Here is a 120,728-nt window from a genome sequence, read left to right on the forward strand (position 1 = left end):
GCATATTAATTAAAATGATGCATATTTCATGATAATTTAAGAAATTAGACAGTTGTGTAGACATCGGAATGGAACTACGGTACGGTAACCTTTAAAAAAAAAAGATTTTTTTTCAAAAGTATGATATCGATTAAACCAAGTATGATTATTCTACCTTCATTTTGTTTCTGCAGTGTAATACACAGGCTTACCCTTGCATCATATAATGGCATGCAGAGTGTAATTGGATATAACCCTGGGTGTTAATTTAACTGAGCTAACACAATCAAATGGATTAATTTTGCCCCAAAGGCTTCTAATTGCTGGCAAATTGGCAACACTTAGGACGTGGAAATACCGGGAGGATGTTGACACGTCTCAACTATGCACATTGACGTGGCTCTTAATCCAATATCTTCCCCGTAAAATCCAATTGCGTTGGTTGTTCCTTCTTCCCCCATTGGATATACATGACTCTGGGGCTATTTATATCACTTACTTGTGCGTCAATCGACCACTCACACAATCAGTTATGTCTTGCGTTTGTTTATGGGTCTAGAAGCGGTACCAGTTTTTTTTTGGTCTTCACCATCGCGTTGCGAACGACTGCTTTAAGATATTACATCACTCGGTCTTGTGAGGCTTAATTAGAAGTGGGAAATTTTTTAGTTGTATGGAGGATTTTTTTCTTCTTCTTCAATCGATGATGATTTTTTGAACTTGTAATGGAAAGAATTCTTGAATATAATAAAGTTATAGATTTTACCTCAATTTCTTCAATTTTTATCAGGATTTTTAAACATAAATTTTTTGTCCCAACTGCACACCCCTGCCTCAAAGAAAGAAAAAGAATATTGAGAAAATTAATTTTGTTTTCTTTCAGGAAATAGTATGAAGAAAATTTGTTGAGGAAATTTTTGAAGTGTGTAGTAACCATTGAAGTGTAAATTCTTGTCATTTATAAAACTTTATGGCTTCCTTAGTTCCAATATACATACTACTATATCAGGAAATATCAGGAAATAGTATGAAGAAAATTTGTTGAGGGAATTTTTGAAGTGTGTAGTAACCATTGAAGTGTAAATTCTTGTCATTTATAAAACTTTATGGCTTCCTCAGTTCCTTCTGTTTGTGTAACTACTATACAGCGCAATCAATTCATCAATTAATTAATTCGTTTTCCATTTTAAAACGATATGAAGACAAGGGGAAAATTCGCTATAAAATCACGATATGAAAAATGGGGGATCCTTTACAGGTGGGCAAGGTCCAAGTTTGAGATTTATGCTCTAATTATCAGGAACAATTTTGATCAATTGCCTTTCAGTCGCTTGTCATTGAGAAGAAAGGTCACTCAGTTGCCTGTTGTAAATGAACTATCTCCCGTCCACATTTTGACACTTATGAAAAGTATATCACTGGTAGATCAGAATAGCAAGGAATAGAAAATATTATATTCCATCAAGCAGTTGTCAAGTAGAGCAAGTTTGAAAGCATTTGTCAGTTTTGCTTTATATTTAATAATTCTTATAGATATAAAGGTGTGACTGGTTCATAGCTCGTCAGATGTTATCGATTGTGAGGATCGTAATTAGCATATTTCCGTTTTGACCAAATTTAGATTTTTAAACTAAAAATCGTATCGTTTCTATGAGAACCACTTAGTATTTAAGGCCTTTCATCAGTTTTAAATCATAAACTGTATTCATTAATCAAAATATTAAGTGCCTTAATCAAGGGAACTAAGAACAACACTGAAGACTGTGTTTTTTACTTGGAAGTAAGTAAAAAATTACGTAGGTAATTAAAAAAAAATTGATTTGTCATATGAATTTGCTGTAAAGGGCTTATACTTCTGGCCTACAACCTAGCAAATGCATGTAATGGAATTTGTGTATGCTAACATCATACATAGAATGGCTGAGTGTAAGGGGCTTATCGCTCTGTCCCAGAACCTATCTCTTCCAATTCTCATCAACTTGCATCCGTGCTTCACCCGGGCAACGTTTGTCACCCGTGCAAACAGCATTTTGCGTCTGTTTGGACTCGAAGCGACCCGCGTCTGCCTGATTCGCTGTTCTGGTGAGAGCGCAGGGAGTTTGGGACCCGTTGTCCAGCCGCTGGGAAAAAGTTGGCATGTTTACTCAAGAAATATAAATTGGAACATAAGCAGCCTTTTTTTTTCTGCACAGAAAATAGCAAGTAGTAACTTTTATTCTCATGCTTGATTGTGAAGTTTTCCTCTGGTCAAGTAACTCATTTGAATTAGATATACTGCTGGAATAGTAGGTTGTAGAGAAGTTAATGCTGTTGGTTCAAGGTCATAGCACGGAATGAAATTTGTTGTAGAAATGGATATGATTGATCACTATTGAGTATTGACGATGATGATACTGCTGGAATGAATTGTATTCAATTAAATTAAATTCATTTCAGTTTATTTCCTCTTACCGGTAATTGAATCACAAAAGATTATATGTTATTTCATGCACTATTCAGCATGCTGAATAGAGCTTGCAGAATGGTGATTTTCAAGAAAATTTGCATGATATTACTGGGGACAAAGAATTTCATGGTTGTGATTATAAGCTGCTGAAATGCATTGTATTGGATCACACTAAACTAAAATGAAGGCAACTTTACGAATATTGTACAGTAAACTATTTATCATCTTTTTAATATGATTTAATCGTTCATAGAGATCAAAATCTGGAACTTATATCCAGAAAATGACCTGAAGAGCAATAACAATTACCCTGATTTTGAATATATTTTAATCATATACCGTATACTGTTCCTTATTTCCCACCTTCCCACCAGATTTGATTCATAGTTTCATAGGCTTTAAGCCAGAAGCCAAAAGTCAAACTGAAACAAATAAATAAATAAACATAGCTTAGTAAAAAACAACAAGATGACAGCTGCATCTGACTCCTGTCCAGATTGTTTAATTATTTGATCAAATGTCAAGCAGAAAGAGCAGCTATACACTGGCAGCGCATACAGGAACAGAAGCTAGCCATGCAATTGGAGGGGAAAATAGAAATAAATGGGATGGTATTGTGGAAGAGAAAGGTCTAAGGGGAAAGGCTTTGGTCCCTGATAACATTGTTACCACTGCCAATTACAAGCAATGAACATGGCACGCTGAATAGAAATGTCAAGAAGGGTAACACTTGACAGGAGAGGGTCGTTGAAGTGGGTCCTCCATGACCTGAATGGCGGGATGGAGGGGAGGGGGAGGGAGAGGGGAAGAAAAAAGGGGATGCTATGTTAAGAATTCTTGAAAGCCAAAGAATCAGGAAGAAATTAAGATGGAATTAGCAGAAAAAACATGTATTTCACTACCGTTTCTCAACTTTCTCTTCATTGTCATCTTGTTTTTTTAAACTAATTTTGTTTTTATTTAATTGTTTTATTTTGCAAAATGTGATTGGGCTTTCAATCTTTATCTCTGTCTTCGGATATATATAAAACACATTAGTTGAAAGGGTGAAGCAGACATGTGCATTTCATGAAGACTTCCGTCGCTTAATGTGAATTAATATCAACAACTTGAGAGTGAAAATGGAGAAAAACAAATAGGCCCTTCCTGTGAGTTACTTGGAAATCTGAAATTTGATTATTATCTGTCGGTGTTGGTTATTGATTAGGCCCTCTTCAAAATGACATTTTGGATGATCACGTTGTTGTGGGGAGTGCATCATCCAATATTGATTGAACTCCACTATCCTCAAATTGATTGTGGTAGAGTGTGAAGAGAGTGGGGAGAGAGGGAAAGAGAGGGAGGAAGATATAGTGAGATATATATATAGAGAGAGAGAGAGAGAGAGAGAGAGAGAGAGAGAGAGAGAGAGAGAGAAAATGAGAAATAGAAAGGCGGAATGAGAGAAAGAAAGGAAGAGAAGGGATAGAAAGAAAAAAGAGAGGGATTGAGACAGCAAAAGAGAGAGAGAAAGAGAGAGGAAAATGAGAAATAGTAAGGGGGAATGAGAGAAAGAAAGGAAGAGAAGGGATAGAAAGAAAAAAGAGAGGGATTGAGACAGCAAATGAGAGAGAGAAAGAGAGAGAGAGAGAGGAAAATGAGAATTAGAAAGGGGGAATGAGAGGGAAAAAAGGATAAGAAGGGGTAGAAAGAGTAAAAAGGAGAGAGATTGAGACAGAGCAAAAGAGAGAGAAAGAGAGAGACATGTGGAGCAAAAGATGTGTTATGTTGTCTACTCGTGATTGAATTTTTTTATTTTTATAATGGCTTTTGAAATCATGCATCCCAGATCATCCTAACAACTACCTGGGTTTGCCCTTCGATTGCTTTTAATAATTAAAAAAAAAAAATACCCTTTTCCAATATCCTTTTGAAACTGATCTGAGATAGGTTTAAGGTTGGCCAACTCTTTACAAGCATTGCAGCTCTGTAGTGAAATATACATGCTGTAGTTTACTGCAGTTATATCATACTACTTTTTATTGTAATAATACCAAATTTGAACCGACCTATATCATTTTTAAAGTGGTCTTTGGTAACATCAAAACATGATCAGATATATATCTCTTTTCTCAAAAATGATCATTAGACACTCATTCTTCATAGTGCTCTGTGGACTACTTCAGACACTTTTCATTCAGGTGTGAAAGGGATCTAAGAGCTATCGCAAGACAAATTAATCCATGCTTCATCTGAAAATAAATGTATGCTTCACCCGAACATACATGTGCTTATAGGCAGACAGGCTATAATTCGGTATAATTTGATTACATTGGTGGAAATGGTATTCAGCTAAAAGCTGTTCCTTTTCACTCACAAAAGTCACAAGGCAATGTTACATTTGTAAACATTCAGTTATGAACTAACCAAACCTTTGAAGTAGTATCAGTGCTATATGTATGGACAAACAATCTCATATTAATTTATGGACTATATAGTCATTTTGATCATGCTAAAAAAACTTCAAATCATAGACATATCTTAAGTTTTAAAAGTGTATATCAGTATTGTTGCTCGTTGAATAGAATACCGTTTATAGATTGGGAACTGTTTGTTTGTTTGTTTTACCTGATTGCTAAGAAAGCATAGGTATGCTTTCTTAGCAGTCAGGTAAAAAAAAAAAACCAGGGGACCCGACAGCTTTAAGTCCTCTCCAAGGGGACTTGGTAATGAGGATGACGGAATGCCTTACCAAAGGGCTCTAGCACATGGACTTGGTTTCTAACCCGGGACCTCCCGGTTGTGAGGCCACTGTTTTATACCACTGAGCCATCGCGCGTTCTGTTAAGATTTTTACATCTCCTGAAAACCAGTAGGGAATTTATTTCAATAAAAATTTACGTAGATTGAACGCCCTTCTGGCTCTCAGCTAAACGTTATTAGTTAAACAATGCATCTATGTCCTTTTGGCACCGAACAGACAGTTGTGGTGAAAGATGAGATGGAACGATACAACACTGGACACCGTTATGATTTCATTCAGTGGTCATTTTAACTCTCTCTTTTTTAAAGAAATGAAACCCACCGTTTTTAGTTTGTGCAATCCAGGATGTATTCAATTTCCTGTTTATGATAATTACACAGGATACAGGATTTCCTTTATTCATGTTATGAAAAAAAGTACCATTAAATAAACAAAATGGTTCATGTATACTTACCAAATGAATCGCGCTATGAAACTTTCCAATAATTATTAAGCAATTATGGTGTTGTGGTTAAGTGGATGCGTCGCCGGACTGTCGATCACAAGGTCCGCGGTTCGAGTCCCGCCGCACTAATGTCCTTTGACAAGACATTGATCTACATTTGTCACACTCCACCCAGGTGAAGTAAATGGGTACCTGGTAGGAATTTATTCCTTGAAAGCCAGGGTAAACAGGAGTGCCAGGAGAGTCAAATCTGACTGACATGAGCGCTATACAAGAGTCCACTATTATTTTTATTATGAATTCCCAAATATTTACCAAAAAGATACTTACTATCATGCTGAAGTACAGTGTATCTGAAATGTTGATAATAAATGAGTACCGGAATGAGAAATAGATGGTTATTCAATACAATATCTTTTAATGATCATTTTAAGGTCAAGATCATATTCATATTCAAGTCTATTTTAATTCTTTACTTGCAATATTATGCTTAAAACATTGATATTACTATCCCAGTATACATAGCACATACTGCTAAAGACCATTGTTTCAGGTGCCTTCAAGAGAAAATACTCACCTTTCTACGATTTAATATTTTGTTATCGTTTGATGATGATTTCAAGCTCAATTTATATTATAACCCTACTAAAATGAATAACGCTTTTCATTTGTAAAGCATTACCGGTATTTGTATTATTATTGCAGCAACACACCCACAAAACTCTATGCAAATTAAAGAGAAATCATTCTGGTCCCTACCATGTGTTATTTTGTTGTAATTTGATACAAAATATCAAGTTCAGGTTCTAGTGGACTTTAAATAATTTCCCACAAAATGTTAAACAGTACCTTCTTAATGGGTAAACCATGGTTATCACCGTCCCCGTAACGCATATCCAGCCGATTTCATTCTCCATGCATGCTCGTTCAAGGGAATTTCATCTCATCCCAATATCAAACGTGAGTGTACTGCTTAGATATCGTAGACCCAAATTTATGAGCGAAAATCCCGTCTAGAAATGGAGGTGGTTATTGAATCATGACTGAAGGTACTTCCCTCGTAGAATATCCTCTCAAAAATGGATTCTGATTTTTTTTTTTGAGGGGTCTCTCTCTCTCTGTCGATTGGGATGAGGGCAACCTTTGACATTTTGGAATCATGTGTGTGTGTGATGAACAAGATATCAGGGGAGGAATGGAGGAAGAGTGTAGGGTGGTGATTGAGGTATATGAGGATGAATATATGAGATTAAATGAGGAGGGAGAGGATGGAAAGGAAAGAGATTGAAAATGAGGGAAAGAAGAGGAAAGGGGGGGGGGAGATATCAAGGGGAGGAATGGAGGAAGAGTGTAGGGTGGTGATTGAGGTATATGAGGATGAATATATGAGATTGAATGAGGAGGGAGAGGGTGGAAAGGAAAGAGATTGAAAATGAGGGAAAGAAGAGGAAAGGGAGGAGATATCAAGGGGAGGAATGGAGGAAGAGTATAGGGCGGTGATGAGGTATATGAGGATGCATATACATGTATGAGATTGAATGAGGAGGAAGAGGGTGGAAAGGAAAGAGATTGAAAATGAGGGAAGGAAGAGGAAAGGGAGGAGAGTGATAGCTTGGTGAAAGAGGGAACTACTATGTGATTAGGATGAGAAATTGTAGGGAGAGAACAATGACAAGGAATGGAAGAGGAGAAGTGAGAAGGAGGGAAAATATAAAATGAGAAGGAAGAGGAGAAGAGAGAGGAGGAGGAGGGAGAAGAGACTGAAGGTTTAGCAAAAGAGGGAGCTACTGGGATAAGCATGAGATGGAGAGAGGATGATCATGAGGTATGGATAAGGGGTGAAGATAATGATTGTGGTACTAAAGGATGGGAAGAAAGGAGGAGGAGGAGGAGGAGGGTGAGCATATATGGCAAAAGAAGAAGAAACCATGGATAAGGATAAGATGGTGGGCGGAAGGGAAAAGGGATTGAGAATTGGTCGAAGGGTTTATGAAGTTAAAAAGAGGATGGGCAAACATTGGAGGAGGATGAGAGGAGGAAATTAATGAGAGAAAAAAGTCTTAGAACAGAGGGATAAGGATGAGATGAAAGGAGGACTGAGAAGAGATTTTTCAACTGAGGAGTAAAGGGGTGAAAGAGGTACAAAAGAATAGGAAAAGATTGAGGTGTAAGAAGAAAAGGAAAAGAAGGGGAAAATGAGAGTATGATAATTTAGGGTGAAGTGGGAGAGACAGACAGAGAGAGTGGGTAGAAAACAAAGTTAAAAGAAAACCAAGTTGCAGTACTGGTAAGGAGACTGACAAAAGAGAGCATGAAAGAGTTGGATTAGCTAGGACATACATAAAAAAGATGGTTACATGAAGATAGACGGGTACAGAGACAGGGAGAGAGGAAGAAAGAATGCGGAAAAGGAGGAGAGATGGTAGAAAAGAGCAAGTGTGAGTTAGATTGGTTGAAGAGGGTCGCATCACAAAGCTTATTACCATCCTCACTCACATTTGATGAGAGAAATTGATGGGGAGACCATCGTGTGCGGTGCAAGCAGGTACTCCACCATCATATAGAGCACTAATATAGGGCATCCCACCTGTGTGTGCAGTATATTGATGCAGGCAGAAAAAGTACTGGTAGTCTCCAATAACTGTACTTGTGAACATGATATCATATACTCCCAAGTTTGTAATCATATACGGGGAGTTTCTAGATGAAGTACTGATGTTTTTGGTTGGATTGGACTATCTTCATACATAGTAATGTATATGTTAGATAGCATCTTATTGGTCGAGAATGCTAAACTGTGTATGGCGCACAATATGGTATGATGGTATCATACTGCTATTGGTTGCGTTATCCTAGCCGCGCGTATTTGACATAAAGGGCTGGATGGATCAAGAAAACAGAACAAAACAAGGCTTGAGATCACAGATACTATTAATTCTATTTTAATAGCAACTAATAATTGCAGATCATTCTATAAATATATATATGTCCTGTAGCCTCAGTGAAATATAACATAACTCAAGAGATTTGTCAGTTCATATACATGTGTTAAATTGAATTCTGGAGCAGTTACTATTTGCATAGCTTTTGATTTTTCAGTTCACCATTTAAGAGGTGTTTTAAATGCAGGCTTCCATTATGCTGTAAATCACATATATATTGATCTACAATAAATTATTTTAAAATAATTTCACTCCTCCTTGGCAATACTTGATAGACAACTAGGCAATACATAGTTAAATACTATTACATATTATTTTATGCTGTCAGATGGTTGGTATAGTTTGAAAATGTATTGACTTATTTATGTGTCAACAGAGTCTTTTATTCTGTTTTTTTTTAAAGCTAATATCAGATAATCTCCCCTGTCGCAGAACTTCATATCTTCTCTTATTGAGCTATTATACCAGTCATAGTAAAAACTGTCAAAATGGTATAGTTTGAAAATATATTAAGCTATTTCTTCTCACATATTGGCCCATGCAGTTGCCTCAAGATACCTCAATCATTGGACTGATTCTGAAGATGAAACTTATGGGAGAACATGTCATTATTCTTACTTTTGAAATCTGTGATGCAATCATTTAAATCCCCCAAATATAACCAAATAATATAAACGATTATTATACATACGATTCTCTCTTCCCAGAGAATAAAATCATGTATTTGATCCCTTTCTTTGATTGAGTTCAATATTTTTGGAATATTGCTTTTCCTCCTTACAATACGTCACTCCACCGATGGAGAATCAGCGTGCAAAATGGTTACGCTGAGCATGATTTCCTCAGCTACTCACAATTATAATAGTGCGCATTTAATGTGATGCGTTTATTGCGCATAATTGTTTTATTTTCCATGTAACGTCACAATGTTTATCAGTTAGTTTTTGCCTTTAAGTCTACTGCTGAAAGTTAAGTGCTCCTCAGATATGATCTGAATACGAGGACATATAACTTATCCGAGTCAAATTCTAATTAAAATAATAACTTTATCCGCATACTAAATTGAATACGACCCAAGTATATCATTTAAAATGCATTGCAAGTATTGCAATTAAACACCAATTTATATTCAAAAATTGAATCACCTTTCGTTTTGAATTGCCAAATTTTGCTTTGAGACTAGCCGAGACACTGTTGGATTGGAAAATTGTCATGGATTGATGAATTGATCTTTTCAATCCTTTAAATCTCACTTTAGCTCAATTTTTTAATATGTAATAATAATATTGGCTTTCTTTTGTGGTATATCGTATATGTATCTGATATACCACAAAAGAAAGCCAATACTACATAAATATTATAGTTGATTTTTCGATTGGATGTAACTTTGTGTGAATATAGATCACTGATTATCCACTGTCTTCACCTTTTTATTTGACCTTTAATAAAGCCCCCCCCCCCTCCTAATTTCTTTTAACATCACTGGAATCCTCCAAACATTAGTGAATTAAGGATGACATGAATCAGTTAAAATGTAGTAAAGGCAACCTTCATGCTCAGTGGAGGAGTGAACAGTTTTCTTTCTCATAACATGATAAGTGTCAAGTAGTCCAATTTACCTGCGATCATCAGCAGGGCATAAAAACGCATATCTAAAGAACCATCTGTCACCAAAATTATCCATCTCTCTCTTGCTTTCTGAAAAATTGCATCTTTTTCTTGCCCCCCCCCCCCCCCCCCCTCTCCTTTTAAACACCTTTTGTAGATAATTCCTGTTAGGCCTATTATTTTCAAGTAATTTTATTTCTTTACTTTGATTCATTTGACTGCTTAAAAGTCATTCTATCATTTTCATGCTGCTATTTATAACGCATACGGGAAGTGCACCTCTTCCCACCTCCATCTCTCTCTCTCTCTCTCTCTCTCTCTCTCTTTCTCCCTCCCCCTCTCTCTTTTTTCCCCCTCTCTCTCTCTCCCTCTCCCCCTCTCTCTCCCTCCCCTTCTCTCTCCCCTCTCTCCCCCTCTCTCTCTCTCTCTGTCTCTCTCTCTCTCTCCGTATCTCCCTCTTATTCTCTCCCCTCTCTCTCCTCTCTCTCTCTCACTGTCTTTCACCGTCTCTCACCGTCTCTCTCTCCCCATCCCTCTCTCTTTCTCTGTTACTCGTTGTTTCATATTCATTACCTCCCTTGATCCCTCGTGCCTAAGACTAAGAGCAACTCATGCACATATACCAAATATCATTTTAATGATCCCCACTCGGCTTCCAAGTACCTCCGCTTAATCACGCACCTCCCCCAAGATCTTCCAAATCCGTACACTTGTCTAGGTATTAATTCAATCCTTTCCAATTTCATGCCCCAATTTGTGGAACGAGCCAAATTAGTCCCCCCCCCCCCCCCCCCTGGCTAACTGGTCATCACCTAGAACATGGGCATCACCAGTGTATGAGCTAATATTTCATGTCAGATGAGTATCCCAATTCATCTTCAAGTGGTAATTCATTAAGGGATGTTCCCATAGACCGGACCTATGTTTTGTATAGCCATACATGTAGCTACCAGTTGTGCACATTCCCTTTTATCTCTGTGTATTTTGAGTAGTATGGGTAGATAACCCCCTACCACTTTCCGAAAAACTGTTTTGGATCATTAAATATTTTGAGCAGACACAGAATCTATTTTTGTCTGTGCTGCTAGTAGATTTAGTACACAATTTTATGCAAGGATCAGATAAAATAGTGAATGTTTAACAATGAATCCATCTATTTACTATTTGCAATTTTAATCTCTACAATTTTTTGAAAATATGGAAATATGGTCCTTCGCCTCGTAGAACTATGTATTTCTTAATCTGTAGAGGCGATGCAAATATATGCTAACTGGTATTGTGAGGTCTACACCCACAACTACAACTCTTAAGCAAGGTAATACTACTAAATCAGTGGGAAGCTAGGAGCTTGAGGGTATGAAATGAACACTTTCCCATCTGATTCAGCTCATAGAGCCTGACTTCATTATCAATTCAATCCCATTTTCAGTTCCTGCTTTAACTAATGGCAATTTAATGATGCTGCGATGAAACGTTTTTGTATAGAAAGCCTACAATGTTTTAACATCTATGTTAGATATATCCAAATGGTATCAGTAAAAACAGATTAATATATAAAAATATGGTAATGTAATTTTGAGTTTAAAGGCTACTGCCATTATGTACAGTGCACATGTACAAAGCCAATTTGGGTACCGGTAAGTGAATTTTTATACATGGAGTATTTTTGTAACCTACTTGTCCCTTGAATGTGTATTGAATGCAAATGAAAGTGATGATTGAGATCTAATGAAAATGGTACTTGTTATTCATTGATGTGAAATTGTTTGCCAGCTAGGTTGCCAATAATACACACTGGTTTCCATATGTTGCATTGGATTTGTTGTTGTTTTGTGGAAACAAATTGTTGTTTTTTATCTGAAAAATGTATCTGTTAGATTTGGCCTATAATAAGTTGTACTCTTCCTGTTATGTATGTGCTAGCCTACTCAGGTTGTACTTTTGTGTTGGTGCTTTTATGTGATTTTATCTTATGCACTATAATGAGCATTGATATCAAGTGGACTTTGCACATTTCAAATCTCATTTATTACTAATACTTCAATGTGTTTGATAGATTTATTTGCTCATTCAATTGAGTCTATCCATTACATCATTCATTCAAATCTTTTTATTCTGAATATTCAGAAGTGGCAATTTTCCATCGTTAAAAAAACCAAGCTTCTTTGTACATTACCAGTGGGGAGAATAATATCCCTTTAAAACGCATCTTGCCAAAAAGTGTAGCGTACCCCTAGTGCGTAATGCACACCTTCAAGGCTGTACAGTGATAGTAACACCGAAATAGACCAAGTAGGCTTAAATCTTGTTATTAATTCCACGCCCAGACGGCAGGCACACATCCCCTGCCTGCCCTAATAGGGGAACACAACCAGGCAAATGTCAGTAGGGGTGAAGCTCGATGCGTGGACGCTACTATAAATATCTGGTACATTTTCCACGGACTCTTAGCATGTTTGAATTGAATTGAGAGAGGAACTATTTATAGCCGCCAAGGCAAATTTTAGAAAGCGCAGAGCGGCCAACGAAATCCCTCTATTTCTAATGGCCCTATTTCGGGACTATTGATCGACTCCTTTTTCCCTGAATAGACTGGGAAGAGTCAGACGGTGGGAGTGGAATTCACTTGGAAAGCGTGTGTTTGCTTTGAAAGAAGACACGATAACGTAATAATGAGTGCTCATTCCTATAATTTGGATTTACAGTCGGATGAAAATTATGATATTGTATTTCAGAGTCTAAAATGGGATATTCCTTCAATTTTGGAAATTGAAATTATTTTCTCTTGCATTTTCTATGTACAGGTATGTACTATAGAAATAAGAAAATGTTACTTCTTTTCTATATTTCCAAAACTTTAAACTTGAGTCAAGAGATATTTATATTCAAAGATGTATAAGTGGACTTTAAACAAAAATGAATGGGTCTTAATTGTCAATTTGATATAACAGAAGTTAACTGCAGCCATCGTGAGCACTTTTAGAAAACAGACATGATTTTCTTGTCGTTGATATTTATGACATCTGTGTCACTATCATAGCATCTCCTAGTTTTCTGTTTGTTTGTTTGTTTGTTTGTTTGCTTTTATTTCTGCGTTCAAAATAATACAATACATAATATAAAATGTGTTTACAAAGATAATATACAAAACAATTCATAAGATAAACAATATAGTCATGATACATAATGAATACAAAATAAGGAAGTGAGCTTAAACTTTTTTTTATAGATATATATCCATATATTCGCACTTATACATACATATACATATATATATATATATATACATATACATATATAGCACATGCATACATACATACACATACACATATACACCTATACATACTCTCACATATAATATAATATAATATATAATCAAATCAATGAACGCAGGAGACCGCCATATGGATGTTCAAACATGGCTTATTTCGTTCAGAAAACATTAGTCCAATCAAAACTGTAATACGTCTTTTATTGAAAAACATTGTTTTTTTTAAACTAAGTGTTGTACTTGAAAGGCAGGCAACATGTTTATAGTAAAGTTATGTAACCAAATGTAGGAATGGCTTCTTTCTTTTCAAACACAAAATTAGGTATCCGTTACCTGTAGCAGAAATTCAGGTGATTTCCAGTTGAAAACGGATCCCAAATCTGTACCGATGCATTTATTTTTTAGATTTATATTTTTACCCAGACATTAATGACATGAGAAAAATTAGTTTCATCATCCAGTTTCAAACACAACGGGACTTTAAAATAAAGGGGTCATCATCGGTATACAGGTGTGAATTCTATTAGCATCATAGCCACACATATTGCAACTGAATTTTCTGCACAAATGAGTTTGATTTGTAGTCCTCTACCCTTGTCCATCATGAAGCAAAGGTACTTCATATTGAACAAGACCCCGGCCACCGCTCCTGCTGAAAATCCACCAAGATCGACAAATTCTACTTGCTAGGATTTATAAGAAAGGGTATGAGGGAGATTTTTGTTGAGCAACTGTCGTGCCAACGGTGGCCGCATCTATATTTAGCCCTCGTCCCACTGTGGTGTGTTTGCACATGGACTGTTGCAATGCCCGTTGCGGGGGCAGAGAAAATTGCATTGGTATACCTTAGTGGACGTGGGGATTTAGATTTGGAAATGATAAAAAAAGTGGAAATATATGTGCTTTTTGTTGTTTGGGGTACTTTGGTCTTATCTTTTTCATCATTTGGTAATGTTCTCACAGATTGTTATTTTCCATAACATTTCTTGATATTGGTAGATTTTTTTCATAATGTTATTATGTGGGCCCTTAATATAAAATTATAAGCATGTACTTTACGATATTCCCCTCTCTCTCTCTCTCTCTTTATGTTTCTTTCTGTCTGTCTGTCTCTCTCTCTGTCTCTCTCTGTCTCTCTGTCTCTCTCTCCCTCTCTCTCGCTCCCCCTATCCCCCTCCCCTCTCTCTCTCTCTCTCTCTCTCTCTCTCTCTCTCTTTATGTTTCTTTCTCCTCTTCCAACTTTTTTGTCAGTATAAGGTCTGCAAACATAATTTACATTCAGAGAAATAAGGTGAATTTTTACAGAAGCTACAACTTTTGCTCTTGATGATTTTCTCAGAAGCGTATAATCTCGGGATGTACGTGTACACATGGGTCTTGCATTTGTGTCATCCTGAAAGTTTCATTATTAGTACAGCCCGGGGGTATAGCACCGATTACCAGTATAGGCCTATACTGAGTGCATCTCCACTACTCCACAGCAGTTTGTGTGTCTGGGAGCTGGCCTGCTCTGCAAATCAAAAATTGATTTTCAGATGCAAAATAAAATAACTGTTTGTTGCTTATATTTTTAGAAATATTGCTTGTCGTCATCATATCAGTACTTGGATATTTGCAATTTTATTTTCTCCTTGTTGCCCTTTTAAAACCTATTTCTTGTGCTTCATATTGGTTTGATCAAATGATATTTTCTTGTCAGGGATACCATATAACTGGTTTGCTGTAACATGCTAGAAAATAAATTCATTTTTTTTTTGCATTGTATTACTCTTTTGGTGACTCTGATATCTCACAAGTGTACACAATATATTTTACGGACATTGTCAAAAAATCTCTTTCATCATAAGATTTAATGTCACTTTAAATTTAACTGGATTGCTGTGTTGTCAGTTCTGGGCAATTTCAAAGACAGTCTGTTTTTAATAGATACCGAGGCCAGTGGTCTGGAAACTATTGTAATGTTTAGGCCCAGTCCAATATGCACATAGGTCCTTTTCCTTAATATTTTCTTCCTAAGACAGTGCTCCACACGATTACCATGGATCTGGGCCCCGTCTTATAAAGAGTTGCGAGTGATCCAAATCATTTGCAAGTCATCCAATCAATCGCAAGTTTGCAGTCTCCTATCTTTTATGTACATGGTTTCAAATAAGTTGCGATTAATATCTTTATAAGATGGGGTGCTGATGTTGGTCTTGTATCTGTCTTGTGTAAGTCTCAATGGTAGGATGTGGTTATAATGAAATCTTCAGGAAAATGACTCAATAAAAATCAGAATGGCCCATCAAATTTTTAGGATAATTTCATCAAAAGAATTCAGCAGGATCTTTCATTTTTGTTAACAAAATTGCAATTTTGCAAAGCCCTACACCCTTATGAATGAAAGTAGAGCCCAGCCGGAGACATCCAACTTTAACAAGATGTGGGAGGAAGTATCGATACTGCATTACTATTTACTACATTGACATCTACTGTAGATAACTCTATAGCCAGTATTGACTGACCACTAAGTTTGACCGCCGGCGGGCCAGCCATAGATGGACACCGCTCTGTACTGGCGTCTCCAGCTGGGCTCCTCTTGGTGGGTGCAGGAAGTCCTTGCCGACCTCTTCTGGCGTGAGGTCACATGACCCAGCGAGTCAACAGAAAGCCAGCTGCTTATTTGTTCAGCAGAATTAATACCCTGCACGCATGGGGCACGAGGCACTGGGGCTAGCTTGTATTGTGTTCTGTGACAACAAACATGGGAGTATTGGAGCTGGCCGGGTATAGCTAGGCTCCAGACCTAGACTTTGCCTTCCTACTGGAAGGAGATTATAGACAGATGAAAGACTTGATGCAGTCTTATGTACCTCCCCCCTCCCCCCAAAGACCCGCCCCCCCCCCCCCCCAAAAAAAAAAAAAAAAAAAAAAAAAAATCAACATTACGTTCCATGCATGATTGAGCAAATATGAATAGTAGTTGGGTGTCAGAAGTAGAAGTGCCCAAAACTGATAAAGGAAAATTATTAAAAAGTTTAAAGTATTATGTAGAAAATTACTTTTTAAAGCTTTTCTTTTCTTGCATATATTCACTAATAGGTCAGTACAGATTTTATCCTTAATGAAAGAAAAACAAATCTTCAAAATTTCCTATGACAAAGAAAAGGAGGAGTTTAGAAGTATATTCTATGAAGACACTTACATCGTATGTAGTAAAAATGAAAATTTATTCAGCTTGTCAGAAACAGTGTTGGTACAATCGGTCTGAAGTAGACAACACACACCTTGAATATCATGGGAGGATGAAATTAATTAATTAATTCAAGGTCTGATTCCAAAGGCTATGCATAGTGCATACCTGGCCATGTGATACAGTTTCTCCATGGCTGTATGTTGGCCAGCTGATGGAAAGTTGTGACGATTGTATAAAAGTTACAAAAAAGCACTGCCATGACGGGGCTAGTTAGAGCAGAGGTAGATATACTGAATGTGACTTTGATCAGATGAAGAAACGCTAGTCAAGGTCATAAATAAGGTATGCTTACAACTGGTACTCATCTTGTGACAGTTATCACTGCCACTAAATTACTGCTTCTATATATGCACTTCTACTCCTTGCACTGTTATCACTACCACTACCACCACCACTACCATCACCACTATTGCTCCATCTGAATTTTATCACCAATTTTGAAAGCACTGTGAAAGTTTCTCCCATAATGCAGAACTTTGCCCCCAACTTTTGTTTTTCTTCTTCTTCAAATTTGAGAAATCGATACAGAAATATTAATCCAGGAGCTTTATTTTATGAAGAAAGTAAATATGTTGAAAGTATAATGTGTCTAGCCTCTGTTTTGCAGATTAATGAATCCATAAATGTATTTTATGTGAGTTTGCTTAGTGATTCATCTTTGGAGAAGGTACCAAAATACTTGATGTGTGAAGGTTTATCCATGATGTATAATTGCAAATTTCACATGAATGTTACCTTCAAATTTACTATTTTATTTTTGCAATATATTGCCATATTTATCCAGGCATGTCATTATATTTACTGTCAGACTGGGGGTACACAGCATACAGCTTGACTGGACGAGAATGATTGGTTTTTTATTTTCCGCAAATTCATCTCTTTCTCATTTGAAGAGTGGGTCGTTGTACTGGTATGATATTTCATGCTCTATTGCTTCAGTATGTGATGAGAGTATATTGGGGCCTATATATGAAGCCAAACACCAGGTATGAACATATATATGTAGACTGGTACTTTCATAGGAAAAAGTTTAGAAAGAGGAAAATGAAATGAACGGTGTATCACATATGAGTTTACAGAGATGATAGAAAAGATGGGACATCCTTTTACTTTGTTGAGTGTGAAATTGATAGACTAATTTTGTTATGTAATCAAATTTAATGTGTAAGTATTTGTGCCGTGCCTCGTTACATATCATTTCTCACCTGTTAATTGTATTTCAGTAGTCATAATGCAAATTGCATACATGTATGTGTTTTTAGGTAGGTAGGGCAAGTAAAAGTATTTGCCCAACCTAGCAACAACTAGTGTATGCAAAATGGTCTATTGGTCCAAAGGTATCAGTAATCAAGTATCCATGGATAGTAGTAGTAGTAGGAGTAGGAGTAAGTCCTCAACAGGATTATAGCCCATTTATCTGACTACATGCTAATAAAATGAATTGATTGAAAAACATTATTGTAATAAGTTTCCATATGCCATGTTCCTTTTACACCCGTATTGGTGTAAGGTTTGCTTTAAAAATAACTTCTAAAAGAACTCTCAAATTCTGTTAAAGTGAAAGATACTGTATGTTTGATAATGTTCAATGACTTCATAATATTGTATAAATCACTAAAGGCAAATAATTTGCGCTTTTACCATGTTTCACAAATAAGACTTTTTGCTGTTCTACTTTGACAGTTTTAGAGACTATAAATCAAGCATTTGAAGATAAAAATGTATCATAATCTTGCACTCATTCCTATGCTTGAATGGATGTGGAGTTCTAGTTATGTTGCCTGCTGTTTTATCACTAGACTATGAAATTGTAATAACACGCTTCATGCCTAGGGCAACACACTTGAAAATATGGCATATTTATAGGTTCCTTATGGAGCATTTTGATCTTGTTTCTCTGATTAATGTTTAATTGAGGGATAGAGTGAGAGAGGGGGTAGGGGGAGGGAGAAGAAGAAGAAGAAGAAGAAGAAGAAGAAGAAGAAGAAGAAGAAGAAGAAGAAGAAGAAGAAGAAGAAGAAGAAGAAGAAGAAGAAGAAGAAGAAGAAGAAGAAGAAGAAGAAGAAGAAGAAGAAGAAGAAGAAGAAGAAGAAGAAGAAGAAGAAGAAGAAGAAGAAGAAGAAGAAGAAGAAGAAGAAGAAGAGGAGGAGGAGGAGAAGAGAGAGAGAGAGAGAGAGAGAGAGAGCAAGAGCCAAGCAAGAGAGTGAGGGAAGAGATAGAGGAAGGGAAGAAGAAGAAGAGAAAGAGAGAGCAAGAGCAAGCAAGAGAGAGAGAGGGGGGGGTGAGGAGCGGGGGGGGGGGTAGAAACAGTGGAGAAAGGGAAGATATTTTATTGACATATTTCACAACACTTAGCCAAGAATTGAAAAAAATGGGAGTGCATTTTATAGAATTCTGCATTTCACATGAACAAGTACATGTGTGTGAATGTGTACTTCTTTTTTTCATGCGAATTCTGATAACTTGCGTCAGAATGCCCCAGGTATTTTGTCATCTCATAAAAGACTAAAATGAAAAACACAAAGCATCAGATATCTACACGTATCAGACCTTGGCATATCACGTACAGTTTGTACATGCATCTTTATATAAAAATGGATATTTATGCACGACCACACTTCAATTAATCATCCTTTTAATTGCCATCGCAGTTCTGGTACAGATTAGAAAAAATGAAATACGATTAGGCAGTGGCTATTTTAGACATGTTGATGATGCCATCTTGTAATATAGCATCCCCAAACAGGCACATGGGATATAGTAATAATAACAACCAATGTCCCGAGCTATATACTCCTACTCTCATCTCTTCTACAATGTACGCTTCCGCGTTCACGGGTTGTGGATTTCATAAACGAGCAATCGCTTCCAATTTAGGAGGTGAACTGTCCGTTTCAGATTGACGTCATCCCGAAGAGAGAACCTGGTGCAATCAACTTTGTACACCGGTCTCGTCAACCTGCTTCCATCCTCTTCTTGTTGGATTCGGGTCAAAATTGGAAGAATGTGATACTTTGTGACGTCAGTGTGCACCTTGTGTTTTGGGAATTTGTGGATGGGGCTTAGGGGAGCTTAAAGGTTGTGTCAATCATTCGAAAGCCATGATCTAAAATGAGTCCAAGATGGATTAAATTGCACACAGTGCGCTCTCAAATCAAAAGCATGCAATAATGCAACATTCAAAAAGGGTGTAAGATTGAGTTTCTTGTAGCTTTTCTGTAATTTTAATGGAGCCAACCTTGTGAAGGTTGAATCTAGCATTCTGAAAGAACTGTCACCCATGGCCCGTTTAATTGGTGATAGAAAAACTTCAGTATTTAGAGTGTATTATGAAGAGGAATAAAAAGTGCCATTGAATATTGCATGATTAATCAAAGAGAGAATTACAACCACAAAAACTTGTTTTTTCTTGCCCAAGTGAAGCATTTTAAGTTATCCGAGGCCCCTGTCTTATTAATAGTTGCGATTAATCACAACTTATTTGAGATTGATATCAATCGCAACTATGTACATAGGAGATAGGAGACTGAAAACTTGCGATTGATTCGGATCAATCGCAACCCTTTATAAGACAGGGCACAGAAATGCCTGCATCCCCCAAACTGATTTCTGTATCACTGCTAGTGTGTAACCTATTCTAGCATTGCCTTAAAGTACCTTTGATATATTTTCTCAACATCCATACTTATTTACACTTCCAACCTTCTCTTCTTATACTGGAGGTAGTTTGGTAAGGAAGAGCAGGGTTATTTCACCATTGAAGTCTTCTAACATGGCAATCAATTTCTTCCTATCAGTCCTTGATTGGCTAATCTCCAAGATGCATTGAGGAAAAGAAGTTTCTCACTTGAGGTTATCAATTTCTAGCTACCTGTGCAGGATTTTTTGTTTTGTTGACGTTCGGAAGTAAATGAATGGAAGTCACTCCTCGCCCAGAAAAGGATTCATTCATTTGACTTCATTTACCAACAAATTGCTTACTGGAACTTGAGGCTCTATATCTAGCTTATTTTGATAGTCTTTAGATGAAGGCTGTAAGAACTGTAAAAAGATTCAAGATGAACCTGAGGTCATCTAATTCAACTTTGATATTGTTTGCGTTGTCTAGGAAAACAGCTGAAGTGCAGGGCATTGTGCATTTGACATAATTTGTTAACAAATTGTTCACTCGAACTTCATGCCTATAGCTCTCTGCATGCACAGGCTTCATTTTAAAACAAAATTCAAGTCACGATTTGAACTGGTCTAAATCCATTGGTCATCTTTTGTGTTGTGTCAGAAACAGGAGAAGAACAGGGCATTTGTGCACATGACATAAAATACCCCCAAATTTCTTCTTCAAAATGGATTCCTAGCTCTGTGACTCTCATAGTCTGTACATGATAGATCTATTTTGAAACTTAAAGAAAATTGAAGGCCACATTAGCCACTCCAGTCCCCTGTACAGGGAGATGGTGTGTAGTTAGTTTCCATGTGCAGTAGGTCATAATTTGCTGACACCAGACTTGGTTGAAATGCCATTTATGGGTGTACAACTCTCGCACACAGCGAACCCGTAGTCCCATCAAGAAATACCCCCTAGTCTCTTGGAGAGTCTTCAGGTGAGGGAAATGTAAGATAATGATTGGTGGAAACTTCCGAGTGTTACATAAGGCTTGTTGGTCATAAAACTGAACATCCTGGTGATTGAAAACACCTGTTATTGAGTAAACACCTGAATGGTGTCAAATTCCCTATGAGAGCCCATTCCTATGCATCTTTAGCTGTTGACATTACTTGCATTGAGTCCGGGAATACTTCAAGCACATGGCACTTGTGTGTGTAGTCACTGTAGTGTATAGACTGTAAAAGCCAGATAGCTCATAAGGATTGTATACCGTTCCTTATATTGCCTAAGTTTCTTCCTTACATGCAGTAGCAATTAACAGAATTCTTCTTTTTTTTTTGGTGCTACTTTATTCATTTTCATACCATTGCAAAGAGAAAATAAACAAGCCACAAAATCAACCAAATTACCAAGTTTCTCTACTATTTTTTTTCAAAATTTTAAGGTAAAAAAAATATGTTGAATTCTGTCCTCCTTGTTAGAATTAATGAGCTTTAAAAATAATGCAAAGGCCTGCATACTATTTTCAAATCGACTTGTAGGATTTCTTAGCTTCCTTGGAACATTAAGAATATCATCATAGTCAAATGATTACAAATGACATTGAAAAAAGGTCCCTATACCCCATTCATTGAGCTGGGATGTCAACATGATACTAGTCTTTACATTAAGACCCTTTAATATAAAGGAAAACAATTGGGAGGGGGATAATTGAAGTGTAAGAAATAATATTCATACAAGAACAAGAAGGACTTTGAGATTTTTCTGTAGAAAATTCCACAATTAGATAGACCTTGTTTTAAATTCGTCTTAAATTGTATTTTAGCGAACTAAGACAGGGTTCGTTCGTTTGACTTGAAACGTAAAGTAGCTGATAAACGTTGTACATACCTGCATCTATATTGCACAGTAGCAAGATTGGGCCTGTACTGGCATGCTAGCTGGCACACATGGGGCTTACATGTGTCAGGATTTGATTAATACAGCTTTCACCAGCCTTCGGGGTGGTGCATGGTGCAACCTACCTAATTAAATCCTCTCGACTAGCTACGATGCATCCTCGTTTCCACCTCCCATTCCTTCTTTCTCCTCTTCTTCATTATCATCCTTTCCAGTGTATTAGTGTTTTGTTTATTTTTCTGTTTGTGTCATACTATTTTTGTATTATCTATTGCATATCCTCTTTCTGCTCTTCATGATTGCATTCTTGTATGTAAATGGTTGTTTGTTAATTTCTAAGTGTGTCATTTTATATTCATATTAATCCATATAACTCAAGTATCCATCTTTCAGGGAGAAATAAAGATATGTGTTTGACTATTTCACAGGCCATTTCACATGTACTTTGATTTTCTCACTAGCTGAGATATATGTCTCTTTCTTTTCTCGAAACCGGGCTGACCAGATTAAACTTTAAAAAAAGCAGAAACACGAAGTTGCAAACCATCCAGAGACTCCTAATAAATTGCATTACTGATTAATTAATTATATCATTACAAATCTTTATCCTCAGTTTTCTTATGTATAATTGATTTTCTTATAAAATTAAAGATATGGTGTATATATTCAATAATGAACGAATGCCATTAAACTATTACCTACAACAACAACTTTCTTTTCTCTCTCTCTCTCCCCCTCTCTCTCTCCCCCTCTCTCTCTCTCTCCCTCTCACTCTGTCTCTCCATCAGTCTATCTCCTCCCTCTATCACTGTCGATCTCTCTCCATCTTTTATTTTTCACTATATATCTGTCTCACTATAATCTTTTTATTTCTCTCTCTAATATATATTTCTCTTTGTCTCTCACTTTGCCTCTCTTAATCTTTCTCAATCTCCATCTTTCAGTTTCACTCTCTATATTTCTGCAAGCTAGGCATACTCACATTTCACCATTGATACTGTTTTTCATTGTTCAACAATCAACATGCAACATGGAAAGTGAAAGCTTGTATTGTGTGACTAAAGTTTATTTCATTTGTTCTGTAATTGTTGTACTAACACATGGACAACTAAGCCTTAGATAACGAGGAATGAGGACCTAGAAATGGAAAATGTTGGTTACACAATCAAATCATATCGTACAGGTTAACAAACTCCCTTCTTTCGTATCTCATCGCGGTTCCTAACTTCCTAAGTATATATTACAGTGTAAGAGACTGCATTACATTCCTCCATCCACCGTGCAGTAATGACTGGATGGCATTTGCAGCTATGTTATGACGGGCATTTTGTGTTTACAAATCATATGGCTGACATAATGGCTTATAAACAGACCTATTTAGGTTGATTGAAATGTGGGCTGTCCTAACCTATTATTGCAGTGATGGAGAAGTTCAATTGGATGAGAAATATACAGTAAGTCTGCATCATCAAGCCAAAATAAAGAACTTGTAATCTTTAATTTTTTTGGGAAGTCTCCAATTCTCTCCTAGAGTGTACAGTGTTCATTTTGATGTTAGACAAGAAAGATATTACAATTTTTTTTTAAATAGAGCTCACATACTGTATTCTTTTAGCCCAGCAAGCATGTGTAGTATTTTGTTTTGGTTGTATTCATGAAGAGGGGTAAATAATTTCACATTAGAGGTGAACTTTGAAAAATGTAGACACTACTATAAATCCATCACTTTTTAGGTGAAAATATCTTTATTTGTGGCCTTGTAATTTCAGAGTTTTTAAAAAGGTCAGGAAAAAACAGATTCAAAGCTTTTTTATATCATATCTTGAAAAAGGAAAGTATTTTTATAAAATCTTTTCTGCTGATGGTGAATTTGGATCCTATGTTCACATCTAACAAAGATATCATGAAGAATTTTTTTTTTTTTCTTTTTTTTTTCTGAAGAGAATCTTTTCTCTTTTTAAAAAGGCTTGGCTATATGTAATTTGATTTGACTGCTTCTCCTATACACAACATATTCTGTAATACAAGATATAGTTAAGAATGAATATGTGTTTGATGATTAAGTAAATGTGAATGTTTTGATAAAATCTTGAAACAAGCACAACCCCTTGGCTCAGGAGAGGCATAATAAACTGCCTCAGAGTGTCGCCACCCTGCCCTTTCTGTTTTATTACATAGGCTCACAATGCCTAATTCAAATGTATTATAAGGTGTGAAGACCTGGAATGAGGTTCAACAAAATAAACTGTCCGTCAGGGTTGACGGATAGAATATCTCCCTTTCTCTCTCTTTCTCTCTCTCTTCGTTTTTGTTGTTGTTCATTATTCAGGGAGAAAAAAGGTACTGGTTATTTGTGTCTTGCTTTTGCGCTTTAGCTTTGGCACATTCTAGTGTTTGGTTTTAATTTGCCTACTGCATACCTGTCCTATTGTTTGTTTGAACTGTAAGTAAGTCAGTCTGTTGTTCTGGCAGTCATTGAAAAGAGAGGATGAGATAGTGTGTTCAGTAGTAATGGAGAGCGGTGGTTTGAGGACTGGTAGTTCTAGGATTTAACATCAGGGCCCCATTTCACAAAACTTTTCACCAGTGACAAATGACAGTTTGTGTTATAAGCTACTGAAATCCTTGCTTCTAATATGTTATCAGCAGATTTGTCAATAATTTTTGACATTTGTCATTGAAAAAAGGCTTTGTGAAACGGGTCCCAGGACACCTTAATGCCAGGGTGTGGCTCAACACTGAAATGCTGTGAGGACTGTATCATGTATTTGTTAGAGTTTGCAGCAGCTCCAGCCACATATGTTAGTTGTTTGTAAAGTCCTGAAAAGATAGGTTTAGACAGGAAATTGAGTGGTAAGAGCAGTAAGTTGTATAATGTGTAGCTGCATGGTTCAAATCCCATTCAAGAGCACTGCTATTCTAGCTAAGGCTTTGCCCCAATAGCGCTTGGAAGGCTGATCATTTCTCATAATTAAAGATGACCCAAAATATATTTGATATGACCCCTTTTAATATATATAGAAATAGTTGTAGATGAAACATAAATCTGGGAATAGATTCTTCTTTGAACCTAAGTTTAAAGCTTCCCTTCTTTTTGCCTAATTGTGCTTTCTGAGTGTCTCTCCAAATCCCAAAAGATGATAAGATCATTTTTTCATCTTCAGATGTTATAGTAATTAATCCCATTTGTGTAAAACTTTACTTCAGACAAATTTCTTTTACAAGAGTAACAAGACATATTTTTTCTTTTTCTTTCCATCTCTCGCCAATGAATGTCATACATGAGTACATCTCCTATGCCATTATCTCCAAGGTGTAAGCTACTAATGCAGACAATTTACACTGATAGTGCCTGGCCAATTGTAACCGAGCCCCTCGTCAGGGGAAAACAGAATCAACTCGCAAGACTCTCCATACGCTGAGGGGATTTTGTGTTTGACCACTCAGACTCCATTTTTGTGTCGCCGTGACCTTATCAGGCAAATAAGCGTTGTATTGGTGTAATTAAGTTCACGGCGAGACCATTCTTGATTTCCGAGATGTCAATAATCCACCTTGGATCCGTCCAAGGAGAGGACTCCCTGGATATTGATTAGAATTAGGGCGCTACGTCCTCTCGGGTCACTTGGTGGAGCTCTTCATTCACTCATGCATGCACACACACCCACACACACCCACACGTGCACACACCCTCAAATCAGTCCATTATTTTGATAGGTACGGACAGATAAACATACAAACAGATATAGTAATCCTTGAAGGAGATCCAATTCATGCATAGATGAAGCTACCCATATTCATTTACTCATTCATTCAATGGAGTCTTGTCACACATACACACACACAAACACACACACATGTCCTTCTTATCCACACAGCCTTCCCATTATCCTCAAAGGCACACAAACAGACACACATAAAGAATAAAATTTACATAAATAATTTCATCCTTTGAAATAGAGTTATATCACTCAACACCCACCCAACACCCTTAAAACCAGTCCACTGTTAACATACATAGTGACATACACAAATACTGACAGACATCAATGTCCATTCATGCACAGTTCATGCACATTTTCTGAGGTAATTCAATTAAGTTCTGTTGCTCCCATATTCCTTACCTACCGAATCTGCCCTTCATGAGAACAGGTTTTCCTTTAACAAAATTCAGACAGACAAAACACAAACGTAAGTGCACTAATAGGTGACTTTAAAACATTGACAAAAAGTTTCAAAGTAACACAAACCAAAATAATAGACAAAGGTGCACATATCATTTATATTTGTTCTTAATACAGGTTAGATGGAAACAGTTGAGAAGCTCCCAAGTTTGTTAAAGTTTCTAAATAAAACAGACAAAAAGGCAGATCCAATTTTACAAATGATTTTTCATTTTATGTGGTCACAGACTTGTCAAACTGGAGAATGGAGATTGCTTTAAACATTAGGGAAGTTGAAAAATATCCAAGAAGTATTCTAAACAAAAAGATCCCCAAAAGGTCTTTATTTAATGTGAATAATTTTGAGCTGATTTATTGCTTCCACAGTGCAAGACGACACTCTCTTGGGAAAAATATCCTTTAAATATATGAGTGTAAAGAATATTTTTGTCACATTTTGCTTTATATTTTACTCCTGATTGCCAAGGATCCATTAAAATTGTATAATTTTCCCACAGAAGCTTTATTACTAGCACTAATGGCCAGTTTGCAAACAAGAATTGTATTTTTATGCCTCTGCCCACTGTAGGTGGTGCCAGAGGCATTATGTTTTTGGGGTTGTCCGTCCGCCTGTCTGCCCAGCTTTCTTGTTAATGCAATATCTCAAGGACCACTAGATGTATGAGCTTCAAAACTTGGTGATAGTGTGTATATCACCATAGGAACCATTACTATAATTACTAATAAGTAGTAGTATAGTAGCAGTAGTAGTAGTAGTAGTAGTAGTAGTAGTATATTTATTCTTATTAACTTAACCAGTAGTATGCACTCTCTTGCTTTACACCTACTCATTCACACACCCACTCACTACAAACCCACCCACACCCTCACCCCAAACCCACCCACACCCTCACTCCTAACCCTCCCTCTCCCACTCACTACAAACCCACCCACACCCTCACTCCTAACCCTCCCTCTCCCACTCACTACAAACCCACCCACACCCTCACTCCTAACCCTCCCTCTCCCTCTCACTACAAACCCACCCACACCCTCACCCCAAACCCATCCACACCCTCACTCCTAACCCTCCCCCTCCCACTCACTACAAACCCACCCACACCCTCACTCCTAACCCTCCCTCTCCCACTCACTACAAACCCACCCACACCCTCACCCCAAACCCACCCACACCCTCACTCCTAACCCTCCCTCTCCCACTCACTACAAACCCACCCACACCCTCACTCCTAACCCTCCCTCTCCCACTCACTACAAACCCACCCTCACTCCTAACCCTCCCTCTCCCTCTCACTTCAAACCCACCCACACCCTCACTCCTAACCCTCCCTCTCCCTCTCACTTCAAACCCACCCACACCCTCACTCCTAACCCAACCACACCCTCACTCCTAACCCTCCCTCTCACCCCAAACCCACCCACACCCTCACCCCAAACCCACCCACACCCTCACCCCAAACCCACCCACACCCTCACCCCAAACCCACTCACACCCTCACTCCTAACCCTCCCTCTCCCTCTTACTACAAACCCACCCACACCCTTACTCCCTCTCCCTCTCCCTCTCACTCTCATGCATAGAGCGGTGGATCATGGTGTATTGCTCATTAATTGGAGACTCAATAGTGGGGGAAATTAAATGGAAGTCATCCTTTTGATAAGGACACACCGCGCTATCTCCTGGTTGGTTGTTGTGCACGCTGGCACTGGCAGCGGATGCCTGCATCCAATCCGGCGGTTACCCTGTGATCTGGCGCTGACGATAAAACGGTTCAGAGCATGTTTATTTTCACTGCTCTCGACATTCATCGGTCCTTAGAGGAGTAACACTGTCGCACAGCATCGGAGCGGGTAGGTAGTCTCTTAGCCTACTCTCATTATGGCGATGGATTGCACGATGTGAACGGAGTAGGGATGAGGGGAGGAAAATTGATTTAGCAATAGATGAGTGGATTTGTGTCTGAGCACTCAATTAATTGATTGATTGTGGTAAAGGTGGTTTGATTGAGGAGATATTTAATAACAGAATGTATGTGACTGACTGCAAAATATTACAATGTTCATGATGTGATTACATTGTAATGAGCATTAATTGTGCCGTTGCTATTTGGAATGTGTAATGAGAGAACGATGGTCCTGCATGTGTGATGGCAAGTAATTCCAGTGAAATTAATTTGCTTTACTATTTGATTTATACATGTACAGTAAGTTGTGAGTGTCTAGATAATGGGAGATATTGCAAATTTGTGAGAGGGCTCCATGTATGAAGTATCATGATAAAGGATCTATTACTTGTAATTGTTTTTCCTCAATAGTGGGTTTAGACATGCAGTCAGCTCCTATTGTCGTCTGTATATTGTTCAACATACTATGTCAAAGATAACTGAACTTTGTAGGTTATTATTCCGATTGTAGTTCATATTTTAATGCGAGAGAGTTCACACTTTGTAATTTGTCTCTTGTCAAGTGTTTGTAACTAGTCACATGTCAAGTTCTCTGAAACCTTTTGAAAAACTGTTTTTCAAATTTGAAGTTAATTTAAAAATTTGTTTGTCCTGCTGCAGGCGATGTAATGTTCAGGTTGTCATGAATTAGAAATTAAAGCCAGTCTTAAACGCATTGTTCTCCTAATCTATTGATGTATAAAATCATTTATTCAAATTTGATTAAAATACAGTAGATCGACTGTCATTCATTGTCAGGACTGCTAAAATAGTAAACAAAATTATATTCAACCTCTACTATGGCACATGTGACAGAGGGCAAAGCAATGAAATGTGTTTCTAACTCATGAAAATGAACATGATGATATTGGAGGGAATGGAATGATGCAATGTTATAATGTGACCGTCTGCATGAAGCTGGGAGCATGCACAATCTAATTTGGTCCTAGACACAGTTTGAAGCGCAGCTGTGCCGCATCCAATTTGCAGCCTCCGAAAGTAAAGTGAATTGCGTTATTTGGAGCATACTTCACTGATGAATACTGTGTTAATTGTCTCTGGCTGGTCACGGCCATATTCATCTGTTTTCTGGGGGTGGAAAATGTTTTTGGATCGATGAAAGGATTATTAGTTGAACACAGTAAAAGGATTTAATTTAATGGCGGTGGCAGACAAGGTGGATGTTTGATTGCAGGTCAATTAATACAATCCTACTAATATGTAATGACGGTAATTTGCACTACTTGCGAAATACTAAATTAAATAGATCCAAAAATCGTTTGTTGAGGGCCAGACGAGCGTTACTATGTGTAAAAGTATATGCGTTAGTCCTCTTCTAGCTGTTAGTAGAAGATATGCAACTTTACTATAGATTCTGAATGATATTACTATTCTGAACAATATTACTACTTTGAACAATATACTTTTCTGAATGATATTACTATTCTGAACAATATACTATTCTGAACAATATACTATTCTGAACAATATACTATTCTGAACAATATTACTATTCTGAACAATATTACTATTCTGAACAATATACTATTCTGAACAATATTACTATTCTGAACAATATTACTATTCTGAACAATATACTATTCTGTACAATATACTATTCTGAACAATATACTATTCTGAACAATATACTATTCTGAATAATATTACTATTCTGAACAATATACTATTCTGAACAATATACTATTCTGAACAATATACTATTCTGAACAATATACTATTCTGTACAATATACTATTCTGAACAATATACTATTCTGTACAATATACTATTCTGAACAATATACTATTCTGAACAATATACTATTCTGAACAATATACTATTCTGTACAATATACTATTCTGAACAATACACTATTCTGAACAATATACTATTCTGAATAATATTACTATTCTGAACAATATACTATTCTGAACAATATACTATTCTGTACAATATACTATTCTGAACAATATACTATTCTGAACATTATACTATTCTGAACAGTATACTATTCTGAATAATGGGTACATGCTTGCATACAATCTCTATACTCTACACGCGTGATCATGTTTTTCGCAATATTGCAGTACTGTAGACTGCATGCGCCGAGGGCAATTTGAGATGAGAACGAAAAATAACATTTATGCAATTTCATTTGTCATACAGCACCAGTCCGTAGAGCGGTGTTGTAGATCCTGTTAAGGTTATGTGGCGTAGATTGGTATCTGCTGTAGTTTTGACTTTTGAATTCAATCTTGGGTGAAATGAGAAGTGAGAATTGCAGCACATTTTTTGTGTATACTGTATCACATTTTCTGGAAAAAACAATGAACGACAGCCATAGTCCCACTTGAATTTATGTCAGTTTAAGTTGCAAAATGTGATGTTTCAAAGCATTAAAAGCGATTTTTAAAAAATTAATCATGGTTTCTTCCCTCACCTCAATATTTCCACCATCAGAACTGTGTTTATTTTACTTGAACATATCCTAGCTTTATACTGCAAGTGTCAAAATCTATTTCTAGACATCAAAGAAAATACAAGAAACATGAAACAGCTAGGCCAGCTTTGGTCAAACATCAGCCCTCATACAAGGCTTGTACATGCCCCTAATCCGTTGCACAAATATGCCTAACTCATCATCATGTTTATCCAGGCATTCTTGGGCCCTATTAAAAGATTATGTGATTATCCCTTGCATCTGCAGAGATTAAGGCATTACATATAAATATTTCTTTTATAGAAATAGCATGACAAAGTACAGTAACATGTGTTGTATTTGTCCATCTGATTACAATTCACTTTGACGTGTGAGGGGATTTTAACCATAACTTTTACAAACTGAAATAGTTACTGAACTTCCAGTAAGCAGTACTTGCGCGGGAAAATTTGGGATAACGTTGTGATGCCATGTTCATTTGAGTGTGTCAATTGGGAGTGATTGGCTATTTTGTTTAACTATTATTGTTTCAAGTTGGGTTCCATGTGGTTATTAAACATCTAGGGATGCATATATATATATATTTATTTTTTCTTGATTTTATAAGCAGTACTTGAACAGAAGAACGTGGAACTTTCAAACGAAAACTCATTTATGAACCATGCAAGTGTGCTTTTCTGTGGAAAGGATTTCGCTTTGGGACAACTAAACTGTCCAATAAATATGTCTTTCCTGTTTGATACAAAAATTTGAGATGGTCCATTGTTTGTTTATGCATGGAAAGTGTTTGTTTTTGTTTTCATTAGTCACAAACTGAACATGCTGAATAAGTACACAAATTCATTAATTTCATTTATTCATTTGAAAACATACATCAAGATAAAATAACATAGTCATATACAAAAAAAAGAGAGAACACTTTATAGAAAACATTTTCTGTGCTAGCTTGGTTTGGTATGGAATCAGCTAATTTAATCACTATAACCCGCAGGTCTTCCTCTTGGATCAATCTGGCAACCACGATAGAAAATAGTAATAAGTATTATAGATACATGAATAAATATAACAAACAACTTAAAAACATTAAATATATGTAATATGCAAGATCTTTTTCCTTTTTGCTGAACAAAAAAATGAGGGGAAACTGAAAGAAATGATGAATGAAATTTATGATTCCAAAACAGTTAAATCTCACACTTCCGTCATAAGTTCTCCTTGAGCCAGCCCAGTTCCCTAGTTTTCTATCAACGCCTCTTCAACTGTGACCATCTGTTCCTTTTTAATCGTCTAAAAGCTTTTACTCGTCACGGAGAATCCTACACATACAGCGTACAGAACGTAATTTCAGAGGTTTTTAGGGCCGATGGCATTTTGACAAGTGATTCGTATTCTTGGTGTTGCTCAATCAGTGGAACGTGTTCATCTCAATTTCTATTTTTGTTCACTTCATCTGCATAACAAACACTAGCTTGAGAGGGGGTACAGGGCAGATGCTAGCTCCAAGTCAAATGTCAAAAAAAAAAAAAAAAAACAGAGGGAGAAGGGAACATGAAAAGAAGATGACCTGCTTCCACTGCCACACCATCTCTCTAATCAATGTCTTGTTAAAGATAAGTTGAGTTATGGTCATGCGATTGCATTGTGAAAGAAACGTTGTGGAATCGATCAGAAAAGGTTGATCATCTAGCATATAAGTATTGGTGTGTACTGCAAGGTTCTGGAATCATCAAAATGATCAGAAATTTGGCCCAGTCTTGGAATAGTTACAAGCACTGTACACAGAAAGATGTATATGGGACTATGCACACATGTGTTATATCTATCAGGTCCAAATAGATATAATAATTTACCAAATGTATCAATTAGTAGGCGGTTTCTCGGCAAAATTTGTATGATCACATATTAGTCAAAGCATATTCTTTCACATGATTGGTAATGGAGCTTCCATTTCATTTTTTGAGAGGAGGGCGTTTCCAAAACTGGTCTTTACCTTTAAATTGTACTTCATCTATGCCGAGGAAGACCAGTGACCCCTCCTCCTCCCCTCCTCCTCCCCCTCCTCCTCCCTCTCCCCCTGTACCCATGATGACAATGCCCCCTCAATGTTTGGACCCACTCCTCACATTAGAGCAGGCTGCAAAAGGTGAGCAGTATTAAAGTAATAAACTGTACGTCTGGAGCAGTAACATTACTTAAATGATCGTCGATACCTGCAACCACATAGAATCCCAATATATAGGTCACATTCAAATTGAAAACTAGAGCTAGCTGTCCAATTGTTTTTGCCAAACTCTATGAAAACCAGAGATCTATGGGCCAATGTGTGCTGGAAGCGAACATAGTTTTGTTCTGTTCCAAGTAATCAAGCAAACTCTCCATGCAAACGATCCCACCCCCGTCTGAAATATAGATACGGCTTCACTCAACATGGTCTAATATCGCCCACATCCAAACATTGATCATGCATATTTATGATTATAAGCATTTATATCGTTGCTGGGACACAGTTTGTTATTCTTGACCATCATATTGGTCACTGGATAGCATTACAGTGTCACTCAAGGTTGTACGATATGATTATGCTTTCACAGCCTAGCACCTACCACTAGTCTTACCCCAAGGCTTTTTAAAGTTAATTAGCATCTGCACATTATTATTGTGGGGCTGGGCAGTCTTCATAATACACAAAGCCTACTCTGCAGACACAGGGTTTAAATTCAATTCAATTTCAATTCAATTTTGTTTTCTTCATCACTTACTACAATTCCTAAAGCCTTGAGCAAAGCCTAGCTCTGTCATTCTTTGGCTGTATTCGGCGCAGCTGAAGTACAGAGCCTATGCAGTATGCTGTCACCCTAGTCTCACAGTGCAGACATGGTTAAAGGTAAAGACCAGTTATGGTCAAGTGATTGCATTGTGAAAGAAACGTGGAATCAATCAGAAAAGGTTGATCATCTAGCATCTAGCATCTGCAAGGTTCTGGAATCATCAAAATGATAAGAAATTTGGCCCATTCTTTGTAAAGTTACAAGCACTATACACAGAAAGATGTATATGGGACTACCCTATATCTCTCACAGACCATGAGAGTAACAAATTTACCAAATATATGAATTAGTAGGCAGTTTCCCGGCAAAATTTTTATCATCATGTATTAGTCAAAACATATTCTTTCACATGATTGGTAATGAGAGCTTCCATTTCATTTTTTGAAATTGGGGCGTTTCCAATACTGGTCTTTACCTTTAAGCACAGAGCATATAACACTGAGTTCCTATAGGAAATATACATTATTCATTCAGATGGTCATATCTCAGCCAATACTTAACATAATCAATTGGTTTTCGACATTTGGACATTATTTTTGATGCTCTTTCTGAAAATGAAGAAAAAAATTGAGAAATTCTAAAAGTAGACTTTTATGACGTCACAGCTTCGGTACTTTATGGTGTATAAGCATATTTCTGTTCTTCCCAATCAGTGCTGTTTAATTGCACAGACATGAATAACGAATATTTGAAATTATGAATGTTTGGCATCAAAATCAAACGTGTGTGATATATTTAACTGATAATTGATTTGCTAACAACCTTGAATATAATGCTTTTTTCATTTTCTTCTTTTTTTGTAGAGCAATATTGCTGCTTCCTAATTAAGTACTACTCTTATTAGTCAGATAAGAACCTATGTCTATATTGAATCTAAAAGTAGAATACCTGTATGTATGAAAATTTCGACAAAAGAATGCTGCATGTTTTCTCTGCATGGAGTCTCTTTGTGCTTCAATTGTGTAGTTTGTGGCATTAGAGATGCACCCATAATATTGTTCAGAACCTATTTCCATCTTATACTGCACATCAAACTTATACTTTTTCTTGTAGAGGATATGTGACATTTTCAGGACAGAAAATTTCCTGCTGTTGACAAGTTCTTATTTCATAACCAGATTCCCACTTCCAGCCTGTCAGAACATTTCCTACATGAATGTGTCAAAAGAATTTGTTATATTCCTTTTAAAAGTAACTGTTTCATGCATTGCGAGTGCCTGTGATATAAGTTGTACTTCTCGATAATAAAAAACTAGGGCAGTTGGAAAGTTCACTTCTTGGGCAAAAGTGATATTTTGAAAGATGTTGTTCATGGGAATGAAGCTATAAAAATGAAGAGAGAGAAAGAGAAGATAGTGACAGAGAGAAAAGTAGTGAGAAAGAGAGAGGGGAGAGGTAGAGGGATACATAAGAGAGAGAGAGAGAGAGAGAGAGAGAGAGAGAGAGAGAGAGAGAAGAACAAATAGAAGAAAAAGTTGAAGCAGCAATAAAAATTCAGACATGAAAATAGGTCAACATGGGAATGTAATGTCTCTTTTCCTGATGCATTCGTTGCCTGGAGAACTTGATATCATTAGAGTGCAATATATCTTGTCTGCTGGATTGAGAAGCAAAAGGGCGTTAACACGTATCACTCCACAGTGAGCTAATGCCCTTCTTTCTCTCATACCAGATGACATCATCATATTCCACTGGATGATGATATGGCTCATGTTTATTAACAGATGTTGTAGTAATGATTGCTCATTTCATGTTCAGCACGGCATGTCAATGCGACAAGCTTGAGTGGTGAATTAGGGCTTGACATATATCTTGCCAGTTTTAGGAATATCAGGTTGGGATATGAAATTGTAACAGTGTAATTGTTTTTAAAGAGCTTAAGGCAGTTTTAGTGCAGATTAAGGGATGGTCAGAACTCCCCTGTGCCTTTCAACCTAAGAATATGGGCCCTTGCTGATGTTGTTTTGTTGCCGGATACTTCTAAAAACAGCCATCATGATAGTTGTGAAATTTAAGTTCTTTTGGTGATGGAAAATCAGAGTTCTACAACCTCATCAACTTACATTTGAGTATTCCTCTTTTGCTGTAAATTTTGCTAGGTATTCTCCAATTACTGGTATGGTTTTTCTCTTCTTTTACAAATTCATCACCACTATGAAAACTATTATATAATACAGGGTCTGTATAGTTATATTATATCAATCAATTCCTGAGTCTCAAACATATTTTAACCCTGAAATCTCACTGGCAAGCATGTAACCTTTCAATATACTTTATTCCCACAAATCTTTTAGAAAAAAAGAAGAAAAACAATGGTTCTTTAAATTGATCTTACTGCAATATAAATGTGCCCTTTTTTCGCATTTTTTCACTTGAACTTGAAGAAATTTCTGTACCATCGTAAAGAAGACTACTCGAAGGATGACAAATTTGTCTACACTTTGGCGATAGACAGGCATGGACACAATTAGGGTTGTATAAATAGGGTAACATGCATATTTGATAATGTGCTTTGGACTGTGAGATTGGAGACACCTGTGTAGTCCCATCAATAGCTCAGAAAGGTGATAGCCCTACTAATCATGAGGATGATGATTAGGCTAAATGGGTCCGTCATTAGGGCGTCGTTAAGCTGTCTGGTGGTAGGGTATCTTTGGTGGGTTGTGGAGCGGATGATAGTGGGAGATTGAGAGGCGGAGGGGAGGAGGAGTGGAGGAGGAGGGGAAGAAGAAGTGAGAAGAGGAATGAGGGAAGAAAGAGGGGATGAGCGAGGATGAAGGGATAATTTTATGATGAGAAGAAGGAGAAGAAGGAGGAGAAGAAGAAAAGAAAGAGAAAGAGGGGTAGGAGGAGTAAAAAGAGGAGAAAAGGCGAAGGTAGAAGAGAAAGAGGAGGATTATTCCGCATGAACAGGTTTTTATGGCGATGCCCTCCAAAGGAACCTCGGAATAAAATTTTACTATTAAACTTTAAAACTTATTTTTATGCCTCCGCCACCGAAGGTGGTGCCGGAGGCATCATGTTTTCGGGTTGTCCGTCCGTACGTCCGTCCCGTTTGACCGTTATCACAATATCTCAAGAACCATTTAAGATTTAAACTTACGACTCGTTTTTATCTGTCTTTATCCATTTTGCAGGGATAGTACTGCCAGTAGAAGTAGAAGGACGGTAGAGAGTGATGGCCACAACTACAGCTAATGTTCCCTTGGCCACCAAGGTCGAGATCAGGCTCTCCTGTAAGCACCTCAAAAACAAGGATGTAGGCTCCAAGTCCGATCCTCTAGCTGTCGTCTTCCAGCAAGATTCCAGGAAACAGTGGATAGAGGTAAGAAATGATGATGATGATGAAGATGATGGTGGTGGTGGGGTTGGTGGTAGTGGTGATGATGATGATGATGATGATAAAAATGATGGTGGTGGTAAGGGTGGTGGTAGTCATGATGGTGGCAGTGGGGGTGGTGGTAGTGGTGATGGGGGTGGTGGTAGTGGTGGTGATGGTGATGGTGATGATGATGATGGTGATGATGGTGATGGTGATGATGGTGATGATGATGGTGATGATGATGATGATGATGGTGATGATGATGATGATGATGTTGATGATGATGATGATGATGATGATGATAATGGTGATGATGATAGTGATGATGATATTGATGATGATGATGATGATGATGATGATGATGATGATGATGATAACAACCTACTTGACAGTAATTAAAAGGAACTGTGATGATGTTTATTCAAAGGTGATGACGACGATAATGGTGATGAGAAGATACATGTACTTTCCAAGAAAATGTTGACCTTATATACATTCTTATTCTTATCTCCTGTGCCTCAGGTCGGTCGCACAGAACGAATCAAGAACAACCTGAATCCAGTCTTCACACAAGGCATCACCTTCGACTACTGCTTTGAAGAGGTCCAAAAACTCAGGTTTTCTGTCTACGACATCGACAATTCCACCGCTGGTCTTAATGATGATGACTTCCTTGGAGAAACAGAGCTTACACTTGGTCAGGTAATGGATCGGCTCTGTTTTCATCTCTATAACATGTACAATTTATTATTGAGCCCAAAACTGCTGTATTATCAGTGATAACTGAACTTGAGGATTCAGGTCATTGACCTTCCTTAATCAAGAACGAGGGAAAATACATGGTTAGAATAAAATAGAGTAGATCATTCATTCCTGTGTTTTTAATATTGCAGAGGAGTTCTTAGGGAAGAGGAGTTTATGATTAGATAGGGAGAATTTGAGGAACCATGAATACAAAATAGTTGTTCAATATGACTTCAGCAGCTAATATTCAAAGCACATCTGTACTGGTTAGACCAGGAGGGATTAGACCAACTGCAAGGTCACCAACAGGTGGTTATCTCATCAACTCGGCTCTCAATTAACATAAGAAAAAGAGGATCATGGCTTAGGCATTGTTTTCTATATAGAGGGAGCAAGTAACTACAAGTAGTACAGGGGGGCTTTAAGACATTTGATTTCAAAATGCACCTGGTATACTTATCGTGGGTCTCAGGAGCAAAAAGATCTACCTAGGAAACCCTTTTCTAGTCAGTTTTAGGGTTTGTTAGGAGATTCCCATTCAAATCCAATCAAATTTCTAATTCATGTCATGTTGATTCTAGCCTATTGTTAGTTTCAGGTTCTCACTGGTCTATTTGTAGGCCATACCCGGACTGCTTTCAGTTCTATTTTCTCTTCTAGTCCCTCTCTAGTGCATTTCTGGTGCCTTGCCATTGAGAACCAAGATGCTGAGAATGCCACCAACATTACTAGATTATAGCAAGGCATGTTCCAAGGGAACCAAACAGTCCAAGACAGTTCTGTGTACCCCCACCAGACTGTGAAGCCTAGTTAGTAATTGGATAATGAATTGATGTATTAGGTCTCATTACTCAGCACCAAGTAACCAATTATCTCATCAATCATAGAAGAGAGAGAGAGAGAGAGAGAGAGAGGAGGAAATTTCAAATTCTAATGCACTTTCAGGGCTAAGCGCACACACAGTGAAAGCAAAGTGACTGTATGGCACCTCAAGAGGGCCGTAGCCTTTTTAACCGCTTGAATGCGGGCTTTCATGATATGCTAGCTTGCATTTGTAAGAACTTTTAAAATTCCAGTAACAAGCCATTTTCAGGTATTGGATCAAAAAAATTGAATGATCCGTTGTACAAAATTCTATCAAGAGTAAAAGCAAAAAAGGGGGTTGTTTTATAGGCATGTGTTTCAGAATAATGAATGTATTATGTGAAGCAAAGGTACACTGTAAACTCAACAGCTTTACAAATATCATTACCCTGGTCTTCACATTCTCATTTGCTTTGGAGTATTCCTATCTTATCGCAACAATGGAGGCTTAATATGGCAAATACAACCAGGGTGGCTTCCAGCATCAACATTCCTCTCCTGCATATGGAGGAGCACAATAAAAAATATAAGAACAAACATTTCTACAAAAATAACCAGTTGTGAAATGCAAGAGCCTCGTGCATCATCTTTGAAAAGAAGGAAAGTTCAGATGACCTCACATGACAAATGCTTCTTATTTGATAATAATACTAATAATAATAATAATAGTGGGTTTTTGTACGGCGGCGCTCATGTCTGTTAGACTTGACACTCCTGGCGCTCCACAATTATTACCCTGGCTTTAGCATAGTTGCCATTACGGTGCTCTAGCATTTCAAGGAATTAATTCCTGCCAGGTACCCATTTACATATATATATATATTTTCTATATAAGAACTAGCTATTATTATTATTATTATTATTACATCACCTAGGTCCAGTGTGGCAAATGTAGATTAATGTCCTGTCAAAGGACATTAGTGCTGCGATGAGACTTAAAAACCACGGACCTTGTGATCCACTCGACCATAATGTCAATACTTCATGTAATTGCCCTGCATTCTATTTTTAGTATTTTTGACCATGTCATTGGTGTTACACTTGGGATGCAGACCCAGACTAATTTTCTTCCAGGTATTGTAATTGTCCTCCATTTGATCTGCCGGTATTTGAAATTGTTTGGGACCATAGGAATTTAGTTCCGGACTAATTCTATTTCAGGTACTTTGAATATTTCATAGCGTAAATGCATTTCATATCTAGTTCTAATTGTTAAGTGTTTGCAACAATACACTCAGCATTCACGCTCAGACCAATTTTGTCCTAGTATTTAAAGTGATCTAACTATAATACTTTGAAAGTGTTTCAACCATGATAATTGCCATTGGGAGTCGGCACCAGACTAATTTTGCTCCACTGTCTGGTTGCTTTTCCACTTTAGCATCTTGTCTTCTCATCCATTATTTTTAATTCTAATTATCTGTTTTTCTCTACTCCCCTTTCTTTATTTGCCTCTCTTTTGTGTTAAAGGAAGAACACTCAAAACCGCACTCTTGATGCAATCTCTAAATTCCATCTCAATTTTCTGCCTTGTACTTTAAAAGCATGAGCGGGGGTATGCTTTTGAGACCCTGCACCCTAGAAATAAGTTTGCAGGCATAAACCGTTGTCAGTCGTAATGCAAAGCAGAGAGACTGAACTTTGAGACTATGTAGACTTCATGATCTACTGCACTTCATTGGCCCTGTACTACCGCTGATCCCGACACAGCCAGAGAGAGACTGAATGATAATACCAATACCGGTTCATATATAAAGCGCTTTTCCTTCAATTAACTGACCAAAACGCTTGAAGTAACATTATTACCCCGGTCACTGGATTGAATTACTATTCTGCACAATACAATGCACATTCTCCACTCCCTGGGCACCCATTCAACACCTGCATAGGTGGAGAGGAGCAGTGCAAAGAGAATGTCTTGTGCCAGTGCGGTGCCAGGGCTTGAACCCATACCATTTAAGTTTCAAGTCAAGTAACCACTGGACTACTAAACCTCTAGGAGGTTAGGTGAGGTTAGGCTTGGCCTAAGATTGTATGGAATTTTGTTTTAAGTGTTAAATTAGAGTCTGTGTCTGCAGTCTAACTAGAAGTACACAGACACAACAAACAGATTGTATCTGGGTAAATTGGTATAACTTGCAGCCCTCATCCTCCCATGAGCTTTCCAGCATGATTTCATTATTGCTGCCAGACATGTGTTTTGATGAGCTCCGAATTTGGCCCCCTTCCAAAATGGAGGTCTGCTCTACATCCGCATTTGTCCCCTTTCTCCATCTCCTTCTATATCTTCCCTCATTTCTCATACCCGGTACTCTTTTTTTCTTCTTTTGGTCACCCTTCTTCTTGTGTAATGTCTTTTCTGTCTTTATTTGAGTAGGACTCATATCCCTACATTTTTTGTTCTCTACAGTTTTTAATGGCCATCTTTCTCTATATTTTGAATTAGTGCCAATACACTTGTTTATATCAGCCATTATAGCCATAGTCTGTTTATTATTTTTATTTATCTGTTTATCATCCACATTATTCTTTTCTTCTTTATTATCTTTTTTTTTCTTTTTCCTCCTATTTTCAAACTAACTTTGGTTCACTCTTGATAAATTTTAAAACTGGTTTTAGCTTGCTGCTATTCTTTTTTTTTAACCCTGAATCTCATTATCTTATCTTCTTTTCCATTACCACTTTTATACTACTACCGATAACTGTCACAAGAAATACTCCTTCAGTTTTAAAACACAATTTTGATTCATGTATTCAGTTGTTGTCCCAGATCCTTGCACAGAACAGATTATGGTTTATTCATTGACAAATTTTGTCACTGCACTTTCAATCATTCTTGCAAACATTCATAGTTTGACCAGCGGAATTAAAATTCGCAATCGGGTACATATACGCCAATAATATCATATTTCACCCTATTCTGCTTACCTGACCATCAAGTTAATTAAATTCCAGAACGATTTCTTGTAATCTTGAATACTACTCCTTCAGGCAATCGTCATGACCCAATTCTGTCATTGGATATTCCTCAGTTTCATTCCAAAAACGAATGAGAACAAGATTTTTCTGACCGGGCATATATTGTACCTGGTATAACATAGATACCGATACGCCCGATAGTCTTGCCAGGCGGTTTCCTTAATATCGCATGTGGAGTGGACATCAAGCTTCGCAGAAATGCTATTTTTGATTGTTGCCTACCTACGTTACTCTTTATACCTTGCATTCCTGTTCGACCGGGATCTTGGAAAGCGAGCATAAACCTGAAAAACAGGTGGTCTTGTAATTTCAAGGAAAGTGCATGTCTCAGAAAGGGAGCTATAGGGCTAGCTAAAGGTTAGATTGTCCTAGCGGATGTGCCTAAGAAGATGCATGCACTAGATCAATGATTCTTATAATGTCACTTTTCCAGCATTAAGGATATTTTAAACATGGTGAAGTGAAATGAAAGGATTTGGAATTGGATTTGGAATTGGATTTGAGTATAAATCAATTAAAATGCTGGAAACTCGATCAAATTAAAATGATGATCGTTTGATGAATAAACATATACAAAATCTCTTTAGTTTCTTTATTTTATATGTATATATATGTTTTATATAAAACACTGACAAAGTTCTCTTTTGTGACATATCTTTTATTTAGAAGTTTCCATAGATAGCTTACCATTCCTAACCATTTAGATTGATTTATCAGCGAAGCACAGATTAAGTTGAAAAGTACATGAAAATTACAAAATGTTATATTTTTCAAAATATGATTCTCATACTTATTCATTAAAAATATACCAACATTCCAGTTGGATACATGTGTATGGACATGTGGGACACCTATTCCTTTAACATTCCAGTATTAAAAGTGCACATTAAAATTAAGCGCTTTAAACAGCATGGTGTTATTGCATACCAATTTTCTAATTGGAGCATACTAACCAAGAACTCACACCCTGAATGGAAACCGACCATGAGTCCAACCATGAAAGTTTATTGATCCAAAACATTTGTTAGAGCTGATAAATAGATTTCCTATACCCCAGGGTTCCGAACAACTGTATGGTATGATATTCCAAAGCTTCGTTAATCTTAAGGGTCGTTAGTGAGTTCATGTGCCCGAAGGTTCATTGCTCTAGTGTTTCAAAAAGGCTCTGTGCCCCGACCTGTCCACCATTTTGATTGGTTGGTTGGTTGGTTTTACCTGGCTGCTAAGAAAGCATGTGTGTGCTTGTAAGTAAGCAACCAGGGGACCGACGGATGTAAGTCCTCTCCAGGGACTTGGTAATGAGGGTTAATGCCTTACCAAAGGCCACTAGCGCATCAACTTGGTTTCGAACCAGGATCTCCTACTTACGACACCACTCTTCTACTACTGAACCATGGGGCCTTCCCGATATGATGAATCAGATACGGCTTTATACATTTACTATATGGTAGTAGCAGACTCATGTTGTGGGCAGTAAATGATTAGGTTCCTTTGCTAGCTCAATCATTTTCCTATTTTTGAGGAATGATGAGAATAAGTATATATATGTAGTAATTATTAATCACAGATATCTGCACTAATTGCACATCAAATGAAAAAAAATCTTTTGACATTTGTTTTCTTTTGTTAATAACATACACAAAAAGGACAAAGGGTGAAAATTAAAACTTCTCAGTTTTCCTCAATCTATATTCAAACTGTAATTTTTGCAAGCCTTTAAACTTCAAGATAATTGGAGCAACAATTTCTTCATACTTACATGGAATAATCTTTTATATTGATATGAGTGGAAGAAGGAAGATCTGGAAAAGGCAAATGGTTAAAGTTTAACATGGAATAAAAATGAAAAGAAACTAGACCTATTTTTGTTTGGAGGATTTAGATCCATGACCTACTTCACAAATTGCTAAAAAATCATAATTAATGCTTCGATTCGAAGTTCATCTTTGGAGGTACGAAATGAGGCTCTAATTTGTGCTCCATTTAGTGATGATTTCCCATTTCTACAGTGATGTGAGGTTCTCGACTTATATGAAAGATTTATGCTTTTCGGCTATAAATGGAAATTAGGCCACATATTAGGACATAACTGAGCTCTTGTTTATTTGTGATTTGGAAATGAGGACAAGGTACTTATCTGTAGAGAGAGAGAGAGAGAGAGAGAGAGAGAGAGAGAGGGAGGGAGGGAGAGAGAGAGAGGGGGGAGGGAGAGGGAAAGAGAAAGAAAGAAAAGAGAGAGAGGGAGAAGGGAGACATAGAAAGACAAGGAAAACTGGAGGAAGGGTACGAGAGAACTAGAGGTAGAAAGAGGAGGGGTAGGAAGAGAAAGAGAAAGGGGGAGATGAAAGAGGAGGTACATCTTAATACCTAATCATTAGGTATTAAAACATAATTGGGCTAATGATTGAAAGAGAGAGAAAGTGGAGGAGTCAGAGTAATGGAGTGAAAAGACCAAAGGCAAGAAAGAGAGACATAAGCAAAACAAAATGAGAGAGAGTGAGAGAGAGGGGTTGGGGGTGTTAGATAAGTAATCAAAAACACTGAAACTGATAAGTCTTAGTCTAAGAATTTTTTCACTTAGAATCTGATTATTTTTCTATTATTTCCTGTTTGGTTTTGTTTAATCTTGCTTCCTAAAGTGTTAATTCTAGGAGATACTATGCCAAAAAATGATCAAAAAGACTGAAACGGATAATTTACAGTATATCATTCACTTTTAGAATCTCAATATTTTTCTCTTACCGGTATTTCTTGCGTTGATTTTGTTTTATTTTTCCTTCTACCTTGTAAATAGTAATTCTTGGATACACTATGAAGAGATTTGAATGTGCTCTCAGTGAAAGGAAAGGTATACAAATATATCCTGATGAGTTAATTATAGGAAGTAGTATTTCATGATTTAAAAAGAAAAATGACCAGATTTGCATAAGGTAGGTTTCAAGAAAGTCTGTGTTTAATTAGTGCTATAAGTATTTGACCATGGACTGTTGTCTTTTAGAATGTTAAATACCTTTAGTGACGGCAGTCTTCTGGAAGCACTATTGCCGCAATGATGAAAGATCGTCATCCGTCGCTGGTATACAACTAATTACATGTCCCACGCTCCATTGGCCAAGCGTTACTCAAAGGTGACAAGCCCAACTCAACCGATCAAATCTAAATGGGCTATCTTAGAGGACATTAGATATTCATGATCTCCATTTTATTGTCTCTCTCACGTTATTTTGGGCATCGATGATCATCACTTTGGAACTTTGCAGCTCCTAATTAGGGACCCTTAATCAAGTCTGTAGGGATGGTACCAAATTTAGCAAATGCTTCACAGATCATGATTATGGTTGTTCGGTTTATATTTGCAAAGCCTGGCTCTATTTGGAAGTATTTTTAGATTCAAGCTTTAAATATTGTTAAAGTTTTAGATTTCAAACATGACTTCTCTCTTCTGCCAAATCGTTTTCCTTTGCTGACAAAACATAGATTGGGTTTCTAGATATTAATTTTAATTTGCATGAGTGAATCTTAATTATATGCATTTTTCCAACTTACAGCTTAAAGATATGGTTTAGTCATAATAGCCAAAAGCAAGTTTGCTGGATTTTTTTTTAAGACAGTTATATTGTTCAATTTGTATGGAAAGATTGATGCATGTATTTTGATCTATTTCATAATTTTTGATGATTTACAGTTTATCTGAAACAAACTCTAAATTTAGGCTTTTTAGGCCAAATGTTAATGATATCACACTCAAATATAGAACTATGTTCGGACTGGTTCAATGTCCAAACTATGTCCAATCTTCCACTGGTTTTACATGGGGACTTTGATCTTGCCCTTGATAAAAATTCTTTTTTCTATATACCTCTCAGTTGGTAAATATTCCTATTGGGGAAAGAAAGTTGTATAGCAGCTTTATTAGGATTGTTAGTATCTTTCTGTTTTATCAACCAAAGTCACAGTTGGTAAGGGCTTACCAAAGTACAAGTATAATTTTCAACTGCAAGAGATGCAGTGCACAGGGAGTTTGTCTTATTCTAATTCTTATTTTGAAGTTATTACTAATTTCTGAAGGGGGCGTGTTGGCACTAGTGTTTTATGGTAGGGTTTAACATATAGTGTGGGTTTTTTTAAAGTCTTGTTTACTAAATCTTTTTTTTACTGGTTAAATCAGAGATTTGATCAAAGGCATATTTCAGATTTAAAATAGGTCCTAATGCAAGTTCATCATATCAGAATTCAGAACAGATAATCAACAAAGTGATCGTTTGAGTGTGAAATGGGCTTCTAATCAGGTTCATTAAATCAGGATTTAGAAAGAGAGAATTGATTCAAAGGGGATCAGATGTATGTGAACAGATCTGATTCACCCTATCAAATTAGGAACAAAGTCAGTCAGAGGGATATTTCAAAATGTAAAATGGTCAGATATAAAATTAGGAAGAGAGTAGCTCAAAGGGCCTTTTTGAGTGTGAAATGGGTCCCGGTCAGGTTCACCAAATCAGAATTAGGAACAGGTGACTTGCCTGCTTGATGAATGCGTCTCAATGATTGCATGCTGTTTGCACAGTGGATTTAGATCTTTATGCTCCGTCATGTAGAAAATGACATTTATGCGTCATTGGGATCTATCACAAATCATGATGGTTTGAGTTAAAGATGAAGTTGAGTTCTGGTCATGTGATTGCATTGTGAAAGAAACGGTGTGGAATTGATCAGAAAAGGTTGACCATCTAACACATAAGTATTTGTGTGTATTGCAAGGTTCTGGAATCATCAAAACGATAAGAAATTTGGCCAAGTCTTGGTAAAGTTACAAGCACTGTACACAGAAAGATGTATATGGGACTACACGAACACGTGGCGTAAAAATCCGTCCAGATTTTTTACGATGTTACATACCATATTTTTAATATGAAGGCATTTGAAGAGCCATGCTTTTCAGGGAACATGGTTTATCTGATGTTCTTCCACATTTGCATAATAACAATGATAACGCTCACAAATTATTTTCACCTCTTCCCAGAACTCAACCTCCCCTTAAAAGTACGTGTTTGGGTCTGTTACGTGGATCGGGGAGATGGATGGATGTCAATTTGAATGGTTCTTGTTACAATTAGTACTTTTATTTTCCTATCTGGCAAAAATAGAGGAATGAATAAAATACTTGGGCATGTTTTTCACAGTTTTATTACAATATGTTACCGTCATGTTGTTGATGTCATCATGACGATGAGTGGTAGGGCCTCTTCATCAGAACTGTCAGCCGCAAAATTAGGCTCATGTTTGTCAATTTTGCTCTCATTTTAACAATTGTTATCACCACCACCCCATCATCATCATCATCATCATCATCAATATCTCAATCAGCATCAAATTCACAAATATTTGCATTGTCATTTGCATCATCATCATCATCAGCTGCTGTGCCCAACCTCCCACCCCAATTAATCTGTGCCTGGATTCAGGCATCCTTATTTTTCAGTATAGAATGTAATGCTGGAATGTTGCAGGGTCAAGATTCTTTTTCATTGATGCTCACTTTGGGGGAATATACTATTTTTGTTAAAAGGTGAGATTTCATTGAAGGTGATATTCATATTTTGTCTTCTTTCCCCAGGCCAGAGCTCTTTTTGATGTTTCCCAGGAATAAATTTCCCTTCCTTCTTAAATGGTTAGAGGATTTTGTTAGCTGGAAAAGTCACTTTGGCAGTTTTTAAACTTCTTGATCAACTTTAAATTTTAACAGCCCATCAGAAAGGTCCTTGAAGACAACCGCACTTATCAAAATGCATTTCACTTCCTGCACTATGTGGTTTTAAAGTATTTATTGGAGAAAGTTGTCAGCTTTGCGGAGTTATGGTCATGGTTTAAAGATAAAGTTGAGTTCTAGTCATGCAATTGCATTGTGAAAGAAACGGTGTGGAATCGATCAGAAAAGGTTGATCATCTAGCATATAAGTATTGGTGTGTACTGCAAGGTTCTGGAATCATCAAAATGATAAGAAATTTGGCCCAGTCTTGGTAAAGTTACAAGCACTGTACACAGAAAGATATGGGGCTACACGAACATGTGGCATAAAAATCCGTCCCGACTTTTATGTTGTTACATGTCATATTTAGAATATGAAAGCATTTGAAGAGCCATGCTTTTCAGGGAACATTTTTTATCTGATGTTCTTCCACACTTGCAATACAACAATGATAATGCTCACAAATTGTTTTTCACCTCTTCCCAGAACTCGACCTTCTCTTTAATAAGAATGATCGTAGCACGAAGCTCTGGGGGCTACAATTGGTGCATGATCTAGCTAAATATTAGTATGTGTCTGATGACTTGGGTACTTGCTTAACGTTGTGGTTTAAGCAAAATGCAATGGATTATGATATCCGATGCAATTTTAGCACCCCTTTTCTTTTCCCACAAAGTTAAACATTCATTTCTTGGCAAGGACCCATCTCACCATCTGAAAGCAGTTTTGCATCTACATCACATTGTATACATACTTTTTAAACATAGGTTGTTCTTGAAAACGTTAAGGCTAGTCTGAGGCTTGCCCTACATAGCAACATGTAATGTATGCAGACTGGATTCCAAGTGTTGTAGTTCATTCATCAATAACAGGTTAATGGAATACCTTGTCACTAGGTCCCCAGGAAAGAAACATCCATGAATTTAAATATGTTAGTAAACCGGTCTATTGTTCTATTCTGTTCTTCTTAAAATCAAGTTTTGCTTTATCTCAAATTATCCTGATGCAATTATAGAGGTAATTAACATTCAAGACAAGGTTTTAAAAAAGGCCATGTTTGTAATGTAACCAAATTTATACATATTGAGTTAATTTGTATTGGTTACAGGTGAATACAAATAGTTGTATCAGGTGCTTCACAAAGACCTATATCCATAATTTTTGGTTACATTATTAAAATGGTATATTGCAATTGCTGGTTTCACATCTTTGGCTCTTGTCCCTCACTTGAACCAAACTCAAGGTGTCTGCAACCACTAGAAGTTGAAGGCAGTATTTACTGTTCCGTATCGTCATTAGGGGAAAATTGTCTAGTTGCAATTGCTTGTTCCACATCTGATTGTCCAGGCCCCTAGTTATAGTCCTTGTATATCAGTTTCTTAAAGGCATTTGTTAATATTGACTTAGATTGAAAATCAAATTATTGTTTTTGTGACTGCTATAATCATAATTACAAATGGTAAGGTCAAACATAAATAACATGATTCTTAGTACCAGATCAGTCCTTTGGATATTAAGATATTTATTGTTTAAAACTTTAGGTCCAGAGAGTGTTCCTGTGTACACTCATGGAATTGTTTTCCCACCTATGCATATCTACATTACTGTTTTCTATAGCAAATTGTCTTTTAAGTTTTCTACTTTCTTTTTCGCATTTCCTCGTACATTCAATCTAGTACCATTTTAGGATTTTTATTTTAAACATTAGCATTTATCCAAATTAATTGTTTAGACATTTGTTTACTGCAAAAATAATGTTACCCATTGCCTTTAACAGTTCATATTCCCATTGGAACTAGGGTAGTGATGAGTGCAGCCACTAAAACTTGAAGGCAGTGTTTACTGTACCTTGAAAATGAAATCCTCGTCAAATCAGCATTGGTTAACGGCGTGTGTAATTACTAGACAGTATGAGCTAGCATGCTACTCGGAGCACAGGAAGACATTTTTAGCAAAGCTTCAAACAAATTTTTACCTTAGTTCGTACCTCGCTTTTCATGTGATAATTCTCTTTCTGTGGTTTGAAAATTAATACAAATTGTGTAATGCAAGAGAGTAGTGTGTGGGGTCTTTATTTTGTTCTTATCCTATTAAAACTAATAATAATAAGCTTTCTTTATAAAAAAAACAGTACTTCAACAATTTTTCAGGGGCTGCAGACCCTTTAAGAATCATAGGAGTTAGACCACAATTGTATTGAACCCATCATGAATATACAGTGCGTCCCAGAAAAAACAAAACCGAGAATTATCAATGTTTTATCATAATTTAGTCACATTTATAATTAATAATTGACACATGCATGAAGTCTTTCGTCTACAGCTGATTGTCAACGAAACGGAGTTAAGACAGTTGTTAATTTCATTTGTTGCTATGGCAGGCAACAAATGAAAACGAATTCGTTTAATAAAATTATGGAAATGCAAGCACTACTTTTAACAAACAGAACTTTGTTAATATTCCTAGCTCATTTTTCATGACTGAGGTGTCATATGAAAGAGCAGAAACTCAACTTTCTAAAAATTTGATTTTCTCTTTGAAATTCAGACCGTCCGCCAAATGACTTTTTGGTTTCCTCTCTTCAAATTCATTTCAATCACTCTTGCGTGAAATATGCATTATATGAGTTGCATCAAATGAAAGAAGAGGATCTAAGCTTTACAAATATGTGTCATTTATCAATAATAATTGTGATTAAGTTATGATAAAACATTAGTGAATCTCGGTTTCGTTATTTCTAGGACGCACTGTACATTACACCAATCAAATTAATGTTATCTCAGTTAGATATGAATACAGCGATCACGGGGGTGTTTCACAAAGATTCTAAGTTGAACTTATCTCTAAGTTGGTCTTAACAATTATGGAAAGCTGTTAGCATCTATGAAAATATTTTGTAAAAGTTATTTTAAATGGCATATTCAAATCATTCATATTTTCTATTATCAAGGTGATTTCATGTTCTTGATGTGGTATCGATAAAAAGTCTAAAATACTTGAAATTATGGCTTTCAAATATATTTTATTTCGAGGCTACAAATGGCTCTCCATAACTTTAAAGTCCAACTTAGAGTTAAGTTTGACTTAGGATCTTTGTGAAACACCCCCAGTACTTGTAAGGGTTCTTAGTCAGATAAAGATAGTCACAAACTTGGAAAGGCTAATGAAACCTTTCAAAGGAGGAGGTGGTTTGGCCCAATCGGATCATTGTCTGGCTCTCATTGCTTTCATCATGTTCAGGGGAAACACTCTGTTTCTCAGACTGGAACATTAATAGTGGGCCCTGTTTGTAGGAGAGTCACACCCTATGCTCGTTAACTTCTCGCAAAGAGTAGGGTGTAGACCCGATGTTTAGTGCACCTGCATACAAACTAGTCATCTTTTTACAGATCATTGTGATACTCCACATAGTCCTTTGAAGATTAACAATAGAAGAAGAAGAAGAAAGAACTGCCCCCCCCCCCCCATCTGTTGTAATCAAGCTGCCCCATTAGCATTGAAGTGATTGATATATTTGCGCTAATGTTTATAATTTCTTTCACTTTTAATCTGTGATTATTTACAGGTCGTGTCGGCCAAGAAGACTGAGAGAAACCTGCAGACGAAAAGTGGTAAACCAATGGGCAAAGGAACAATCCTAGTAAGTTCTGATCGATTTTAAAACCTCGCAAAATGTTCTTTGATCATGTTTTCAATGCAGTTCCTATATACTCTACAATGAATGGAATAGTCATTCAAGCCAAGATTAGAATTGTTTTTTCATTTTCTCTTTCTTCCTTATGTTTGTCTTTGTCTTTGTTACAGAGTCATGTATGGCTAGCTCGTTTTTATATAAAAATTGCCTAAGTGCTTTATATAGTGATGTCCAAACATGAACTTTACCAAGAACTTTATATATATACATGTATGTGTTGTAAAGTGGACTACAATCCACATTTTATATGTAAAATGATCATTGCTTTATGTGTCAAAATAGAATAATACTTAGTTATATTTATCTTTGTAATTTCATGCCCCTTGGACAAATAGAAAAAGAAAACATGGCTAGAAACATAAAATATATATTTTGCTCAATTTGGGCGATCAATGATTCACCATGCTTCTTTCCCATTGTACTGAGCATAAAACCAAGCTCAAATTTTGTGTCAAAATATTTCACAAGTTACTAGTACTCTAAAGAAGTGTTTAAAAAAATGTATGACAGTGTTGAAAGGATGGACATGGTTTACACCTTCCTATAATTTGAATTCTCTATCTAATGAATGACACACAAAATAAAGCAGAAGGGCTTGTTGACTACAAGCATGTTAGAGATCGTAGTGGAATGTATCCTGTGCCCACATGCAGTGAGGACTATTTAGAGAATGCTCGTGAAGATTTTATTGTGTCATATCTTGTGCATCATAACACATGTAGTTAAATATTGATGTACATGTGTACTATATAATCTTTTCTATACAAAGTATAGATCTCTAATGAATGATACTACCAACTATGTGCCATATATGAAATACAGCTCCAACAAGGTAATTTTCCTTACTGCGAATTTGTGCTGTACGTATCACCACTGTTGGTTTTATTTCCACTTAACTCCACATTAAGAATGGATGTTGTCTGTTTAGTGACACATTTTCCCCATATAGGACTGAAAGAAGACAACAACTTTGAAGGGCCGTTAAGATATACAGTGGGAAACCCCCACAAAATTAGTGTTCAGATATGGCACAGCAAGCGACACCACTCATGGTAATGAGATGCGCAGTACTCATCAAATTTGGTTAATTTATGCTTGTTAGGCATTAATCTCAACTAGAAAAACCACCCAGTTAATACACTGGAAACAGATGAAGACATTAACAAAGTTCATTGTACGGTCATGAAAAGAATTAATAAAAAATGTGTATTATAAGACTGTGAATGGGTATTTTTTTTTTCTCATTGATATTCTGGCATTTGCTCAGATGGTATCCTACATTTGTGACTCTTGTGATATCGATGTATCACTGGATTTGATAAAAGAAAGCATGCTGGTTAAGCTTGCCATTGGCACAAAAATGTAATTTTAAGGGCGTTTAATTTTATTTTTTCCTCTTTCCATTCATTTATACATTTATTTTCTTCGGGGGGGGGGGGGGGGGTTGCCACTACATAAAGACCTTTAAAGTGCTAAAAGTTCATGAACACACAGTTTTATTGAGAGGATGGAAACATTATTTCAGCTTGGGTGGTATTATAACTGCATAAACACATCGATTGCAGCCCATTTAAAAATAAATTCTATGCTTACTGGTAAGTGGTCTTTGGAGAAAGGAAATTATAGAAATCGTACTTGGTTTCTATGCTTATGGCTGTCAGGACTAAGGAGACAAGTTTCAGAGCTTGTGATACCGGCTACAGCCCACGGCCACAAGACCAACATATTGATCTCAATCACCTTCTGACCATGTTTCTTTTGTTTGTTTGTTTGTTTTTGTCTCTTGGTCTGTCAGTCTTGTGGGCCGTTGATCTTGTAGGCTGTCAATCTCTTGGGCTGTCAGTGTCCTGGGATGGCCCTTGTGACCCATTGTTCTGTAGCATCCATAAAGTTATCCCCTGTCATGAAGGGTGTTTAAGCAGATGAACACCATCTCACAATTCCATTCATTACTTGAGCATACCTGGCATAGCAACATTCCTAGTCATTATAAAAGATTGTTACATGGCATTTTTATGTATCTATGAATTATAGTCCTTGACAGGCTCGTTATGATGTACTCCTTAAGCAAGGGGGAGAAGTTGCTATGTAACTTTTAGGTCTGTTATATGTATGTTACTGTACTAAGCTTGCCTGACTTTGCAACAACCGTTAACTTCATGAATGTTTGTGAAATGGTATTTCTTTGTGTATATGAACATGGCGGTCTGCAAGATCGGAATGATAAACCCTCATGGCAGGGGAGGTTTTTTTATAGTCACGTCTTGTGTATGCAGGGGAATGCCTGACATAGCAACCCTGATGAACTGCCGTGGCATGGGAGGTTTGTTACAGTCACGTTTTGTGTGTAATTCACTGGGAACGCCTGACATAGCAACATGTATTATCTTCCTGAATAGTGATGAGGTGGTATTCCTTGATGTGTATGAACATGGCGGTCCACAGGGTCTTGATGATGAGCCCTCTTGGCAGGAGGGATTTGTTACTGTCAGATCTGGTATGCCAAAGCCTCATCACATTGATTATAGACAACACTTGCTTCATGCATGAAAGCAGCATAGGAAAATAGGTCTTCATCAGTGTGTGTACGTACATGCAAGTGCGTGTGCCCTGGTTCATTGTGTGCATCAGTGTTGGATATAAAGACAAGTCTGTTCCTGCTTCTCTGAAATATAAAGTTTTTACTTAAAATTGCAAATTGTTAGGTCCCTCTTGCATAGTTTGTCAGTCATGTTTGTAAAACAAAGTACCGGTATATCTTTGGAATCTCCGAATTACTAGTTACATCCACTCAAAAGACTGATCTTGAGTTGAAGAGTTTGGGAGAGGGTCCTCTTGGTAGGGTACTTCAAATTTTGATTTCTTTCTCTTTGAAGTTTATTGTAGAGGGGATAAAAAATAAAAATTGACAGACAACTTATGTCATCCTTGTTAAGCCTCAGAATAAGAGCTAGCAGTTGTTTTAGATTGACAATGATGCTTTTCTTTATTAAACAACTGTCAAACCTCTCTTTTTGTCCCACCTTGCAATTGTCTTTCCAAATTATTTGACTTACTTCTTTTCCCCCAACCTCATCATAAAATTTCTTTGCATTCCCCAAATCACCTATACAATTCACCCTTCTCTTCCCTGCCCATTTTCATTACAGATCCCAAATTAGTTTGTCCAGTCCTAAAGTTACATAGATTTAACATGAAAATCAAATATTTCACCTTGGTATTACCTTTCGCTTTAATTGGCTTGACATTAATGGGTGGGCGTTCTTCTGTAAATGAGCCGTGCAGTTAGCAATTATGACAACGAGAACAGCAGTGCTACAAATATTGTATTACCCAATCGTCTCCTCTTTATGGGCAGAGATTAGTGTTTATAGAAGTTTTGAGGGGATGAAGAGAGTTTCTCAAAAAGAAATTGTGGAAGACTGTATGCTTCATCATGATGTGCAAAGTGCATAAGTATTGATTTAGGTTCTAATTCAGTTATGCACAGACAGAAATGATTAGGATAATCCGTTTGGTATCATTGAGGCATGATTTATTGGCAAAGTGATAGGATTTAGAAATGTGCTCTCTTATCGAAAACCTAAACCTGCTGAGTACTTTCGAACCCAATATTAAGTTATTCTACTACTTATCCAATATTGTCAAGTAATTTTATGTCATGAACTTTAATCATAGTAATTGTTCAAATGAAGTGCCTTGCACTGTAAGGCAAGTGCCTTGTGCTAGTGGAGAATTCTGCTTGAATGTATAATTCTTATTGAGTTTGTGATTTATTGCAATACTTTTGTGTCATTCATATAATTTTGTGTTCGTTTCTATAATATCTCCCTTTGGGTACAATGTATCAAAATGCATTATAACAGATCATCATCAGAATATCACATTGATAATTGCATTGTATTATCGGAAACAAGAATTGAAAAAAAGGAAGATTGGTGAATAGTTCCATCAGTCGCATGTGCTGGCCTTGCAAGCTAATGTGTTCAATGTTGCTCTTAAAAACTTTTTTGGTAATATTTCCCAGAAAGTGTCTTCTAAACCCGGGCATCAGATCACATTGATTATTTCAAGTGCACCTATTTCTAAGAATCTATCAAACATATGTGTCCTGATTTTCCTATCCTCCATTGTTCAGGGTTGTCATAACAATTCATGTCTCCATCATCCGATAGTACTGTGTATATACAAGCATGTCAGCTGTATGATTCATAAACACAACATACCCAGCCAGCACATTAGGCCTGTCCTCATCAGACCCAAGTTGCAAAATAGCCTGCTATTTTAACGAGCCTGATCTCTAAATTGCGCTTCATCAGCCCACAGTTGTAATTAGCAGGCTTTTTGGTTGAGAAAATATCCTGAGAAATCTTGGTCTTGTTTCCAAATTAAAATAGCCAGCTATTTTGGGCCCGTCCGAGCTAGTTTGTGATGCATGTATCGGTCTGGTGAAAACGCAATTTTGAGAAATAACATGTTATTTTGCAACTTCGGTCTGATGAGGACAGGCCTAATGCCTCCATTACCCACCATGTAGATGGTGAATTAGAGATGCACTCTGCATGGAATTGAAAAATCGTTGAAGCTTTGATTAAACTGAGGTGAAGTTGTAATTGGTTTACCAACCATTGCCATACCTGAATAGAAATTACATACCACGCCAAAGAAGAAGTCTTGCAAAACAAAAAGCACAATATAAAGTGTGCGTTTGCACCTTTGATGACAGCAGCAGAATAATGGGGCAATTTTTTAAACTATTTTACAATCAAAATTTGTATGTTTTTTAAAATATACAGTGAGTAGCATACAGGAGTTTTACATTTTAATTATATTCACATTCCCTGAGAGCAGCAGTTGGGTTGATTTGATGACATTCTTGTAATTTAAGCTATGATACATTATTACTCAAGCTTGTTTAAAGAGCGTTTTGAAGGGTCTTTTATCCTAAAACGAGTTACATGTAGGACCATTAGTAAATGCACAGTCCAGCTAAAAGATGTTTGGACAATATGGTTTGAACATCTTGAAATATGTAGGGATGTTTGTGTAGAAATACACTAAGAACTTAAATTGTTGTCATCAGGTGCAAATGAAATACTAGTCAGTAGAACATGTCATAAACCTAACTTAGCTTATGGTTAATCCGTTATTTGTACGCGAGCTAGAATAGTCTTTAACTTCTTGAGAGTGTTCCAAAGGAAATAATAACCAAATTCTTAGTTAAAAAACTGTTAAGTGCTCACTGTAAGCTAGGAAAATGAGAGGAAATTGAGAACATTTTTAAGGAAGAGATGACAGACAACATTTTTTAAAGATGGCTTGAGGCATTAAAGATAAACTTGAGTACTGGTAAAAAAAGAAAATGAATTCTCACAGAATCTAACGAAACTTACCGGTACACTAAATGTTCAAGATTACAAATAAATGTCATGTGCCAAACAATTTTGGAAGAAAATGTATACTGGCTGAGTAATGAGCATAGAAAGATAAGGAAATCAGGGTAGTACTAGCCCCGACACCATGTGTGTTGTCCCATATACATCTATCTGTGTAAGTGATTGTTACTTTACCAAGACTCTGCCAAATTGATGATGATTTTGATGACTCTAGAACCTTGCATTACACACCATTACTTACATGCTATATGATCAACTTTTCTGATCCATTCCACACCTTTTCTTTCACAATGCAATCGCATTACCAGTACTCAAGTTTATCTTTAAGATGTAGATGATGAATGTGTTTTTGATGGTTTGCATTAAAACATGTTTTGACCAAATAGATGATGCATGGTGCGGATGCAGAGCGTCTGATGCAATCAGCAAACATTCTTGCACAAACCAAAGAGTGGGCAGGAGTTATAGTTTCCTAGAGAAAAAGCTCCACGTTTCCTACGCGGTCTTGCGAGTGCTTTTTGCTCGTTATACGGACCATGTTATTTAGTCAGTAAATACCATGCCAGACAAGTAGAGTCTGAGAAAATATTGAATCTGGATCAAGAATTTGGTTGATCCATGGCGCTGCATGGCTGGCATTTGTAAAGGATGATGCAAGATTTGAAGTTTAATCCTTGATGACTATGACTGGTTGAGTGTGAGACTAGTGAATTGGTATCATCTTGTTCTGGCAGGAAGATGTGAGTTTGTTCCATTATAGGCCCTCTGGTCTACCTGAAAAACAAATATTCAAATTCATATTTTTACGTTCAGGGTATAAATCCTAGTTACAACACTTGGTTCAGAGGGTGGCAAATATAGATTAATGTCTTGCCAAAGGACGTACTGCAGCAGGGATTCAAACCAGTACCTCTTGGTTCACAGTCCAGAGACTTGTCCACTAGACCTCAGTTGCTAGTTGTTGGTTCAAGCCCTGGTACTGATGTCCTTTAGCAAGGTATAACTACATTTTCCACTGAAAATCTAGGTGTAGTTAGGAGATGCCTGGAAGTATTTATTTCTTTATTAAAAATCATATTGTGTACTTTTACTAGTGATAGTGAATGGTAATATATCCAAAGCTCTTTGAAAGCTCCCATAGAGATGTTAAAAATCATAGTTTGTAACTTGTTAACAAGAATGGAACATAACATCTATGCTTTAGACCCACAAATGCTTTAAATCAATGCTCACAATTCACTTACCGGTATTATGAGTAAATGCCTTTGTTGCTTCAGACAGACATTTATGCCTGTAAGAGGTCCCTGGTCCCTAACCAAGTTGATGCGTTAGTGCCCTTTGGTAAGGCATCAATCCTCATTACCAAGTCCCTTGGAGAGGACTTAAGCTGTCGGTCCACTGGTTACCTACTTACAAGCATAGTAGCATACACATGCTCTCTTAGCAGTCAGGTAAAACAACAAAACAAACAAACAAACAAACTGTTATAACAAAAATCCTCGCACTATTGTACCTTCCCCTCGTGGTCACCCTACCACAAGTAACACAAAGTCAATGCCCTTTCATAGAGTTATCAGATTTTCATTCTGTGAATGTGTCGAGATAAACACCTTTTGAGAAAATGGGCTAATTGGCATCACCCTGTTCCAAAGCCACTTCACTGCTTGACTGAAGTTCAACGCACTGTGAGAAAGTAATTGTGCCTTTAAAGTAAGAGTCAACAGTAGGCCCATTCACACATAACAATTAATGCAATTTGGATCACGATGCAAAGATCAAAACAAATTTGCGACCGTTTACACATGTCAATTTAGTGCGAATTGGATCGCGATGCAAAGATTGATTTTTTTTGTGACCATTCACACACAGGGAGAATACTCATTCAATTACTAGAACGTTTGAACTGTGCATGCATGAATCTCCAACGATGTATAGGCGTTTGGAATCCTGGGATTGAATAAAATCGGTTTTTGATTCTCAACACCATTCACACACACAGCGCCCGGCAAACTATCGCGATTATTCTGAAAATCGCAAGACTTAATGCGAATTGAATCACGATGCGAATCGCGAAGATTAGTGAAAATATTCTGTCCACCCCGAAAAAAAAAAGATTTTTGGATCGCGATGCAAAAAAAAAAAAATTTAATCTCATTTTTTCTGTAGGTGTCAGAGAACTGCACTCCTGTCATCTACATAAAGAAAATGTAACATTTGTAACATATAGGTATTCTAGAAATGTGATCTTTTATGGATGCAAGCTAGAGTTCATAAGAATAGTGGAGACTGTACTATGATTTGTAGCTTAGTGGTCATAGTAGTGGTTTTGGTACAGGCAGGTTGTGGGTTCAAAACCAAGTCAAGGTGCTAATGCCATTTCCATAAGGTATTATACCAGTTATCTTTTTCCACATGTTCTAAAGGCAAACTGTAAATCTAACTATAAAAGTCTGAAATTGAGATAATATTATTATTTTTCAATAATAGTAATTAAATAGCCTTATGGAAAAAATTATTATTAAAATACTTCTAGAGCTATATTTATAGATATTTACAGATAATTAATTGTACCTAATTTTTTTTTCTTTGATTAGGCTCCTTGTCCTCTTTCTGGAAACCCCTTCCAAACTTTCCATTGCTCTCATGAGGTGCATTTGTAATAATAAGTTCATATCTTTCACAGATAGTAAACAGCTGTATAGATGTTGCTATTGCACTAACCCAAACTTACAAATTTGTGGTTTCATGGAACATTTTTAAATTGAATGGAACGCTCTATGAATAGTGAATTCAAATTCACCTTCAAAGCATTGTCAGATTATGATACCCTTAGAATAATGCATTCACATCTCATGGAGATAAAAAAAAAAACTTCTTTATGTCAGCATTTCAGTATCGAATATGCACTGAAGTGTAGCAAATAAATGAAACACTCTATGAATAGTGAATAAAACTTCACCTTCAAAGTATTGTCAGACCCTGTTACCCTTAGAATAATGCATTTACATCTCATGCAGATCGAAAACACAAATTCCTTCATTTCAGTTCACTTCAATTCCTTTATTTTCTCCAAGCTTCATTGTTCGGTGCTCTATTACATTAAAGATTTAAGACTTATATCAAGGTTGCTTAAATTTGTTTTAAATGATGGTTATGTTTAGGATGAGAGGAGGGACATGTATATGGTAGTGATCCGGAGTTGAAGTCAGGGGTTCATAGGAAAAAATTTAGCACAGGAAATTGACAATGGATCGAGTTGTTGCCAGAGCATGTGTATAAGTAATGGGCTTCATTTCATCCAAAATATAGGGAAATATTGAGCTTGGGCTAGGATTTGGTTTTAGGTTAGGTTTTAAATTAAAGTTAGGTCAAGTATTTTCATTCATATACCAGTGAGAATGACTGAGTGGTCTGCGGAAATTGTTTGTCTTTTTTTCTCCAAATTACATGGAGAAAATGGAGCTGAACATAGATGTACAGATCCATTCATTGATATTTAGATTGGAATGAATGAAACGAGAGAGGGGCCATTACTAGAGGCCTTACAAATACTCATTGATCAATCTATTGCATGTCCTTGTCGGAGTTCAGCTCTTAATCTGTGCCAGCCAAAACTTTGACTTCAAGCGCCGTACAATCATCGGCTTTAATCAAAGAGTCTGGTATCGGATGTCCCCGCTTGATCGCTATAAATGACGATTCGTCAAGCCACGGCACAAAGGCGGTATTATCCCCCCGCGACAGGGTGCGTAGTATTCATTCCCAAATAAAGATCTGAAAATACACTGCCGTTATGACGTCTATGCAAGCTGTCCAATATGTAGGCGATAAATAGACAGAGGGAGAGAGGAAGAGAGGGAGAAGATGGAAAGGAAATATCATGAAACGTCATCAAAGTCTCGATCGAGTGTCGACGTCAGATTTGGAAGGTTGTTAAGTGGAAAGGCACACAGGACTTACGGCTGTATACCAGCTTCTATTTGTGGTCCTGGGTGTGTGCGTGTGGGGGGGGGGGGGGGGGGGAGAGGCTTTGGAAGAATGATTTTGGTTTGTATGTTTAGATGTAAAAAGCCTTGTACTGCCTGTCTGGGCATGAAGATCACCTTGTAAATCTATTCTTTTGTGTGACTTTTGATCATTCCTTTACATTTAAAATGAGTATTGTCTGCCTAAATTGTTACCTCCTAGTTTTTAACACAGATTTATCACCGTTCTGGCTCTCATCATATGAAATAGTCATTTAAAGTTCTTAAGAAATAATGCAAGAATGGTTGTTTGCTCTCTCTCTCTCTCTCTCTCTCTCTCTCTCTCTCTTTCTCTCTTTCTCTCTTTCTCTCTCTCCTCATTCTCTCTCTATCTCTCCTCTATCTCTCCTCTCTCTCCTCTCTCTCTGTTTCTCTCTCTCCTCTCTCTCTCTCTCTCTCTCTCTCTCTCTCTCTCTCTCTCTCTCTCTCTCTCTCTCTCTCTCTCTCTCTCTTTCTCTCTCTCTCTCTCTCTCTCTCTCTCTCTCTCTCTCTCTTCTCTCTTTTCTCTCTTTTTCTCTCTTTGCTGATCTGACTTGTTTTCTTGATATGTTCACATCTCAATTAGATTAAACAATTTTTTTGTTCAATGTCTTTGAACTTTCATAATTTATTGATATATCGTCCTTGTTTTCACGAAGTGACGGTAGTGAGGAAAATCGTCACGCAAAGTGAATGCAATTTTTTCACTACCGTCACTTCGTGAAAACAGCGACGATATATTGAATTCATGATGCAAAGCAGACTGAAACTGGAAACGTGCAATAAACATAACTGAAATATTCATAAATCTTGTCAAATGATGCTACTATTGAAATAACATGTTCATATCTTATGCAGATCAAAATATAATGAATGTCTAGTGTATATCCCCTGAAGGACTTTAAAACTGGGATATTTTTTTGTATTAAAAAGAGGCGCGATGGCTCAATGGTAGAGTAGTGGTCTCGTAACCGGGAGGTCCCAGGTTCAAAACAAAGTTGATGCGCAAGTGCCCTTTGGTAAGGCATTGATCCTCATTACCAAGTCCCTTTGATAGGACTTTGCAGTCAGGTAGAACAAACAAACAAAAACAATTGATACTCTTAGTAATATTTTATTTTATTTTGTTGCTTTTAAGGTATTGAACATGTTGAATAATTATAAGTTAGACAGTACCACCTGTGCGCTTAGAAACATTTGTGTGAAGCGCCCTTTAAACGTAATTATTATTATTTTATACTTGCAGAGGAAATGAAATAAACCTCAACACAATATGACAAATAGTGCCTTACTGGAGCATTGATGCATAACTGACAATGTTTACTTTTATTGCTTTCTTGTTATTTTTACAGATAGATGCGGAGGAGGTAGCGGACATCAACGATGCACTTATCCTGTCATTCAGAGCTCACAACCTCGACAAAAAGGTCAGTTTAAGTGCTATCCTGTCTTTTGTAATAATAATCATGATAACAATTTAATGTTTTTATATAGTGCATACCACTTAGGCATAATTGCATGTCGATCGATCTCTATGCGCTTTACAGAACAGAATACAGAAGGAGTGGAACTCGTGCACTGGGTTCATAATTGTGAGATTTACAAAGTGCTAAATGAATATTTCATGACACTTACACTACCACCAACTTTACAAACATGTGTTACTTTTGCAAATTGTCAATTTAATTAACTTAATTTTTTGTTGGGGGACCTACCAATAATGTACAAGGGCTTTAAGTTCAGATAGACGTGCATGCACAGTTTACAGTACAAGGTTCTTAACTCAGGCATGCTCTGCATGGGATACCAAAGCAATCCCCACCTGTACACCGACCGCCTCCAATCTGTAGAAGGCTACACACGCTAATGAGGGAAGTTACACTGAAGTGGCATTAATTTGATCTGATATGGGACTAAGCGAGAATTAATCTAGCGTAAAAGCAGTCTAATAAAAAGGATCCCGTACCAGTGAATCTCCCCCATCGAGTCATTATCGGGGTAGTTCAATCAAGACCCCATCATAGGGAAGTGCACCATGCTCCATTAGGGTACAGAATGGTTGGGGTAAATATGTGATTATCTGTGTCCTGTTGTTGTTTGTGAGCAAGTCAGAGTATTAGAGTATAGATGATTAGAGTACTTAGCAATACCGCCTTTGACTTGTGTACTTTCAAATCTCATTTTGAGTTAGAGTATTGTAGTTTTTAAAATCTTTGTTATTTTATGTGTAAATTTGGCAGCCTCACATTGGCAATTTGGTCATGCATATTTATGCAATGTCACATTTGGCCTTTCTTTTATGATACACCAAATTTAATCCATTTCCTTCTGCTTCCGCGGTTGGCCCCTGTATTAGAATGGAAATTAATGAATTAAGTAGTCATTGGGTTGATATATTCCTTTAACTGGGAACTGAGATGCGTTTTAAGAAGAGGACATCAAGGAATTGTTATGATAATCTTGATATTTATTACACGTCTTAATGTTTAACTCTTACTCTTCCCAAATTTATACATTGCCAAATCAATGATAAATGCAAGGCAGAACTTTCTTTCTTGTATGACAAAAGTCTCATTTTGTATGTAGTACTTTGAATTGTATCTTACATGTACGTAGGCTTGCTAGCTCGTAAATCTCTCTCTCTCTCTCTCTCTCTCTCTCTCTCTCTCTCCCTCTATCTCTCTCTCTCTCTCTCTCTCTATCTCTCTCTCTCTCTCTCTCTCTCTCTCTCTTTATGTCAGCTTGAACCTCTCTAAATACTGTGTAATCTACCTAAATAATCTCTAAGATCATTTGCTCATGATGGAAATCTACGAATACAAGTATCTCTCTGAAAAGCTATCTAAACAGGGAATGGAACTCCTCCGAACCCAATGGGATAGGTTCAAGCTACTCTTAGGTGTTTACCGCATTGGGTCCCATTGCCAAAGGGAAAGCAGAACGTAATCTGTTTTGGCTCAAGATGGTAACGTTCCGAGAAAGATGGAGGGCGAGGAAGGATGGAACGGATATATAGCCCACCAAGGAGCACTTATAAAGTGTATCCACCTCGTATCTAGGGGTGGTATGTCTGGGGGCGTACACGCAGGGAATTTTTTTTGGTAGTAGCATCGATTTTCAGGCCTTTTTCTTTCTCATCAAAAAAGAACAATGAGGTTTAAAATTAAAATGAGGTTGTTTGAGCATTTATTAGGCAAGCAAAATTGGTTAGTTTTTCCTTATGAATCCTTTATATGCATGTAGGCTTTGTTAAAGTTATAATTTTTAAAGGTTATAAAAATTACCTTTTGTTGTTTGTTGCAACATCTTTACTGTTTCAAAAAGTTATCTACTTCAGAAGGTTCAAGTTTTAAATAAATACAGTACTCTACTTAATGCTGTGATCAAATAACAATGCTTCCAGAAATATTTTTGAGATTAAAGGGGATGAATACTCCCCCCCCCCCCCCCAAAAAAAAAAATAGATACACAAAATAAATTAATTAATTAATATCTGGAAAGGGTATACAAGTTTCAGTGATCTGACATTTGCTCTTTCCATCTCTCATTCAGGCTTTATTATTTATCAAAACTTAGGTACGGATTAGGTTTTTTTTTAGAGTTTGGGTTAGGTATATTGTTGGGTACAAAGCTTAAGCTAAGTATTTGCTTAGTGTTAGAAATTTAGCTTACATGACTTTTCATTAGAGTGTATGTTGTAAAATTGCAACTCGATAGATTCCATTTGTAATCCATAAAAGATGAATACAAATGACTTTGTGTTTATCAACTGAAATCTTGATTGCAAAATGCAACCAATACCAACCATGATGTTATTGGAGGACCAAAGAACAGGGACTTCTTCCATTTGAAATGTGATTATTTATTTTAAGGAAACCATCACACAGACCATAAAAAAGTAAAATCAGATAAATTTACCTCATTTCGGTCTAAATCTGTAGAACTTCACCTTGAAAGAAGTGCATTCCTCGACCCCCATCACACCCACCATGCCCCGAGGCTCAAAACCCAGTTCTTACGTACACACAGTTGTACATATTTCTGCTTATTGCGACATCTCTCGACAGGACTAAGAAGCTGTTCTCCTCGGGGCAACTTCAGGTCAAAGAGCCATGGCACGCTACTCATTAACCAGATTAGCTGCGCTTAGCTGGCCGCATTATTTCCATGGCTGGATATCGCACCTCGACCGTTGCGCGCCATGGCGCAGTCCAAACCAGGACCGGTTTGAAGCGACAGTGGTTTGATGGTGGGGGGGGGGGGGTTGAATGATTGACTGACCGCACGTCATTGGCCATCCTCCCTGCGGGGCACGCCACAGTGTTACATTGCCAAATGAAGTTTAGTCAAACTAATTATGCGGCTTAAATTGGTGGAAAAAATTTAGCCAGCAGGGTGCATGCATATGATAGAGTTCTGTCTAAGCCTATGAATAAATGATGAGAAGAATCATCTGAACCCAATACTAAATGGACTGAATATAATGATTTTATTACTGTGGTGTGCACAGGGTTATGGATAGCTACAGCTTTGATATACTCTCCTAAACTTGTCAAAAAAAGTTTGAGTTTAATTAATGATATCCGTCTTGCTGGGTAACGTAGAGAAAAGAGGAGACATGTTTAATAAGACACAAAATAATAATGATAATAAATACTTATGAAGCACACTTATTTAATAACTTACTCAAGGCGCTATACAAAACAAAATACACAAATCTCTCTACTGAATTTTAACCACATAATATCATTAGTAACTCAGGTAAATAATATCTTTTTAACATTTTTCTAAAAGGTTTTCTAGGCATTGAATGTTTCAAATGTCTCTTGGCAGCTTGTTCCAGCGGACTTGCGCAACATGCACAAATGCATGATCCCTATAATGGGGGGGTTCTGGTTCTGGGGACCTGAATAATATATCTGTTTGGAGCCAGAATGACGTTAACTCTGTGTTAAATGATAGGAGTCAATGCCCTTCTGGCTCCGAACAGACAGTGCTTTTAAACTTTAAATCCAACTTATGTTAGTGACTTTTTTGGGGGTATTATTTAGCATTATCAGAATTTGTATGGTTACATGAACATGTAAACACTAGGTTTTAAAGCTGACTATTACAGTTCTGCCCCTATGCAAGAAAATTATGATTTTAAGCATTTATGCCATAAGCATTTCAGACATGCCTTTAAGTATCACTGCAAATCACTAAACTATATTAGGCCTATTTCATTATTGTTTCTGGATTTGGTATTACTTAAAAGCATCTATATTTCTATTATTTAATCTATATTTCTGTTTTTTAAGGGATGTTCCATTAAAAATGTAATTGTGGAGTGTGCTGTATTGCTGAATAGCGTGTCAAGTTTGAAGTGAAATCTTGCAAAATATATCTTCTAATTTCAGGATCATTAGATTTTGATATTTGAAACGATCTTATAGGAGTGCTTCATCTAACTTTTAAAAAACACGATATTTCATTTATATTTAAATACAGTGCGTCCCAGAAAAAACGAACCCAAATGAAAGAGGAGGGTCTAAGCTTTACAAATATGTGTCATTTATTAATTATAATTGTGATTAAGTTATGATAAAACATTGATGAATCTCAGTTTCGTTTTTTCTGGGATGCACTGTATATTGTAGTTATAGGATGTTGAAAAATTGATTGTCTGAAAGAAAAAAAAATCTTATAGAAAACAGACATAATATGCTAATATATCTGCCTGCATTTTATTTGTATTAATGTTGACACGCTATCATCACGAGTTAATGACAAGAGTTGTTTGTTCTCTTTCACAAATAGAAACTGAAACAATCTTTTCAAAGTCAGAAGTGTTTGCTTCATTGCTTGTCATGAATAATTGGAGAATCCTAGGGGACCTTTTGAATAGAAAATAAGAGAAAATTAAAGACTGAATTATAATCCAAACTCATAGTGGACAATTTTTGCGGTTTTGATATCAGTTTTGTACTGTTTGAAGTGGTTACATGTCTTTACAAGTACAGTTATTAATAATCAAACAATATCTCATTTGAAACATGAATCTTTTTAACTTTTAGTTTTCAGCTGTAAATGCTGCCTATTGTAATGATGATATACATGTAGTTGCATATATGATATCATTGCTCAAATTAAATGATTTTAGAAGACTTTTATTCAAGCCAATATATTTTTTTTCAATTGAGCAAATCTTGCGAACAAAGATCCTTTGATTTCAATAGAAGGCAGTTTATACTAGAGAAGATGTCAAATTGGTGATGTTACTTATATTATACATCTACTCACAAGCTTTAAAGTTTTTTTAGATTGATGGAACATTTGAAAGAACTTTTTAAACACTCTACCGCATATTTGATATAACATACACTATGAGTATTGTAGAAGTCTATGGTTTCATTGTGCAATGAATGAACAGAGATTTGTTAAGATGCGAGCAGTTATCGAGATAATATAAGTAGCATCTCTGAGCAGGTTACAAGCCATTCAGATATGGATGCATTCAGCACCTCAACAAACTACCATGTGTGAACACCTCCTCCCTCTGTGACTCTGGAAGGCATCCACAGCACATAAAATGTCAGCCGTTGTTAGGATAAAAATGCCCCTGACATTTATTACCCCCAAATATCTTAACACCTAGTCATCTACGAGATCCAGCGCAGGTTTTTTTATATCGATTCCATACCCCGCATTCCAGGGCTCGTTCGGGCTGTCTTTGATTATCTTCCTTCCTGGCCCTTTTTTCTCTCTCTAGACTCCCCCGTAAACTGAATGATGGCGGCAGGACGGCAAGGGTCGTGGAGCTCTAACCCTTCCTAATTTCTCTGGGTTGTCGACGAACTGTCATTTCCCCCCTCTTCATCGTTTTTCCATGTTTGCTTCCCTCGCTTGGTAGAATTCTAGCGGGTCCATCCACCTGAGCCCCATTCTCGTAGAGTATCTAAAAATAAACATGGATGTGTTATCAATACAACGTAGAGAGTCTGAGAGAATTTCAATCACTTGTCTGGGTCTTATGTGGATGCTTTCCCTCCCTTTATTTTTCATCATTTTGTCTTTGTTTTTACTCTTTCACGCTCTGCCTATTTTCATCCCTGCCACTCTTGTCTTTATTCCCCCCCCCCCCCCTCTCTCTCCCTCTCTCTCTCTCTCTCTCTCTCTCTCTCTCTCCCTCCCTCCCTCTCTCTCTCTCTCTCTCTCTCTCTCTCTCTCTCTATATATATATATATATATATATATATATATATATATGTATATAAATCACTCTCTTTCTCTCTTTCTTTATCTATCTCTCACTCTCTTTCTCTCTCTATCTCTCTCTCACTTTGATAAACATTGCTGAAATGTAATTAATTGATAATGGCAATGCCAAAAACCTCATGTTCATTATAGAACACTGTTATGCATACGGTAGAAATTATATTATTTGAAGAGTGGTAATTCTCCAGAATAGTGCATTTTGTAAGTACTCTTTAGGTCGTTTTTGTGGAAAAGCTGTTCATTTTAGAACATACTTTTTCTTATTACGATTGACTGATGGGACAACGAAGGACATCAAAAAACAGTCAAATATCTTATATTCAGACTTCTCTGTCAATCACTGCATCCTGAAATCCCTTATAGATATGTTCTCTTTTTTTATTTACATATTTCATGAATTCCTTAATGTTCTTTTATTACAGGATGTGATGGGGAAGTCAGATCCATTCTTGGAATTCTATAAGGCTGGCCACAATCCAGATGAATGGCATAAAGTCCATGTTACAGAGGTGAGTTAGCTTCATTCATTGTACTTACTCAGTACCCTAATTAACGTTGTATAAACCGCCCTCGTGTATTAACCGCACCCCTCTTAAAAAAGTTTTAATTTTACATTTTTTTGTTGCCGACTCTGTTGGCAGCAAGCCAGGTCCATGTTAAAAAACCCACGCGGGAAGGCCTTTCATCTAACTGCGAGGTGCAGTTGAATGTGTAAGATCATTAATGTAAATTAAAAAATAGTAGAGGACCTAGGATAGAATCTTGTGGTACGCAGTGTGTAATAGAAAAGTTGAGGAATTGGAGGAATTATTATTATAAACTACATATTGAGATCTATCAGAAAGATTACTTTCAAACCAAGATGACAGACAAATTTGAGTGTTGTTCTAGTTTCCGAGTGGTGAGTCAACACACCGATTACTTAGCTGGGAGATATTGCCAGGCATAGCGCCAGGTGAAGGGGCATAAATTGAAACTTTAATTATTATTTTTTTGTTATCTTTTTGTACCTGTGTATAAGACACACCCCCGACTTAGAATTTTTTCGGCGGCAAAGAAGTGCGGTTAATACAACGTAATTATGGTATGTCAGTCTGACAGAATAGCTTGGGGTATATCTTCAAGTGAACTTTATTTGTTTTCTTCATCTGATTAATCTGTTTCTCTTTAAGTTGTGCCTCATCTCTCTCTATCTCTCCTTATCTCTCTGTCTCTGTCTGTATCCCTCTCCCTCTCTGTCTCTGTTTCTGTCTCTGTCTCTGTCTGTCTGTCTCTGTCTTTCTCTCTTTATCGACAATGCTAATTTCTCTGTAATATATTTACCTCTTTCCCTCTCTTTCTCTCTTCCTCTCTCTGTCTCCCTGTCTATGTCTGTCTATTTCTCTCTCTCTCTCTCTCTCTCTATCAATACCCCTTGTTTTCTCCATCTCTCCATTTCTGTACCTATTAGTATGAAAGTTAGGATAAAGGAAGAGAGGTTAACAAATCCCCATTAATTCTCCATTCTTCTCAGCAATCGTCTCCCTTACTTTTGCTTTCTTCTTTTCCAACTAAATCCATCCCCCACGATTCACCAGTCTGGGCATTAGAAATAAAATTTCAGGGAAAGGGGATTAATGCAGATGATCTTGTTTGTCAGGGAGCTAGCTCGCCAAAGAGAAATGTGTTCAGATTATATGCAACCTGACTGAGGACGATACCTCTTGACCTAGTTTAAGATTCAGGGGGAGAAAGAGCAAGTGTGTTTGAGCGTAAGTCAATACTTGCAGTGTTTGCAAAGTATTTGAGGTGCCTGGAAGTGCATCTTGGGGCATGGTGTTAGCGGCTAAAGGGAGCCTAAGTCATCCCAGCGGGTAGGTGCAGCTAGCATCCAATCTGGTGTCTTCAGAGACTACAAAAATATAGGGAAAAATAGGGAATGCAGCGATGTATATATGTATATATGTATTTGTTTTGTTTTTGATTATGTCATAATGCATTCAAATCAATGAATGCTTTTCAGCTAATAAAGCAAAAAGATGACATTTTATCCAGCTTTCTAGAAATTTTTTATTTTATTTTGTCAATCAATGTCTTGAATTAGATATTGCTAAAATGCGCAGATATTCATAAAACTGTTGATGTTATTATGAGCAAGTTTTTACAGAATACCTTCAGTTTCAAGTTCAAGTTTTTATTTCTTTTACATTTCACAAAACAGAATTCACATTAATGACAAAATTATAACATGATATGAAATATACTCAAAGTATGTCAATTATATAATCAAGGCTTTGTAAAGATGTTGAAATGAATTGTTTTGCGTGTAAGGTTAGACAGGGTGAAATGTGAGGAACCTATTAAAAAGCTTAGCTTGAAGATTATATGTTCCCCTATATAAAATTTAACATTTGATTGAAGTTGCCAGGTGAAAGATTCTGAATTAGATTGAAGAGTCATCGACAAAAGAAGACAGACTGGATCGAAATTTGTTGAGAACTTTGTTTTGAATAGTGTGCATGATCTGTTTTCGCTTTGCAGGTTATCAAGAACACATTAAAGCCTACATGGAAGCCTTTCAAAATAGATCTCAAGAAGCTCTGTAATGGGGATTATGACAAGAAGATTAAGGTAATCCAACAGATTTACAGATTTCAAGATTTAAATGATGCGTGTGATGTTTCTTATCAAACTTTTTTTTTACAATGTCTAATTCTTTTTATTTGGAGTGATGATATAATTTGTTTATATTATGGGAGATTTTATTACATTGCATTTTATTTCCGCACCATTTATTCATTATTATGTTTTTTATCCCTGATTTGTGCTTTTGTTGTTGTCATTCAAAAAATATGAGTCTTAATGCGATTGATAGATCGGGGTGGTTAATTCATTATTTATTCAATTTTGTTATATTAGTGTTGGCTGATTGCAGAATTGAATGCTCATGAGAATTTACTGAGTTTCCCTGGAGAAAAGCCACCCCTCCCTTTAAATCTCAGTGGCATAAAAAGCAAAACTGGCCTCATCTGCGGAGTAGAGAGGCAGATGACACAATGAGACATGATCGCTCCCAAACTCATCTTGAGCAGGCTCTGTCCAATATCCGAACCCTGTTAGCTGTGCTTGGCGTACGATCGAGAGAGACCAAGCATAAAAACAGTGGCTGGCCAGGACATATCATCAGCCAGCCAACCAAGATGATAATAAGTGGAAGAGAGCAGAGAGTCCAGCCAAGGGAAAAAAAGGGAAAAGAAGCATCCCAATCCCCTCATGGGATTTGTCGCAAATTATGAAGTTAAATGAAGCGCAAGAAAATCTTTTCCCACTCTCTCTCCATCTCTCTCTCCGTCTTTTCTCCTTCTGTGCTGCTTTCTTCTTCATTTGATTCACACACACACACACATACGCACACATCGGTTTGGACTCAAACTCCCAGGGTCTACGAGTATTACATTGACGTCATCGAACACCTTGGGTTATTGCGACCAGAATGGCGGGGGGGGGGGGGGGGGGGGGGGGCTGTCAAATTGTGTGACGTTCTCCCATAAAGCGCAGCTGTAATATTACCAGAGCGGCAATGTGCCTGAAAACGGTTGGCTTGGACTTGGATGGCAGGAGGAGAGGGTTTATAAAAAAAGATTTGTTCTGCCTCCTCTTTCCTTTCTCTAGTTCTTCTGAATACCGCATTTGGTCATTAAAACATGGGATTGTTTATTAGGGATGATGAATTATGCTGTAGTGGGCGGCAAATTACTACCGTGGGTAAGGGAGGAGGCTCAGTTTCATAATCAGGTATTGAGTATCTGTGCCGAAGATTAGTATTCCTGATTAAAAAATCATCTGCATCTTTGTAGGAAATGTGACTAAGAAGCTGAATGAAATGATTTCAAAATAGAGACTGGTTTGAAGAAAAAAAACATTAATGTTTTGAAATTATATTGTCCATTTATTTCGCAAAATATCTCTTCTTATAACGTTGGCCATGAAGGTGAATGAAATGATTCATGTAGGAAAGCCTGGTTTAAGAAATATGATATTATAAGTGTCCATTTCATGATGAATACATCCCCAAATATAGTCCTGAATGAAGACAAAATAGTTTTATGGCATCACAAATATTGCCATGTATAATGTTGAAGATAAGGACATAGATTGTCCCCTTTTTTGCATGCCATGCATGTTTCTCTGTAGCTTTTGAAATGAGGAATTTGAAATATGGCCTTCCAATGTTCTGCACCTTGCCAATTTCAATGTAGCTCACAGGGGTTTTAAAGACAACAGATAGAATTAATGAAATTAAAAAACTGGTTATAGACTGGAGGAAAATCATTTTCATTATCTCACCATGTCTGATAACAATCTTTCTCTCCACAGTATCATCGAAGTTTCAGGTAAGTATACTAAAAAAGAAGAAAAAGTCATTAATCATTCTTTTATATTAATTTCTCTATGACAATGTTATTTGTTTATGTTCTATTTTTCAGACTATGATTGGTTTTTTATTTGATTAGTTCAGAGGTTTAAAACTTAAACCTTTTAATTTTTTGGGTGTTTTATCACATTGCATATTAATTGAATTCATGAAACAAAATGAAATCTTTCACTTACTTTTGCTCTTATCTTTGACAATGAACTAATTCTGATATTTATCCTGCCATTTTATTTGAAATCAATCATGGAAAAGATTTACCAAGGAAATCATAATATACTACTCAAGATAATCAACTGCATCTCTTTTTGTTGTCCTTTTTTTTTGGGGGGGGGGAGGGGGTGGGACCTAATGAATTTAAAGTTGCTCTGAGATAAAGAACAATTTCCATATGAAATTATATAGTACCTGCTAGCGAAATTCATAGGTTAATGGTTCTTGGATTTTAATAAAGGATTAGGAATCACAAAGGCAAGTGTAATATAACTTTGAACCATCCCAAGCCAGACAGATATCTTGCTAACCATGACCCCACCCCCGTTCACAGATAGCTTGCTACGATTACGACTTTGACGGGCGGCACGACATGATTGGCTCGTGTGCGACCACGGTACGGGAGATGGTGCACACAAACAAGAAAGAGGTAGTCCAACGCAGGTTGTTCGGAATGGTCAATCGGTCGGTGTGCTGTGGCATGCCCATCTGAGTTGATTTGATTTGATTTAGATATTGATTTATATATATTCGTGTTTGATTGATTGATTTTTTTTCTTCCTTCATAGCAGTGCCGCATTCACACACTAACACTCACACCCTTCCCCCCCTCCCCCCTTCACCATCACCCCCACCCCACCCCCATCACCAGAGTGGCATTTCAACACTTCACCCCACCCCCTTCAATTTTTCAATCATTTTGAAGTCGTCATGTCAGAGTTTGTAAAAAAAAAAAAGATAATTATTTTTTTTTAATGAAATAACAGGTTTCTGATTGATATATATCCACTTTGTAGCTCCTTCAAATCTTACATAACAGTATTGCTAGTGAATACTTGTGTATTTTGTATATTGAATATTTCACAGTATTATGCTACTAACCTATTTCAATATACACTCAGCAATGAGAGAAAGTGGACATTCTTTGTATTACCAAATTTTCACATAAACCATTACTAAAATGTACTAAATTGTATATTAAGTTATAGGAAAATTGAAACTCTACCAACATTGATAAAGATCAAGTTTTGATATTTCATGCCTGGAAAGACACATTCATTTAACCGTTGGTCTGATTAAAACAATTGCCAAAAAAGAACAAGTAGGCACTCAAATGTTAATGAACATGTGTATACGTCATTTATTGTTGTTAGCAATTAAAACAAGAAATGAGAAACAATGAGGATTGAGGTCTAAATGTGAACTGTAGTCTCACATGGTTTTGACAAGCACAGTCAAGACGCCTCTCCTTTTGTGTTTCTCATGTTTTTTCTTCATTGTTTTAATTTGACTCTACAAGCTAGAAATGGTTATCAACATTTAAGGGCCAGATGCTCCATTTTTACTATTTTTTTTGTCAGAGACTCATTTATTGTTAAATTGCTATGCTCTCTCATGCATTAATGGTATGATTCCAATTGCATATCATCAATGCTTATTTTGATATTTGATTGATAAGTTTATTTGAAAATCTTAATTATAAATAGTGTCCCCTCTCTTTTCTGAGTGTATTTTGTCACCAGCGCAGTGTAATACATGTAACTAACCTTTGCAGCTGTTCAGTAAGATCTAAAAGGAGCTTTATGAAGTATGGATATTCTATTTTTGACTATTGTTTTTCATTTTCATTAAAATTTATAGCAAAATATAGAGCAAATTTAAAAATGCACCTGCTATGTGTATTGCTCTTTTCAGAGCTTGAAAAAATTTTGGGGCACTGACTTTTCACAAAAGAATATAAAAATATTGTGAAATTTAGTTTTGTTTTGTCTTAACTTAAAGGTAAAGACCAGTATTGGAAACGCCCCAATTTCAAAAAATGAAATGGAAGCTCTCATTACCAATCATGTGAAAGAATATGTTTTAACTAATACATGATGATAAAAAAAATGCCGGGAAACCACCTACTAATTCATATATTTGGTAAATTTGTTTCTCTCATGGTCTGTGAGAGATATAGGGTAGTCCCATATACATCTTTCTGTGTATAGTGCTTGTAACTTTACAAAGAAAGGGCCAAATTTCTTATCATTTTGATGAATCCAGAACCTTGCAGATGCTTGATCCTAGATGATCAACCTTTTCTGATCGATCCCACAACGTTTCTTTCACAATGCAATCGCATGACCATAACTGGTCTTTACCTTTAAATGCAAATAGGATAAACAAAATAATACTTGTAAAATCACCACTATTCTTTCTCTATTTGAATATATTTCTTTTTTACTTCAACAATGGAATAATCTTTAGTAGATATGAACTTATTCCATTTTATTTTGAAGTACAAACTCTGACAGATGACCTATGACCCCTTCCCCCTTTCCCCTTACACTACAACATGAGTCTCAACATGATGGACTAACACCTTGTTGCCATGCATTGGATGTTGTTGTTATTGTTTCTTTTAGTTGTTTGTTGTTTTGCGCCATTGATTTTTCTCTCTCTCTTATCAAACAGGTCATGTGTTTCGACCATGATGAGGGTAGTGCAAACGATTTGATAGGGGAATTCTACACATCAGCAAGACAATTTATTGAAAACGGCAAGCGTGAGGTACAAAGGACCATATTTTTCGAACTAAAAATCTCTCAAATTTTTTATCAGCTTTTATAATACAATCATCTGAAAACTATCCTAATTTCCATTTTTTTCTCTTCAAGTCATCTTTTTATATTAACACAGTCGTTTCAAAACTTTCCCTATTTCTACCTTTTAAATCTTAAATGCAGCTTTTTTAACAGTCATCTCAAGACTCTCCCCTTTTCTATATACTTTCTCAAATTAATCATCTTTTCAGCTTTAAACAAAAGCAAAAGCACAATCATTCCATTTATAGTTTACTACACTCTTTAAATCAATTTTATATCAGAAATCTGTTTGTTTTATTACTATTATCTTAATATCAATGATTACAAAAATATCTGCATTTCTTTCTTTATATTGTTGTCTTCAGTAATAAGATTTCCCTTGGGAGAAATGATAGAATTAGGATATCTTCAATCAATGAATTTGTATCAAATATTTATCCTACAAAATCTGACATTTTCTAATATTCCTCTCTCCTTTTTTTCTCAAGTGAGTAAATGTCACAATAATCTTTGACTTTCAGCATGTATTGTTTCTCTTCCTTAAAAACAATCTATTTTTTTCTTTAACAGCACCTTATATTTTAGCAGTGTGCATCCTTTTTTCCCCCTTTTTCCCCCCATACTAACACTCACTCCATATGTATTATCTGCAATGCACAAATTAACAACATATGATAACTGTTTCACAATATTTAATTTTGATTGTGTACACACAGCACTGTAACACTAATACTAACTTTATTTTAGCAAATCTCAATAATGAATTGTTCACAATTCTTTCTTTCTTTTGCTGGTGAAATTAACTGGGTTTTAAAAAAACGAATTGTGTGGAACTTTATGAAGATCTAGTGCTAACTTGGAGATATTTTGTTTCTCAAGAGGTGATTTTCATGGCTTTGTTTTGATTTGATAACGAGTATTTTGAAGGACAATGTAATCTGTATTCTGCTCAATGTTGGGCTCAAGTTTTTGTTCAAAATCATTTTTCATAAAGGAAGTTAGTCTGAGGTCTTTATAGTTTTCCTTGGACCAAGGATTTGGTAAGCTGAATTAGTACCATAAAGACCCTTCCATTGAGTCTAGGCTTAAAAAAGCATATTCCAATATATCTCACGTTTCAATATAGGTAGAGATAAATGTCCTCATTTGAAGGAAACTTGTTTATTTGTTTGCTTGTTTTTTGTTTTATGTGTTATTTTCCTTTCATAAGAACATTAACTAGTATTAAACATAGCAAAAGTGGAGCTATATTAAATTGAAAGTGATCTTAGGAGCTAGTACTGATATGGATTTATGATTTATCTCTGACACAAGCGCACTGAGCTGATTTTGAATCTGGTTTGGCCAGTTCCAATGCCATTCCTCCAAGGAGTGAGTTAAGGCATCTACCAAATATTGTGTCGAGGGACTACTTTGTCTCTGACATTTTGTGTGTCTCTGCTTCCAAACTCTATTATTGGCCAGCTATCGTCATCTATAGTATCGTGTCAATTGACCTCTTCATAATTAGCTTCTTCACGCAAGATCATTTATCAAAAGTGCCCGTCGTCTGCTAAATTAAGATTCTCTGTACAACTTTTTTTGTTTAATACAAGTTTTGTATAAATTACCCCTAGTCTAAATGGACTATTAGTAGGTCTTGTACAGGTATATTGTTCTGATTGAAGCACCTGCTCCTGCCCCAGTATCTCCTGCTCTAATCAAGCAGATAGAGAAGGCCAATCAATTTAGGCTGGAAGATAGGCTTTATAATATCCTTAGTCATTTGGGTGGTTTGAGCAAGGTAAGGAGAGTCAAGGAGGGAAGGATGGATGCGGAGGTGGAGGGGGATTGAAGGAAAGAGGGGGAAGGAGGAGGGAGGGAGGGAGGGAAAGATAATGAAAGGAAGGAGGAAGGATGGAGGGGGAGAATGGAAGGAAGGGGGAGGGAAAGAGGAATGAGGTGAGGAAAGAGGAGGGAAAGAGAAAGGATGGATGGAGGGAGGGAGAGAAGGAGGAAAAGAGAAGAGAAGGAGTGAGGTGAGGAAAGAGGAGGGAAGGGTTAAGGATGAGAAAATGAGAGCAGGAGGGAAAGACGACTGAAGGAGGTGAGGGGTTTAAAAGAAGAATATGAAATAGATGCAAGTATGTATTAAGATCATCAAGAAATGTTGCAAAAAGGATACAAGTCTTGATATATGACAATCAGAAAGATCAATCTCGCTTTGAATAGTCCATGATTTGTAGAGCATCAATTGTAAACTTTTCTGTTCCTACCAAATAGACATTATCATGTTACAAAATTGATAGATGGTCATGAATTGAATTGATTTAATAAATAATTTAATGTGATGTTCATTTAATGATGAATTCATTAGTTACGGAATTATGTTGTGTTTTTTTAAACGGATTTAACAGGTCACATCTGGACTGAAGTTGAATAGCTCCTGATGGGAACCATCAATGGAATTTAGTATTATTACAATGCACTGCTCCTGTTTAATGCAATAAACTTCCATCTTGACAATGCAAATAATATGTAATGCTTGCAAATTCGGATACTGTGAATATAAGGAAAGGAAGGTGAAATGTTTTCAGAATGTAATTATAAAAACAGTACTTGTATTGGGTGTATATACATGTACATCATAGATGTTAACTGGTTGGTAACACTCATTAATTCAAAATGGATGTCCATCAAATTGACAGTAAAAGGGCAAATGTAATGTCAAGGATTGTTACAGCTCTGAAATTAGAGAGTACCGGTATAGATAATTAATAGCCTGATTGACATATAGACTCGATTTCAGGGACCACCAGTCAATAGTTATTTTAAGCATTTCATATGATTAGCGATGTTATGATCAAGCTATAAAGCAACCAATCCAACGATTCGTGGTCAAAGCGGCCTTGAAATTTCATCTAATTGCACACCATTTCAGCCTGATTACCTGCCTAGGAGTGCATGGTAGCTGCAATTAGTACCGTCCACTCATCGACTCACATTTTTGCTTTCATTCCAAATAGGCCATTTTCGTAATGTATTCAAACTCTAATGCATACGTCTTTGTGAAGTGCCTCAATACAAATTATGTCACTCACTTTTTAAAAATAATTTTTGCTTTCCTTCCAAATAGGCCATTTTCGTAATGTATTCAAACTTTAATGCATACGTCTTTGTGAAGTGCCTCAATACAAATTATGTCATTCACTTTAAAAAAGTAATTGTTGTCCAATAGTCAGAATAAGAATTGCATAGAGTATTTGTTGCTAGGTAGGACAAACATGATGGGTTGCTCTTACTAACAACACATGAGATATGCAGTTTGCATTCTGACAATTGAAATACAATTATTCTTAACAGATGAGTGACATAATATGTATTAAAGGCACACTGTCCTACTTGTAGCTACTTGCTCCCTCTATATAGAAAACTTCACCAATCGGTGCCTGTTGGTCCCCCATGATCCTCTTTTTCTTATGTTAAATGAGAGCTGAGTTAATGAAATAGCCACCTGTCACAGTAACCTCGCTGGCTCGCTGTGTGGTCTAATCCTTTCTGGCTGAAGTAATAAAGCCTGCCTTTAAGGCACTTCACAAAGACGTATGCATTAAATTTGGTTACATTGCCAAAATGACCTATTGGAGAAACTTAAGAACTGTCCCTATAGTAAAATTGAGGGGTTCATGCTTATCGTTGTAATGTCCTAAGTGATCATGTTATTGTAAGTAACATATGATATATTTATATTTCTACTGTTTGTTCACAATTTTTAGAATGGACATTCAATAAGGATTTGAAAGAAGCACATTAATTGCTCATAAATTTGTGTGGGTGGACAAGTACACGTTGGCCCAATTACTGATTTATGTTTAATTCAATTTTTTCAATTGAAGTCAACAAATATCTAATATGCCATCTTTTTTTCTTTATGTCTTTGCTTTGAATTACATTGCATCTAGTCAAGATCCAATCCTCTTACATTATATCGCCTGAATGGAAAATACAAACAAACTTTCAATTTTCTCTGCAGATGCCCTTTTCCACACTCCCTCATGCATATTGGCTTTAGTCATCAGGGATGTTTTACCACAAGCTATAACAAGCATCAGCTATATATTGACCACTACCAGTTTCAATTTAACAAGGGATATGTTTATTAGCAAAGGTCAACCGTCCAACATTCGTTCCATACGGTTTTAATGAAAAGCGGTCGTCGGGAGGTGGGTCAAGTTTGAGGAAGAGAGAGGGAGGCAGAGTGATAAAAAAAGAGAGAGAGATTCAGAGAGAGGGAGAGATAAAGAGAGATACATAGATAAATATATATATATATAAATACAGAGAAAGAGATAAAGATAGAGATTTATATGGAGAGAGAGAGAGAGATACAGAGAAAGAGATATACAGAGAGAGAGAGAGAGAGTAAGAGGAGAGAAAGAGAAAGATTATATATGTTTATATATATATCTATAGAGAGAGACAGAGATACAGACACACAGAGAGTGACAGAGAGAGGGGGAGAGAGAGAGAGAAAGATCCCATGTGTATGTACAAAACTTATTTATAAAATAAAAAATTCAAATAAAATGTTTCTATTTTCAAGATAATGATTGTATCGAGAACTGTATGAATCTTTAACGTTAAGTAGAAATCATTTGGCGCTTTTTGTGGTTGTATGCATTGCTTTAAAAACAATATATATATATAACAAGATGTATTTGCTATGCATTACATAGAGTTAAATGAGTGAGAGCTTACCATTGACTCTAATTTTCTAGAATCTGGTGATGTTTACCTTTAAATAATGCAAAAGACTTAAGATTGGGGGCAGGTGCACAATTAAGAGAAGTCTTCATATAAACCCAGACTTGTGAAACAGTCTGGAAAATTCCACCAGTAGTTAGACATGCATGGAGGTACCTCAAGCATTCAGGTTAGAAGTCACTGCAAGAAGGTCATTGAGACATCCTTCCCCTTTTTGGGAGAGTTGGTTTGGCTTTTGTAAGTCATGTCTTCTTGCTCGTTGTTAGTTAAGAACCAGAAAGGGGTGATCCTACTATGTTAAATGATATCAGTTAACAACTTTCCTGCTCTCTTCAAACCATATGACTTCTCATTTACAACTCTTCACTTAACAAGACTTCCATCAGGTCTTTTTTGACATGCTCCCTGCAGTCCATCAAATCTACCCTCACTCTTGCTAGCATCTCTCCTTAGTTAACGTCTGGTATCCTTGCATCCACCATATTCTCATCCCGGCCGATTGTTGTCGATGGCGGCTGAGCGGCCGGCCCTCGATTGTTTGCTCAGGTGCACCAAGGCATTTGCTCTTCTCCACTCAATGACAAATCGATGGGTGACCCCTTCTATATCTTCTTCTCCCTCCAGCACTAATGCCATTTGACATTGACCCCTTGAGTGGTACTAGGTGTGCAGCAAAGAAAGGGTCTGACACCAGTCTTTCTTTGAGATTAGATGGTAATCGCAAGCTCAAAGTCAGAGAGTGCTCTGCCGTACTATGTACATTCAAACGTTACTGTCTTGTACTTGGTTTACATTGTTCATTTCCAGTGCACCTTAATAGGAATATCAGCGCCCAATCAGTCTTTATTTGGCTATTTTATTTTTTAGACATTTTTCATGTATTAATCTTCATTATTTTTTCCATTATTAAAGCGCAATGTAAATGAAATATTTCATTTAATTTAGGTGGGGTTTATCCCTCGGAATACATGTGCAAAATTGTACCACGTAGCAATGCATTTTTTTTTCCTTTGTTTCTGAAAGTCCGTTTGAATTTGAGTCAAAAACACCTCTTAACACCCTATTCTTCATATTTTTCATTTCCGGATTACATTTTGTAGCTGAACGAGAAGGAAATGACTTTATGTTCAAGCATTGATTTATCAACAGTGATATTCGCACTTAAACTCTTAATATTTTGTTTGTTTGCTGTGCCCCCATCCCTCAGTATTTCGTTTTTCTGTCACTTTTATTGTCTCATTTTTGTCATATTTTGTAGCATGTGGTTGACTTTTCCCTTTGAAACATTTGTTGATGTTTTTTTGTATCTAAGTCACTAACAAGTGTTTTTGTGAGTTTGAGTTTTAACAAGTGGTGATAGTAAGTTGTTTTGTTCCAAAATGTGTTGGTATTGTGTGGGTTCACCCTACCCCTTACCCCTCCCCCACCCCGTCTTTCCAATCTGCAGTGCACTCATTGCATCTTGGACTGAATACACCCACCCCTCCCCTTCACATTATTCTGAATCATTATTATATCAGAAATTTGTATTCTAGAGAAAAGATATATTAAAGAATAGGAGTAAGCGGTATCTCTTTAGATCTCTTTACATATCTATTGAATTATCAATTTGTAAAGCTGTAAATGATACTGCACCTGTGCACTGGAGTTTTGAATATTTTTTAGAATTTAAATAATACATTGTACCTTGATTTACATTCTGTTTTGTTACCATATCCTACAGGGTATTACAAATTTGTAACTTGCAAAAAGACAGCCATGCATTTTCTGTTTTCTGTTTTTAAAAGTCGTTATTTGTTACCCAAATGTGATAGTAAGCGCTTTTAGAGGAATAGTATTTTTTTTGTGGTTTAATTGAACAAAATCTTGATGATTCATATCTCAGCCAAGGAAAATTCCATGTATGTAAGTACTCTGTTATGTCACAACTTTGTCTTTTGTTAATCCCATGTCAATTGTAAAACAAATAATTAGACTCAAGTCAAATTTACACTAGGTTAAACCCAAAAAAGATCATCAAAAAAATACATGTATAACATTCCCCTTACTATTTTTTTTTTACATAAACCCTTGACAATTCGTCACTGTTTTCACGAAGTGACGGTAGTGAAAAATAATTGCATTCACTTTGCGTTACGATTTTCCTCACTACTGTCACTTCGTGAAAACAAGGACGAATTCATCAAATACAAATTATTCATCTGGGTTTTTTAAAAATATCAATTAAATTATATATCGGTGAGCATAAAAAAAATTAATGCTTTATTAAATGTGTTCATAAAACTCTATATATCTCCCCCAAAAATCCTCTGAAACAATTTTTTGCCATGGTGTACACTCCAGAATTTAAGCCAAATATTAACACAAATTGATATGTCTCAATGCACATTAATTGAAGTGTCCATATTTTATGGCTGGATTATACTGTGATTATCAAAGAAGTAAGTTATTTAGGGAACTATTGAAAAATAAAATGATAGTGATGTTTGCTGATACCATTGTAGGATTGCAAGTAAATATTTTTCAGAGCCTTGTACAGAGTCATTCAGAAGTTGGTTATTCCATTGTGGCAGAATTACTAAGTCAAGAACTTAATTTAATACTAAAAAAGTTTTTTCTCCTTATCTCTTCAAAGAAATATGATTTACACCATTGAATGTGTGCTTCCTTCTTTAATACTACTTCCTACCCATCATAATATCAAAAGACATCTTTTTCTTTACCATTTCCGTTAACTGGATCTCTATTTTCACACATTCATTGAATCATATCATGATTCTCATTAGTTGTTGACTAAAATAGAACTGTGTCCTTCATTCATGCTCAATACATGTTCATCAAACATTATACCATCGCTATCGGATAGAGGGCAGTCTTTGTGAAACATCACAAGCCATCATGTAGCACTTATGTACATTGTACATTTATCACCAGAAAGTTATTGCATGAATTGAGGTAGTTTCTGTTTACTTTCTTCCATGCTCTTTCATGCCATACCATGCATGGGACATTATAGATGGAGTAGACAAGTTTGGGCTTTTCATTGAATTAAAGTAGTAACCATTTGAAAATACACTTACCACTAGTATGTTTGACATACATTGTATTGTTCTATTATAAATATGGAATGATTCTAAAATATGATTGAGTATTTCTGAACTCAAGAAATTTGATTGTTTGATTATTAATAGTTTTCTTCTGAAATTACAGATTACATCAGTTGATTTACTTACTACAAAATTGCTCTCTCTCTCTCTCTCTCTCTCTCTCTCTCTCTCTCTCTCTCTCTCTCTCTCTATGATACTGTGGAAGTGATAATATGCAAGAATTACACAAGTGCTACATGATACTTTTTATCAACATAAAAAGATGTAGAAAAAATGAACAGGGATGAATCTAAGAACAGATTTGATAAGCCAACAGTCCATAATGATAAGACACTTCTTCATATATGACATTAGTTTAAAGTACTGAGAACTGTTTCACAGTTTGATAGAGTAGAGATAGAGTAAAGACAATGTTAAATTCAACAAAGCCTAGTTTAGGGTTTCGATAAGTACACTTTGTACCCATTTTATTGCAAAGATGTAGGACATTAAATATTAAAAATCTGCAGAAAATGTTTGATACACACTTTTGTAATACTGAAAAGAACATTTAATTTCTAGCCATTTGAATTAGGATATATTTCATTGCATTTAGAAGTCATGCATAATACTAATTTAATTTTGAAATAATTCAAAGAAGGGATGGAGGGTAAGGTACATATGAGCGTCTGAGAGAGATGCATTATGAGAAAAAGTGTTCTCATTTTGATATTTTTTCCCCAATGTCCAACCCTGTCCTTCCTTTAGGTGGAATGGGAGTGCATTAATCCCAAGAAGAAAGCAAAGAAGAAGAACTACCAGAACTCCGGCCTTATCTTTCTTAGATCTTGTGAGGTAAGTCATACTTTCTTTCATCTCTGGAAAGTATATACATGTATTTTTTTCCAGTTTAATTATCATTTCTTTTCCATTTGTATAATCGATATGGACTGCAGTTTAAATCTTGTAACTTTACATAATTGTGCGCTTGCTGCTCTTCTCTGATTTAAAAAAAATCAATTAAAAAATTGATGATTGATGCATTAAAAGAAATATTTTAAAGTAAGAAATATACATGTATGTTGTGCTATGTTTCTAATTGATCCAAAATTGCAGAAATATGGATAGAAAAATAATTTAAAAAAACAACAGAACATATTAATGAATTACAAACCAATTACTGCCTGTAATTTGTAATGATCGGTTCTCATCAGTTTTTATCAGTCCATAAACAAGATTAGATTAATTAGAAAACTTTTAAAGCAGTTTTTGTAAAAGCAGAATTTGAATTAAACACAAGAGGACAAAATTAGAGGTTTGAGTCATACTTATATGGGTATGAAGGCCATATCAGTTATTTGAGAAATAATGTTGTTTTATAGCTTTTCTACCAATTCCAGCCCAAAACAAACTTTTTGCCCTGGAAAGAGATATTAAAGAAATTGAGTTTTTGATGCCGGACCACCAGTCTTGGCTGACCTAGGAGTATTGACACTGCGGATGGGTAGTCATGAATACCTAATGAGGGCTGGTGTCGAGATGACGTAAATAGCCTAGTGAGTCATTGGACGTAATGCGTAGGTGTGTGGCGGATAGGGCAGCATTGTGACCCGGCATGAGAGAGGCTTTGGGGTGATGATGGTGGTGGTGGTGGTGGTGATGGGTGGAAGCTGAGGGGTGCTGGTTGAGTGTAAGAGGGGATTGATGGAAGTAGCACTTGGCCATGTTGGTGGGAAGAGTTAGAAATGATGGTTAAAGGGGGGTAGATAGAAGGGCGGAGCATAGTGGTAAGAAGGGTTAAAAATGATGGTTAAAGGGGGGTAGATAGAAGGGCGTAGCATATTGGTAGGAAGAGTTGAAATTGGTAGTGAAAGGGGGAGATGGAAGGGCCGAGCATATTGGTAGGAAGAGTTAAAAGTGGGAGTTAAAGGGGTAGACGGAAGGGCGGAGCATATTGGTAAGAAAAGTAAAATAAAAGTGGTAGTTAAAGGGGTAGATAGAAGGGAGGAGCATATTGGTAGGAAGAGTTCAAAGTGGTAGTTAAAAGGGGAGATAGAAGGGCGGGGCATATTGGTAGGAAGAGTTAAAAGTGGTTGGTAGAGAAATTTAGAAGGGGAGTAGCATCTATTCAAAGTAGTATGAAAGGGTATATTGTTATTTTGTTGTATATGAAGAACGTTGCTTTCATGTTTGAAAAGATCAGTATGAAGAGAATATTTATTGATAAACCTGTGCACTCTGCCGATAAAAGACATGAAACTGTAAAAGAAAGAAGAGTCATAATATAAATGTGTATGAGTGTTACTTATATCTCTTAATTCTGTGTACAACACACACAATGAAACTCAGCACTTAACAAATCGAGTTTTTAAAAAAATCATATTCGCCTCACAGATCAAGGTGTAAGGTCATTTTCCGGTGTCATTCTTCTCTCAACGTCTAAGTGAGAAAGCTGAATGAAGGGTGTCTGCGTCCAAAGTTGTGAAGATATTTCCCAAAAGTGTGAAGTCATTTAAATAGCTTTACTGCATCGGACAGCCATTAAAATGCAAGAGGGCACATGACCGTTACTCAAGCCATTTGGGCATTAAAAATTATATTTTTAGTAGAGGGTAGCTTAATTCTTGGGTTTCCTTTTTTTTTTTTGCCTTATAATGTCATTTGTTGTTATTGTTGTTTTATCCTTACAATTTTTCTTACTTAATTTTAGTAGAAGGTATTTTTACTATTGGATATCCTTTTTGTATTTTTTTCGTTTTGTATGTGTTATCCTTGCAATTTTTGTGATTAAATATTAATGCAAGTTTTGTTCAAATTCTGGTTTTAGCTTTTTGTTATGCCAGTGTTAGAAGCATTGATATTTCTTTACTTTTATTTTCCAAATTTTGCCAGGCTAGTCTATCAAAATTTAGCAAGTTTAACAAGATTTTTGTATTTTTATAGATTTAAAAGTCACATTTTCTGTCACGGTGTACTTTGATCTAATTCAAAAGAAAAAGATACAATGAATCAGTGGTCATCTGTATAGTTTGCCTGGGATGATTTATATGTATACTCCCAGTGAGTGGCGAGATATAAATTGAAAAGCAGAATAACCCTCCGCCAACCGATAAACAGAACAAGTCATAAAAAGGCCTGATATAAACCAGTAAACATGGTGTCCAACTGAGTAAATCTTTGGAAATAGTGTATACATGTTATCTTCACTGCTTTACTTGGTAGCTGAAGATATATTATCACTTTCGGTTATCACTGAAATGAGCACAACTTGTCCTGATTAATCCATAAAATAAACCATAAATCTTTGCTGCCTTTTTTGTCCTTGTCATACAACTGCAAGCTAATAAACGAAAAAGGCTGCCCACAGATAAAAAGCAAAGAAACAAAAAACCTGTATGAAATTAAATTAGAGCAGTTCTGATTTACGACGATATATATATTGGCTGGTGCCCTACGTACGGACGTAATGCTGGATAGTCGGAGCATGTTGTCACCATGACGATAAGTAATTATGGACACCCACATGATTAGTTGGGAATTTGCGTGGTATATGATCAACTCTGGAGGTATTTTAGGGATCTATGAGTCACTTTTTAGCCTAATACATGGATTTATTTCTAAGAAGTGCGTTTTATTTGTGATATTTATTACCAATTTTAGGGATGTATTTAGGGCTTTTTATATCACTAGAAGTCGGCAAAGGGAAAGTCATAGAATGGATGACGTTGAACAGCATCAATATTTGTTGTACAAAGGCAGCTTAGCATTTATTGCCTAGAAAGTAATTAATTAGGGAACACACATAATATTTATTGATGAATTGTATTTATTCACATTCAGATACATTTTATTGTCATTTTAAAAACAGAAAAAAATTCCTCCACCTGCATAAGATACATACAATGTATCCTGCATGTACTGAATCGTTTTTGGCGGTGGAATGAGGGAGGTTGTATTTGGATCATGTTTTGTTCAGTTTATTGTCTGTTTGGAGCCAGAAGGGCGTTAACTGATATACTTCAACACTGAGTAAATGCCCTTCTTGCTCTGAACAGACCTCATGTATAAACATGTTTTATTGTCCACATTAAAACATAGAAACTATTCTTCTCTGGCATGATATAATAATAATAATAATATTGGATTCTTATATAGCGCACGTATCGACCTTGCAAGGTCCTCAAGGCGCTCCAACATTACCCGGCTATGCTAGGCTGCCGATTTTGACGCTCACAGCATTTTAAGGAATTCCTTCCTACCGGTACCCATTTAACACCTGGGTGGAGAGTGGCAAATGTAGATCAATGTCTTGCCAAAGGACATTAGTGCCGCGGCGGGACTCGAACCGCGGACCTTGTGATCGACAGTCCAGCGACGTATCCACTCATCCACGACACCTATATGTACATGTTTACTGCATGTACTGGAACTTTCAGAGGTACATATAGAAGTAATTGGAGGCAATATTTGCTGATTGTTGTGTTCATTCTGTGTTTTCTTCTTTTTCTCTTTCATTTTTATAGGTGAAGAGAGTGTACACATTTTTAGATTACATCCTGGGTGGCTGCCAAATCAACTTCACAGTGAGTACTAGTGGTTATTCCTGCTTTAACAAGTCCTCAGTTCAAACCATACTACTGGCGGATGGTTGGGGGGGGGGGCACAATTCATCCCCTTCCAAATCCAACCTACCATTCCTTACAAGCACATCTTTTTTTATCTTGTCAAATAGTTTTGAGCATTGTACCATCTTGGACAGAATCCTGAATATATCTAAACCATACAACATTGAATACCTCTCGAAGCTCTCATTCTGATGTGATTTTTTTGCTAAAAAGTTTATTTGATAAAAAAAAGAAACATTAAATTTGTATGTGTGAATTTACCCTGTATTCCTTTGTATCCTCTATGTAGGTGGGTATCGACTTCACCGGGTCAAATGGTGACCCCAACGAGGAGTCGTCTCTACATTTCATCAATCTGGAATCTCCTAACCAATATACGCAAGCCATCGTGTCTGTCGGTGAAGTCATACAAGACTATGATAGGTGGGTGGTGGAAGTTGAAATGGTAGTAGTAGTGGTAGCTGTATTTGTAGTGGTAGTGGTAGGTGTTGTAGTAGTAGTGGCATGCCAGCAGTCACCTAACCAATATACGCAAGCCATCGTGTCTGTCGGCGAAGTCATACAAGACTATGATAGGTGGGTGGTGGAAGTTGAAATGGTAGTAGTAGTGGTAGCTGTATTTGTAGTGGTAGTGGTAGGTGTTGTAGTAGTAGTGGCATGCCAGCAGTCACCTTACCAATATACACAAGCGAACATGTCGGTTGGTGAGGTAATGCAAGACTGACAGGTGAGCAGTAGAAGTTGTAGTGCTAGTATTTGGTAGTGGTAGGATAGTAGACTAGTAGTAATATTAATAGTAATAGTAGTAGTAACAGTAGTAGTAGTAATAATATTAGTAGTAATAGTAGTAGTAGTAGTATGTAGATGTAGTAAAAGTAGTGCCAATAGCAATAATACATGAAGTAAGGGTTGCATCAGGATTAATTAGTAGTAAAATTAGTATTAATAATACACAAGACATAGTAACAAGAAAGAAATAAAATGATGATGATGATGATGATTCACAGCATTTTTATGTCACAATATATCTGTTTAAAAAACATTCAAAGGCGCGAGCTCCTCCAATAAAGTTAGCATTTAGATGATCACATGTATTTCTAATTTTTCTCATCACACACATCCACAGTGATAAGTTGTTTCCAGCGCTAGGTTTTGGTGCCAAGATTCCACCCAATGGAACTGTTTCACATGAATTCCCTATCAATTTCCAGCCAAACAACCCTTTCTGTGCAGGTGAGTTAAGTATCATGTTTGAGATATTTTTTTCTAGAAATGACAATGATAATAATGTCTTTTTGTTTCGAGCTCAAGTCCACGGTGCTCCAGTATTTTCCCCATGATTATAGCTAATAGCTAGCATAGTGCTCAAGCTTATCAGATAACCATTTACAGCTTTCAATATCTACTTTTGATGTGAACCTATTTTCTCTAGTACATTTCAGTCGAATACAAATTAGAAAGATCAAAGACAGATGTCTCTTCTAGGGAACTAAAGGATTTATTCTTAGGCTGATAGACTGTAGGGACATTGCTAGGGGACGGTGGTGAAACCTTTCCTACGCCTCTTTCAAAAATTTATGTCAGTGAATTTTTAATTTTTTAGCCTATTTGTTAAATTCCAAGTATTAGTGGCATTTATTTATTTTGCTTGTTCAGAAATACTTGGCTATAAACTTATCTTGAGCTTTGTCCAACAGCCCCCCCCCCCCTCCCCAATTAAAAAATGGTCTAAGACTCCCCTACTAAGACTGCAATAGGTAAGAGATAAATCAGAATGTTTGATTTTCAGTTAATTAAATTAAAGGGGATGTGTTGCTGGAAAAAAAAGAAATGTTGTCATAGAATCACTCAAGTAATTATACTGTTTTGTTAACTTTTTTTATTTCTGTTCTTTGCAGTTGAAATAGAGCCTTCTTTGTAAATTGTCTTTTTAAAAGTTAATGTAGTAAATGATTGAATAATTTCTCTTTGTCCTCTTCAGGCATTCATGGTATCGTAGCAGCTTACCAGTCGTGTATTCGGCAAGTATCATTGTGGGGTCCTACAAACGTTGCACCCATCATCAACCATGTTGCCAAGTTTGCCCACGCAGCTCTTAATGAGAATAAGACAGCGTCGGTAAGCTCAGAAGCTCGCATATGATACTCCATCTCCTTGTTGTAATGTGTGGTGTGGGTATATGTGGGTGTGTGCAGATGTGTGCACCTTCACTTTGACGACCACTTACAAAACGAGGACGTCCTTGGTTCGAAAACCCAGTGAATTTTGAAGCCATTTCATAAAGGGCATGTTTATTTTGGTGCTCTCTTTGCACGGGAAAAATACTGTAGGTCCTCCGTTATGTAGGAAATTTCCAGATCATCCTTGGGATGTAATATTTTTACAAAAATATGTATCCTCGAATATGAAATAACATACTGATGTGTTTCACGAGTCCTTGATTTACATCACAAACATGTGTGTGTGTGTGTGTGTGTGTGTGTGTGACAGCTGAGTTCTTTCTGTTTATTCCATTTATGAGGGAATTTGATCATGCTCATTTTGAAATTAAAGATAAACTTGAGTTCTGGTAATGCGATTGCATTGTGAAAGAAAAGGTGTGGAATGGATCAGAAAAGTTGATCATATAGCATGTAAGTAATGGTGTGTAATGCAAGGTTCTGGAGTCATCAAAATCATCATAAATTTGGCAGAGTCTTGGTAAAGTAACAATCACTTACATAGAAAGATGTATATGGGACAACACGCATGGTGTCGGGGCTAGTACTACCCTGATTTCCTTGTCTTTCTATGCTCATTACTCAGCCAGTATACATTTTCTTTAAAAATTGTTTGGCACATGACATTTATTTGTAATCTTGAACATTCAGTGTAAGTTTCGTTAAATTCTGTGAGAATTCATTTTCTTTTTTTACCAGAACTCAAGTTTATCTTTAATAGAAATTATATAGTATACTAGTATAATAAACCAATCTCCAACTGCTTTGAATGAATCAGTCTTTCTTCAAAATGGCTTCCACTTATCGGATCTTTGCAAGTCAGTTATTTACGTATGAATTCAACTAATACCAGACTGATTTAGAGACGTATTGAATTTGTACAGACATTGCCATGTTGGAGTAAAAAATAAACACCAAGGTTACAACATACATGAGATACAGTAACGTTTTGCCAAACCAGGGTAATGGAAGTAATGGATACCTTATCTAACTGAGTCTCAAAACCATACAATAAAAATTCATATTTTGTAAGATTTAGTTTCAATAAAAATGATTCGAACCAATTATGAACATTGTGTACACAAGCCTCAAGATTATGGATAGCACTGGCTGCATTGCTTTGGTTAGCTTCAAATGAAGTGAGTATTTGAATATCATCCGCATAAATATGATATCGGGAAGAGTCTGGTATTGTGAAATATAGAGGCATTAAGGATTAATAAGTGAAGGTTAACCTTTTCCTTCTCTCTGTTTCTTGGACAGCAATACTTCATCCTCCTCCTCTTGACGGACGGTGTCATCACGGACATCTACGAGACCAGGGATGCGGTCGTCAAGGCTTCCCATCTTCCCATGTCCATCATTATCGTGGGCATTGGCGAGGCAGACTTCACCGACATGAGGATGTTGGACGGCGATGACGGCACCCTGAAGTCGCCGAGTGGTGAGCCCACGGCGAGAGACATCGTCCAGTTTGTTCCCTTCAGAGACTTCAAGCAGGTAGGTCCAGAGGCATACTTTCTATGTCTCAATATCCCTCAATGACCAGGGTGAAGGTTCAAGACTCGTATATGCGTCCCAATTTGTTTGGCTCGCTGTTGTTGTCATTGGTTTTCTCCCAATCATCAGGTTTTATAGTTTTGTTCTAAAAAAATAATATCTATCCATTTGAAAGTTCTTTCAGTCCATCTAGATTCCTATGATTTTTTTTTTTAATATTTGATAAGTTTTTATTGATCCAATAATATTTTTACATTCAACATTCAAATATGCAGACATTTATATCCATGTAACAACAATAAATCTGAGAAGAAATCATAAGGATCTACATTAAAAAGAATAGAAAACATCAGCGATCGTCAAAATTCCCCCTCCCTAGAACAAAATAGGATTTCTGTCAGTGTTCTATCATCTGCTAAACTGCTTAAATAGGATTATTTTCTAAAATTCCGGAAATTAAGCGCCATTTTACATTGTGCCTATCTATTTTGTTGCGTCTTTCAGCAAAAAAACTTTCTACCATCTGAAAATATTTAACATCATGTACAAAATGATGAACGTTGGGCATGTTTTCTGTAATCCTACACTTAAAGATATATTGCTTTCCTAACCGAAGCAGGAAATTAATGGTGGAAACGTTTCTTACTTTGACAAGCTGGGTCAGCCCAAACAGGATATTTTTAGTTAACAAAATCGAGGGGGGGGGGGGGAGAAAGTACTGAAAAAAGCTCTGCTTAGGCGTAACCAAAACTGTTCTATAAGTCTACATGAAACAAAAAAGGTGTTCCAGATTTTCATCATCATTATTACAAAAGTAGCAAGCTGCATTTTCAATTCTCTTAATACGAACCAACTAGACTTTAGTTGGTATTAGATTATGGATGATTTTCAACTGAAACATTCTTAATTTTGTATCTATCGTGAGCATAAATGACAATTTAAAAAGCTCAACAGCGGTGGAATCATGAAGGCTGTACATATTATTGAGGTGGGCGAAAGTAGACGAAATAGATGGATTGTTAGTTTGCATACACACAGAATACATTTGTCCTTTGGACACATCAACAGAAGTTCTAACAATACCATCTATAGTTAGAGTTGGAATGGGGCTTAAAGGAAGCATAATAGTGTGGAAGTTTGAGGGAGTCAAATGCTTTTTTGAAAGTATAAACTAAGTAGAATCCCTGGTATATTCTTTGACTTTGAATAATGAAGGGCGTCAAGTATCGTTATCACTGACTCACTGATATATCTGTTTTTCAGAAAAGCAACCTGGTCTGGGTGTATTAAATCTGGCAAGACTACTTTAAGTCTCACAGCAAACGGTTTTGAGCCTATTTTCAGATCGACATTAAGCAAAGTGATTGGGCGATAATTTTCGATGAGAAGCTTATCCTTCCCTCTTTTTTTAATCAAAGTAATTAGCCCTTGCCGTTGTGAAGTAGAAAATTGTCTGTTTTCAAAAGAAAAATTGAGTGTGTCTACAAGTAATTGTCCAATTTGTTTCCAAAACTTACAATAGAACTCGACTGTTAAGCCGTCATTTCCCGAAGACTTATTTGTTGCCGTTAAAAGAAAACATTGTGTGCATTCTTTTAATGATAGACTACGGTCCCATTTTTGTTGCTGACTTGCAGACAATTTAGGTTGATTTTCCTATTCTAAAAACATATAATTCAACTCAAAGTTAACCACTGTTTTTTTTTATATAACTCTGTATAAAACTATTTTATATGTTCATTGACTTTCTTCTTATCGGAAATGACAGCAAGAAGATCAAGGATCTGCTCTTGGGGCCTTTTACCAGGTTGACAAAATATTTAGTATTTTTTCCTCCAAACTCACTCCAGTTCACCCTTGAGCGTATAATAATACCCTGAGTTAGCTTGTCCATATAGGACTCATATTCATACTTGACACGCTCATATTCTTCAATGTGTGCATCACCGTCTTCTTCAAGTAAACCTAGTAAACATTTTTTTTTAAATTTCTTAATCAACTCTTCTAATATTTCCTCCCTTTTCAATGCTTTATTGTCTCGAAAATAAACGCATCTGATATTTTTAAAATTCCCACCTCATATGAACATCTTCAAATGGGACTATTTCGTCAATCCATTTATCTATGTTTTCTGACATTTTAGAGCAAAACGAATCATCATTGCATAAATCATTGTTGAATTTCCAATTGAAAGCATTCACCTTTTTCCTGTTTTGAACTTTTAATTCTAAAACAATAGCAGAACGGTCAGAGCTTACTCTTGGAATAATGTCAACCTTCAATACATAGCCTTGTAAGATCTCAGAAATGAACCAAATATCTAAGCGGCTCTGAATTAAAGGCCGTAACCGTTTCCATGTAAACTTTTTAGCTGTAGGATTTCTTATTCTTCAGATTTCTAATTCACTTTGCATCTCATTAAGTGCATTGACAACCTGTTGGGAAAACTGGGGGTGCCCAGCTTGTCTGTCAAGATTTATATCCTTAAGGTCACCTCCCATTATAATTGGAATTGTATCTATATCTTCAATTGAGTTTAGTCATGTAACAAAATGTTTGAAAAAGACTCTTTGCTCTGTTCTTTTATCTGCAGTTCAAGTTGGTGCATAAACATTGCATATTATAGACTCATTTCCATCAATAACTAGTTTTAATATCAAATACCTTCCGTTATCAGAAATTATTTTAGATACGACACTGTATTCAACAGTTGTTTTTTTTGTGATCAAAACCCCTCTACTATGTACAAAACCATGCAAAAAAACAAATCACCATTCCACTCAGATGCTCAAGCACTAACATTGTCTGGAGAACTATAAGTTTCTTGGAGCAAAATAATATCTGCCCGTTTTTCTTGGAGCCAAGAAAAAAACCTCAGACCTCTTACATTCAATGAAAGACACTTTATATGCATGTCTTTAAAGGTCATTACAAAAATTCACTTTGCAGGATTCCTATGATGAAGAGATGAAAAGATTGTCATAGATGCATCGTCTTTTGGGGTTATACCCATCTATTCTTCTGTGTGTTTGTTCACCTACTGGTATTCTGTTGTACAGTATATGTACATATAACTTAAAAACCAATAAGTAATCTTATTCATCTTTGATGTGTATTCAATTTGTTACCTGTGATAAGTGTCAGTTTTCCATGTAAACAATAAACAGTTTGTAAAAGATTTATGATACCAGGGCCCTGGCTTATAAAAGGTTGCGATTAATCACAACTTATTTGCGTCTAATATTGTACATAAAAGATAGGGGACTGTAGGCTTGCGTTTGATTCGGATCAATCACAAGTCTTTATAAGACGATACTCAGGTAACAAGTAACGATAATAATATTCCGCTTTTATATACCACTTAATACATTGATGATGTCTCTATAAAGCGCTTTACAGATATATTATTACCCCGGTCATAATGCAAGCTAACACAATACAAGGTAATGAAAGTTAATCTTTTACTACATTTTCTTCTTTTTTACATTAGGTCTGTGCTTCATAATTCAGATCATTATTTCAATAATCATTTGATTTTTGTTTGTTTCAATCTTTAGGCTTCTCCTGCTCAGCTAGCCAGGTGTGTTTTGGCTGAGGTGCCCAAGCAAGTGTCAGAATACTTTGAGAAGAAGGACCTCTCACCCCCTGTACTCCACCGGTAATGTGTTCAATGTGGTAGCACGCCCTCTGTCTGTGACCTGTGTCCAGTGTTGTGACCTCCGCTGTACAGTCTACTAGACGTTAGCTGCGTACCTGTGTTGGGCTGTATGTCAGCGCTGCCTGGCTTTTAGTGTGTTTGTATACATTTATATATATGTTTGTTTCAATAAACATTGTACACAATTTAGAGTTAGAATCATTATAAAACTAGTGCATTGGAATGATTTGTGTATCATGTAGAACCACAGGTGTCAATATGTTTAGTGATGTTGAGTATTGTTTAGAATTAGAAGAAAAAATGTAATAAATTCTCAGGATTTAGTAATCCGTGTGTTACACCTCATGAATGTTGATATATATGCATGTATATAGCAAAGAAAATATACGGTACCCAGAATTTCTACATAGCAGTATACGTGATAGCAGATTTGAAGTGTGTTATATATATTTTGCTGGTTGTTATTAATGAGGCTAGGAAATCAAAAACATCTTTGAAAATCTAACATTTTTTATTGTTTACCAATGTATTATTTAGAAGCAATATGGAAAGTAAAAGTTTGTTGTTATAAACTAAGTATATGCTAATATGATTAGTATAATATTTTATTTAGGTACCACTATTAATAATAAGAAGAAAAAAAAGAAATATGAAGTGAACAAAATAAGTTATTATAAATATATGCATTTCTTATGCAAGGTAATGTGTGTATACACATTAAAATAAACATTGCCTCAATAATTATGTAAAGAGAATTTGAACATATTTTATTTCCTTTCAATATTTATATGTCTCTTTATCTTTTTGTAAACATAAACATGTACAGGGATAATATACTGATACACATTTTCAGATTATACGCATGCGTACTGATACATTTGTTGTAGTAGAATAGAGTAGTATTGAATGAAACAAATTTATATTCATATTTTGTTGTCAATTAGTGAAATTTCATTGTCTGAAATATATTTTCCTCATGTATACTCAAGAATTTATGTTTTATTTTGTAACTATTATTTTATTCGTATATTTGCCAGTTCAGTTCTGTTCAATTTAGTCCATTATAAGCATCTTTATCTCCAAGTAGTATTATGGTACTACACCACAAATCAGATAAACAGAGGGATATCTTTGTGTCACCAATGACAGTTTAAGAGTGTGCTCAGTTTAAAGTCACATTACAAATAGAGTAGAGTATGGGACACCTCCAAAACCCTGCATACATTACAAGCGGAGCTTAGTTCCCTTTATATATATATATATATATATATATATAGATGTTATACTTTCTCCTTCTATTTCCTTTTTTTCACAAGATCAGTATTTGTTGAATCATCGATGATGTCATATTTCTCGCAAAGTAGGGCCTCTCACATTTTTCATAATGTGGGTTATTTCATAATACTTTTGGATTAGACCAAGGTTATAGAAAGGATCTCGACACAACTGTATTTCAGCTTTAAATCCTCTGCATGAATAATTATCTGAAATATTTTAATGTCAAATAACATGTTTTAGTTGCAAGGGGAACATTTTTGATGTGCTTATTCATAATTGTGTAATTGTACTTATTCACAATTTCAGCTGTGTTATGATAACTCATGGATGTCTTCATCTTTTTTTCTTTTAATCCTTTTTTAAATCTTGAGTGTTCTCTCCTTCCTTGTTTCAGATACTGCATTGTTGCTATAATTTTACAGTGGAATGTCAGAGATGATGATACATTGTTCTTTAATTTTCTCTCTTTTTCACATTTTCCCAACATTTTTTCTCATCCAAACCACCACAGATTATGAGCATGGGTGTGTCCACCAACTACCCATCATGCACTGCATCTATCAAAGATTTTATTTACATTGTTTATACACCGCTGTCTTCAATTGAATTATCAAAAGGATCACTCTCTCTTCAATATCTGGAAGGTACAACCGTAAGCTCGGATTTTGAAATCTAAATTCAAGCTTTTTATGGTACCGTAATCAGTTGTTCAAAACATCACACACGTTGATGCAAACTACATGAAGAATTAGCAGGAGCTCAATATTTTGTTTTATGTGATTATTACACTTTGAAAAAATAATTATTTGAAAAATTATTTCTGTTATATATGCTGAAAAAGTATCTACGCATTTCAAGATTTTCTGGCTTGTAATTACCTAGATATGTTTATTAAAGTAAGATCTAAGAATTTATAGAATATATGATTTTGAGCAGTAGCATGATTTAGCCAAACAATGTAATATAATAGTTGAAATACTTTGGTTTTAATTTAATAATTTCTGCACTTTTTGCAATGTGGAAGAGAGAAAGAGAGAATGGATTTATGATTGAACTAGACACGATATATTAACTGGTAGAACATGAAACTTTCAACTACAATGTATATTTACTTTTAGATTCAGGTTAGAATTCAATATTCTTAAATCTTTTTTTCAATAATTAGGTTTGATGCAGAGTTCGATTTCTTATCTCTGTGCAGTTCTTTACTTTTATGATCTCAAAATATATTTAGATTTGAAAAATATACCGCCGTAGTTTATATATATAACAAGAGACATTAATACATGTTTGAATGTCTCTTGTTATATATATATATATAACAAGAGACATTCAAACATATATTACTTTTTTTGAAAGGAGAACATGCTATTCATATTAATCTTTCTTTTGTTTTTCACTCTGATGGTCTGGTTCATTTTAGAGAAACTTATGTGCATATATTTGCTTGGAAATTTTTTAGAATGTCATGAACATATTGATATGAATATGTTCATGACATTCACAAATGGAGTCTCCTATTGCACATAAATTTAAGGTTAAAGCAAATTATATCTATAGACAGATTCTGTTAGGATCTTGTTTTCTTTAATCTAGTTACTAGTGACATCATAATTGAAAATAGTTGTTATTCTTATAGGTAAATTACATAATTATTTACATAAAGATAGCCTTTGTTTTCATATTATTTCCTTTGTGTTATATTTGGTACTTAGGAAATTTTGACCAAATGGTATACATCGTTTTATTTGGTAAAGCAATGTTATAATTTTTAAGGATATATAATCTTTATAACATTATTTTGTATTTGTTTGGTTTATCTTGAGGAATGGAGATAGAAGTTGTTTTAGTGGGTTAAGCCTCGGTCACAAATGCCATTACGAACGAATACGAACGCCGTACAAACAATTTTCAGACAATGGAAATTTGGGAAGACAATGGAAAAACGGAGATTCGTAAGAAATTATCATTCGTACGAACCTTTGTGACCTTAGCATTACTTAGTTGAACATGTACCAAACATGCCTGTCAATGAGTCAGCACTTTATTCTTTGAACTTTCTTCTTAAGATTTGGTCATTAAAAATGTTCATGCAAGAGAACATGTGACAAGCAGCAGATTTTCTGTATGGTGGTCAGTCGTGTATCAGTTCAATGATAAGGTGCTCATGAAATTATGTATAAAACATGCAAATTTCATTTCAAATTTTGTTCTAATGTATATTCATATAAGCAAATAAGTAAATGGCCTGTGAGGAACAGTGGATGTTTCACCACAGTTGTGATCAGTGCAATAAAGTGTATCATAGTAATAACAACAACAAAATCACTGTAGACATTATATTTGCATGTGTTAGAAAAGAATATCGGTAGTCAGCTGTGTGTACATTTCTGCATTAATTTTTCCCCCTCCTGTTTCTTACTGACAACCACATATAGGCATGGCAGAGTATTATTAATGATTGATGCAAACTAGTGTTAATAAATAGACTTTTCCTTGTAGCAGAGTCAGTCATAATTTTCTCTCTGTATGTCAGTTTAGAATGCTAAAGCATCCTCTAGCTATCTCTCATTATCATTTCTTTATATTTTATTTTGTGGGACGGGGTGTGTGTCTCTCTAGAAACCGCACCCATATGTGAACTGCATCTATTTTAATGCTAAATATATTACTCATTGGGGATAAAATATCGAAAAATAATTTGATAGTGACATTCGTTTGTCTCGCAATGTATGGTCAACAAGGGATCAAAAGATCATGACGTTTCGTGCGCCGCTTTTGATCCCTAGTTGACCATATATCACGAGCCAAACGAATGTCACTAGCGATATTATTTTCGATGCATCTATTTTGTTACAACAACTCCCCACCCACCCACCTTTTTGTACAAGCCAGATGATCTAGTTTGGTATTGCAAGTGTGCATATGACCTTGTGAAGATTATTATTCACCTCAAGTATCCTTTAGTAATTTGAAATCATCACCGATGACAGAAATGGCATAATCTTCCAGGAACATGCTTGTACTTGCATTTGAAATTTTTTTTTAAATGCAATGTTTTAGACTTCTTCCATTTTAATAGCAGCACAGTCAAATTTCATCTTCTCTTTTACTAACATTTCTTATTTCTAAAAAGAGTAGTTGTCTTACAAAATACATATCCTAGCAAGTCATGTATAAAAGTCTCTTTGAAGTGCCCTTTTGTATCTTCTATAGCTTTTGATATTTTGATTGCTTTGATAGTACCATACTGTTAAAAGGAACATTTTCAAAATAAAAGTGTTACTTTGTAGAAAAAGAGTTCCCCAAAGTTTCCACTACCGCATTTTTTGCATTCTTTCTGTGTCAAACATGTAGGGGAAAAGGGAATATGCATGAGCATAGGTTATAAGCTGAAATTTGATTGTAAACTTCTATGTTATTATTTTGATGCATTGTTCAAAATGAAAGGGGAAAAACTCGACTACGAAACGTCATTAATAAGTTTGTTCAGACATATACTTCATAAGTTAAGCATGGAACATTCCCACATATCTTCCATTCTTGCAAATTTCTGTCAGTGGTAGTTAGCAGTTCACATGAAATTTTCTTTTAATTGTATGATTTCCTTCAAATGTATTTTTGGTACAGGTAAGAGGTCACATGCTTGCAGTAGAGATAATACAGTACATGTAGACTCAGACAAAAATATATATATGTAGCATTTTTTTGTTTCAATATTGTTTGTTACAATACTATTATATTTAAAATCTTATGTTACAAAATATTACAAATTATTTGATCAATATAGCATTAGATTTAACTCCATATTGGAGATTGAAGAATTTGTAGGTATGAAACTACCTGCCTATAGTATGGTATTAACATATGAATCAATGATCAAATTTTTGCAGAATTTTAACATAAAAAGTAATTTTGTATAAAATATTTGTAAATAACAGTGTGATTTTATTATACTGTCAGTAGTGCAGCTTATCATGTGCGGGGCAGTTATGCTGGAAGTATGTTGTAGACATGAGTATTTATCAATTTGATTGTGTTTATAAAGCAATATGCTCTTTGATAATTAAAGTGAATTAGTTAAGAGGTAAATATATTGTTTGCTTGTGCTTTTTTATGATATTGTATGTAGAATATTCCAATAAATAATGCTTATACATGTATTAGAAATCTTACAAATTACAAGGTGGCATGCATTTGGTTATTTTGTTGATTCAGTACTGATAAAAGGATTGAGAGAGAATACTTGAGAAGAGAGAGTGAATGTTTGAAAGAAAGAATAGAGGAAGAATGAGAAAGAAGAATTACTTAAGGGATAACTGGAGGATAAAGAAGAAATTCAGAAATAGTAACATTGAAAAGTTGAGTCGAAAAAAATATTCAGAAGCAAAATAAACATAAAGTTGTGACATATTTAAAGCAAAGGTAGAATATAGGCAAAATAATCAATTTAATTATACAAAATAAAATGTGAGCCTCCTGCCGATATTACAAAATCCAGTTCGGCAAAATTAACTTACATGTATTTCAGATAAAAATAATTCAAAGATAAATACATATAGCTTTCAATCGACAATCGCAGGTACATGTACATTTATTGCATAATACTGGCACTGAAATACAAAATATATTTAAATAAAATTGTCCTTTATATCTTTGTATGTTTACATGTTTTTTTAATTTAACATTCTTGTACCTTAAGCCAAAAGTAATATCAAGTAAACTGCATATTTCATTTATTTTTCTCTAATATTCTTTAACATTAACCCCCCCCCCCCCCAAAAAAAAAAAATAATAATAATAATAAATAAAATAAAAAATAAATAAATAAATAAATAAATAAAAAATTAAAAAAAATAATAATAATAAATTGAGAAAGAGACTTGTCACATAGTGCTATGTGTTGAAAATACATTTTGCATGGCATTACTGAACAGCATGGAGATTGGAGAAGCTTCTGAAATTAATTCACTTTGAAATTTTAATTCAAAATGATAACTTGCACATGATTGGTTTCCCTGTACTGGGAAATGTATTACACATCCTAATGTTTATGCATACTATGTAAAGACATCTCATTATTAAAAAAAACCATAAGGCATTTGAATAATAAAGTTCATGAACTGCATTATCACCTTCAATAATCGGTTTTCACTTTGGAAAAATTCAGACGAATCAAAAAGCCTCTGAGTCAACATTTCAAAACTCTAGTCTTTTTTTAAAATTAGAGGTTCATTAATTTTAAATAATGATGTAATTTGTATCATGCATTAGGGAAGGTTAGATCGAACAAATTTATCAAATTTCCCAGCTTGGAAACATTCAAAGTAACAATTAATATCAATTTTGAAACGGTAAAATACCGCAGCACTTGAAGAGCTATCTGAACGCTGCCAAGATTTGTGACGTCACTCAAGGGACCAAATTAGCATATAAGCAGACAATATCCCATATTAACAAACAATGCACATATTTCAAGTGCCTTTCTTCGTCATCTTCTCTTCACTTATTTCTTTTACTTCACCAGCATCATTGTAACTGTTTAATCTGTTGCCTCACTCTAAATATCAGACATGATTTTATTTGTTGAAATTAAAAATAAAGAAATCAGTTATAGCTTCACTGTGGCTTGTAGATGCCATTGTACATTCAGCTACATGCACCAATGCATGCATGGCATGTGCAGTGTTTCAATCAGGAACAAAGAATGTCCATTCTGTAGTTTGACAGGCTTTTCATTTTGAAAGTGGGCTGATATTTCAGTGGGATTTTTTCATCGATAATTTACCCCTGTCCTGAATTTTTCTAAACAAAGAATTATAATTATCAGCATCAGCAAAATTTATCTTTTATAAAGGTGTGAAGTACGTTCATGATTAAAATCAATCAAACTCTTATAGTTGAGAAATAAATACACTGAAAATTAGTTATAGGATGTTGTCTGCTTACAAAGGATTGGTCCATCATGTGACATCATCTAAACATAGCTACATTTTCTGGCAAAGCACTCGTATACCCCAGATCCTGAGAGGTACTTTTATTTGGTTTAATTTGTTATTGTCCGATGTGCAGTTGACCTAAGACTTATGCATTTGTCATCTGCAAGCTTTCTGGTTTATATTGACAAATTATTAGCCAAACTTGTAATTCTCAATGCATGTCTACCAGTACTTTAAACAGAACATGCTTCTTTGTTTTTGGGTGAAATAAAACAAGCTTTTAACATGAAGAACATTGAAATGATTTAACCAAGAAATACACAAAGAGATAAATCAGGTATTAAATTAATTACATCAAAATGTGCAATCAATTTCAATTATTTAAAAAAAGAAAGGAAAAAGATGTTTCCAATGAGCATCCGGGTTGCTGAATCATAGCTTTAAACATGAAATGAAAATGACATGAATAGAAATATAAAAATATGTATAGAACTGCCCAAGGCTGTCTAATGAATAATTTTCTGAATGACTTCTTCTGCCCCTTGCTCTCTTCTTTATGATGATTCCTCAATGATAGTGTTCCAAACACCACCACAATGCCTACCCTGACTGAACAACGGTCTGCACTCAACCTCTTCCTCATCGTCCCATCCAGGAAAGTCTGTCACAGGGAGTAGGGAACCCCTAGGGTGCAAAGATACACCCCTAATAGGGCCACCAAAGTTTGAACTGTCGGAGGTGGACAGAGGATTCGTCTTCCTCTTCTCCTCGGCACGCCGTTGTCTCCTGGACAGCTTGCATGATTTCCTCGGCGTGAGGCAGATGAAGTTGACGACAGACTCCTGGCTTTGACTGCTCTCCTGTCCTGTGGTGTCGGAGGGAAGCCATTCGCTGCCACTCTGTGTCCTGGTGACCCCACTAGGCTCACTGGCACTATCAATGTCAATCCAGGAACTGTTGCCTTTGCTGGTTGAACTGCCTCTTCTGCCTCCAGAAACTCTGCATTTCTTTGAGCCTTCGGTCTTCTGCAGTCTACCTTTTACTTTAGAGTCAACTGTGTCTGCTTTAGATTCCTTGACCTTTCTACTCGCTTTCTGTGACTTTCTCTTTCTTTTCCCCTTTTCCTCCTTTGCCCTACTGGCCACATCATTACCACGGTTTACTTTTGGAAATGCACAACTGGATATTTCTAATTCCGATCTTTGACGGAAATCCTGTTCCGATGTATCCGAAGTATTGTCTGGCGCATCTTCAAACCATCTTGTAGATTTTTTAGCTCTCTTTCCCGTCTTCTTTTCTCTATTCACTATACCTTTCTTTCCTGAACTTGCAATCAAGGTTCTTTTCTGCGGAATACTTGCTGGAAGTTCATTCCTTGGTGATTTGGTTGCAAGTCTAGCATTGGATGTCACCTTTTCAAAGGACTTGTCTTCATGAGAAGTGTCTTTCAGGGATTTTTTCTTGCTGTCTAAGTTGCCTCTGCTGCCGTTGTTCAGCCATTTTCTGCCTTTCCTTGATTTCCTCATTGCACAGATGTATTTCTGAAGGCTGATCTTGCCCCATCTCAGATTCCTGTAAATCATTAATAATATTGTTTTTACTTAACCTTGTGTACATACGTCATTAACCCCATTATTTGTGTAATTTCATAGTGCTGGGCTGACAGCAGCAGACTTTTCAAAAGTTCAGATGTTTTTAGACAGTGAGTGCATTTTTTTCTGAGTTTGTAGTGACATAGGTTTTATATTCAATAAGATTGACAGTCAAATCAAGTAATAAAACTCACTAAGGCCTACAAAAAAAAAAGATGTTGTATTGCCCTTTAGGGGCCAAAACATGGGTCTGTCGGTCGAAATCTTCTTCTTTTTTTTTAAATCCCTCTTTGGGCTGGTATTCCTCAGTTTTGAATGCTTTAATACATTTTTTTTCTAAAAAAAAACGGTTAAAAAAAAAACTTTTAAAATATAACATCTTCTTTCTTTAGGCCAAATTTAAGCAGATATTTTACGATATTTGTCTTATAATTTAATAAATTCATAAAGTGCACTAGCGTTGGTTTTATAACAGGATTAGAGAAAAATTATTTACCGATCCAAAAAGAGCTTAGTAGTAACCTCTTCCTCTTGATCACTACTATGGTGACACTGGAGATGTTGACCCTTGACCCACAGGTCATCTAGGTCAAGCTTGCGTTTTTGCCATGGTGGTTTTTTCCTTCTCCTATGAAAACAAAACACATACATCATAACAGGATTAGCATTTGATAAAGACATTTTTCCTCTTTTTTACACAGAACAGATTTTGGCAGACATGATGTTTTAGCAGCTCTAAACAAGCATCAATTCTGAAAAATTACAAATATGCTTTCTACATGTAGATAGTACAAATTCACTTTGTATATTCATTATTCTTTAGTTAAAGCGGGACTGCACCACTTGTAGCTACTTGCGCCCTCTATATACATAGCAAACAATGCCTAAGCGGTACCCGTTGGTCCTTCATGATCCCCTTTTTCTTATGTTAATTGAGAGCTGATTTGATGAGATAACCACCTGTCAGTGACCATGCAGGGAGGTCTAATCACTCCTGTCCAAACTAGCGCAGATAGGCTTTAAAGTGGAAACTAGTATAAATTCATGAACATTAACTTGAACTTGGTCTTTTGGCAAATTTTCTTTACGTTTCAAGAATAGCATGGAGAATCATTCAAATCTCAATAAATGTTTTAATTTTTGGCAAACTATTCTGGGGCTTACTTCTTTAATCTTGGCTTGTGCATCATGAAGAGAATGTCCTCATCTGTGAGTTTTCCAGTGCCTTCTTGAGGGATGTCATTACCATCTTGGTTCAAGCTCACATGATCTTGCCTACCCTCTTCCTGCAGAGGACGTTCTACAACACCAGAACCAGCTTCTGATGGTGCTTCTGTAAAAGGGTAAGGGTAATGATAACATAAGGTTGACTACTAGCACATACTGGCTGTTACATGTATATACATTCAAACCTGTCTATTAAGGCCACACAAGGGAGACAGAGAAAGTGACCACTGTAGACAGGTGGGCTTACTAGACAGGTTCTACAACACACATTTTTTTATCTTGAAGGAGACAGAATACATGGCCACTATAGACGGGTGGCCTTTATAGAGAGGTGGCCATCAGGACAGGTTTTACTATATCTTGCATTAAGTGTAGCATCAGCCCTTTGCATAATAGCAATGATACTTTTGAATTCCCAAAGAACTACAACAAATGACAGATGGTAAGAAATCCACAAAATAGTCTGTACAAGAAGAAAATGATGCTCAAGGGGAAGTATATGTATTCAAAATCACACAACCTTATGAAGTACTGACCGTAGTACGATACAAATCCCAACAACCCATTTTCTAGCAAGTCTATGAATCTCAATTCAAATGATTTGTTTAGCAATGCCTTCATTCAGGTGGGTACTTAGACTTTGTCATTTGACAATAGTATACAAATATGCACTGACATGAGAGGGTCTGGTTGGAAACTATGTTCCCCAAGGTGACGTGATTACTATTATTTTCATGAGGAGCTTCCAAAACCAATACTAAACTGCTGATAACCTGCAGCCTAAAATACATTAATTCTGAAATTTAGATCATTACCAGATGACAAGAAGTTCTCTTCAACTTGATCAAGAGGGTGACGCCTGCTTTCCATGTGACATTCATCACCACATTCTCCATCATCATTCAGGTTATCAATGTCAGAATCAATGCTGAAAACACCACTCGAGAAACTCCCCTGATCTTTAGCATGAGGGTGTAATGACACATTTCCAGTCTGTTGCCCATGATCCTCTGCTAATCTTGAAGCTTGGATGCTACTCTGATGCAAAAGGGGTGGATTGGACAAATTTGGGATATTTTTGCAGACCTTGAAGTTTCCTACTTGCGTCAGCTTCCTCTTTTTGAACTTGGGCAGCTCTGTCAAATTACTATACTGATGAAACCTGCATTTGAAAGAAAATACAATTCACTGTTAATTATTCTATTTAAAACAATAAGGTGTCTTGTCCCTCAGAGTTCTCCATTTTAGAAATTAACAAGACTTGTAGTTCAAATTAGATTGTGATTTGAAATAAAAATCAAAAGTCAAACTTGTTCCCAAATAGAAAGGTATTTTCGCAGTCACAAAAACAGAAAAATCATAGAGAGCTCTACGATAGCCACAGATACAGACAGACTGAAGCTGTTTATTCTTAGGGCTGTGTTGCTTCTGTGCTTTACAGCTTCTAGTGGTGTGGTGTCCTCTTGTAGCTTCATGAGGTGCAGATGTGAAGAAGACTGTGGGATCAGAGTTTACAAGGCTGTTGATCAACTTATAACATTGAGCGAATGACAGCCTGCGATAGCCAATAAGAAGGGCCCTTGTAGGCGCCAATTTAGGAAAATGAGGCTGCAATTCGCTGAGATCGGATGAACGTTATGTGCATGCCCTAAATGTAAGCTAAAGCTCTTCATTATATAAATTGTATAAATTGCTTCATTATACGAAGAGAGGCTTTAAACTAAAGTCCTAACGTAATAAACTGATCGCAACTAATATTCAACCACTTCATCCTTTCCTTCCTAATTAATTCTTTAAAATAACTAGCTGCATAACAAAACAGAAAATAACTAGATCTACTAACAATAAATTTACTGACATTGTAAATTTCATAAACACAATGCCACTAGGCTATAGTTGATCCAACAGAGTACTAAGAGAGGGCCAGTAACTACACGCTCTCACATTGCCTGGGGAAAATCATCCAATGACGATGGAAACGCCATTAATCTCAACAACAACAAGTTCTACATGGTCTATTTATTATTTTGACTCTGCATGCAAGCTCACACAGTCATAATCATATTGTTGAAGTTTCAAACAACAATAACAAGTGTACAATTTCTTGCTTTCTAGTTTCTTCACAGCACAGCCCAGTCCCAGGAAAGTAATAATTCAATAAATTCTGGCTATGATTGGGCGATTTCAAACACAACATCTCCCTAGAAATTGTGAGATCTCAATTGACCTGAATTACGATATTAAACGTTCCAACTCGATGACAATGCTCACGCTAACGCCTGGCTTAATACGGAGCTGAGCTCCGCCGCCTCCGCCGCCTCCGCCGGGCTGGAGCCTGGGAGGAGGTGGAGCTCCTTTCCGTCGAGGACCGACTACTGCGGGCCGATTCAAATTTGTGGTAATTATAGTCAATACAATACACCATTATTACTTACAGATCTTCAAAAACATCAATAACTTGTCCCTGTGACTTGATACTTGCAAAATCCATGACCCGGTATTAGAAATCATCACATCTAATCTAACAAGTAACATCTAGCTTTTTGTTTTGTTTTGTTGGTTAGTTTCAATTTTGTTACAAGCTATAGGACCTATTGCCACAGAGGGAGCTATTCTAATTTTGAACAACGTACAACTTTTTACACATTTCGTATTTTGTAATGATAAACTGAATAATTTTGGACTAATACATTCAAATTTATGTTCCTTACTTCCTTTTGTAGAAAAGATGCAGAAATTTATTATCATATCTTCTATAAAAAGACTGAAGTGTCAAGGATATAGATCGAGGTGGGAAACAAATTGAAAATGTTTCAGTTTCTTATACTAGTAATTAATATGCAATGGATATAATTACTTGGTTTCAGAGAAAAAATGTTAAACCATGTATTGATTTCAGTCAAATATATGATTTAAAGTTATGTAAAAATGCAAAGTTTCCAAATAGCAAAAATATGTAGGCATCAGGCTGTAAAGAACTACTATATACAAAAAGTTGAATATGTAAAAAGCAAAAATAATGGAAATTGCCAATACATTATAACAAAATGGGAAAGTCAGTGGGGCTGATTATATTATATATATACATGTCCTTAATTTGTTGTTATTCCTACTCACTCTCTCACTTTCTCATTGATCACGACTTTCCTGACACTTATCCGTAAACATTGATTGCTTGTTTTGTTTAACAAAAATTTAATTTCAACAGTAGGCCTATAGCTTTTTTTTTCATTCATTGATTTATTGAATCAAAATTTCATTTTAAAACAGTCGGGAGACTGATACAAACAGAGATTACAAAGTTGAAATGTTCAAAGATATAAAGAAAAATTACAAATAGGCCTACATCAATATGGAAAAGAATAAAAAAAATAGTTCAAGGAAATAATAACACTAATAATAATAATGAAAAATTCATTGATATTGCACATCATACATAAAATAAATCGAATTTACAGACATGGATGAGTGGGGGAGGGGGGGGGGGGGGAGAGAAAATGGACACTAAGCGTTTCATTACCTCTTCTCGTAACATTTAGATTTTAAGCGTTTACATTTTAAACAGAATTTACTGAAATTGATGTATAAAACGTGATGATGATAATTTCGGATATAATATATGTATTAAAAATGAACAGAACTACTAGAAAATATGAAGAAAGTTGGAAAGTAAGAAATTAAATGGGCATCTGAAGAAGATCTAAAGAAACAAGCGTGTGTAAATAATGTGTAAATAATGTGTAATAAAATAAGAAAATCAAACGCAGAGTCTTATTCTGGCATTCTTTATATACGCTATAAAGTAAAAGATTGAAATGGTGCATAAACCATGTGAACAGAATAAAATTGTTTCATTAATGTATGTAGGAACGTACAGTAAGATTAAGAGACCATTAACGGTGAGAAATTCAAGACACATGTATATCATGTTACTAAATAAATGTAGGCCTATAGTAGACAATCATGGGATAAAAAGCAAAAACTACATGTACATGGAAGAATTGAGCATTCGTGTTAAAAACGTAAATACGAGATTGCAGAGTACCTACATCGTTGGTTTTACAACGCGGTATTAAATTCTAGTACTAGTATTAGTAGTAGATGAGCATTTCACTTAAGCGGACACTTTTTTTTGGGGGGGGGGGGGGAGTCCAAAAAAAATCGCAACGACTAAGCCAGCCGCTGAATAAGCGGGGGGGGGGGGTAAGAGGACACCCTTGAGCCGCCACTGCCTAGAGAAATGTGAGGGAATAAATCAATTACAGGACCAAGTACCAGAGAGTCAAGGATGGAGAGAAGGAGTAAGAGATACTGCAAGTTTAATCCTAAATGTTAACTGTTTATGAAATTGACATACTATTGAATTGGTTCTTGATTATATTTCTCTGTTGAAATATCACAACTATTGTCTTTGTTACAGTTTGGACTGCATGATGTATAAGTATGGTTACTCAGAATAAAGTGAGGGTATTGCTGTATTGAAACGGTAAATGGCATGTAGGTGCAATTACTTTGAGTTACCACGTGACACACGAGAGAATGCCCTTCTCGCTCTCAACACACTGTATGCAATAATTATAATACATGTATATCTTGTCATTTATGGTTCTATCTTGGTGATGAAGAATACACTTATTATGATATAAGAATGGTAATGCTACAAATAGTTACATTTCATTATTGTTTTGTTGTCCTTTTTAAACGAACTGATGCATATAGTACACTTTTACTTGAAAATGGGAAGCTATTGCATAATATATTAACCAAATTGAAAACACAACATACTCTATCAAGTTTCCTGATTGTGTGTAGGCCTATGTAGTACCGACCAAAAATGATATAAAGTGGCGAAAATAAGATTGTTATTTTTGTCTCATTGTGCTAGGTTAGTTATTGATTGAAAACTGAAGTGAAAGTACTGAAAGAGTGGATGACTTAATATGGCCAGAACAGTGTATGTGTGTGTAAGCTGACAATCTTTTGGCAACTGATATTTCATGAATAATTCATTTTCTTGTTCAATAAAAGCATATAATCTATGCACAATCATACATGTATCATATTGCTCGTTAGCGGAATTTGCGCCAATTTATTATATAGTATATTCAGCTATATTTCATTAGCGTTAATTTAACGTGGTTAGTTTTAGAGAGGGAGGATAGGGAATACAGAGGGCGGGCGGAAGAGGGGAAAGACAGGGTTAGTTTATCTTCCTAAACTTGCTGTGGGAGAAAGAGATAGAAAGGGAGAGAGAGACAGATATTATATAACGCGAGAGGGAGAGAGGAGAGATAGAGGGAGTAAGGGAGATGGGGGGGGGGGGGGGGTCGAACCAATGGTGGACAAGTAAAAAGAATAGAGAGAAATGCTGATCAAAATAATAATCCACCACGGGACTGTAAAACAAGAGAAAACATTGAAATGTGTTATTTTCGAGATAAGAACAACGTTTTGAGGAAAGAAGCGTAAGGCTTAAGAATGAAGAAAAAAACTTGCCAGGGAGGAGGGTAGGTGGGAGAAAACAAAAGAGAAGAGGAGAGAGAGAGAGAGAGAGAGAGAGAGAGAAAGAGAAAGGGAGAGAGAGAGAGAGAGAGAGGGGGGGAGTTGGGAGGGGATGGGGCAAAGACCAAAGACGTTTAAATATAAGAAGAGCTGGGCAAGGGAGGGTCGCGCATGAGAAATGCCTTATTATTACGTAAAGAGGCACGCGTTTAAAATGCGCGTGCGCAGTAACGAACACTACTGCATATTCATCTTGCTTTGATGACGTCTCAAGTGTTTGCGCACGATATGGTAGTAAACCCTGTCCGCTGATTGGTTGAAAGTTATTCTTCCCAAGTCATTTACGTCATCACCAGATCATTTGCATACAACCGCTGTGCGGCATGGAGACTAGTTAAGTTTTATCAACATACTCTGTTTATATGCCGAACAAGATAAAGGTGCGCAGAAATTCTTCTGAATTTTCTCAACTTTTAGAGTATTTTAGACACTTCTGACGAAAAATAAAACTTAATCAGGTAAGAAAATCTATATTGATCTATTTAGCCAATTTTAGAGAGAGAGAGAGAGAGAGAGAGAGATTGAAATGACAAGATTTAATGAAACACGCGACTTCGGAAGTCAAGTTAATAGTGTGCAAAGATAAGAAAAATGATAACGAGAGTTTGAGAAGAAAAAGAAAAAGAAAAGAAATTATAATATAGAAATTAGTAATGCGAAAAGGAGATGATTAAAAGAGATAGTTAGTTAGATAGAAAGATATAAAAGGACAAATGAAAAAACAGTAGATATGAAAAATGTTATAAAATAAATATAGATTCTAGAATGAATGAATAAGAATGATAAGAAAAGGAAATAACCAAGTAAACAAATAGATATATGAATAGATATTCAAATAGATAATTAAGCAATAAATAAAAAGATGAATGATTAAATGAACAAATATAAGATAAATAGACCTTGTTTTCAACCTGGTATAGGATGTCTGGATTTCTTCGCTTTGTCGGTGGGATGGTGAGAAACTCTTCTAACCGTCCCATTCTCAGTCGAGACATCATCAACGAAGCTAAGATTCGAACAAAGGTAAATTTGATTTATCAAATTATTACGTTTAAAGTTTTATGACTAATGTTTCTCTCACTTTGCATATTATTTTGGCAGTTATTAGTGTTTAAAATGTCAAGAAAGTTAAGAAAAGTGTTATTTGTCACCAGATCAAAATTATTTTTTAATCTTCTAAGGCTCCTAAAAATAAGTCCTCATGAGAATGATATCATTGATTCCCATTGCTTTTCAGAAAATGCATGATCACATCATTCTCAAAACGGTTGTGAACGAATCCCTGAAATCTCGGCCCGTTCCTGAGAAGGTAGAGGATGTGGATCAAGTATACAGTATCGAACATCGAATCAAGGTATCTTGAGACTCTGTTCAATTATAGTTCGCTTGATGCAATTGAAAATAATTCTACCATTATATACATGTAAGTAATTATAACTGATTGTAACAAGAGTTATGGGGGTGGGGCAGTGGCGTACGCAGGATTTTTCCAAGGGGGGGGGGGGGGGGGTTAACATTTTGAAATCGGGCCAAAAAAAAAAAAAAAAAAAAATCAGCACTCAAAAGGGCGGGGGGGGGGGGTTCTCGAAAAACATACACACAAAAAAAACTCAAGGGGGGGGGGGTTAACTCCAACCCCCCTGCGTACGCGCCTGGTGTGGGGAATGGGAGATGGAGGTGGGATGCTTGAATGCTAAAATTCGTAAGGGATGGAAGGAGAGATAGAGGGAGAGAGAGAGAGAGAGAGAGAGAGGGGGGTGTCAAAAGATAAGAAGTGTGTAAAGCGTGCACATTAAGAAACGAGTTTGCAAATTCTTTATAAAGTCTAAAAGTTACAGAGTTCCATGAACAAAGGTCTTCAAGATAAAAGTCAATGTAATTTTGATTTTCTTATTGCGGTATGGTACAGGCACTTGTTTTGGAGATGGGTGATCACCGTGCCTTAACTAATGCTGACGTCATAGTGTCACGCCTGGAAGGGGCGTGGCATCTTCAGCAAGAATCCCATCATTATCTGGCCAACCAATACGACACACTTGTCAACAAACTCAGGGTATGTCTCTTCTCAGTTCATCTATTATTATCTTACTTTTATTTTTAACATTTCTTTCCTTTTAGCCTCATGCTTCTTCTTCTTTTACTTTCCCCTTTGCTTCTTCTTTCACTTTCTTCGTGTCCATCCTCTTTTCTTCTGATTATCTAATGGAGCACGGCACAACCACCCCCCCCCTTTTTTAAATATTATTTTGTACTTGATGCCCCTTTGTGTTTGTTCAATTCTCCAAGTTTGCCTTTTACCTATGTCCATGACCTTCGTATAGCATCCATTGTTATTCATCACTATCCTACATTGCTCCTAAGTTTTTACAATAATTTTCATTTCTTTTAACCATCCCCCAAAATGTCTAGACCTACGCTCGCGAAATCAGGCTCGATACTGACATCGCCTCATCCGACGATGTCCTGATGATCATAACCAACCTTGATCAACGATGGCGCCAGATACAGAATCAACTGAGGGAGGTGACTGGAGCTCTGGACTCAAAGAACACACGAGTCATGGTGAGATTAGCTCTACGATTTCATAACAGAAACGAAATTATATTAGTGGGTCTGTTTTTCGTTATCCTCGTAACTATTTGCTTATTGTTAGTATCCCTGCTAACACTTGGGATCTTTAGGCAACTAGGGTTCCAAGTCGGTTTCAAGGAACAATATTGTGCACCAACTTTCGAACAATAATACTTTCCCAGTGCCCTTTTCTAAACCACCAGCTTGAGGTTACCTAACCGCAATAATAGGGGGGAAATGGCACGTTCTGTGCACAGCTCCCTACACATGCAATGCAGGTCAATCAAATCGAGTAGATAAGTAACCTAGTACATAACCTAATTTTGTGTCATTCTCAAACAGGAGCTGGCATCCTTCCTTGGTGTGAAAACGCCTGTCACCGAGTCTAGCGTATTCGATGACGTCATGGTCAGATGGACAGACCAGCAGTCAAAGTTCAATGACCTTCAGAAGGCGTTGCAGGAGAAGCAGGAGGATAGTCGAGAGACATCCCAATCTTTGCAGGTGATTAAAATACAGACACAATTACTAATTACAATTTCAAAGTACTGAGTGCCATTAATTCTTTTAGGTAAAATTTTATTATTCTCATTGTAGTTTTTATTGTTGTAAACATAGTGAAAAGGCATACTGCTTGCCTGTGACAACATGGGATTTGGGTTTTTCCTTTTCTTTGTTACCGAAGTGCATTCACGACATTATTTAGGACTGGCCCTTTGTCTTTGCTTTATTAGTTACACAATGTCTTTGACCTAATATTCCCTAATTCAGAAATGTGATATTTTTTCAAATCATACCGTGAAAACAAAAACTATTCTGATATTTTTAAAGTTTTAACTTTTTTTGAAAATAATTGTCAAACAACCAGAACATAGCAAAGCTGATGGGCGTGGTCCGTCCTGAGAAGAAGGACGCCCTCCCCGGCAGCATCGGAGGGATCTGGACCAGGAGCCAGAAGCAGATCACTGACCTCCAGCAGGAGCTCTTCCAACAGAAGGAGCAGATCCAGCGATCTGGAGAACAGCTCCAGGTACGATGACACACTATCTTCTTCACGAAATTAAAACAAACACACACACCAATAAGTCAACTTTTTTCATATGATCCCTTCGTTATTTGTTTCAAAGGTTTGTCGTCTTTAAATGGTATTCATAGGTATGCCAAAGTCACATAGCACTCTTGTAATATCAGCAAATTTACAAACATTACAATCTGGATGGTTTAGAAAATTTATAGAATGATATGACCCAAAATTTAGTTTTGTTTTTGACATGTTCCAGCGAAGGAAGTACCTGTGATTACTTGTAGTCTAGAAGCAAATTCAAGTGTATCAACTAATCTCTCTTTCTGCGTTATCTTCATCCGAACTATATAAATAAGAAAAATTAATAGATAGTGAATAAATAAACAAGTAAATGAAACAAAATAAATTAAAATATATCTGGCCCGAGGTGGATTAAATTTCTAATGAATAATTCATTGTTTCTCTCTTGCAAACAGAACGTGGCCAGGATCTTTGGAGTGGCATTAACCCATGTAGATGGGACGAACATTCTGGATGCTATCTCAGTAAAATGGGAGGAGATGAAATCTCTCACCTCTCATCTCAGATCCTCGCTACTTGTTGAGAAAGATCAGAACAACAAAGCACATGAAACCTTACAGGTACAAAGTCTTCTAAAGAGATCAATAATATCAATTTTTGATAATATCAAGTTATGAAATGTAAAAATATGAAAATGATAATGTTTATAAAACATTTTTTTAAAGATATACTCTCCTTGCAATTCCATACCATATTAGGTGATTTTTAAAAATATTTATTCGTTTACTCATTAATGTGTTGTTGTTGTTGATGTTATTAAATAGGGCTTGGCACATTTCATGGGTGTCGAAACGTCTGGTTGTGAGTCTACCATTGTTAGCGGTTTGAAGGACAGATGGACGGAGAACAGGCGAGAGGTCATTGAACTTCAAAGAGCCTTGAAAGAGGAGAGGGAGAAGACCCAGCAGGCTCAAGAAGCTTTCGTGGTAATTTTAATGTCAAAAATCTAAGCAATGCAACCAATAACAGAAAGAAAAGAATAAGCGTCCTAGATAAATATTACCTGTAATTATTTACAGTCAGTTACTAATAAGTGTAATGAATGGCGCCCTGTATACAATTAAGACAATACTTAGTAGTAATCCAATCCATTAAATAAGTAAAGTCAGAATCTCCTCTCCCTTACTTGCTCTCTTCAGTTCAGGCCCTCCTTCTATCCCTCTTTCTATCTCTCTCTCTCTCTCTCTCTCTCTCTCTCTCTTTCTCTCTGTCTCACTTTCTATCTCTCTATACCCCTCCCCTCTCTCCCACTCTCTCTCTCTCTCTCTCTCTCTCTCTCTCTCTGTATGTCTCTCTTTTTCTCTCTCTCCCTTTACCTCTCTCACTCTCCACGTCTTTCTCTTTCTTTCTTTCTTTCTTTCTCACTGTCTACTTGTCTCCGCACCCTTCTGACTTCACACCTATTCAGTAATGTTGTTTTCCCCACCACCCTTATTTTTAACAGGATCATATCCTCCGTCCTGGTCCAGTGCTTGCCTCAGTAGCCACTCAGACCGATGACCACCAAGCCCAATCGGAAGCCCAACTTTGTCACAAGTCATCAGATCGGTAAGAGAATTATTTTAATCATCGAATGTACAAAACAGTAGATTCATCATTTCAAAAGTAAATTGGCTTATGATTTTCATTTCGCTTGTCTCTTGGTTATAAAAAGAATGATGACCCCATCGTGCCAAAAAGATAGAAATGCTTAAAACAGAACTTAGCAGGCTGTCCATGTTTGCCTGTGGTAACTCTGCCTTTTTAGATCACTCTTAGCTTTTGATTCAGTAGAATATTCTTGATTGTAATAAAGTTTGTGATTATTGTACTATTTTCTAAATTTTCTTTTCAAACAGAGACCCCTTGATCTTCGGTAAGGCCGAGCAGGAGCTACAGCAGATCAAAGAACACCTTTCTCTGAGCATCCCCTACCGAAGCCATAGCTTCACTTTATCTGCATCTCGCGATCTCATTCATGTTAGTCTGTGCTACAAAAGCCTGAAGACACTCAGGGCAGGGGATGGCTTCAGACCACCAAGTAGGACATCTCTGCTCCGAGGTGTTTCTGCAATCGACAGTACGATCAGCTGTTTGGAGCCACCATGTAACAGCAACATGATGGTCTCCAATATGTCCGACCTCATCCCTTGGACGGAGTCGAGATGCAGTATCGAACTTGGAAGAGGTGTCACAGGAACTGTCTACCTCTTCCGTCACGCAGTCTTGAAGATCCCCGTCGCTGCCAAGCTCGTGGAATACGCTGGAAAGTACTTCAGGAACGAGGTCAGGATTCATCAAGCAATCAGTGGCCTCCCATGGTTTCCTACCTTCTATGGAAGCTTTGACATCGAAGGTGACCAGGCAGTCCTGGCCATGGAGTTCATTGGGAGTGAGTCTGAGGATCGTAGCTACACCATCACTGACTGTCTCGAGAAGTCCATGTTGAAGACAGGACCGGATCTCACCAGAGATGAGTGGTTTGATGTCCTCAATGATGTTGCAGAAGGACTGAAAGCGCTCCATACCATGGGATTCCTGTGTAATGATCTCAAAGAAGACAACGTACTGGTTGTCGAGGAGTCCGGACGCTGGCGAGCCAAGATTATCGATCTGGGATGGGCTTCGGAAATCGCCACTCCTTTTGTAATGCCTCTGGATGAAGAGCAAATTGATTTTTACCGTAGCGGCCGAGGGTGTTGCCATATTGCTCCTGAATGCGTGTTGGAAGCCAGGCCTTGCTCAACATCCAGCGATGTCTACTCCTTAGGCAGATTGCTAGCGATCATAGGTCGCGCCATGAGGGATGATGATTTCGAGTGTTTTGGTACGCAAATCTACCTGGCTGATGAAGAACATAGGCCAACTGTGCAAGAAATCCTCGACGAAATACAGCCGGTATATATAGAAGAAGGGGATGATGGTCCCGGGTCATCTTCTTGTTAGTTTATTCATCTGAAGGGGAACGGGGGAAGGGACAAACCATGTATAGCAGATACTGTAGCTTATTTAAAATGAATGTAGAACTTGTATAACTGCAAAAGGAGGAAAAGGAATAGTGCATAGGGGAACTGAATCCAGAACTACATGGTCTATAGTAGATGGATATAGGAAAAGAAGGATGACGGAGTAGAGATATGATTCAATATGAAGAACAATTAAGATGGAAAGTTTGATAACATCAATGAAGACTGTAGGAGGGGAAGGAGGAGCAGGAGATGATGATAGAGGAGCAGGCCTAAGAACAGCTACAGACCGAGGATTGGTAGAAAAGTAGAAAGACAACAGTATGGTGATTTAAATCAGGGAAAAACGATAAAACTGTACATATTATCATTTCAAAAAAATGTATATACTATTGTTGATTTGCCAAAAACAATATGCTTTAGAAAGTAATCACTGTGTTATGTATTGCACCATTGTATATATTGTTATATGACTAAGCTATCTGAGTAATAGACACAGTGTAATTCGATTTTGTAGAGCGCATTTCATGACCAAAGGAAACTGGAATGCGTTTTACATTGCATATTTAATAAATAGGGTAATGGTAAAATTTAACCCTAAAAAGTCGAATTTCAACTACAAATTGAATCGACAAGTGTATGAATATTAAATGATGTCAAGGTGGAGCAAGTATAATCAAACGTGAACAAAAGAAATGCATCAGAATTTTGGTCACAATGCCATATTAGCAAAGGCTTGATTATATCGAATCCAGAATAATTTTTCTGATATCAAAATATGTTTTCCCGAAACTTGAAAGAAGAATGTAAATACTGATATATAAGATTAATAGACAGAAAAAAATAGTTTGTGCTGTATTCCACAGGTGCAATCAATTGAATTCGCATTTGTATAGAAACATGTAAAATTCGTTATGCTGTAAATATTGTAAATATTATATTAAATAAAAAGTATTCATATTTAATAAATGCTTGTTTCTGTTTGTTTTCATTCTTACGTTTAAATAATGAAAGTAAGAAATGGTGACGGAGAACGAGAAAGAGACATGTATGTGTACTTTAATTTTGTAAAGAATTTGTATGACATCCTTTTAAACTTGTTTGACATGAATTTTGAAATTTACTATGAACTATGAAGTCATGATATTCCATCATAATTATGCTGCTGTTTTGAGGAATGTCATTTTGGTATTTTGGTATTTTATGTATGTGGTTGGTGGTTAATTGTGTCAGTATGCAGCTCAATTTAGTACATATTCCAACCTATCATACGTGTACAAGTAATACATTTTTAATGAAAATACATTGAAAGTGTGTTCTCCTCTTCTTCCTACTCTCTCCACCATAACACTTTTATTCAATATATTCGGTGTAGCCCTCCTTCCCTTATCCTATGTTATTGATATATTAAAATAAATATATATATATATATAAACAATCGCCAATGATCTTCCCTACCATTCTTCTTTCTCTTTTTTCTCTCCCTTTCCTTCCTTCTCTCTCTCTTAGGTTTGCTGGGGGGGGGGGGGGGGAGAGGCAAGGACCTTTCGCGCCCCCCCCCCCCCCCGATCCAAGCGTTGTTGGCGGGATTAATTGCAACTGATCTCCCCTACTTTTCACATTTTTTTTCTTCTTCTTCCTGTTTTGTTTTCCCTTTTTGCTCAGTCTCCTCTTTCCCTTCCCTTCATTCTCTCTTATTTTTGGTGGGGGCGGGGAGAGGCAAGGGCTTTTTGTCCCCCCCCCCCCCCCCCGATTCACAACTTTTTGGCGGGAAATTGCAACTGATATCCCCCTTCTTTTCTTTTTCCTCTTTTTCCCCTTCCCTTTGTCTCCTCTTTTCTTTCCCTTTCCTTCCATTTTTTTTAATGGGGGGGGGGGGGGGGGCAGCCAACAGCCTGGAAAGCAAGGTCCTTTGTTTGTCTTTTATGTCTTTAAAGATTGATAAATATTGCATGTAAATTTCTTTAAATCACCGATTTGAATTCAACTGTTAGTATACACAACGTCTTGGTATATGAACATTTCACCAGTGTAAAATTTATGTGTTGTGTCAACTGTGCATGTTACAATAATTTCCCAACTTTAACTCTTAAACATTCGCAAATATTTCATGCACTCAAAGTTTTTGGTTATACAGCATTTGATTTGGAAAGTTATACCCCTCTCTCTCATTTCTCTCTGCTTCAAATTCATGTGAAATGCTTTATCATAACATGATATATTTTTACACTTATTCTGAACTTGATGTTAAAGAAAGAACGTCCATTAGTAGGTATATGATGTACATGAAAATGTGAATAAAAAGCACATAAAAACATTAATTATGATATGTTTTTCTTTTTTATTCAAAGTATTACTTTCTCATTTGGTTTTAATAACAAAAGTGCGCTGAAAGCATCAAAATATACATGTATAATATATTGCATATGGATTTCTTTAAGAATCTGTATACTTACTGGTACTACAACTTGTAACTTACAACAAAAAGTACAATTGTTTATAGAATTTTAATTCCCTTTATTTCTACACAATTTCTGTAGTTTTGCATCAATCCATCTGCTAAATTCTAGCAAAAATAATGAGAAATTTATCTGATCATATAAAGTAATAAAGAAATTGTATTCCTTTAGAATAGTTCTATAAATTGAAAATCTTTTTTATAAGGTCTGCAATCAAATAGCATTTTAGTAGGCAGTTTTCACATCATATGCAAAGAAGACAATACATGAATTGCACCTATTTTTAGCTACCGGTAATGAACATAAAATGAATCAACATCAGACGTATCAATACACTTGATATTAGGGACTTTTAGATTTGCGTGGACTGATACGTGTGACGTCCATTCAAGGCAGTGCATTAAAAGGACGTCGATCGTAGCAATCCACATTGTCTTTGTGCGAATCTAAAAATCCCTACTCATTCTGATCTGGGCCCTGTAGAACATAGGTTTGCAATCAATTGAAAAATGACAATGGCCAATCAAGGTCCTCATTGCATGCACAAATTTTGAAAAAGGCTGGCCATTGGCCAATCAGATTTGTTGTTTTAAATGTGCAATGGATTATCAGATAACGACATATTTTGATGTAACCAGTAACAAGTGCATTGGACTGTTCCCTTGTTAGTATTAAGTAAGTTAGTAACACCCTCACCATACAAAATAACAATACAATTTAAACTAGATGGAATTTTGACTGCACGCAGTCGAAAATGATGCCTCCGCCATAGAGCAATTTAAACAAGTTTGGAGTTTAAATCTCCAGTGGTTCTTGAGATATCATGATAACAATCTCAATGTATGGAATTTCATAAGTTGACCTCTGTGACCCTTGACCTTTGACCTACGTGCTCCAAAATCTAATCAGATTGTCTTCCTATGGTGAAACACACTATCATTAAGTTTGAAGTTTAAATCTCCAGTGGTTCTTGAGATATTATGATAACAATCTCAATGTATGGAATTTCATAAGTTGACCTCTGTGACCCTTGACCTTTGACCTACGTGCTCCAAAATCTAATCAGATCGTCTTCCTATGGTGATACATACTATCCTTAAGTTTGAAGTTTTTACATCTCCAGTGGTTCTTGAGATATCATGATAACAATCTCAATGTATGGAATTTCATAAGTTGACCTCTATGACCCTTGACCTTTGACCTACGTGCTCCAAAATGTAATCAGATTGTTTTCCTATAGTGATACACACTATCACTAAGTTTGAAGTTTAAATCTCCAGTGGTTCTTGAGATATCATGATAACAATCTCAATGTATGGAATTTCATAAGTTGACCTCTGTGACCCTTGACCTTTGACATACGTGCTCCAAAATCTAATCAGATCGTCTTCCTATGGTGATACATACTATCCTTAAGTTTGAAGTTTAAA

The 120,728-nt window shown here is 36.2% G+C and overlaps 2 protein-coding genes across 3 annotated transcripts; one reads left to right on the forward strand and one right to left on the reverse strand.

Moving 5' to 3' along the window:
* The first annotated feature begins 36,705 nt into the window (after positions 1-36,705).
* Positions 36,706-100,080, forward strand: LOC584026 (copine-3). Of its 2 annotated transcripts, none has more exons than XM_030975245.1 (15): positions 36,706-36,895; positions 37,415-37,594; positions 50,792-50,866; positions 61,673-61,747; positions 68,000-68,086; positions 70,098-70,187; positions 72,536-72,631; positions 83,387-83,473; positions 87,142-87,201; positions 87,533-87,666; positions 88,370-88,476; positions 89,225-89,361; positions 90,726-90,962; positions 94,520-94,620; positions 96,410-100,080. In XM_030975245.1, the coding sequence occupies exons 1-15, from the start codon at positions 36,749-36,751 to the stop codon at positions 96,414-96,416; spliced, it is 1,620 nt and encodes a 539-aa protein (XP_030831105.1). In that variant the 5' UTR covers positions 36,706-36,748; the 3' UTR covers positions 96,417-100,080. The 2 variants fall into 2 exon arrangements, with proteins under 2 accessions (XP_030831105.1, XP_030831104.1); XM_030975244.1 differs by lacking the exon at positions 72,536-72,631 and adding an exon at positions 74,659-74,754.
* Positions 100,081-100,861: 781 nt separating this feature from the next.
* On the reverse strand, positions 100,862-107,237 carry LOC100892050. The gene is made up of 5 exons (XM_030975848.1): positions 107,092-107,237; positions 105,472-105,818; positions 104,594-104,762; positions 103,926-104,057; positions 100,862-103,409 (listed from the first exon to the last, which is right to left on the reverse strand). Exons 1-5 carry the CDS (start codon positions 107,145-107,147, stop codon positions 102,392-102,394), a joined length of 1,722 nt encoding a protein of 573 aa, XP_030831708.1. The 5' UTR covers positions 107,148-107,237; the 3' UTR covers positions 100,862-102,391.
* Positions 107,238-120,728: the final 13,491 nt, after the last annotated feature.

The sequence above is a fragment of the Strongylocentrotus purpuratus genome, unplaced genomic scaffold, assembly GCF_000002235.5.
Source record: "Strongylocentrotus purpuratus isolate Spur 01 unplaced genomic scaffold, Spur_5.0 spur5_scaffold_8, whole genome shotgun sequence".
NCBI classification, from domain to species: Eukaryota; Metazoa; Echinodermata; class Echinoidea; order Camarodonta; family Strongylocentrotidae; genus Strongylocentrotus; species Strongylocentrotus purpuratus.

What these genes read in the sequence shown, in the direction of transcription:
- LOC584026 (XM_030975245.1), top strand. Translation starts at nt 36,749, where the DNA reads ATGGCCACAACTACAGCTAATGTTCCCTTGGCCACCAAGGTCGAGATC. An exon ending in TCTTTCTTAGATCTTGTGAG is followed by an intron (nt 83,474 to 87,141) that starts GTAAGTCATACT and finishes TCATTTTTATAG; the next exon opens with GTGAAGAGAGTGTACACATT. An exon ending in GCTGCCAAATCAACTTCACA is followed by an intron (nt 87,202 to 87,532) that starts GTGAGTACTAGT and finishes TCCTCTATGTAG; the next exon opens with GTGGGTATCGACTTCACCGG.
- LOC100892050 (XM_030975848.1), bottom strand. Translation starts at nt 107,147, where the DNA reads ATGGATTTTGCAAGTATCAAGTCACAGGGACAAGTTATTGATGTTTTT. An exon ending in AGAGAACTTCTTGTCATCTG is followed by an intron (nt 104,763 to 105,471) that starts GTAATGATCTAA and finishes ACCCTTTTACAG; the next exon opens with AAGCACCATCAGAAGCTGGT. An exon ending in ACTAAGCTCTTTTTGGATCG is followed by an intron (nt 103,410 to 103,925) that starts GTAAATAATTTT and finishes AATGATTTACAG; the next exon opens with GAATCTGAGATGGGGCAAGA.